This window comes from Mixophyes fleayi, chromosome 3 (genome assembly GCF_038048845.1).
Source record: "Mixophyes fleayi isolate aMixFle1 chromosome 3, aMixFle1.hap1, whole genome shotgun sequence".
In the NCBI taxonomy this organism is placed as follows: Eukaryota; Metazoa; Chordata; class Amphibia; order Anura; family Limnodynastidae; genus Mixophyes; species Mixophyes fleayi.
In genome coordinates this window covers 339,299,336-339,421,496 of record NC_134404.1, presented here as the reverse complement: position 1 = coordinate 339,421,496, position 122,161 = coordinate 339,299,336, and the positions used below count along the sequence as shown (strand labels likewise).

The 122,161-nt window shown below is 41.7% G+C and overlaps 3 protein-coding genes across 4 annotated transcripts in view; 1 reads left to right on the top strand and 2 right to left on the bottom strand.

Moving 5' to 3' along the window:
- Positions 1 to 1,158: 1,158 nt before the first annotated feature.
- PCARE (photoreceptor cilium actin regulator) lies at positions 1,159 to 24,367 on the bottom strand. Its single transcript, XM_075204382.1, has 2 exons — positions 20,242 to 24,367; positions 1,159 to 1,461 (listed from the first exon to the last, which is right to left on the bottom strand). The coding sequence occupies exons 1-2, from the start codon at positions 24,000 to 24,002 to the stop codon at positions 1,341 to 1,343; spliced, it is 3,882 nt and encodes a 1,293-aa protein (XP_075060483.1). The 5' UTR covers positions 24,003 to 24,367; the 3' UTR covers positions 1,159 to 1,340.
- Positions 24,368 to 28,892: 4,525 nt separating this feature from the next.
- CLIP4 (CAP-Gly domain containing linker protein family member 4) lies at positions 28,893 to 78,392 on the top strand. Of its 2 annotated transcripts, none has more exons than XM_075204383.1 (15): positions 28,893 to 28,977; positions 35,421 to 35,574; positions 37,818 to 37,957; positions 39,827 to 39,920; positions 41,773 to 41,934; positions 45,592 to 45,710; positions 49,599 to 49,817; positions 54,166 to 54,301; positions 55,645 to 55,785; positions 59,718 to 59,795; positions 62,297 to 62,431; positions 64,534 to 64,657; positions 67,160 to 67,224; positions 72,409 to 72,484; positions 75,705 to 78,392. In XM_075204383.1, exons 2-15 carry the CDS (start codon positions 35,436 to 35,438, stop codon positions 76,027 to 76,029), a joined length of 1,953 nt encoding a protein of 650 aa, XP_075060484.1. In that variant the 5' UTR covers positions 28,893 to 28,977; positions 35,421 to 35,435; the 3' UTR covers positions 76,030 to 78,392. The 2 variants fall into 2 exon arrangements, with proteins under 2 accessions (XP_075060484.1, XP_075060485.1); XM_075204384.1 differs by lacking the exon at positions 28,893 to 28,977 and adding an exon at positions 29,918 to 29,986.
- Positions 78,393 to 92,755: 14,363 nt separating this feature from the next.
- The window catches only part of ALK (ALK receptor tyrosine kinase), a 588,292-nt gene continuing 558,886 nt past the window's right edge, over positions 92,756 to 122,161 (bottom strand). The window contains exons 21-29 of the mRNA XM_075204381.1: positions 119,732 to 119,822; positions 113,129 to 113,193; positions 111,937 to 112,066; positions 102,628 to 102,725; positions 101,627 to 101,719; positions 98,494 to 98,595; positions 98,004 to 98,138; positions 96,583 to 96,673; positions 92,756 to 93,952 (exon numbers count right to left, since the gene is read on the bottom strand). Coding sequence (XP_075060482.1) covers positions 93,260 to 93,952; positions 96,583 to 96,673; positions 98,004 to 98,138; positions 98,494 to 98,595; positions 101,627 to 101,719; positions 102,628 to 102,725; positions 111,937 to 112,066; positions 113,129 to 113,193; positions 119,732 to 119,822 — 1,498 coding nt within the window. The 3' untranslated portion in view covers positions 92,756 to 93,259. The remainder of the gene's footprint in view (positions 93,953 to 96,582; positions 96,674 to 98,003; positions 98,139 to 98,493; positions 98,596 to 101,626; positions 101,720 to 102,627; positions 102,726 to 111,936; positions 112,067 to 113,128; positions 113,194 to 119,731; positions 119,823 to 122,161) is intronic.

Sequence of the window (122,161 nt, the reverse complement as noted above, 5' to 3'; positions counted from 1 at the left end):
TACATGATTAGTAAAACACAATATTTCCCTATAACCCCGATTTTGATGGGTGTGTCAGAAAGTAGACGTGACTTTGTCAGTAGCGCTGTGGTAGAGGATAAAGGGGCGAGGTTTGGTTATCTCATTCTGAATTTTCAGAGGTATTTAAACGTGTAGTCCGTATACATTATGCACAGATAAACCTGTCATTTTCTCTGCACTTGCTAATTTATTTCAGGAACATGACCCAACGGGCTACATTGACAGTTGGAGGTATGCCAATGTTTTGTATAAATTTGTGTCCTTATATGGAGAGAGGCGAAGGGCAAGTGTAAGCTGATGTGGACGCAAACATGATAAAGCGATAAGTATTTTAAACTACCTAGTATCAGTTTAAAAATCTCAACCCTTGCTGAGGAGTCGCCCATGATGTTCTGTTTCAAAGTGAGCAGAATTGTGTTGTATATAAAGACGATTCTACTGCAATGGAAGGATTGTGCTCTATTTGTATTGAAATCATATTTTTAGTTTACTTCTATTTTAAGGAAATATGCCTTGATGATGTAACTTGTGTGGCTGAATCCAACCTCATCCAAATTACTGATCAGTTTGCATGAATGAATCCTTGGTCATCTAAGAAGCATAGATGACCTCATGTAAAAAAAATACTGACCTCATATAAGTCACACTGAGAATATTCTGCAGGGAGGATGTTATATTAGGGCAGTTACTGTACCTCCAAGAAGATAGACGCACATAGGTGGCTGTTTACTCCTCATGTACACCTCTGAACATGGGCGAAGCTGCAAATCTTCAGTAACCCACTGCAATCAATTTGATGAAAGCAAATTTCTAATTATAATTTACATAACCTTAGTGTCTTCAGGATAGTGGCAGAACATTTCTATACAGGCTCTATCATATGTTACAAGAAAAGAAAATGTAAAGTTTTGCCCTTAAAGTGGACCCATCATCAATGCATAGCGGGGGCAACGTTCATGAGAATGCAACCTCAACAGTTCACTAGTGCCTCACGTCTCAGTGATGTCAGCACTTCCTACTGAACCAAGTGATATATTGGTTCAGTCCACAAATTTGCTTTGTGTTTAGATGACTCAATCTACTTGAACTCATTAGAAACAATCACAACAATAAAAAACACAAATCTGTACAGTATGCTGAGTGTATGACTATATATTTAATTAATAATGATTAAGGGAAAAATCCCCGTTAAAGCACATTTCAGAGAAAGACACCTCATCTTTAGGCTTTTGGAACAGTTCATATAAATGTGTTTCCAGAAGCCATTTGTTAACGTCAGGAGACAATCTGAGAGCTCAGTGGTGATCTAGTCACTGCTCCTATAGTCCTTGTCCAACAACACACAGCTCGGAATGAGAAGCCGTCCGTCCGGCTGCTCTGGCATCTGCTAGGCTCTGGCTGGTCATAGGCTCGTTGTCCTTCCGTGCAGATTCCTCAACCCTGAAATGAGAAAAGAGGCTTACACCGAGACACTAACGAGAAATGACTTTATTGTGCTAAGCATGGAGTGTTAATCCTATTATTAGACATATACTGGGAGGTGTAATCCGGTGGCTGGAAAACTTATGCAATATGTTATTCTTTATTAAAGGAAAACACATTCCTTAGAAGTAAATATTAGGTATGGCAGACCTGTGCCTATATGAACACATTATGTTACTCTGCACCTTTCCTAAAATATGTGAAATGATTTAATGCAGAAGTAGTATCATGTATAAAATGGTTATTCCCTCTTCATACGGATTGTGCTGAATGATGAGTGCATGGCCGGGAACTTTCGGTGACCAAGGGGGAAAAAAGGACCATTTTCCACTCAAGGGCTAAAGTCACACTTGTCCATGGTCCAACCCCTGAGGGGTCTTATCTGTCTACTGTACCCTCTGTTTTTCAGGTATTATGTACTCTGGTACTGGGACAAATTTTTTCTTTTGTTAGCAGTATCGATCAAAGTTGAAGTTGTAACACGCAATAGACAACATCCTAAGTGGTGTTGGAACTATAGCTTCTGTAGCTAAACTGACCAATCCATGAGACGGTGTTAGGGCTGGCAGAAAATATCATAAACTTGTAGAACAGGAGTAGAGGTCTTCACCTATAGCAGCTGCATTTCCCGTAGAGCTGTACGCGCTCACAGGTACTCAGATGCCCTCAGGTCTTTAACTCAGAGTAGTACAAGTTTATAATATTACTGCAGCGCAGGTGAGGGCCTGATGCTAGATGGTAGCGGAGCCCAGAAACAGGCCGAGGTCAGAGGGCCATTAGCAGGCAGAAGAGTGAAGTCCAGGCAAGGGTCAGGGCCGGCAGAAAGCAACTAATCCAGAGAACAGGCAGAGGTCAGGGTCAGAGGCAATCCAACAAAATCCTGTAAGCAAGCCAAGGATCATACACAAAGAGACAATCCAAAATAGCACAGGAGCAGGAGAAATGAGCAGGTCAGCAACAGAGACTGGAAGCTATAACCGGCAGTGAGGCTCAGTCCTCACTGCCTTAAATATTGAACACACAGGGTGCCCAGCTGCCATAATCAGCACGGTGGCTGTAATAATAATACCCCAATCAGCCATGGAAGGGTGAGTTATACAGCCCTGCAAGCGCACCCGGCTGTTTGACAGCTGGCCGTCGCAGCGGCAGGGAGCACAAAGCATTCTGGTTGCTGCCTAGGCAACCAGGACGAGACAGGTGGAAGTGACGTCCCTGTCATCATTGTGACGGCCGGGACGCCCGCAGAAAAGAGTCACGAGCCGCAGCTCATGCCATTACCCCCCTTGAGGAGGGGTTGAGGCACGCCGACATCTAGGTTTCCCAGGGAATTTCCTAAAAATGTCTTTAAGAAGTTTATCAGCATGTAAATGTCTTTGTGGCACCCAAGAACGTTCTTCCGGGCTATAGCCCTTCCAATGGACCAAAAAGTGAACTTGACTTTGGACTTTTTTGGAGTTGAGGATTCTTTCAACAATGTATTCTTGGTGTCCCTTGACTGGGACGGGATTAGGCCTACGGACTTTATGTGGCCTGAATTTATGAGACCATGTAACAGCTTTGAGTAAGGAGCAATGGAAAGTATTTGGAATCTTGAGTGAGGGAGGAAGAAGATTCAGCCTGAAAGCCACAGGGTTAATCTGTCTAGTAATGACAAAGGGTCCATCTGCTTTGGTGTTTTTGGACCCTGGTCAGAACATAATAAATTTAAAGCGGGTGAGGAAGAAGACCCACCGGGCTTGTCTAGAATTGAGTTTTAGCAGATTGGATATACTGTAAATTCTTGTGATCTATGTACACCGTAATGACATGGTTCGCTCCCTCAAGCCAGTGCCGCCATTCTTCAAACGCCCATTTGACTGCCAACAACTCGCCATTACCGACATTGTAGTGGATTTCTGCAGGGGAGAATTTTCGGGGAGAAAAATGCACACGGGTGCAGTCTGTGATCGTAGGGATCTTTCTGCGAGAGAACAGCACCAGCCCCAACATCAGAAGAGTCTACTTCGATTGTGAACTGCAGATCTGAGTTAGGATGTCTGAGAACAGGCGCGGAGATAAAGGCATTCTTGACAGCCCTGAAGGACATCAATAACTGCCTGGACTTTACTGGGATCCATTGAAAAGCCACAAGGGGATATGACATATCCTAGGAACGTGACCTGGGTAACCTCAAACTCACATTTCTCCAATTTGGCGAAGAGATGATGTTGACATAGTTTGAGGAGAACCCCCCTGAACGTGCATTCGGTACAGTTCCAGTGATTTAGAATAGATCAAGATATGATTGAGGTAGACCACAACAAACTTTCCCAGAAAGTCCCGCAGTACATCGTTAATTAAATCTTGAAACACGGCGGGCACATTACATAGGCTGAAAGACATGACCAGATATTCGTAATGGCCCAAGTGGGTGTTGAAAGCCGTCTTCCACTCGTCCCCCTCTCTGATCCGAACCAAGTTGTATGCCCCTCTCAAATCAATCTTGGAGAAAATCGCTGCCTGCTTAAGCTGATCGAAAAGAACAGAGATGAGAGGCAACGGGTAGGTGTTTTTTACTGTAATTCCGTTCAGGCCCCGTTAGTCAATACATGGTCGAAGGTTTCCTTCTTTTTTAGTTACAAAAAATAAATCAGCTCCTACTGGTGATTTAGATGGTCTGATGAACCCCTTTCGTAGGTTCTCCTCCACATATTCCTCCATAACCTTGATCTCAGGAATGGATAGAGCATATAATTTCCCCTTGGGAATGAGTTCAATAAAACAATCATAGTCTCGATGAGGAGGGAGAGAATCTGCTTCCTTCTTAGAGAACACATTCAGGAACTCCTGGTAGGGTGAAGGCAGTATTTCGGAACAAGTCTGGACAACCCGGAAATGTAGGGTCAAGCACATCGATGAACAGACCATGCCCCATAGCAAGATCTCCTCACTACTCCAGTCATTTTGAGGGTTGTGGAGTTGGAGCCAAGGATGCCCTAAGATCAAGGGCACGGAGGAACAGGGGATTAAGAAGAACGAAAGAACTTTGGAATGGAGGGCTCCCACCATAAGTTGCAACGGTGGAGTTTGGGAGGAGATTCTGCCTCCAGTCAAAGGTCTACCATCCAATCCGAAGACCGTAAGTCCAGTTGTACAGAGGGAATGCCAAATGCCTTAGCAAAATCCACATCAAGGAAAGTAGCTGCTGCACCACTATCCAAGAAAGCGGGAACTGAAACGGACTTGTCTCCATAGGCAATTTTGCAGGGGGTGGGGACCAAATTTTTAGAAGAGACCATTTGGAGACCTAGGCGCACCTCTTCCTTTACACCTAGGCCAGATCTTTTCCTGCCTTGTTAGTGCAGGTACGCAGAAGGTGACCCTTACTCCCACAGTACAGACAGAGCCCCAAAGAGCATCACCTAGATCTTTCTTCTGGAGATAGGCACCCAGCTGCTTGGGCTCAGATGAGTCCTGGGGTACCAGGTAGAAGACGATGGGTATGGCGATGAGGAGGAGTCTTTTTCCACTTTTCGCTCTTTGATTCTGCGGTTGATCTTAATAACCAGCTGCATAAGTGTCTCCAGGGTAGGAAAGGAGGGATACTGGACCAAGGAGTCTTATCTGCTCCGAGAGGCCCAGACGGAATTGACTCCGTAGTTTGGGATCGTTCCACTGGCGATCGTTCCTCTGGCTATCGACCAGTGGTAGTCATTAAAACGATAGCCATCTCGCTGGTACCAGATACGTCAACAGGAATACACTGAAGGTGTATTCCCCGGCACACTGGTAATACTGACAGCTGTAAACAGTGACTGGAAACCGTGGCGACGAATGAAGAAGTCGGCAGGTAAGGATGATGTCACTTTCAAGTTATTTTTCTGGTGATTTTTATTTATCAGGGGTTCAGAGCTTGGCAGCTAGGTGGGTATTTGCACTGTTCCTGTGATAGAACCTCTGCTGTAGCCTTCTCAGGCTCATTCCGATATGTAGGGAGACAAATTTGTAGAATAATTTAATATTGGGATACAGTGTGCGTTTATTGGGAACTATCTGCAATTTGCCCCTCCTCTCCATGGTAAATTTGGCACATATCAACCTGCCTCAAATGGTGACTTTGCTGACCAAGGTGAGAAGGACAATTGTGGTTAACAACCAAGTGGAACCTGGTAGACCAGGTGCCCTACAGATTAAAAGAATAAAGAAATAACTAACATATTGAGCAGATAAGAAAATACAGGGGCAGTGTGCAGCAAAACAAGGATTACAGTGAGTGTTTGGGGTTGCTCAAGACGCCAGAAATGAGCTTATGGTGGAGGCATATCTAAAACAACAAGGACTACCAAACATGTACATCATAAGATCAAATTAGCATCAATAATATTACAGACATGTAAACATGATAAACATCATGTATAGACATGATAAACATCCAAAGTCAGATTCAGTAGACCTCCTTTAAAGCAAGTCATGGAGAATCTCTTATATTGGTTGGAGAACCATGGCTATGCTGTGAAGCAGCTTGTGGAGACTCCGAGAGGCCAAGACGCATTAGGAGTTTTTTCCCTGTTGAAAGGTTTTTGATGTAAGTATTTGCAGTCTTTACAAATTTAGAGTTTCAATAGGAACCACCACCTGTATTTCATATTATGGGTTCTCGGGTTGTGGTTATAGATAATTTCTCTACTCTTCTTTTAGATAAGGTCTTCTTTTAGGGGGAAGGAGCAAGGTCAGCAAATATTTGTAGGTTGATTCTCTGAAATGGAATTAATTGCTTGTTTCTGACAGCATACATCCGTAAATAATGAAATAGTGAAAGTGGACGACAACATCTCGGTGGTTGATCTAATGAGTGGTAAAGTCAAATCAAGTATCAATTCTTAAAAGGAGGTGCTTGGAACCAGTTGCTTAAACACTGATTATAGAAATGCAGGCCGAGCCGCCGCACCTATCGTTTGCGTATCTAGTTGAAAAGGTCATTGTTACAGCAGGCTCTATTTTCAAGGTCCACTGGCTTGTCTTATACCCAGTCAATGCCTACTCTGAAAGCTGAAATTTCTTGGTCTGCCACATCCTTGAACAAGCAGATCGTATCTAATTTATCCTCCTGGGTGTCAGTCCAACTCCAAGGTAATGCTATTTTGGTCCTCAAATCAGCAAAAACAGACTTCAATGGATTTAATTTCATACAGTAGGATTGTCATCATAAGCTGCATAGTGGCAGCAGCTCCTCTGTGATAGACAGTTCTGGATCAGGTACATTGCTCGGGCGTTGGCTAAATGGAGGGAAAACAACTTCTTGGAAAAAATGAGATGAGTCGACTGGTGTTACTTTATTTTGTCTATGGGCCAATGTTCTCTTGGATATAGTCCACTAAAGCTGGGTACACACTACACTGTTTTCGTCCAATAATTGGCTTAATCAGCCGACATACGACTGCTCGGTCAAAAGTCGGGTCAGTGTGTGCAGTGACACGATGGTCGAAATTCTGCCCAAATGGACGATTGTCGCCTCATTTGGTTGGTCGTACCGTTTAATATTTTCGTTCCAATCTCGTTTCCGCTGTGTAGTGTGTATAAACTTCCGACCGATCCACAACAGTGAGTATGAAATTACAGTCATTGCTCACGACAACATGGCTGTAAAAAGTCGCTAAAGGAACGTCCGCTCTTCCCTTTATCGTCCTAAACAAGGCTAGTGTGTATGCAGTCCAGGGCCGGACTGGCCATCTGGCACTTCTGGCAAATGCCAGAAGGGCCGATGGCTATATGGGCCGGCCCGACTCCCTCTGTCTTCTTGGTGGCTGGTTCCAGGAACCAGTCACCTCTGCTGCGCGCTCCCCAGCTCCCTCCCCCGTTATGCTGTGCAGCCAGTTACACTGGTGAGTTTACTTTTTTTTTAATTTGTTTTTTCTTTTACTGAAGAGGGGGGGTGCCGCGATTTTCGGGGGGGAGGGGGTCGCGGGGGTGCCGCGATTTTCGGGGGGAGGGGGGGTCGCGGGGGTGCCGCGATTTTCGGGGGGGTGCCCACGATTTTAGGGGGGGTCACGGGGTGCCGCGATTTTAGGGGGGGTCGCGGGGGTGCCGCGATTTTCGGGGGGGTCGCGGGGGTGCCGCGATTTTCGGGGGGGGGGGGGTCCGCGATTTTCTGGGGGGGGGGGTCGCGGGGGTGAGAGCCCGGGGTGCTGGGAAAGGGGGTGAGAGCGCCGAAGGGGGTGCTGGGAGAGGGGGTGAGAGCGCCGAAGGGGGTGCTGGGAGAGGGGGTGAGAGAGCCGTAGGGGGTGCTGGGAGAGGGGGTGAGAGAGCCGAAGGGGGTGCTGGGAGAGGGGGTGAGAGCCAGGGCATGCTGGGAGAGGGGGTGAGAGAGCCGAAGGGGGTGCTGGGAAAGGAGGTGAAAGCCGAAGGGGGTGCTGGGAAAGGGGGAGAGAGAGCTGAAGGAGGTTCTGGGAAAGGGGGAGAGAGAGCTGAAGGGGGTGCTGGGAGAGGGGGTAAGAGAGCTGAAGGGGGTGCTGGGAGAGGGGGTGAGAGAGCTGAAGGGGGTGCTGGGAGAGGGGGTGAGAGAGCTGAAGGGGGTGCTGGGAGAGGGGTGAGAGAGCTGAAGGGGGTGCTGGGAGAGGGGGTGAGAGAGCCAAAGGGGGTGCTGGGAAAGGGGGTGAGAGAGCCGAAGGGGGTGAGAGAGCCAAAGGGGAAGAGGTGCTGTGAGAGGGGTGAGAGAGCCAGGGGTTGCTAGGAGAAGGGGTGAGAGAGCCAGGGGGTGCTGGGAGAGGGGGTGAGAGCCAGGGGGTGCTGGGAGAGGGGGTGAGAGCCAGGGGGTACTGGGAGAGGGGGTGAGAGAGCCGAAGGGGGTGCTAGGAAAGGGGGTGAGAGAGCCAAATGGGAAGGGGTGCTGGGAGAGGGGGTGAGAGAGCCAGGGGGTGCTGGGAGAGGGGGTGAGAGAGCCAGGGGGTGCTGGGAGAGTGGGTGAGAGAGCCAAAGGGGAAGGGGGTTCTGGGAGAGGGGGTGAGAGAGCCAGGGGGTGCTGGGAGAGGGGGTGAGAGAGCCAAAGGGGAAGGGGATTCTGGGAGAGGGGGTGAGAGAGCCAAAGGGGAAGAGGGTGCTGGGAGAGGGGGTGAGAGAGCCAAAGGGGAAGGGGGTGCTGGGAGAGGGGGTGAGAGAGCCAAAGGGGAAGGGGGTTCTGGGAGAGGGGGTGAGAGAGCCAGGGTGGTAGGGAGTGCAGGAAGAGGAGTGAGAGAGCCGGGGGGTAGAGGGTGCAGGAAGACGTGTGAGAGAGCCAGGGGAGTAGGTGGTACAGGAAGATGTGTGAGAGACAGCGGAGAAGGTGGTGCAGGGGGTTAAGGAGAAGATGGTGCAGGGGCATAGGTAAAAGAAAGTGTAAAGGGAGAGACATCTTAAGAATGCGAATGTCAGGGATGCAGCCATCATAAAACACAAGTAGTAATAAAGAATGGAAATGCACAGAGGGGACAAGTGTTAAAAAAAATAAAAAATCAAGCCTTCATACTCCATTCACTTATATTTTCTATACCCCCACTCCTAAATTTCTGCTTCGACCACTGCCCTCTATTCCTGCTCCCCACTGCCTGTGTGAGCTGACAGCTGCTGATCCCTCCTCGCCCAGCGTGCCCAGTAGGAGAACAGAACACAGGATGCCATAATCAGGTAAGTTCATATATTTTCTCGTGTGGAATATGTTTTTAACCATCCTTTCTTGAACTGGGAACACTACAGCGTATCCAATAATGTTTAACACTATGTATTGCTCATTATTGCGCTGTAATGTTTTTTGCATATTTATCTGTACAGAGATTTTTAATTAAGAGGAAAAAACATTGCTTGTCATAAATTTTATCTGTAATTATGTCAATATATCTATTTTTGTTTGCATAGTAAATGATGTATTAAGCTGCTCTTGGGACTCACACTCAGAATCTGATATGCTGTACCAATTTTTATTTGTGAATGAGTTTTTGTCTGAGCTTTACTAATGATTTGGGGCACTACTATGGCATAATGTTATTTGGGGTCACTATTGTGGCATAATATGATTTGGAGGCACTGTTGTGACATAATATGATTTGTGGGCACTACTGTATGGTATATGTTTTGGGGGCACTACTATGCCATAATATGATTTGTGGGCACTTCTGCATGACCAAATATGAATTGAGGGTAATACTATGTGACATAATATGACCTTGGGGCACTACGATGTGGCATAATATGAACTGGGCACACTACGGTGTGGCATCATATGAACTTCTGCCAAAGGCAAGTTTTTCATTGTTGAATATGATGGGAGCCCAAAGAAGTTGCTGTATCAGGGCCCAAAATTCCTCTTGTCAGCCCTGCCTGTGAGTCAAGGGGGTAGACGTCTCCAGGTAAATAATCTAAATGTTTCCTATCTAATCAAACTGATGGATCATGATGGGTCACATCCAATTATTTCTCACCCACCTCCTCTATCCCCCTTAATTTATATACTGTGTTATTTAAAATGAATAGAAAAGACGCATATCCAATTACTGTAGTAAAACAAAAATATTTTTCTCTGACATTTTGCTGTAGATGGAAATACTTTTAATGCGGCCGTGTGAGTTCAACTGATCATTCAATAGTTAGGTTTTTTTTAGATATATGTTAGTTTTATTTCATGTGGAATGATTCATGAAAATTCTGCCATTACTATTTCATTGAGGGAAAAGGGTACCTGTTACCTATATGTGTGTGTAAGTACTCTGTTCGTAGTTGCTATTTTGTGGGAGATTTGAAAAAAGCAAAACATTGTTTCCTACAGTGGCGTCTGTATAATTGGTGGTATTGCTGTAGTATGGGGTGGCGTGCTGGTGGCAATGTTGTAGTGTGTTTGGTGCTTAGTATTGCTAATAAGTAGGAGAGGGTATTGCTATAATGTGGGGGGTGACGCTGGACGCTGTAATGTGGGGGGTGATGCCGGTTGCTGTAATGTGGGGGGTGATGCTGGACGCTGTAATGTGGGGGGTGATGCTGGACTCTGTAATGTGGGGGGTGATGCTGGACGCTGTAATGTGGGGAGTGATGCTGGACGCTGTAATGTGGGGGGTGATGCTGGACGCTGTAATGTGGGGAGTGATGCTGTAATGTGGGGGGTGATGCCGGTTGCTATAATGTGGGGGTGATTGATGTAGTATGAGTGTGTGTGGGGGGTTATTTATTGCTGTAATTTGGGTACTAATAATGTATTGTCATTGTATTTATTGATGTAATTGGGGTGCTAATAATGTAATGTTGAGGGTCATTAGGAGAAATAAATACCCCCTCCCCCCCCCCACACACACTCATACTACATCATGTTGTACTGCGCCAGCATCAGTGTGCAACAATATAGTGCATGGAGCCCACGTGGGCCTGTGTGCTTTAAATGCCAGGGCTGATTTTTAGTCCCAGTCCGGCCCTGATGCAGTCCATGGACCGCATCGATCGCATGTAAAATCGCTCTGCATAAAAAGTTGGTCGAAATTTCTGTAGTGTGTACCCAGCTTAAGACAGGATAAAAATAGTATTGTGGCTTACCAGGACTGGAAGAGGGTCTGTGCAGGTCATGGTGTTTATTCAAACTTTTATACACCAAATGGCATCGAGGTCCAAGGAAGGTTAAAGGGAGTCCACTCTATGTTTAAGTAGAGTATGACAATGGGATTGCAATGTAGCAAGATGAAATATAGGCTAGCTGGTAATTAACAGGTGATCTGTGTTGTGTGCTCACTGAGATGTAGAGCACTGGATGTTAGGTTTCGCTGTAACAAGATAATGAACCTAGGCGTGTTACTCTCACTGAGGAATGGGAGTGGGATCCCTGATGATGTAATGATTATTATTATTATTATATTTATTTATAAGGCACCACAGATTCCGTAGTGCCGGACACAAGAAGCAAGTAACAAATAGATGAGGTAATACATGTCAGCAGCACAGATGAGTGTGAGTAATGCTATGGGCACTCACACAGAGTGCAGCAAAAGACGTGACAGGACGTACGAGGGACAAGAGACAGATGTGGGACAAGAGGTAGAGAGGACCCTGCCCACGAGGGCGTACATTCTAAAGGGAGGGGTGGTGAGAGACAGTAGGACCAACTGGGAGAAGAAATTTAGATGGCAGACGAGGAAGATGATACAAAACTTAATCAATAAATAATAAGCAGGTAATATATGTAGCACATAGCAATTAGCATGGATCAGTGCAATACCAAAATACATATACAATGTACAAAAGAAGAACAGTTTAACATGAATACACTATTAAGAGAAAAAGACAGGTAATACCTTGACACAATTATATAAAGTAAAATTATGACATTAAGTGAAATGGGAGTACTATAAAACAATGCATAAATCAGGTTCTCTGGAGAGCAAAGAATAGCAGAACTGCTTGCAAAACCTGGCACTGGAGCTTACAGCCACAGTAGAGGCAGTCAATCTGTGTATGTTAACAGCAGGAGGCAGAGTGCGACAACCGTTCAATGTCATGGCAAGAGACCCGATGGTAACTTGTCCATGGCAGGAAGAACTTAAGGGGCACTGCAGGAGACACTGCCAATGTTGGGTGAGAGTGTAGATAACAGAACGGTGCTTAACGCTCTATTAGGCCCACAAGCGGCAGGCTGCAGGTTATACTGACTCTGGTTTAGGGATCCAGATGGTTTGGGAAGCAGGATATTTATATGTGTGAGGAGCTCTCAGTTGTGGGTAAATGAAGGCCGGATTACAATGCAGGCTAATAGAGTAGGCATTAGGTATAGAATTGGGTGTTATATGCTTCAGGCAGGCAGACAAGCTATCGGGTTCTGCAGTGGAGATTCGGGTTCTGCAGTGGAGAACTTATGATCATTTGCAAGAAAAGTGCGATCCACTGGAATCTTGTTCACTGTTGCACCCGGTTGATAAGTCTTCTGTCGGCAGCAAGATGAGGCGAGTGTCCGAGCAAGCTGGCACTCCCATGTGATTTTCACAGTAGGTGATGCTAGTCTGGAGTTAATGAAGGTCTCACAATCCTCAGAGAAACAGGTGATCGTGTAGGCTGAATGCTTTTGTAAATTAAATGTCCTTTTGACTCAACAGAAATGCTGACTTCCCTTATAAGCCACACTACTTCCGTATTATAGCTGAGATTAATTTAATATAGTTTAGGGTGAGCTCCACAGACCCAGCAATCACTGACCAATGGGAGCAAATGGTGTTGTTTAAGTCGTTCCAGATGACGGACCACCCGTGTCTGTAGCCATAGGTGCCCAATCTGCTGATAGATCAATAAATAGAAGGCAGAGGTTATCGGCCTTGAGTAGACTCTCTCCAGGGTATATAAAATTGTTAGAATGTGGCAAGGGTTGGCCTCCATGCAGATCATCTGAGGAGGCTTAGTGGCTGCATGACATGCCAGTTTACTCGCTTGTAAGAACATTGCAGATGTCCGAATAAGACCCAAGATCTGTGCCTTAACACTACAAGAGAGACACTTACAGTGGGTTTAAGGGTGTTTAGACGAGATAACTGCAATGGTTATGGATCAAGGGGTTATGAAGTCAGAGCTCATTGAAGATGCGTCTTCTCACCTCAACTGCCCCTAAATAGATAAACATCAAATTAAACATGCTACATATCTACAATTGTTCCTTAGATACATTTTATAGTAAACCAAAAATGTCCTCAGAGGTGTATCTGTCCATTAAGGTTCGCTTATGAGCGGGCCCAGCAAATGCGAATATACAACTGCCTCGTATATTCATAGGGACTTGACAACAATATACTTTTGGGAACTGTCCACATAAAATCACTCTGCACCTACTTCTGCTGGAATGTGGTACTAGCTGGAAATGTTCATGGTAGAAAAAGTAAAAAAGTCACTTGTCAAGTTCCTGGGTGGTAGAAAAATGTGTAATATTGAAAGTAGAGGATGACTCATGGCTACTAGCACCTGGAAAAATAATTAGACATTTGTAGGGAGTAAGCGGCTTTGAGACTGCCCACAAACTACACACCCATAAATGCACTCACAGTATGTGAGGCATAGAGAGTATATCCCCTTTTCGTTATTATACCACTGGTCAATGTTCCACCTTGGAGAATTTTTATAGCAAGTTAATATTCCAACTACACAACTTAACATCAATGTCACAGTGCTGGTTGCTTCCAGGAGAGAACCTCTTGGCTGGGGTAGGTATCAGAGAAACACCACGGCCGGCCAAGCCGCTTAGTCCTGAGAGGATGGGTGATGAGTGACAAAGGTGAAGTTGATGGGTTGGAGACTGCAGAATCATGACAGAAGAAACCAGCAATAAACCGGCAAACAAAACAAGACTCTTGAAGCACCAGCAGAGAAATAAAATTCCAACGTTGCTGCTACAATGTTTGGTAGGAGTCAGGGTCTTATAAAGGCTGCATACAGGTGAGGTCTCTTAGTCGTAATTGACTTTACCTGGTGCTGAGTGCAGTAACTTAAAAGGAATGTGCAGTTGTCAGTGTTGATGATACACTGCCATCTGTCGTCTGTAGCTGATATTGTGGTGGATCCTCACAACCATGAGTTGGATTACCTAGATTCTCTTTTGTTTTTCGCTTTTTAATTGAAGCCCAAGTTGTGGTGCTTCCAATCACCCAATACGGTGACTGTGCGGGGGGCTTGGGACTTTGAACCCTTCTCTAAAGGGAAAGGACCCTGTTCCTCCCCATCCCAAGGAGCCTAAAGGAATCTGAGAGGGCCAAGGGTCCTTAGGAAAACTTTCGCCAAAGCTACAGAGGGACTCTTGACATCCCTGGCCTCCAGAGCCAAAAGGCCTCTTAGGAGGCGCAGGTCTTCAGGCCCACCTCGGACTAGAGGACTAGGTGACGGCCCATTGCCTACACCGGCCGCCTTTAAATCCTACTGCATATAAAGGCATCTACACCTGATTATAGCCAACAGGCTGAGTAGTGACTACAGAGTCGGTTGATGCAGAAAGCTAGAATACATCAGCATTACCCCCTCTCTCTGTGTTGTTAATAGGTGTATCGGGGCCTGTATCTATGGTTGGCAAACATGTGGAGAGAACACACTATGTGCTTATAGACTCCTAGATGTAAATCTGGTCCATTGTATTGTACTGTATATACTACATAAATATAGTTGACTTCTTTTATTTTACCTTTTAACTACGAGGTAGATACATGCCTTTCCTTGTGGTTAGTGAAATAATGATCTTGTGGTATAGTGGTGAAGGACAATCAGTTATTGTCGGTTATAAAATCAAGCAGTCTTGTCCAGTGTCGGACTGGGACATGAAGGGCCCACCGGGGGAAATGCAGCGGTAGGGGCCCACTACAATGGGGTGTGGCCAACTGTAAGAGGGGTTGTGGTCAGTCATTAAAGGGGATGGGGTCAGGCCATGGAGGACAACGTATAGCACCTTAGTATGATCCATAAAGAAAAAGAGGACATTTGCAGTGAGGAGCCGCGAAGGAAAAGACAGAAGAGAAGAAAGAAGTCAATAGGAAAGTAAGTGAAGGGGAGCAAATGCAGCATGGAGGGCACTGTGTGAAACAGGGGAGACAGGGAAAGGGGAGGGATGAATTGAATACAATCAATCATCATCAGCTATTTGTGTGCTGTCCATTCTTTGTGGTTAGTGTTCTCTCCCCTCATAGTGTACACAGAAAACAAATGCTATACTACAGTACTAGAGATCAACCATTCATCATATGAAAACCACAATATAAGGGTATAGACTAAAAATTAATATATCCATGAAGCACTATGGAGACCACAAAATTATTAGCATAAAAATATATGCACATTTAAAATATTACATAAATCTAATTACACTCTAGACACTGGCAAATAAAAACAGGACTCTAAAAAATGATCTACCCACAAAATGTACACTCAATAATAATCCAATGCCACTACAAAGGACAAAAGCAAAACATTAATATTAAAGCATATAGCAGATGCAATCCTATAAGGACCTAACTGTCTGAATGTGTTTTATTCTGATTAAGATATGCTTCTATAGGGAATAGAGTCCCACAATTGATTGAAAACAAATAAACATGGAACATGATATAAACAGTGAATTTGGTTACTAGTTTATTAGGAATCCATTCATTGGTCAGCTGCAATAGGATCCTTTTATAGAGGCACTGAAGACGTATATTGCAATGAAGCCATTCTAATTTATCTCCCTCCCTCCGAGGTCACACAGTGGAGAGCTCTAGAGAAGTTTGCACGATTTATTACTTACTGATTACACGGACTCACACTGCAGTTAGGATGGCAACTTTATGACTACAGGACGCCTGCAACTACAGCAGAAGGAGTAATCTGAGATCTGTGTCACTGTGAAGCATTTCTGCCTCTCTCTGTCTCAGGAGCAGGAAGTGTTCTCACGTGCTGGCTGTAGGCAGGGATTAGTTTGACAGTCTCCGTTTCATATGTAGACTGACCGCAACTCGGTAATTCTCTGCTCTGCCTCACCAACAAAGAGGGCGGGGTTATCAGGCAACAGGGCCTCCCGGGGGATACCCCGGCTCCCCGGCAGGCCAGTCCGACACTGGTCTTGTCCAATGAAAAGAAATTAAAGGTCCTCACAATTCTAAATTCTACAGAGCATCAGAACCATTTATACATCATAGTATTCAGAGATCTGTAAATAGATTTATATGAGTACTCGAGATAGAATTGATAAAAAAACACGATGCACATCTCAACTTCCAGCTATCCTCTCTGTACTGTCCTTATTCAACCAATTGTGTTTATTCCTCAGCCATATTTATTGGTCTCCATATATCTAGACACGTTGACTGATTTAAACATCCTACCAGGGAACAGATTTTCAAACTGACTGATGTTTGGGTTTCTTGGATTCATGTTGATAGACAGATGGGCCCCAAATGTGCAACATATGATTCATGCATTTTTTAAAGCACCATCAGATTTGGCATTTATCAACTTCAAAAATATATAATGATTGTCACCTTCACAGCAACACTACACAAAATCAGCTTCATAAAAAACCCTCTAAAAATATATGTATGTATGCAGAGGAATAAAGTGAAGATATCAACATATAATAGGTTAATATATTTGTTTATCCATATTATCATGTCAAAATCTGCAGAGGTGTAGTCTTATTTTGTCTGGCACAGAACAAGATCAATTATCACAAGTTGCAACAAGTTGCTGTATGAAAGAGGAGTGCTACACAATAAGGATGCTACAACAAGGATTTTAATGCAAGAACAACATAAGTGTCCTGCCAGGATTAGGCTCTGCTTTTCTTCAAGAGGAAAAACTAAACACATGCAGGGAGCGGCAATTGCACCTCGCAGCAAACGCCCATCACTGTCTGCAGCAAAATCTCTACAGAAGAAAATCATCCCTGTGCTATTTATACTTGTTACTGATACAGGACACATTTCAAAATAGGTTTCATTAGGGCCTAAAGTTTGTTTATCCTGTCTAGAAATAAAAATATTTGCTACTACTGGTCTCTCCTCCTAGATTTCTGATATCAGTCATATAATCCTCACACAATAAAAAAGCTTGGCGGCATGGTCTAGTGGCAAGGGATATGTATGACATAATGGGAAGGCGGGGGGGGGGGGAGGGTCGTGACATCATTTGGAGAATATAATCATGTCCAGAAAGAACCAAGAACATGCCAGAGAGCAGGTGAAGAGATGGTATACCTAAACCCAAGACTTTGCAGTTTTAGTTTGTTTGTGTTTTGGGCAATAACCTTTAAATTACCAGTTTGTAAATATGGTAGCATCATCGCTCAGCGGGGAAAGCGGGGCCATAATGATGCATTAAAGCCACAGCAATTATACAGGGGAGAGGTGAGATCCAGGAGAATGGTCTAGTTTCCCAAGAATCCAGGAGGATTCTCAAAATTCATGAGTCTTCCAAACATTCCGGAAGAGTTTGCAAGTATGGTAATAACAAAACTTTGCTATCTTGATATGGTTAAACTATAATATTACTGATTACATTCCCTTCAACAGATATTTCAAAGACAACAGTGAAGTTTTACATGGGGGTGACAGGACCCCTTTAAAATAAAATACTGTCTTGTGTCTGTATACACTATGTCATCATAAAGTAAACTTAGAGTGAGATGATCAGTAGTATTCTCTGTGCAGCAAAATATCTTTGAATTTATGGAATACACGCAGATACATATAATGTTGAACTTCAGACACCGTTAGATCAGCAGACCAATGCCCTTCCTCCTTCCACCCCTTGCCCTCCAATCTACTGATTGACTTTGAGAGAAATTAGCATGGCTATAAAATAGTCGCTCACTTTTACAATGCAGACCCCAAGGAACATAAAATTTGTCATTACCCAATACATTGATTCACAAACATACTAAAACTATGTCAGGAAACGTAAAACACAAGTAAGTGTTTATCAGCAAATTTGCATATGAAAGCAACAAAGGCATATGTGGGTGATATGTCAAAAGTACAGGTGGCCCTTAAAATGAGCTCCGAGCTCTAAACGATAGGGCGACGTGGATATATAACGCTATATAAATAATTAGAAATATTTATTCACGTCAAAGTAGACCAAGCTCTTCTTAGGGAAAACCTGATTAGCAGATTTCATTTTCAAGAACCTTTTTTTCTCCTTTGATATTACTGAAAACAATAATCCCCCCAGCCTGTCGTGAATAATTCAGACTTTTTGTCATCACATCAATTTACTTTAATTATATCACTCTAGAAGACTGGATTAAGAAATTGGAAAAAGTTAAATGGATTAGCATGACAGTACTTGCAGAAATCCTCTTCCCTAACCAGCCATCAATCTCAATGTAAAGTCATTTTATTGGCACAAACTATTGTATTGTTAGAGAGCTGGGAATGCAGATATTCTAAGTAGGCTTGGCTATAGTTTATGCCAGTGAGAACAGTCAGAACAATAATGTCTACTGTTCAATTTCTAGAAACAAATAGTTCTATTCTTTGAGTTGAATATTTATGGGGATATAGCTCTGTGTATTTTGTTCTGCATGGATTTCACGGGTCCACAAATGTACAGTTAGGCCGAAACATATGATCATCACCATCATCATTTATTTATATAGCGCCACCAATTCCGCAGCGCTGTACAGAGAACTCACTCACATCAGTCCCTGCCCCATTGGAGCTTACAGTCTAAATTCCCTAATATAGACACACACTCACACACAGACAGACAGAGAGGGAGACAGACAGAGACAAAGAGACTAGGGTCAATTTTGATAGCAGCCAATTAACCTACCAGTATGGAGTGTGGGAGGAAACCGGAGCACCTGGAGGAAACCCACGCAAACACAGGGAGAACATACAAACTCCACACAGATAAGGTCATGGTCGGGAATCGAACTCATGACCCCAGTGCTGTGAGGCAGAAGTGCTAACCACTAGGCCACAACTATTTTAGGTACTTCTTGATTAAGGTCAGAGCACCTATTGAAATCATTCTTCATCTGTTGCACATCTGCATGTAGCCAGTTTTGAAGTGGGTGAGACTTAAACAATATGCAGCCAGATCAGTAGAACGTTCACAACAGAGTATTTCAGGAAATGAGTGTGCTGATCTTGTGGGAGGCAGGGTCCTGTCCCCTTGTGTGAACTGGTAAGTATGTACAAGGCTGCATATAACAGGGACAGTGTAATGATGTGAGGAGGGGAATTGAGGTCAGAGGGAAATCAGGAATAGACAGCACAAAAAAATTGTACTGTTGGGTCTATTCTGATTACTACATGCTTCCAGAAAATATTTGTAGAAAATAAAGTGAAAATAACCCTGTTTTATATTTCTTTATCAGTACAGTAACACTGAATATAACTTCTTAATTAGTATGCCTATTTTAGAAACTTTGGACCTGTATACAGCATGGAACAGGTTAAAAGAACAGTATAGCAATTTGTTATACGAAATAAAAAGAATAATAAAAGCAAATATTATCTTGCAAAGTAAATCCATAAACAGCACTGCCTTCATAAGTCATTTCTAAGTAATGGAACTCATGGATTTGCTCAAAATTCTGTATCTTTCTTACACTGCTTCTATGTATTTAACATTGAAGTGTTCTAACCGTTTACTTACAGAGGCTAAAGCCACAACAAAAACATTTGAACTGCATCTATTTTAAAAATTCTGATACAATATTCAAACAAATTCTGTTAGAACATCAACAAATCTTCCATATACTCCAGGGAATCCGTCACTAGTTTATTGCCTTAGCAAGAAATTTACTATCTGGGTCACCTGACTTTCTGTGTACACTAGCACGGACATGTCAACATGATGGCAATGAAGAATCTCTAAGGGTATAGGACATCATAGAACAGCCTCTGGTATAATTAAACAGAACACAACAGTATAAGATGCGGGCACAAATTTGGACCCTCTTTTGAATGCTAATCCCTGTGGCTGTCACATCTCTTGCAACTCCTGCAGTCACATCCCAGAAAAAAATTATTTTACACTTCAATTAAAGTTCACAAAGTTCATAGCCTCTTTGTGAATAGAAATGTGCAAATTTGGGGTACCAAGGAAATCGGCTTCACTCATACTGTGCTATGAAGTGACCACAGGAAAGATCGAAGTAAATCAATACAACTACTTTCATGTCCTGGCCAGTTCAACACAAAATGTTTTTAGGTATAGGAGAAACCAACATATGACTCATAGTAAACTACATAAGCAATGCCACAACCTTTTACACTGTAAAAGAGGGGCATAAATATTTCTTACCCAATTTTCTGAAGAGCTGAATCACTGACAGCAGAAGCAGAGATAGATGTTGGAAGACGTAGTTGAACTTTTGGCCTCCGGTCAGAGTAACTCCTTCGGACAAAAGGTTGAGGGTTTGCAGCACTCGTTGCAACTCTTCTCTGCTGATCCCCATACTGACAACTAGAGAAAGTTTGCCTCAACACAGGACTTGAAACCTTGTTAGAAGCAGTTTCCAGAATACTTGTGCATGGTGAAGATGGAGGCTTGGCTTCAAATAAAGAAGAAGATGATGGGCAAAATATTGATTGTGCATTGCCAATCATTTTTGAGGGAGGCTGTTGATCATCAGAACTTCGTCTTAATCCCTTATGTGTAGAGGATGGAGAGACCGGGGGAGAAGGTGTGAATCGAGAAGGTGAGCTAGGTTCAAAACGGTTGCTTGGAGGGCTTGGTAGCCTGTGTTGATTTGGTGGACTTTGTCTTTGTACTTGTGGAGGGCTTGGTAGCCTACGTTGACTTGGTGGACTTTGTCTTTGTACTTGTGGAGGACTTGGCAGTCTACGTTGACTTGGTGGACTTTGTCTTTGCACTTGTGGAGGGCTTGGTAGCCTACGTTGACTAGGTGGACTTTGTTGTTTTCGTATTTGAGGAGGGCTTTCCAACTTTCGTTGGGATGGGGGGTTAGGTTGTTTCTTTTGAGTGGGTGGACTTTGTTGTCTGGGAGTACTTGTAGGGCTGATGTTTTTCTGCAGTGGTGGAGGCCTAGGTACATGAGAATACGTTTTATTTATAGCCTTATTGGTTGGTGGGCTTGTTAGTTTTCTCTCTGTTGGTTCAGATGAAGCTGTGGCTCTTGTTGGAGAAGTTCTTCTAAGTGTCATAGGAATTTTCTCATTTTTAGGTAATATGGGAGAACTTTGCTTTGGTTTAAGCATGGAGGCAGGCGTATATGGTTTAGCAATATCTGCATCAGGGTTCAACCTCACCACTTCCCCTTCGCCTGGATTCTGTAAATGGATTATTTTATGTGACTGTTTGTACAAATGAGCTGCCTGCTCTATTTCATGCTTTCTCTGAATCTCCAAACCTCGATGGTTATCTATGTGTTGCTGGCCAGATTCCAAAGAGTATTTTCTAAGTTCAAGAACTGGCTCTTTTTTCCAAATAGGGTTATCTGCTGATGTGTATGTATCCGTAGCATTTTTGCTTGGTAACAAGTTTTTTATGTTTATTGATGTTTTTATTTTTTGAGACATAAATGTCTTCTTCATAGGGCAAGTTAAGTTGCTATTTTTCTCATGTTCATTAGTTTGGAGCACGTTGTAGGAATCATCCATAAGTATTTCAAGAGGAGGAGGAGGAAAGTTCTCAAAGTCTTCAGTCCCAGATTCAGTTGTGCCTATATTGATATCATTTTGAGATATTAAAGCTGGAAAGGGAGAAATAAGTGTACTTGTACTGAGATGGGTACTTGTACTTGCAGGATTCTCATCTTCTGTTGATAGTATATGACTTTTGTTATCTAGAGGTTGTAACCCTTTACAGGCAGGAATTGTGGGGGGGAGGACCGGAACTCCAAATTTTCTAACACATCTAAGTGGCCCCAATGCTTTCACACTTGTTATTTTTAGAGAATCATCTGCTGGACTGAATGTTTGAATAAGTTTCCGAACAGACTTACGAGGAGAAACACTTATACTCTCAATTTTTCTTTCGATCGAAGTAGGATTATCTTCTTTTTTGGGGTCTTTTGAATGTAATGCTGTTCTTAACATCTTACTATTTTGGTTGCCATTTGAGTCCTTTGCTGTATCTTTATCAAGCTTCCTCATAGTAACTCTTTCCTGGCTAGGCAAAATATTGAAACTTTTATCAAGACACGCCTTTAGTTTGCTAGTTGCGGTAGTATTACTCAAGATAATGCTACCGGTATGCGAAAAGGATTTAACAGTAGGGTTTTCTGGTGTTTCTTTGTTTTTAGCTCCATTTAATGAGTACAACTGTTCCAGCTTTTTGTTAAGTTCTTTTTGTGTCCTCTGAAGTTCTAACAGGGTTGGATCCTCACCCTGGCTTCTAAGTGATTCAGCAGATCTAGACCTTCTGTGCTTAGCAGATGTTCGGTTGCTCCCATCTGCTGTACTAGGCCTCACTACTTCTGAGTTCACTTCTTCTCTGGTCCACACATTACTGCATGATTTGCCAGGGACAAACTTGATCTTTTCACTTATAGCTTCTTTCATTTTCAACGTCATTGCCTCATTGTCTGGGTTTTCTAACCATTTGGATGACACTTTATATCCACATGTGCCCGCTGGAGATGTTAGAGGCCTCTGAGGCAAGGTAATTTGACTTGTTACACTTTTGCTATCTTCACTTTCATCATAGCTCTCGTCACTGCTTGTTAATTCTTCTGATTCCTGATCATTGGTGCCATCTTGCTCTAGAGTTGTAGAAGCCAGTGAGCTTGTTGAAAGACTGCTTGTCAAGCTGGTTTGTTTAGAAACTCTTGGATTGCTTAATTGTTCCTGAGATGAGTGCTTAACACTTTCTTTTAGGTCAGGCATGCTTTTTACATCTACATCAGGTTCATGTATCTTGTTCTTATCGATTGACAATTGCAGTTCTGATATTCTTGCACTTCTTTCCAAACATACCTGTCCAGATGAGTCGATGCTTGCCTGTCTTCCCATTTTATCAGGGGTTCTATATCCTCTGATAGATTCGCTATCACCACCAATTCCACTGTCCTCAGAATAAAGAGGTAAATCGTTGGGATGGGGTTTTGGAGAACTAGCTGCTAAATCTTCCAACGATTTGATCATCTTCAGCAGGCTTTCATCATGGTGTTCCTTCTGTTTCAGCTTTTCCTGAAATTTGTCGACAGCTGATTGTAAGAAACTGCAGGTTTCCTGCAAGGCATTTGTGGTCAGGGAAGATACAGTGCAGTTTAAGGATTGCATTTTGTTAACTGTATACTGCAACAACTGTTGCAAAAGATCTGGTTGTTCAGTAGGATCTCCTTTTCCAAGAGGCCACGTAAGGTTGCTCCCCACATCTTTCAAAAGTTTTTCTCCATCTTCTGCAATTTCTCCTAAGCATTGATCAATTTCATCAAATCTCAGGGCCATGAAGCTAATCATCTGCTGCAGGATAAGATGGGTCTGGGTTGCCTGATTTGCCATAGAAATGACAGCTTCATATTTTGACAGATTAGGGTTTAGGAAAGCATAAGCATCCTGATGAGCCTTGACAAGCTTTTCTGGGAAATCAACTTTCTTTTGTACCTCAGGAAAAACTATTTGGTTTGGTTTTGCACGTCGACCGTGTTTAAGAGACCTTTTTGATTTCCTACTTCTCCTGGGATTGCCCTCTTGTTGCACCGAGATGGGCAGCTCCTGCTCTGGACCAGTTGAGCTCTGTTTCCTTACATTTCTTCTCTTTTGGTAAGATAAATTAATCATTCCTTCATTAGCGGTCCCATGTTTTTCATAGTTCTCTTGTTTATCGGAAACAGGACCTTTCCTAGAAAGTCCATCGAGGACATCAGGAAGATCTTTCTCCAAATTACTATATTGGTGGTGACATTCTTGCAATTTGTCTTTCTGCTTGCTTTCTTCATTTGGGATGTAACAGCCTGGGCTTTTACCATCCGATAAAGGGATTGTAATTCCGTTATTATCATGATTGGGTGGAAGGATGGCTTTGTTTTTCTTTAATGGTTTAGCTGCATTCTTTGCAATAATTTGGATGATTCCACTATGAGAAGGCGAGCAACCCATCCTATGACTCTATACATAAATGTTTAATAAACAAATAAATACTCCTTACATTTTGGCTTGTTCCAGGAATCTGATGCCCCCAGGTAATATTCCATTGTCTCAGTGGTCAAAATAGAGAATATATTGCGATGTAAGATGGTTCTCGGCAGCTGCAAACTAGCATAATAGCTCTGTGGGATATAGATAGAAGTCTTTCAGTGTGTCTACCTTCCATTGACAGATGTCTTGTGCAAATAGGATTTAGAGCTTACTAGATTAACCATACTTTATCCGATGAGCAGCAATATTTTAGTGGAAGAAACAACCTGACGCTTACAGTGTTCCAGCACTTGTCACAAAGTTTGCGGTTAAGGCAAGACATCAAAGTGTGCTACTTCGGAACTTGGGACTATTTAAACAACTTCTGAAAATGGATTTTACTCCCAACAAAAATTTTATTTTTTAAGCCACAAATAATAAAGGATACATATAAAATGAAGCACATTTATTACAACCAAAGCAAAGCACTACAGTAAATAATTGAAAACTATCAATTGCAAAGTTTACCCTTTAGTGACAGCATTTACATTTCCACTTGATATATAAACAGACAATAATGTTTAAAACATATCCAGATAACTGAAACATGACTGTGCATGGATGGGACACTAAAAAGAGATTAGCATGTTTTAAAAGGGTTAGTATATTTTCAAAACAATATATCCTGTGTCTGTGAAATGCCTTATTTGAATGTATTATAAAGTTACAAATGTTGTCTTTGCCAATCAGAGGAAAGTATGTGACCGTCATGTATAATTCCTGGATCTGATAGAATATGTCACAGAAGGACAAGGCTTAACTATGTTGGAAACCATTATTCTTCCAATAAAGCTTTTTTTTATGTTTTTATGTTTAAAGATTTTAAAATAGCTTTTGCTATTTTTTAATATTTTATCTATTTTTAACTTTTTTGAATTTTTTTTTCTAACAAATTGGACTAAACGTCCAAGGGGTATATTTACTACACTGCGGGTTTGAAACATTACAGATGTTGCCTATAGCAAACAATCAGATTCTAGTTATTTAGTACATTCTACAAAATGACAACTATAATCCGATTGGTTGATACAGGTATCATATCCACTTTTTCAAACCTGCAGTTTAGTAAATATACCCCCGAGTCTGGGCTTGCATTTTCACGATCATGCGTATACAGGCAGAGATTGGCGTGGTGAAGTGTTAAATTAACACTTAGAAATGCTCAGCCAACCTTGTGAGATTTTATTGATGGATTGCAACAATAAGAGATTTTTTATCTTTACTTATTGATGCATTTTTGATAAATGTACCACTGTATCCAACCACATGCCTTTCCAATAATTCAGTGGGAGCCTTTTTGTCAGTAGAAAGCTCCAATATGGACAGGGCATAACAAACCCTGCCCCAAGTCCTGGGGGAAAACAGGAAGAGAGAAACAAAGAAAGAGAAAATAGTTAAAGGGAAAGAAAAACCAGAGAAAGAGAAAAACAATTAAGTAAATTACATTCACTTTAATCCATGTAAGGGCATGTTGAGCATTTAAATATATTATTTTCTACTGATAAAAATAGCCCTTCAACTTTTTTAACATGTTATTAGAGATTTAATGTAGCGTGATGTGTCTTGGAAACATCCAGAGACATGTTGCATTAATGTTATGGCAGGAATCTCCGCTTACACCCTATAGCGGCGATTATTATTGTAATGGCTGGCAATGTGCATAGCCGGGCATCGTGGTGATGTCCGCACAGTTCATTGCCAGCAATTGAACCTCCCCATGGAATGTTTTGCAAAACTTATTTAAATGAATGCTTATCTTTTTCTTTTGGTATGGGTGCCACTGTAGCGCAGCAGCGCTGCTTCCTCACTTGAACCGCTGTCTTCAAATGTTTTGGATGAGCGAATCATAACTTGGACCAGGCACTGGGAGGTTTGAAAAAAGTGGTTCAAGTGGAAGGGGCGTAGCAATCTACAGTGATGCCCGTGTAATTAACAAATACCTTTTTTTAAAAAAAACCAATATTTTTAATGCTTCTGATATGGTAACAATATATGATAATGGCATTAACAGAGCAGGAAGTACTGTCTGGATTCTTGATAAATAGGCTCTCCTAACTGGGGTTCTTGCTGCCAAAAACCTTATTTATAGGATAAAGTGAAAACAAATGCTTCTGCTGGAAAAACCACCCTTTATTCCCACCAAAAGGGCTTTTCGCCTTTTGATAAATTAGTCCTTCTTCTATATCTAAAACCACCTTTAAGGATAGGCCGCTGCTCAATGCTGTCTGCTTGCCACCCAGGACCCGACCACATACATCCTAATAATTACATTATACATCACATACTTTGTAATAATTACATTATACACAACATACATCCTAATAAGTGCATCATGGACCACATAAATCCTAAGAATTACCATATGGTGTATATTGAATTAGGCAGTATGTGGCGCATAATGAAATTGTTAGGATGAATGTGGTGTATAAATGAAATATTAGGATAGACCGGCGGTTCCCAAACTGCGCGCCGCGGCTCCCAGGGTTGCCGCGGCGCTGTCACTGGGGTGCCGCGGGCCAGCCATAAAAAAAAAAAGAAAGAGCACATAAACTTACCAATCCGCCGGGCGCCGGGACCCAGCAGCCTTCTCTCTCCCGCAGCTGTCACTGAATATTGACGTCAGTGACAGCTGCGGGAGGGAGGAGGCTGCTGGGTCCCGGCGCCCGGCGGATTGGTAAGTTTATGTGCTCTTTCTTTTTTTTATGGCTGGGAGAAGCGGAGGAGGACAGCGGGCAGCAGAGGAGGACAGAGGGCAGCAGAGGAGGACATAGGGCAGCAGAGGAGGACAGCGGGCAGCAGAGGAGGACAGCGGGCAGCAGAGGACAGCGGGCAGCGGAGGAGGACAGAGGGCAGCGGAGGAGGACATAGGGCAGCAGAGGAGGACAGAGGGCAGCAGAGGAGGACAGAGGGCAGCAGAGGAGGACAGAGGGCAGCAGAGGAGGACAGAGGGCAGCAGAGGAGGACAGAGGGCAGCAGAGGAGGACAGCGGGGCAGCAGAGGAGGACAGAGGGCAGCAGAGGAGGACAGAGGGCAGCAGAGGAGGACAGCGGGGCAGCAGAGGAGGACAGAGGGCAGCGGAGAAGCAGAGGGGGACAGCGTGCAGCAGAGTGACAGAGGGCAGCAGAGTGACAGAGGGCTGCAGAAGGGGCAGAGTGCCTGGATGCAGAGGGGCAGTGTGACAGAGGGCAGAGGAGGGGGACAGCGTGACAGAGGGGGCAGAGTGACTGGATGAAGAGGGGGAAGTGTGACAGAGGGGGAAAGTGTTACAGAGGAGGGGGACAGTGTGACAGAGGGCAGATGAGGGGTACAGCGTGACAGAGGGCAGAGGAGGAGGACAGCGTGACAGAGGGCAGATGAGGGGTACAGTGTGACAGAGGAGGACAGCGTGACAGAGGGCAGAGGAGGAGGACAGCGTGACAGAGGGCAGAGGAGGAGGACAGCGTGACAGAGGAGGGGGACAGCGTGAGAGGGGGCAGAGTGACTGGATGCAGAGGGGGCAGTGTGTCTGGATGTAGAGGGGGCATTTTTGTATACAACTAAATAAGTATTTCTGTCCTCACCTAAATACTTCTTACAATTTTTTGACCCAACTACTTCTAAAACAGGACTGCTCAGTAATTATTTTGGAGGGGTGCCTTGAAAAAATTTGGAGACTCTAAGGGTGCCGTGAACTGCAAAAGTTTGGGAACCACTGGGATAGACTGTAAGCTCCAATGGGGTAGGAACTGATTTGAATTACATATATTCCCTTTACATCGCTGCAGAATTGGTAAACGATAATAATGTGGTAATAAATAAAATGATAATAAATTATATATGTGGTGTAGAATTATAAGTATGTATGTGGCCCCTGTGATCCAGCAGTAATATTGCCCCTCTGAGGTAACCCAGCAGTAACATTGCCCCATGTGAGGTAACCCAGCAGTAATATTGCCCCCTCTGAGGTAACCCAGCAGCAGTATTACCCCTATGAGGTGACCCAGTGGTAACATTGCCCCATGTGAGGTGACCCAGTGGTAACATTTCCCCATGTGAGGTAACCCAGTGGTAACATTGCCCCATGTGAGGTAACCCAGCAGTAATATTGCCCCCTCTGAGGTAACCCAGCAGCAGTATTACCCCTCTGAGGTGACCCAGTGGTAACATTGCCCCATGTGAGGTAACCCAGCAGTAATATTGCCCCATGTGAGGTAACCCAGTGGTAACATTGCCCCATGTGAGGTAACCCAGCAGTAACATTGCCCCATGTGAGGTAACCCAGCAGTAACATTGCCCCATGTGAGGTAACCCAGTGGTAACATTGCCCCATGTGAGGTAACCCAGCAGTAATATTGCCCCCTCTGAGGTAACCCAGCAGCAGTATTACCCCTCTGAGGTGACCCAGTGGTAACATTGCCCCATGTGAGGTAACCCAGCAGTAATATTGCCCCCTCTGAGGTAACCCAGCAGCAGTATTACCCCTCTGAGGTGACCCAGTGGTAACATTGCCCCATGTGAGGTAACCCAGCAGTAATATTGCCCCCTCTGAGGTAACCCAGCAGCAGTATTACCCCTCTGAGGTAACCCAGTGGTAACATTGCCCCATGTGAGGTAACCCAGTGGTAACATTGCCCCATGTGAGGTAACCCAGTGGTAACATTGCCCCATGTGAGGTGACCCAGCAGCAGTATTACCCCCATGAGGTGACCCAGTGGTAACATTGCCCCATGTGAGGTAACCCAGCAGTATTGCCCGCTCTGAGGTGAATGACCCGCGCTCTCTCACAGCGCCCGTGTTCTGGTGACGTCAGTGACGTAGCCCCGCCCCCAGTGATGTCACGTGCTGGGCCGGCCTCTTACTCAGCGCTGATCGCTGGATGGATGGAAGCTCCGGAGACGCTGCGGGTCGTTGTGCGACGGTAATGTCAGGTGTGGGGGGGCTGTCCTGTCACCTATATATGTATATATACTGTGTATCCTGTGTGCACAGTGTCACCTATATATACATATATGTACATATACTGCTTATCCTGTGTGCACAGTGTCACCTATATACACACACATATATATATGTATATACTTCTTATCCTGTATGTACAGTGTCACCTATATACACACATATATGTATATACTTCTTATCCTGTATGTACAGTGTCACATATATATATATATATACTGCTTATCCTGTGTGCACAGTGTCACCTATATATACATATATACTGCTTATCCTGTGTGCACAGTGTCACCTGTATATACATATATGTACATATACTGCTTATCCTGTGTGCACAGTGTCACCTATATACACACATATATGTATATACTTCTTATCCTGTATGTACAGTGTCACCTATATACACACATATATATGTATATACTGCGTATCCTGTATGTACAGTGTCACCTATATACACGCATAATACTTATATATGTACATATATATGTGTAGTGTCACCTATGTACATGCATGCAGTGGCACACAGCAGTGTGTCCTATATCCATTGGTAATCATAGCATTGTTTTTATAGAGCCACCTATGTGCGTTTATGTATGTGTGTGTGTATTAAAATATATATTACACACATAAACATGAATAACTACCTAAATATTCTGTGTGTACAGTGGGAAAAATTGCTTTAGTGATTATTGAGAACTAAAACACACTGTAGATTGACAGCTCTGCAGCAACCACTAAGTAGCCCCTGGGATTACTATATTTCATGTAATAACTCTGGCTGACAGTACCAGTGTACATTACCTATAAGCTGCATCAAGCCATGAAGTTCATATTACAGATGATAATTGCTGTACTATTAGAGGCTGCTCACCAATACTGGAAATATTTCCCTGATGTCACTGTCTGTTGTTATCTGTGCTGGACATGCTTTGGCTTGTCATACTTCTTTCTTTCAAGAGCTGTGGAACAAGGTGTAGTAGATTGTTGAATTTTATTTTATTTTTTTATTCTGCATAATCTCTTTTGTCATTTTACATGTGACAAATCTACTTTTGGAAAGCCATACATATAACTATATTATGTTATGTACTTTTACAATAAATTCTGTTGATCCACTCCTACAATATAGTAGATCCTATGATGATTTCTGTGATGATTTCTGAGCAAGACATTTAGGAAAACACATGTGATTGTGTTTCTCTGTGATCTGGTGATAGAGTTTACACAATAAGTTATATGTGTTGCCCACTTGATGGAGTAGTTAAAAACATTGCATGTCACATAAGCTATTATTCTCTAGTAAAGTGCAAACTACTGTTTAGGTTACATATACTTACTTAAAGTACATTAAACTGAGTATCCGATCAGTTTTGGGCAGGAGTTAATGCCTAGCAGCTAAAATCACTTGCATTTTTTTGCTATCTTTCTAGCCTGGTAGGATAATTTAATATGAGTTTTTAACTAATGGACATAGCAAATACATCTTGCTCTCATTTCTGTTTCATAAAGCGAGATATCGTTTTCAGGGACTTTAGACCCTAAACCAGTGCTGGGTGGCCCTCCGAGGCTTTATCTGTGGCCCCTAGCTCCTTCCTGCTTTATTGTTAGATTTGCTCGCTGTAGCGTGTAACACTTGTGTAAAATGTCTGCTGATGTGTTATTGCATATAGGTGTATCTTTCTTTGATTAAATATAGTGTTTTAATTTATTGCTAAGATTAGGATTATTAAGCGCTACGGAATATGCTGGCGCTATATAAATAAATGTTGATGATGATTAGGAGCAATGTGAGGCCCTTTTGAAGGTTAGAGGGCCGCACGAGACAGCCCCCTAAGTATTTTAGACTGCCCTAAAGCATTGCAGTTTAAAGTTTTTTTTATTTATCATCATCATCACCATTTATTTATATAACGCCACTGATTCCGCAGCGCTGTGCAGAGAACTCATTCACATCAGTCCCTGCCCCATTGGAGCTTACAGTCTAATACCCTAACGCACACAGACAAAGAGAGAGAAAGACTAGGGTTAATTTTGAAAGCAGCCAATTAACCTACTAGTATGTTTTTGGAGTGTGGGAGGAAACCGGAGCACCCGGAGGAAACCCACGCAAACACGGGGAGAACATACAAACTCCACACAGATAAGGCCATGGTCAGGAATTGAACTCATGACCCCAGTTCTGTGAGGCAGAAGTGCTAACCACTAAGCCACTGCATTTTATAAATAATTTTTAAGTTGATAACTCGGGGATGGTATAAAAACAAATGCTGTATTTTCTTATTGTTGTCTGAGACAATTAGACCTGAGCTTCTGATTTTTGGGATCTATGTTTGGATATACCGCTATGGATGTAGCGTTATATCGGATCGTACATACACTGTTTCTGCTTCATACACTGAGTAATCATGTAGACATCTGGATAATGCTGTAATAGGTTATATCAGTGGTATGATTAATTCTTCCCAACCTCCACTGAGATGATCTCATTTTTCAGTACGGCATCCCATTATCACCCGTCTGTTCTTCACATATACTAATTGTCACAATGCTGGAATATTATGCTATGTCTATCATTATCCCATTTGTACTAAGTACGCTCCTCTATTTTATATGTATACTGTGTTAGGTCACCATTAGTTTTTGTTGTTTTTCTTTTCTTTTTAATTGATGCATTTACCTTCTTTTTTTTTTGTAAATGTTTCGTTAATTATATGAGTGGAAGTCACTTTTAGCTTGAAATAGAGCTAACGTTTCTGCTGCAATGGCTGGTTAAATTAAATGCTGACCATAGGCACCTGTGCAACTGTGCTAAAAGTCTCCACATTAGCTTGTTCAACAGTAGCCTGCTTGTAATTTACTGAGGTTTACAATTGGGAGCAAACACAGTAATAAAACAATACTGTGTATTAACAGACAGACAGACAAAAAGATTACTGGGCTCTGCTCGTAAGCTTACATGTCATAGGAAAACAGGAGTGGCATAGTGCTTATTGGTCCAGACAGATTGCAATGGGAAAAAGTACTTAAAGAGGCTGCATGATCCAGTCACACAGAAATGTTAGTTTGGGGGTTAGATGGACTATAGAAGGAAAATGTAAGTTTGAGTGAACTTTGTAGAGGGTTGATAGTTGGAAAGAATAGCATAGGGAGCTTAAGAGGGTAGTTTGAGATGTTTGTAAGTTTGCAGTGGTTGAAGTGTAACTTTAGAAGTGGCGGTATGGAAAATGTAATGGGAATGTAAGTGAATTGAATGTGACAGTTTTCCAATCAAAGCAGTATGACATAGCACCGTATACACCTCCACTTCCACCACTGAGCTTGCCTGAAGGGGTGGATTTTCAGGCAACGCTTAAAAGTTTGGAGGCTAGGGCATGACTTGTTGTACAAGGGAGGGAATTCCTCAGATTGGGTGGAACCCAAAAAGGTCTTGTAAGCGGGAATGGGAACAGGTAATTAGTGTGGATGAGAGATGTAGATATTGGGCAGAGTGGAGGTGTTGAATAGCAAATGGGTACGAGGAGGCGTGATAGAGTTTGATAGTGAAGGAGAAGATCTTGCAGAAGATCAGTTGTTCTGAGTGAGGAAAAAGGACTGTTAAAGAGAACAGAAATGGAACAAATTCTGGAGAAAATAAGGTCATGATAGTAACTATCACAATCAGTGTAAGAGTCAGCCCACTCTGAGATGCCAAGAGGTTAGAGAGAATAGTTCGGAGGCATAAGGAGAATCTGGATAATCAATTGGGATGTTGAAATCTTCCAAGAAGATGATGGGGAAGACAGAAGAGGTCGTGCTTGTCTGGAGGTTAGTGTGTTGCAAACAGAGCGCGCATTTAATAGAGTACATTTAAAGCAGGCCTGTCCAACCTGCGGCCCTCCAGATGTTGTGAAACTACAAGTCCCAGCATGCCCTTCCAGCTACCAACAGGTTGTCTACTGGCAAAGCATGCTGGGGCTTGTAGTTTCACAACACCTGGAGGGCCGCAGGTTGGACAGGCCTGATTTAAAGCATATTGAACATGATGGGAGCCAGGTAATCTGTTTGAGGATTTGCTGGATTTCTATAGTGCGTAGAATCAGAAAATCATGTAATGGAGATGTGAGGTGGAAGGAGGATTTTTGTGATAAATCACCTGTTACCAGGAAGCAGAATGAAAGACAGGTAGAAAAAGTGATTGTATGTTTTGAAAGTTTTTATGTTGTGTCTGGTTTAGAATATTACAGTTAAGGAATGAAGATAGGAAAGAACTTCCTGAGTGATAATGAGAAGGGAGTGGAGTAGGATAGAGGAGCGACGTAGTGTAAAGATATTATAGTTCTGTGGACAATGCAATGGCAGGGTAATAAGAAGTACAATGCATTGGCAGGATAATAAGAAGTACAATGCATTGGCAGGATAATAAGAAGTACACTTTGTTAGACATTGTGGGATTTGAGAATAAGTGACAGGGGAGTTAGGTAAATAAACAACGGAAATCTTCAGCATGTTACATTGTCCAGTGAGGAGAGAAGAGGAGTCCCTGGATGTAGCAGATGGAATTGTTGCTGGTGTCCTTCAGATCATGGTTACTGTTTGTTTTAACTGTGATTTTTTTTTTTTCCATCACTTTGTTAGTCAATGACTTGGGCATCTGCCGCCCAGTATACGCTTGCTGTTGTATGCGCCAATTCCCCTATATCCTTGCACCTGTTCCGATACCTGCTCTAATGTTTCGCCAGCCATGATCACAGGTGATAATAGCTTCTGGCAAATTGCAGATACATTTGTTGAAAAATGTACAGATTGCAGTCAGATGAGGTTTAGACATGAAGAAAGTTACTGTTGGTTGTAGTTACAGTGGTTACATACATTGTAGCTGATATTTCATGTGAATTTGACCAATAAAGCAGTATGACAAGTATACAGCAAATTAACTCTCGAAATACAGAAAATTCTATTTGTCTCTGTTGCTAACCATTTATAAAGATAATGTGAAAATAACTAATAAAGCCTTTTAAAGGAAATATCCACTAAAAATTAACCTGTGTATGGCACTGATCTTTCCCATGGAGCGTGTTCAGAGATTTAAAAAAAAAGAAACAAACAAATTTCTACAACAAGGGGACACATTGAACTTAGAAGGTGGAAAGCTGAAAGGTGAAATAAGGAACAATTGATATGGGATAGATTCCCAGCAGTTGTTGTCAAGAATGCAAGGAACGTAGACACTTAAGACTTAGGCGCAAAGTATTAAGAGAAGCAGACACCCACCTACCCCCTCAAAAAAAAAAAAAAGAAACCCCAAAAAGGTGGGGGTCAAAAATTCAGTATCGTATAATTCAGTTTCCACCCTAATCTCTCTGTACCCAGTATGTTTCCATCTATAATCTCTGTACCCACTGTATTTCCACCTGTTTCCTTATATCGGTGAGCGTTAGTTGAAGCTATTCAGAGGGATTTCATACCATCAGTCAATGCTCTCACATTTAATTTGAACCCTACTAAGTTTAGTAGGTAGGTTATGAATTATGAAAAACTGTAATGATGGTCTACATAAGCAGCGTCTATAAACATGGTAACAGTAACTTAAACATACTAATGTATCATCGATGTCCTCTGCAAACTTATATCTTTTCCATGCATTCTGGATTTTAACTCTTGTACTATCTCTTATTATTATTATTATTATTATTATTATTATTATTATTATTATTCTGAGAGAGTATTTGTGCATCTGCTAGTTTCACCAAGTGTCTTCTTTCTTGTAATTGTGGAAGGCTTACTATGTATAGTAAGAATATATTAAGTACAGAAAAATAATGACACCCTCCTCCTCCTCTGATAAACCAGTAGAGCAGGTAGCATAATATCTGACCAGATTAATGTGCCAATCTCTCGCTGGTCATGGTTCTGTTACTCCTGTGCTTGCCCCCTGTACGGTGTATCCAGCACAATTTACCAGTCCTTCTCCATGGTGAACTGGGGGGGGGGGGGGGGGGGGGTGGGGGAACAGTTTTTTTTGCATTGCATTTAGAATCGTATCAAGTTAACATATAAATCTGGTCACAAGTCTTTAAAAGACCATAGCACTAACAAGTTGTTTCTTGGCCTCTGCAAAATACTATGACCATTGGAAACAAGTTTTGCACATGCAAAGAGAATAATACTCGGGGTCAAATATGTAATAAGGAAACTGAAAGGGAAGTGGGATGGTTCAGGGGTCATCGGTTTGTGCCAGATTCCATGCTCGCTCCTGAAACACAATAAGGTCGGTGACAAGTGTATGTAACAGCTGCTGGTGGGAATGGATATTTGAGGTGTTGTGTTGTTATGATTTTATAACTAACAGTCATGGCCAAACTCTCTGCGGTCCTGTCGTACCCTAGATGTAGCGCTTTTCTGAGGTCTTCTTGTTTTCACTTACAGGTGGTCTTCTAGACAATGACCATTGAGGATCTAACAGTCAGTTACCTAGAAGGACCCTCGTTGCCCATTGAGCACAGCTTTCAGGCTTGTTACGCAGACCCCAGCAGACCAGTCACATTCTCTGTGGCTGCCGCTCCAATGCCATCGGACTGCGGTGAGTTTCACAGGTGCTAATGACATTAATAAATATTTTCCTTTGCAGAGACACAGCTAGAAATGTTTTCTTTTGCTACAGAGTGAGTGCATATCTTCTCTGAGTTGCAGTAATAATATTTTTCCCTTTGCACGTACAATGTTTATAGCTCCTAGGTATTGGCATGTGAAATGTGCACATGAACACACAGTTACTTTGTAACTATCTTAGTTTAGTTAGTCATTTTTATTACGCTACTACTTTTTTTATTTGTATTTGGTCGGCTATTTGATAGAGCTGTATATTTACAACTGTGCAGAAGTTTGCAGAACGTTCGCACACAATCTTGATTTTCTTAAAAGGTATAAAATATTCTCTTTATATAACTTTATATTTTAATTATTCAGTTTCACAAACTTTTGCATTGCTTGATAATGTTAATTCCTCCATCTTTACCTTTATCAATAAGAGTGGATCACAGTTTTATCTGCTCTGTTGCGTCATCTTTCTCTAAGTTAATATATTATCCATATAATGTATAAAGTGCCACCATGTCACAGAAATATTATGAAAAAAATGTCTAAATGGATTCAGGAATTAACTTTTTAAAAATAATCACCTGGGCGACACATGAACACCCCGTTATCATTGACAATAAATAAAATGACAAAACAGTTTTTTTTACGATTCGCAGATACAATTACTTTAAATCAGAAACAGTTCTTACTGACAACTGATTACTTACGGAATGATTTTTTTTAAAGGACAAAAATAAAACTGCTTCAATAATCAAAATACAATGAATAATTAGTACCAGTGACTGAATCTTGCACCTGCAGACCAGCAAGCACATTAATGGATAAATGAGTGTCTCTTAACAAAACAAATCCAAAGTTCAAAGGATATCCCAAAACAATTTTAATCTGTTCATTTAGAATGCATGTATCATTCCAATTGATGTGAAAGTCGCCAGAAGTGAGTGTTTGTCGGAGTTGAAACAATGCATACCGGACGAGAGCTGGCCTTGTAGTCTAGTATATTAAAAAGTAAATTATTGGTTGAAGAGCAAACCTGGCGCACTCGGAGTTTGGAGGCTTAGGATAGCCTCTAGTACAGACCTTACCAACCTCTGGCTCTCCAAGGGTTGTGAAACTACAAGTCCCAGCATGCCCTGCCGACTATGGGATTTCTATCGATCGACAAAGCATGCTGGGGCTTGTAGTTTCACACCTGGAGCACCGCAGTTTTTCCAGGCCTTCTCTAATGTAACCGCATGTAAACGGAGAACTAAGATCGCAGTCGTCCCGATCTCGACCTGAGATGCAACGTGTCCATATCACAATGTCTGTAGATTTGTCCCAAAAGTCTGGAATGGCAATAACCAACGTAATCCTCTGATTGTGTATGCAACAGTGAACTTTATGACAGTCAATAGCAGACAACGCTACAGAAAAACTGTTTTGCTTATTCATACCGCAGCGACGGTTCCATCCCCTGACGGAATGTTAGTGTGAAATATCTGGTTGGGGACAGTTTTTAGAGGTAGCATCTGCTATATCTGTCTAAGCAGGAGGAGGACGGTGGCGTACGGGGTGAGATTGTTAGAGCGAGCACAGACCCTGGAGACTGAAGCGTGGAAAGTGAGATCAACATTATTTGTTTTCTGTTTAGTCTCCTTGAACTCCACCCAAAGCTTAAGAAAAAAAAAAAAAAGTCTTGGGTGGAGTTCAATGAGAGAAATGGAAAGAAAATTGTGTTTTAAGTTTAGCAGCTAATACCATTTGAGGAAGGCATGTCTGAAGTTCTATTCAGCAAGAATAGTCCTGTGCAGCGAATGTTCTTGTTATCACTGTTTTTAAAGCCGCTATATTTTATCCAACACTGCACATGACGATCTCGCTTTTAGAAAACTAAATACAATGACCTGAAAGGGGGAAGTGATAGTGACTTTTAATATATTCTTAACAAATATCTCTCCGCTTGACTATGAGAATTCAGGCTTGGGCGTACTGTAATACTAATTGCTAACGAAGAGCCAGAAGTTCCTGATTCCTGTAACATTCTTCGCTGGCTTCCCCATGCAGGTAACGCTCCTTTCTCCTAGTAAGACAGGTCATGGTCACAAATAAACAATAAAGTTGTGGGTGAAATACTTCATTAATAAATTACACTGCCTAGGACGTTTCAATAATGAGCATATTGAGAATGTGTTTAAAGCCGTATAATTATATTTCACCTCTTTTCTTTTTTTATCCTTTTTACAGAATTCTCGTTTTTTGACCCGAACGATGCCTCCTGCCAGGATATTTTGTTTGACCCAAACACCACAGTTTCTGAGCTTTTTGCTATCTTAAGGCAATGGGTCCCCCAGGTTCAGCAGAGCATCGATGTGATCGGGAATGAGGTACGCGGATGAGGCAGTTATTTTCTCACAGTGTAAGCCAAACCTAGTTTAGCGCTATTCGTGTGAAATATTGGAAAGGTCACGTTAATCTGGTCAGAAGAGTTTAATTTGCGAGGCCTTGGTCTTAAAGTTGACTTATGCTGAGGCCAGAATCTTATAGTGACACTGTACCAAGGGGTATATTGTGCTGTTGCTTAGTATGTGACTCTCCACATTTCAGGTAATGAGTGATGCATATAAAGTACTGAAAAATACTCCTCTATGTCATGGTAACACTGTTAAAATGAGTACACATCTATGCAATCTTCAGATGCAATTTCTGCAACGATTTTACTAACGACTGAAAGTCTCGATGAGCAGCCCATTCATACGTACACACCTGCACAAATTACTGTCAGACCTGGGATCTTCATCTCTCATAACCATCTGCTGAAGAGATTGTGACTCCGTACACTCTTCAGATATATAGAGGAACTATTGGCAGAAGTCACAGACGGTTGTGAGTGCGTACACACTTCCACATTTGCCCGACATCGTTCCATCGTTGATTGTGATTTATAAAACCAAATGAAACGATGCCATGTGATTTGGTATGGTAAAGCATGATCACAGGAACGTACTTACTAATGCAATATCTGACCAAACGGTTGCGTTTATTGTGTGATCAGCACGATAATTGCCTAGGTGTGCACCCGGTTTAAGTAATTCAATCAGCAGGAGAATAAGAACAAGAGTTCCTATATCAGCAGTCAGTATAGTGAAGACATTTTATATACGTTACTATTTGCTTGCTGGTCACACTGCTCAAACTCATGATAATTATGTAGTCTTAGACAAGCCTTGCTGTAATGTCTCGTCGTTTGAGCTCATCATGGTAGGATCGCGTTACTACATCGGTATGTGTGAAGGTGCTGGAAACACACGTACACGTATACAGAAAGATAAAAGATTAGATCTAAAGAGGTGATGGTCCTGAAATAAATATACAAATGCTGCTTCTTGTTAGTGTTCAAACTAAAAGCTATGAAAACCATGGGAGACTCAGAGTGTATAACAAAGAACCTTAAATAAGTTTAGCCAGAACACGCACAAATTAAATAGAACGTTCCTAAGATTTTCCAGCCAGTTTTATTAAAACACTATATTAAAACATATAATAAAAATATGGTCAATGCTTAGACTAATATCAAGACGCTTCCTTTTATATTGTTTGTGAACAGACTTGCACTTTTTAGACAATATAAATCATTGAAAACATCAGCCCAGTTGCACTTATCCAATTAAAAAAGTATGTCAGTCACAATACTAATAATATGGAGCCGAACTGGACCCCAGTAATGACTCCACCAATTTTAAAATGCAGAACTTGACCATATAAAGCGTCTACTCAGCGGGAAAAATGCAGCAAGTACTTAAGGCAAAATATATCCGCACTCTTTGTTAAATAACAAATAATAATACGTGACCTCGAATATTTAGCAATCTGAAGTCCGGATGGCGCTCTCCCACTCGCGATACAGAGTTATTCCAAGTTACAGCCATTGTTTTATTTGTTAAGGAAGGTAGCCCGTGACCTTAATAAGTGATCACACCTTGATACCAAAAGAAAGCAGGTAGTAAGAAAGCATATATTCCTGGATCAAATTGCAACCCGACGCGTTTCTCTGGCTGTATGTCACTTTCATCAGACAATATCCTATGTATACAGGACAGGAAAGTGAAAACTAACTGTGTTTTCATATGAATAGAAGGTAAATAATTTATCTCTCCCCAATATACCACAGTGTGTGAGATTCTTAGATGTGTGTAACACTAGCTGAAGGGGGTGTCTCTCCGTAATCGTTCATTTAAACATCTGTTGTGTTTCAGATCTTGAAGAGAGGATGTAACGTCAATGATCGGGACGGACTGACAGACATGACCCTACTGCATTACACCTGCAAATCCGGGGCTCAGGGCATCGGTGAGGATGTCTGCAGCATAAACTGTTCTCAGGATTTATCACTGACTATCTACAGGTGACACCTGAGGAGGTTGTCCACCTTCAGATTACTTCGCTTTGGTTTGGATGTGTCTTCCTGAAATTTTTACTAAATAACTTGTTTGCTTTCTACTTCTGTTCTATGCCTTTCATCCATGTCCTAGTATCAGCAGGCAGAGTGATTTATATTGTATGCCATAGATGTTCTGTAGTCTCTGAAAGCATACAATGCATCTAGACAGCGGTCGCAGGGCAACAAAAATAAATCACTTGTTTTCATTAAGGTGGAAAAGCACAGAACGAATTTAGAAAGTTAAAGCAATGCAATTTGTAAAAAATTGCAGTAGGACATGTGCAAGCTAATAATTTAAAGCGTGTGAAGGTGGAAATCCCTTTAAATGAATGTTTAGGTCTTAAAGAAAAAATCCCCCAATTGGTCAAGGAGTTTGATTTTTCAACAATTTTATCAATCTCCGTACCTGCGAGTTGGTGCATTATAACAACAACAATAAAAATAAATGCAATAATAATTCAGTCCCATTCAGAGATCCAGACTCCGTTCCCCAGTTCCCGGCTCTCTCAGCGGTCACTAACTTTTTTGTGTAGAGAGAGCAGTTGGTGCGTTGGCTGTAGGCCCCCATAGATGGTATTGTTGGTGTCCTGGAGGATATTAATCATTTGGAAGTTTCAGGAACGGCTGGTAATCTAGTACCGGTTACCCTTCAGCAAGTGCTCTTCTTGCAGTTATTCTGAGGTTGTTATTTCACTGCTCAGGTCTTGGTGATGACTAGAGCAGGTGCTCGCACTGGTCTCTGACATGTCCATAGTTGCCCCATTCCACTAGTGTCTCTTGCAGACACGATAGTGATCCACAGTCTGTTACCACCTACTGCAGCCACTGTATCCATCTCCCAGCCCCCAGACGTCTTCTGCTTGTCCTTGGTACTGTACGGTCCTGCCCTATTTACCTCTTCCCCCTCATACTAATCCCCTCCCCTGGTCTTCACCTACTCGTACACTGCAGCGTCCTGAGCTCAGAGGAGGTAACGTTCCACTCCCAGATCATTGATCATATGTTCTTCCATGCTGGTATGGGGCAGGGGGCACCTCTGGCGCAGGGATCGTGTCATAAGCATGATACAGTTTTTAACACTTTCATCAAACAGGTTAACAGCTCCCTCCCCCTAAAAGACTTGTAAACAAGAGCATGGAAATAAATAATGCCGCAGGACTACTTTTTAATACGTTCACCCTACTTTTGTTTCCTAAAGTCTAACCATAGCTCACGTTTCTGGAGAACTCTTTCTGTCCATAGCTCTGTTGGAGCGCAGTGGGCGGAGTCTGGTCTTGTGTTTTATGCTGTAGGAAAAATGAGCAGTGTGCGGTGCGATAACAGCGGGGGTCCATCTGCCATATGGAGTGTAGGGCCAGTTGTATTGACCAAGACCACCCTTATAACACAAAACAAAATAACGTTCACCAGGTATCGTCCAGGTCCTTATTGCTCAATTCAACTAACCAGAACACTTATTCATATCGATGTACGTTGTGGTCACTGTTGAGCTGCAAAGTATATTGGCGTTTTATAAATACAAAGAATCACCTTTAGGGATCTGTTTCAGTTGTATTGATTTAAATGCTATATGTATAATCTTGTTACTTTGTGGCTATAAAGTAAATAAATAGACCGTACATTCCTCTCCATACCTGTCGGGGCATACACAGTATTAGACAAGAAGCCGTGCAGACATGTAGTTATATAATGCTGCTGAAGTAACAGAAAGCAATGTTTGATGACCCCCTTCTTACAGGTAAATGTGATTCTCTCACACAGGGGATGTGGGAACTGCTACCAAGTTTGCCTCTTACCTGATTGACATTGGCGCAGATTTAAGCTTACGAAGCCGCTGGACGAACATGAACGCTCTCCACTATGCGGCCTACTTTGATGTTCCTGAAATAATACATGTAATCCTGAAGGCCTCAAATCCTAAAGGTGAGAAGTGCCGCAATTAACGGAGCCTGTGTCAGTGGTTGGGAAACCGCTTAAAGAAGCTAATTCTGGGACGTAAACAGCAGTTATACAAATCATTCACCCTCTATTACATTGTTCACGTTTTATTTTCTCCCATTATGGAATCAGAATGGTTTTATTCTGGAACTTTTACCACTGATCGACACAAAATATTCTCCCAGATAATAATAATAAAAACTAAAGCTGTTTCTTAATTACAAATAAAAAGAAAGACCCCCCCCAGTTAGTTAATGTATTGCCAAAGAGCTTCATCATGAAGATAAAATAACATGTAAAGTAAATCCGATGAAAATTTAAAGATTATTGAAAAGCACCCACCAGGGGAAGAATATAAGAAGGTTTTCAGGACTTTTAATATTCCATTTTTTTTTTTTAGTTAACCATTAACTCATTGTAGTACATGGCTATATAGAGCAAAATATTACAGTGATAGTATTAAAAAAATATATAAAATCTTGTTCATTTCCTACAAATCCGTGAGGTGTCTTTCCAAATGCAATTGTCAGAAAGTATTCCCTTTGTAAAAGTATGTTAAAAATTATTTATAGAAATATATGTATTAAGACATAAAAACACACATGGATATTGTATGCCTAGGAACACATGTACATAAATGTGCATAGAGAATAAAAAACATTCCTCGCAGATTGATTTTACATGCAATTTATTAGACTTTTACATTTTTTTAACACTCTCACTTTAAGTACTACAATGGGTTAATTGTGCTTTTGTAGACGCAAAACTATTCAGACTCCAGTGCGCGATCCTTACACTGACCTGAGCATTACCCCGACCTGACGTTCTTAAAAACGGCAAAATGAACTTGCTGCGCACATTTTTTTCTTATGTATCATCCAGACCAACTTAGTGTCTCTCCAAAGCTCCTAGGCCGCCCAATTATCTACCGCACTCAGAACCTGTAAGCTATCTATCATCAACCCCCGCATGGCTGGGCTCCTCCTACTCAAGACACTCCGGCTATCTGATGTTATCCTCCTCTGTAACTAATCCTTTACCTGTTCCTTCGGCTGAAGCCACAGGCCCCTTACAGATCACTGAGCCGAATCCCAACCTGCCTCCAACCACCAGCAGGTCCAGGCCCGAAGCCTCTACTGTCGTCTCACCACGTAGACAACCCACGGAGCTCCAGTCATTGCTCAATCTCGCCTGCGGCCTGCCCACCCGCAAAATGAACTCTTATGAGCCAACAAGGACAGAGTAACCTCACTATTACTTTTATATTTACTACAATATTAAAACCAAACTGAGCCTAACGTACCGCAAAGTATTTATATAGAAAAGACTTCAATTAAACTACTGAGTGATCTGTCGCTATATAATAAGCTGGTCATAACTCACATAGATAGCATCTCGTTACCTTGTTTTATTACCATTGCTCATGTTGTTTGAATGTATAAACCTCATAAAATAAACCTATAGCATTAATTATTGTGCCACTTTCAAAAGAGTGCATATAAATGTTACATGACTCCACCCCCCCTAAAGATTCTCTGCTCCCCTCCCGGAGCTTTAAATCACTGTTGGGTCCCCAAGTAGGGTCTCTATAAGCCACCTGGTAGCGGGCCCTAGCTTCCTAGCCTAACACTGTTTTGAGGAGGTCAGAGATCTGACGGACCATCACGCGGTCCCATTCCTGGACTCTTTCAATATAATTTACTCCAACCCCCGCGGCTCCTAACATCACGTAATACCTGTATAGATGAATCGGCTAAATATGAACCGCTTTGCCTGGAAGGTTACTGACATTCCTCCCCCCTCCTCACTTATTATCCACCGGTTTACGGTATGAAGCTTATGACGAGCATTGTACACAACTGAACAATGAACTTCACCAAAGTGTGACTCCTATGGATGTCCCATTTAGAGCGCCCCCCCATCATTAGTTTCTGACCCAACTCTAATCTTTTTGTCTCCTGCTCCTATTACATTAAACATAAAGACCGTTACTTCTACATCTAGTCCTTATGGGAGCTCTCTTTTGCGATCATCCTGCTGGATCCCGCTCTCCATACACCTCATCCTACCATTAATTATAGGAGACAAATATTCATTTATCACCTATAGCTGCTCACCAAGTTTACTCATCCAACCTATTGCGGAGAGGAATGCAGTCACCAATCCACTCTCATCTCTAATAAGAGCTGAAGGGGCTTCTACCAAGTATTAAAGCAAGGGGTGGGCGAATACTTATGTAATCAGTAATTTTCTGTTTTAATGTTTTTGTGATTTAGAAAAACATTTAGGACCTGATTCATCTTCGGACGTAAGTCCCGTTTCTGTGCCGTATCTTGCGTGAAATTGCTCTGTGTTTGCTCAGAAACTGACTTGACGTCAGTGGACACAAGTGCAGCGGTTCATTTCTGAGTGTAAATGACACTTCTGTCTGCAACTTGAAGGGTGGAACGGGGGAGGGAGGGGGCGGACAGACGTAGGCAGTGTATTTTAGGGACGTGACAAGGTCAAGCGTATATTTGTTCGCCCGATGCAAGTTCAGGTCATCTCTCTGGTACATGTTTTTTAGCTGTATCACTTGCACCAGCTACAAGGCAGGTGTAAGTGCCGACTGATAGTAATGACTACATGTAGTGGGCGTGGCCAGCATGCTTCAGGGCATTGCTATAATTTTAGACGGTGCTTGCCTGCTCTCCAACACTTCCTATCCCCATCATATACACGGACAATGCTGCATGCACTACTGTTAGGGGCACACAGCTCTCCCTTTTTGAGCAGAGCTCTGTGAAGCGGGACATACCTCCCAACTGTCCCTATAGTCAGGCAAAGTCCTGACTGAGTGTGTCAGCACAATTGACAGACTGTCCTCTCTCCTGCCTGTTCTTGCTGCTTTCAATACTTGTTGGGGAGAGATGGCTGTGAACAGTGCAGAAAGAAACGATCTGCACACAATCTGCAAAGTGGCTGGTCCCAGGGCAGGGTCCAGCCACCTCAATCATACGGTACCCCAGGCCGGGGGGGGGTTTCCAGGCACTAGGAAACCTCCCTTGGTTTGCCTATGATACTTATACCCAGATTCAAATGGAAACGTATCTTGAGATCTGCTTGAACTTCCAATACGGATGTCCGTATGTGCAAGGTTTTTTTTTTTTTTTGTTTTTTTTTTAAAACACAGGTTGAGTTCACATTGTGTTCGGAGATGAATTGGTTGAATCAAAAGAATTACTGTTTATTTAAGTTATCTTAGTAGTTGACATTACACAGTGTTTTGTGCCTTCAGTGTTAAGAATTTCCAAATAAATCCATTTTGGTTCCATGATGTAGGAAAATATATAAAGTGTAAAATGCTAATGGGCGTGAATACTTTTTCTAGCCTCTGTATATTTGACCATACCCCGCCGGTTCCGTCGCTCTGGAACGCTCAGAGATTGTAGGTATTCTGTTTGCGTGTTACAATGTTTAGCTCGAAGTGATTGTGTTTTGGAGAGGAAAGCTATATGCGGGCGGCTGCTGTGACCAGTTATGTCTCCCGCTATGATTTCCTGTAAGGAACTAATGTTGTGTTTTCCTTTGTGAGGAGATAAGTGACATTTCGCTCGCAGTTCATTGCCCTTCAGCCCGCTGTGACGGTTCTGTCTCTTTCAGACGTGGACGCCACCTGCAGTGACTTTGATTTTGGGACTGCTCTGCACATCGCAGCTTCAAACCTGTGCCAGGGAGCGGTGAAGGCTCTGCTGGAGTATGGAGCCAATCCCGCCTTTAGGGTAAGAGGTGTAAATTTGCCAGTCTCTGCCAGGGAAACAACATACAATCTTTATTCTGCCGATTTACAGATCCCAGCGCAAAACTAGGCATCCAGCTTGATCTGTTCTCCAGAGATATTTTAGGATCATCCCTTCACTAGTACAGGGTTAAGTATTTGCATAGGTGCAAAGGTCTACTATGTGGTTAATTTAGCCGCAAGGTTCAGCAGTCGCCTCGCTCATTAGATTTATGCAGAATAAAGGCAATTAAGGTAATGATATCACTCATTTTTGCATGAGGTGCAAAATGAGCGAAGTTCACGTGGAAACAATGCATGATTCTACTACAGAACCTCCCGCTAATTGAATCGCCCCTTAATATGTTATATTCTGCTGCTGTGAGGTTTTCACTTGTGGCATTCTGAAATAACCATAATTTAATCAAATTATTTAATTAATCACCAAGAACAGAGTCCCTTAAAGAAAGGGCTTGCAGAAATGCTTTTTCCACTTTCGGTGTATTTTAGTATTAATAGAAGAGCGGCAGGAAAATCCTAATTGCAATTTACAGTTGTGGCCCATCCTGGCAGGATAAATGAAATGGAATTGTGTCCTTTCAAACCACAACAAGAGGCTGGTGCCAACTAGTGCTGGGTTAGTGCCAGGGACTGAGAGTGTCAGGACCGTGTGATCTATGTCACAGCCCCTGGATGTGTTTTGGGCACTGACGACACAAAGGAGAATTGCTGAATGTATTGATAGATTGATCTCCGCTGAGGAGGACACTTTATATTTGTAACTCCACTCATCGCCAGGGTACAGTACAGCAGTGTCCTCTAGCCACTGCCCCCTGCGGTGTTTTGGGCTGTCAGTAGCCCCTCGCACCAAGGCCCGGGATCCAACAATACAAGTGTACAAGCCAGGCCGATCCTCTTTGCTCCTTCCCTGGAAACAGGCTGATTTGCAGGATATAAGCAGGTACAACACTCCATGCTCACCCACGTCACCCCCCCCCCCCCAAAGTTATTTTTGAAAATAACCCCCGTCTCCTTAATGAATAGCGGCTTTCCTTCCCCGTGAGCCCCCATCCAAAGCAGGACAGAATGTGCCCAGTAATTCTGCAGCACAATATGTCCGTGTTAGAAGCAGTGTGACAGCCCGAGCTTTATTATATAGTACAAATAGTCATTAATGGGTTCTCTACGCAAAATTCCATGGAATACTTGTTGAAAAATAAATAAATACTATAAATGAACACTTCTTATTAACAGATTATTTTATGCTTATTGTGTTCCATGTTGCAGAGCTTTCCATGTTGTCCTGGTACAGATATATAGTACAGTATTCTCAGACATGACAATGTAACCAGTCTCATTGCTTGTTGTACAGTTACTTGTGGATTTGTGTTACCTGGTGTTGGTCATCACAGAGATTGTGCGAATTCTCTTTATACACACTGGGCCTGAGTCATTAAGGAGAGTAAAGCATACAAAAGGAGTAACATTTGCACCTGGGCAAAACCATGTTGCATTGGAGGGGGAGGTAAATTTAAAATGTGGGGACAGATTTATAGTTGGGGTAGGGCATGTCCTAGATCAACTTTAAATTTCAGTGTAGTAATAAAGATATTAAGTATTTGTGTGCTATATGAAAAACAGCCAGTATTTAACTTATGTGCAAAATAATAAACTAATTTGCACCCCTTCAATTGTAACATGGTTTGTCCCAGAGAACATTTACTCCATTTTTGCCTTAATGACTCAGGCCCACTATCTTTCTACATGTGGCCTGTTACATAGGGGGAGGGATGTCCTAAATAACTATTAAACATATAAACTACAAGTAACCGTCCTGTGACTTGAAGTGATCAACTGCCGGATGTGTGTTACCTCAATTATGTTATTCAATTTCTATATTTATTTTTTTTACCAGTATTCTGTGTTTTTCTGATACGGTGCGCTGTGTAAATGTCACCAATGTGAGGTTTTTCTAGTCAACAGGAAATTCTGTGAGCAGGAAATAACCTTCTCTTATGTCTGTAGAAAACTTCTGAATCGCTCTGTGCCATTCTTCTTTGCCTATCGCGTTCAGTAATAGTTTAGTATCCTTTAAAATCACCAAATGTTTATTGCTAAACTTTGCAACGTTAATAAATACCAGAGCGCATCCATAGAAAACGGCGATGCATTTTTTAAATCACAAAAAGCGCGGTGCTGCTCCTTTTGAGACCTGAAAGTTCCCTGTATAAACTAAGACCCAGTTTGATGAAATAAGTCTTGTAATATTGTGTTTGAAAGATATACAATTCTTTCTTTTTTTATGGCACTGAGCTCAAACTAAGCAAAGTTCTGTACAGCACTAGGTAATTGTTGGCGCTATATATATAAATGATAATTAGGTGTGGATTTTCTCTGATATATGGCAGCGTGCAGTAAGCAAGTTTATAAATTATTTTCTGAATAGAGAGCTATTCTGAATTTCACGGAGACAATGCAGCTTACCCGTCACGTTAATGAATGAATTGGATTTAGAACAAATTATCTATTGTTTTTGTTCTATGTACGTTTAAATTACAGATGTTGCCAGTTACTGGGAATTGTCCATCTCTTGCGCTATCCTTATGGTACTTTCCAGTGTTTCTTTGCTCCTATTGTTCCTTTTGTTCTCTGCTTCTAATGCTGGCCAAGGATGAGGGACTAAGTATAATTTGTCCGTACACTCACCGGGGCCTGTTAGTGGTCAGAAGATGAAAGCACAGAGACTAATAGCTGTCTGCTGTTCTCATCCAACTTGTCCACCGATGTTCCCATCCATGACGATTGAATTAGTGCTAAGCATCAGGTTCGTTTTATGACCACACATCGATATCAATCCAGATTATCGGGCAACTGTGTGTTCCCAAAACAATTCTTTTTGGGTGTGTTTTACTAAAAGCCGTAACAATTTCTTTGTTCTGTCCGGTTCTGTCTGTCTCCTACTTGAAAGGCTTCTCCTCCTCAGTATAAATAGGAGCTATGTGTTACCTGTGGTCACTAGATCGGGAAGTAGTGTTTCTTCTCTTTGATCCTGCAAGAAACCTCTTCCAGTGGCTCGGTAACATTAGAGGGGAGCCACACCTCTCCCCTACCCCCACTCTGTTTAAATTTGGATTTGACATTCTGAGCTATTCATGGAATTTAGTCTTCAATAATACAGGTCACATTCAGAGGGAACGGGGTGTGAAGTTAAAATTATCTAACTACCAGGGGGTAAATGTATCAAGCTGAGAGTTTTCCGGCGGGTTTGAAAACCAATGAGATTCTAGCTATCATTTATTTAGTACATTCTACAAAATGACAGCTAGAATCTGATTTGGTTGCTACAGGCAACATCTCCACTTTTCAAACCCGCCGGAAAAACTCTCAGCTTGATGCATTTACCCCCAGGTGTGTAATAAGTACTACTGTGTCCTGCTGGCTGACAATACTCACCTGTTGTCTATACCGGTGAAGGTCATTTTTTTTGTTTGAGACAATATTTATTAGTCCACAGCCGATCAATTCACCAGGAAACTGTGGCATCACTGAGTTACTTGTTACTACACTGTATATAGGTGACATGCACAGAGAAAGTGTCTGCTGCACACCTAAAAAATATAATCTAATATTGCTGGCACCTAACAATGAGAACTAATTTCTATTAATGTCAATGGATGGAAAAATTCCCAGCACCTTCAAAGTTCCATATCTACTAGGTATAACTGGCTCCTGAATTCTACATGTCTATAATATGTGTGTATGTCATGTAGAGAGAGAATTTGTGCCGTTGATCAGCGTTTTCTTGGGACGTTTTAGTTTCCAGTAAGGAAGTTCCGCGTTCCTGACCTTGTCTCCCCCGACCATTGTCACCGAGCTCTGTCTTCATGTGCAGGACGACAGAGGACGCGTTCCAGCGGACGTCGTTCCCGACCCCGTGGATATGCCTCTGGAGATGGCTGACGCAGCAGCTGTCGCCAAAGAGATCACACGGATGCTGACGAACGCCATGCCTTTGTCGGGTGATCTCTCCCCGGTCTCCCTCCCCAGCTATGATGAGTTGCCTGGGAACATGCTGAAGCTGGGAGACAGAGTGCTGATCGCCGGACAGAAGGTATGGTTATTGGAAGTGATCAATGTGACTGCTGATATCTGATCATAATAAATTATAAAGTCAATTGTGCTGCAAATTTAAATGCCCATGTTTAAATGACATCATACTCTCCTTAGACCAGTGGCTACAAGTGGCCTTCCCACAGCTCCTTCCTGCTTTATTTTATGATTTGTTTGTGACAGCTTAGTGAAATATTTTATCTTGTATTAAAATGACTGCTTATATGTTATTAGAGATAAGTGTCTTTCTTTGATTAATTGTATTGTTTTAACTTGCTGAGATTAATTGTAACGTGCAGCCACTTGGGAGGTTAGAGGGCCACCCCCGCGGCCCCTGAAGTGTTGCCCATCACAGCCTTGCAGAGTACATATAATGGTGATGATATAGGACAAAAAGCTCAAATGGCAAAGCATATCATATGGCCGACGATACTAAAGGGTTGTCGCTCAAGTCCAAGCTCCAGAATGATGACATTTATAAGTAATCATGTTAAATCTGGCAGTTGTCAGCACAGAAGTGGGACATGCAGTGAAGTACAACTAGTTAGTTTTTTTAGTTGTATTATTTTATTACATATCATCACTTTTAACACCCTAACATTGACTGAAGTAAAAACACAAAGATTTTGGGCAGCAATGTTTGCAAAATGCTATAAACCACCGTTGTTACAAAACAAAAATTTGGTGTTTTTAAAGTCCTTGATTTTGTCAGAAACAAAATCTCGTTGCCATAAACAAAATATATTAAAGCCGATTATTGCTTAACAAGATCCTTCAGCCTTGAGATGTGAACAGTTGTTACACTTATGCAGTGTTCTGATTGCCATGTGCATTCATTAGATTTTATGAGTGATGTGCTTTCTCAAACTGGCAGCAATTAACATGTCACCCAGATTATAGCTGGATATTTCTGGTCTTTATGACATGCAGGAACACAGCAGATGATGCATAATTTGTAGCTACAATTATAGCGGATGATGTTTAAAATCAGAATAATTGGTTTAGTAAACGGCTGCACAAAGGATTGTTCTGTTTTACAGTGCATTATGCTTCATGATCACCAGGGGGCGCCCTTGTCTGTAAATGAATTCTGTTTTGTTACATCTATACTTTGCTGTACATCTATCAGCCGGCTGAGGACTTATAAGAACCATTGACTGTTGTTTGTTTTGTTTTTACCTAGAATTTCGCATTAAGGACTATTGCTTCCATTCCTAGGATATACTTGGACGATGCTAGTTTTGCTATTTTTATTTAAAATGTGCATTCTGCTAGGGTGTAAGTGTGCCTAATGTAATGATAATAATAATGTAATAAGTATCAGATCAGTGATCTTATATAGTGTATTGGTTTGTACATATCCTCCTGCGACTTTTACTAAATACATTGTTGTATCTATCAAGCATCCATGTGTCCTTTTCATCCAAATCTTTGTATCATCAGGGAGCTAAAAGAAACCACTCTGCCTGATTGATATAAAGTTATTGCTGAAAAACACAGATGGAAGCCTGGAAGGTAACAACAGAAAGTTGTAGTAGGGCGTGTACCAGACAATAACTTGATCACTCCCTTTTCAATAAGCCTTTTTAGCTTTCTAATAACCATGTATGTTTTTATGCATTAGCCTGGAGAAGAGCGTTAATCTTAGTAGCTTTGGATGAAATGTTTGATAGACGGGTATAGGATCTATTATCTAGAGTGCTCAGCAATTCATTTACTTATTATTGTAAAACATTCTGTACAAAGAAATCTCATACCTGTTAATTTTAAAGACTAATTGTTCAGAATTGGTCAGTAAAGTATATTACAATGTAGATATGTTTATAGTTACAAATGAATGCACTGTTCATTTATAAATTGGCATTCTGCTGCAGTTTTGTGTATGTAAAGAGTGATGGAGTATTTCATTCCCCCTCTATCACAAACTGTAGAAGCTGCTCATTCTGCAGTCCTAGGACAATGGCTGAAAAAGCTGCTGATATGGATCCAACGTCTCAAAATACAACGTAGCCTGTCTGTTATCCCCTTCTTACTGTAACTCTTGTCCTAATTAATGCTGACACATCTCAGCACTAAATGTCTGTAAGTCTGTCCAATTATTTTCTGGTTACACAATCCTTAAGGTATGAGCTGCCAACCCTCGATGACCCTTTCCTTTTTAAATATTGAATCCTGTATGCAAGTTAGTTTGAGCCAGGGCCAGTGCCCATATGATGTGGTGGACTGTTTGTATAGTAGATTATTCAGCTTTAGTGTCTAGTAATCCGCCCAGTTGGCAGTGATGTTCCTGTCCATGTGTCGGACCTTTGTGTAAGCTGCACTTTGCTTTACAGAAACACAGTTCTGCGCCATATGTAGACAGTAGCTGCGGTTTTGTGGCTCGCGCCAGCTGTCCGGCACAGCGGGTAAAGCAGTGTAATTACCCACCAGGGAATGCTGTTTTCCTCTTATAATGAGCACACTTATAAAAAAAAAAAAAAAAAAAAAAAAAAAAGAGGACTTCAGAATTTTGCAGCCTCTACAATTGTTCCGATTTTGTAAATGAGTTTTAATTTCATCCACTTAACCCTTAAGATGCCAAAAGGATGAAATATATGTGCCCGATTAAGACAGAATAGCCAGCTACGTAGCTTTATGTTCCTTTTGTTTAAACTTTGAAGGCCTCATTTGCACATACACCTCATGGCCAAAAGTATGTGGACACCCGACCATCACACCCATATGTGCTTGTTGGACATCTGATTCCAAAACCATGGGCATTAATATGGAGCTGGTCCTCCCTTTGATTGGTCAATCCAGAGAGCACTGGTCCAATGGCGGTGTGCTTAGACCACTCCAGTCGACGTTTAGCATTGCACATGATGATCTTGTGTGCGGCTGCTCAGCCATGGAATCCCAACCTATGAAGCTCCTGACAAAGCGACGTTCCTTCCAGAGGTGGTTTGAAACTTGGTAGTGAATGTTGCAATCTAGGACCAAAGGATTTTCACACAATCTGTGGTTCAGCGCTCGTTCTGTGAGCTTGTGTGGCTACCACTACATGGCTGAGCTGTTGTTGTCCCTAGATGTTTCTTCTTCACAACAACAGTACTTACAGCTGACTGGGGCAGGTTTAGCAGGGCAGAAATTTGACAAGCTGACTTGTTGTATCTGACATTGTCACAATGAGTATGATGGATTATACTGCTATTGTCTGATTACGGAGATTACATGGCTGTATGCTGGATTCTACGCCCGTTAGCAGTGGGTGTGGCTGAAATGGGCACGTACACTAATTACAAGGGGGGGGGGGGTCCACATTCTTTTGGCCATTTAGTGTATGAGCTTTAGATGGTTTTTCCATGCTCTGTTGTACGGGTAGCGCTCCTTGACACATGACAAATAGGTAGCAGTAGAATTCTGTGACTCTAATAGAACTCAGCGGAAAAGAAAGAAAGCAAAGTTTAACTTGTATCACCTTAGTAATTGTGATTAAACATGTTTTACTATCACTCATCCATTTAATAGTTGAAAAGAAGATTTTCAACCCAAATGAGCACTATTTCCATTATTACTCAAACTCCCTCCACAGAGCACCATAGAAAAAAATACAAGGAAAATCTAGTGCACACTGTGTTTTAATGACTTTGAATAAATGTGTGTTTTGCTCATCCAATAAACCTGTTAGTGCCACCTTGTCTTCTTCTTTGTGATTCGTGATGTACATCAAATACTCCCCAAGAAATAGATATTTTTCATCCAAAGACCAAGTAAGATGCTATTGTGTGAGCTGTGTGTGTGCCGGAGGATTCTACAACATTCGATTTCTTGTGGAAGTGTCCTGGATCCCACTTCCCCTCCTGGCTGGGAACTGTGCACCGTGTTCTAAACATTTAAACGCGACGTGAACATTTTAGAAATGAATGAGGGTGGCAAAGCTGGCAGAATGTCTGTCTCCACTGCTTGTAGCTGTATTGTAGAAGGGGCAGGTTGGACATTAGTGGAGAATAATCATGGGAAGCTCTTGTGATGAAACAGAGTTCATCCTCCAACTTGTTCTGTTTGTCTTGGAAGATTGTGAACAGATAAAACCTTGTTTTCCACAGGAGAGAAAATGCGTTTTCTGATTCTAACAACAAAACCCTATCGGTGTGCAGATGCAGAGAACGGAGCTTCTGGAGGCACATTATGTCATTCTCCAGAAATATGTATATAATAATAATAATAATTCTGCCGCAGGGCTGACTATTCCTTTTGTAACATGCTATCCATATTAGACCAGATCTAGTCTTACTGTAGTAGATGCAGAGTGAAATCTACTGGGCAGATCTGGAGAATCTGTCAGACTGATGGGCCGTTTATCTTTCTAGGTGGGCACGTTACGGTATTGTGGCCCCACGCAGTTCGCCCTTGGCCAGTGGGCTGGCGTAGAGATGGACGAATCGGAAGGAAAGAACGACGGCACCATCGGTGGAGTACAGTATTTTAAATGCCCAGCAAGACATGGTATGGGTGACTATATGTTATCTTGTAAATGAAACGTATCGCGGAATAATAAAGTAATTCAGAATTTTCTGAAACACAGTATTAACGCTGAGGTAGGATCTCTGGATGTGTGATCACTGGGATCCATCAGCGCAATAGATTCTGAATTACTTTGTATAATGTAACTTTGTTTATCTAATTTATGTTTAAAGGTATATTTGCAATGGGCGCTCTTTTTATGGTGCTAATGCTGGCTCTTAAGGATTAAAATATATGCTGCAGTATATGGAAGCGCAAATAGTTAACCAATAGAATCTGAGTGGGTGAATAGCTAACAAAACTCCTTTTAATGTGGTGTCAAAGAGCCAGTGTAGGAATGTAAAATGTTATAACTGCTCTTGCAGAGTAATTAGCCATATATCTATGTGTTACGATAAAAACATATTCTGTCCTGCGAAGTTAATTCCCTCCCCCAACTAGCAGAACTGCAGCTGTGTTATTTTAGGGGCCCTTGACGTTCACTAAATACTCACCCCCTCCAATGTCTAACAACTAAAGCTGGGTACACACCTATACAATCTTACTTCAGACGCAATTTCTGTAACGATTTAACCAACGACTGAAAGTCCCGATGATCAGCAGATTCCTGTGTATACACCTACATGATTTACCTTCAGATCTGTGATCTTCATCTCTCACAACCAAAAGATGGTGACTCTGTACACTGTACAGATATCTGCCTTCGCTGCTGGTCGTGCGTGCGTACACACTGCCACATTTGCCTGACATCGTTCCATCGTGATTTTTAGGAAGCCTAGCGAACCAAATCAAGAGATACGATGTGCTTTGATGAGATAAAACATGATCGTGGGAGTGTGCACACTCTTGCCATATCTGAGCAAACGGTTGCTTATCGTGTGATCTGCACCAGAATTGCATCAGTGTGTTCCCAGCTTTATCCTGAATTCCACAATCTCTGACACATTGGTGCTTATCACTTGAGAACACTGGGTGAAGTCTTGGCACAGTCTGACAGTCTGGTTTGGACACAGTCCTAGCGTCGGAACTGCTGGAATTCAGATTTCTCCTGGCAATTGCAGAGAGGTTTGGGGATCTCCTGAACGGCAGGTTCCTGAACACGGATTCTCTGATGATCTGCTAGTTAGAGGCAGGAGAGGGTTAACACATAATTCATTTTGACATGTGTGATCACTAACTCATGGGGACTTTACGTTTCATTTGTGTCCTACACACAGTGCTGAACCAATGCACATTGTCATTGTCCAATACTGCAGTCTGTCTACTACCAAAATATTCTATACTGGACACTAAAAATTACGTTTTGCTCCCTAATCTCATATCAGGTATTTTTGCGCCGCTGTCAAAGATTAAAAAAGTGAATGAACCAATGAAGACCTTTATCAGAAGTTCGTCTACCAGAACCTCTAGTTCTGCCAAAGCTCCGAAGGTGGACCTGAGCCGCGTAACATCGAAGGTTAACAGTGGTAAGTTTTACAGCAGCTATATATATTCTTCAATATGGCGTATAGTGTTCACCAGAGGTTGGCAACCGGTTAGAATTTAAGGTATACCCAACGTCTACACTTCTGTGATCTCATTGAAGCTACGGAAAAAAATCTCTCCGAGTATGAGATTTGTGAACTAGACGGCATACGTAGTGCGGCATGAATTAAAACACCTAGGGGAGGTATTCAATTAGCTGCGCAGGTATGTTAATATGGTACCACAACATCGCAGATTTTCATTTGCTGCCCTATGGGGTACGATTGAAAGTCCACGTTATTGGGATCCAGCGGATTGTCTTCACGGCTCGTTCTGACGCGGTGCCGGGAATCTCGGACCTAATTGAATACCCCCTACTGTGTAATAATGACGACAGGATATATGTCAGATTGATCCTGGAATGGAATCCTATAAGGAATGTTTAGAATCCTACAGTTTGGGATAAATACATCCAGGATATTATCGTACTTTATAAATGCCGTTTATAAAGAAACTACTGTGGTATGTAGCAATATGTAATTTATTCTGTTCATAATTAAAATTTACTTTAGCCTGAAAACAGGATTCAACATCAAAAGTGAAAAATGATGATCCGCATAAATATGATTCAAGTTGAAAAAATATACATTTTATGCCATACATGAAACAGATGATACAGTATAGTCCATAGTATTGACCCGAACACTTCAAGTAACATGATTGTTATATTGCATAATAATATGCTTACAAATTGGTGCCAAACAGTCAGTATAGTGTCCTATAATATAACGTGAAGTGGAATTCAGACTATAAAGTGAATGTAGTGCTTGAGCAACTGGAAATCATTAATCAGCGCAGATTGGAGTAGAACATTCACATATTATGATGTAGCATGTGATAAAACATGTAGTAAAAAGTCAACTGATTGATCCATCATGTGCAGTGAATTAGTAGCACATAATCAATATACTCATGCTCCAGTTATGAGACACTATGTCCACGATCAAAGAAGTGAATTGAACCGTGGTCCTCTGAATACAGACCACGGATGGTTTCTGTGACACAATCGAGTGATACTTGTACTATAAAAGGACTAAGAAGGAAGTCGCATAATAGCATCTCATTATGTGTAACAAAAGTCCATTATTCTTGACACATTCTATTCTAATTGGATGATCTCATTGGGACAGACATAATGTAAAATGATGCTTAATAATGATTTAATAGGAATTAAACACTAACGATAATGGGAACAAATTTAAATTATGTGCAATGCAAAATAAAGATATTTAAAATTATTTTAGAAGTATGTACTGTGGTCTCATGACACACTATATTATTATTGTTGTTATGATTATATAATACAACATTAAACCATTCTTATTTCATCATGAAGTAGACACTGTTGGCTACAGAAAAGCAGTTTACTCAATATCTCTCAAAATCTTTGAGAGCATGAAAGCGATTTACCCAATAAGAGTCTCTCTCTTATAAATATCCCGGTCTCTCCTGGCCTATAGGACTAGAATAAAGACATTATTGACATTTTATGCTACCGCACTATCATCACCCATATGATTCTTAAACTTAATTTCAATGGATGGATCATACACTCCACATAAAAACAAGAACAGATGTAGATGGAAGGATAAACTAAATTTCGTAATTGATCAAATCTCAAACTATGTATTCTCTTTCTGGGGGTCAATGATCTATTTTTGCTGGATCCCGTATGAACAAAACTACCACATCTGAAACCGCCTATAGATTTGGTATTTGGCCAAGATGTAGTTGTCTTTGGATCTTGTAAAGGTTTGAAAGCAGAATAATACAAATGATCCTCAATCAGGGGCGGATCTAGACTTTATGTTTAGGGGGGGCGATTTTGCATAATCACGCCCCTCCTTTGCTCTGATTGGCTGGCCTGCGTTAACCCCGCTTTCCGCCCGCGATTGGCCTCGCCCCCTCCCATTGTGGTCGCCGGCTGGGACCACTCTGATTGGCTGGCCCACATTTAGCCCCGCCCCCACGCGCGCTTAGCCCGGCTCTCCCATTTTAATCGGCGGCTGGGACCTACCTTTTTGCTGCTAGGGGGGGGCGAATGCCCCGATCGCCCCCCCCCCCCTGGATCCGCCACTGTCCTCAATATTCTTCCCAAGTCTATGCCAGAAACGTGGAGACTTCTTGGTTAATGGCAATTTCATTTCTTTTTTGAAAAGCTGTCGGTGTTATTGTATGACCATATAAACTTGTTTCAACATTGCGGGAAAAAAAGTGGGTATAAAATGAACACAATCTTTCTGTGTCATTATTCTGGGGTCACACATCGAAGACGGTTATATCCAGCTGTGTAATGATGGAGTTTAAAGTTTGTAAAGAATAACAACAATGTATCATATAGTATTTGTGTTTCTCATACTCCTGCGGTTCTTCACATTTACGCTTCACTCGGATTAGTTGACATTTAGGAATGTCTTGTATCACGTGTCCGGGGTAAACGGAAACATGATGGAAAACAGGATTTGTACGTAATGGTTATACAGTATAATGGGTATGAAATGAACTGTTACTATGGTACATGGTAATATCCAGAATAGCATGCCATCATGTATCTATGGAGAAAAGACATACAAAGTGTGCCACACAGACCACGTCTGTTGGTATGATTAAAACATAAATAGTGTGTGCATAATGGCAAATCGTATATATACATGCTAGGCACATATAGCTCTTTGCTCAGCACAACGGCCTCAATTTTACCATATAAACCCCTGTGCCAACCATACAGACTTTTACCAGGTGTTATCTTGTGTCCACCTTAATCCCTTTCCCACCACATGCTGCCTGGGCTCAGCGTTGAAGTCTCGTGCCCACCACATGCAGCCTGGGCTCAATGGAGCAGTCTCGTGCCCACCACATGCTGCCTGGGCTCAGTGTAGCAGTCAGGTGCCCATCACATGCAGCCTGGGCTTAGGGTAGTAGTCTCGTGCCCACCACACGCTGCCTGGGCTCAGCGTAGCATTTACATGCTCACACCGTACAGCCTGGGCTCAGCGTAGCAGTCTCGTACTCACCAAATGCTGCCTGGGCTCAGCGTAGCAGTCTCGTGCCCACCACATGCTGCCTGGGCTCAGTGTAGCAGGTACATGCTCACAGTGTACAGCCTGGGCTCAGCGTAGCAGGTACATGCTCACAGCATACAGCCGTGGCTTATTATTATTAATAAAGTCAATTGCAATCAGCTCTGGGATTAGTAAGATGCACTGTTTACATTTCTAAGCAATATGAGATTTCTTGTGAAATACCAACTCTATAAAGGCAAAAATCACACGTTTTCTTTAATCCTTTCTGAAGGTATTGACATTAATGTTTAGTCTTCTGTGGAGCCTCTGCAGAGTATTCAAACATCCGTGTGACATGGTTTATGCATGAACCAATGTAATAATCACAGCTTGCTCTCCTCTGTGCTTTGTCCTTGTACCTGTATCCTGGAAAGAAGTACATATTGTATTTACTGTACATATTGTATTTACTATGCATAAACCTCTATGAAATACCTATAACAATGGCCAATTACTGTACAGAATAAAGACTGATGTTTCTAACATGAATAACTCATTTTAATAAAGCACCATCATAAGATCACATTTGCTGAGGATCACAAGTCTTCCTAAATATCCCCTTTCTGTCTTAGAAATTGTCCCGCTGTATAATTTATTATGATGATGATGATGATTATTATTATTGTTTTTTTTGTCAATTTGATAATATACTGGTCCAGTTTTGTCTGCTACTTGAGTTAGTCTTTATTCCTTCTCTCTGTCTATCTGGAAATCACATTTGGGTAGTTTTTATTACTAATATTTTCTTAATTATTTTCTAATTATAAAATGCGGACAATAAATAAGCTACTAATGATTTATCATCCTAACAGGGCTGGTTCTGTCCAAGAAAAATACAGCGTCTCTTCAAAGCAATGAGGAATCCTCTAATGATCCGTCTACAAAGAAAGGTGATAACTTGGTGACCATAGACCTCAGTGCTTCCTGCTCCATACATTGTATAACAGCCACCTAAAATAGATGATGACAGCTGGGGGTCTGTAACTCCATCTCTGACGCTGGTAATTCACATCAAGGAGGAACATGAAAGAGTTCATCACAGATATGTCGCCTCTGACCTATGACAATAGTTTCCATCACTTTGAGACGCCTCCAGATCTCGAGTGTTTTGATCAGTTTCCTGTCTGTTTAAATTAGAAACATATGTAGAAGCCTAAGACTCCATGACTAGGGCTCGTACATCAGTATCTGGGGAACTGTTAATGTCTAGCAGAGGATCAGGTGCTTTTCTGAAGTATTTACAAAGATGGGAGATTATACAACATATTCTACATATTAGTTTGTTAAAGGGGACCTGTTAGCAAATGGTGCAGTCTTTATTTTTTGTTTTCAATTAAGTAGCCACTGTTTTAGCGTACTTACAGCATACTGTGCAAATTGCTGCCTCTTCCCCCACCATTCGCCAATCCACTGCCGACGTCATTCTAGACTTGACAGAACACTACTCTAGAGTGGACAAGGCTCTGTCTGTCTGTCACTAGTGTCACCCCTGTAGACTGGACAGAGCTCTGTCTCTTCACTGCTAGTGTCACCCCTGTAGACTGGACAGAGCTCTGTCTCCCCACTGCTAGTGTCACCCCTGTAGACTGGACAGAGCTCTGTCTCCCCACTGCTAGTGTCACCCCTCTAGACTGGACAGAGCTCTGTCTCTCCACTGCTAGTGTCACCCCTGTAGACTGGACAGAGCTCTGTCTCTTCACTGCTAGTGTCACACCTCTAGGCTGGACAGAGCTCTGTCTGTGTCTCCACTGCTAGTGTCACCTCTCTAGGCTGGACAGAGCTCTGTGTCTCCACTGCTAGTTTCACCCCTGTAGACTGGACAGAGCGCTGTCTATCCACTGCTAGTGTCACCCCCTCTAGAATGGACAGAGTTCTGTCTCTCCACTGCTAGTGTCACCCCTGTAGACTGGACAAGGCTCTGTCTCTCCACTGCTAGTGTCACCCCCTCTAGAATGGACAGAGCTCTGTCTCTCCACTGCTAGTGTCACACCTCTAGACTGGACAAGGCTCTGTCTCTCCACTGCTAGTGTCACCCCCTCTAGAATGGACAGAGCTCTGTCTCTCCACTGCTAGTGTCACACCTCTAGACTGAACAAGGCTCTGTCTCTCCACTGCTGGTGTCACACCTAGAGCCTTGTCCAGTCTAGAGGTGTGACACTAGCAGTGGAGAGACAGATCCTTGTCCAGTCTAGGTCTCTCCACTGCTAGTGTCACCCCTGTAGACTGGACAGAGCTCTGTCTCTCCACTGCTAGTGTCACCCCCTCTAGAATGGACAGAGCTCTGTCTCTCCACTGCTAGTGTCACCCCTGTAGACTGGACAGAGCTCTGTCTCTCCACTGCTAGTGTCACACCTAGAGCCTTGTCCAGTCTAGAGGTGTGACACTAGCAGTGGAGAGACAGAGCCTTGTCCAGTCTAGGTCTCCACTGCTAGTGTCACCCCCTGTAGACTGGACAGAGCTCTGTCTCTCCACTACTTGTGTCCTCTTTAAATAGTAAACTCGAGTTACACAGAGAAGCTACTTATAGTAACAGAACAGAAGGAGTATGTTTCTGCATGTTTGTTGCTTTTATCGTTGTCTGTAGCTGTTTTCCATTCCCTGTTTCAGTGTTCTACATTGGATCCAGCTTCACTTCTTGCTCTTCCTCTTCATCCTCCTCCTTACTAGAGACTAAGCCGCCACTCCCCAGTCATCTGCGGCTGCCAACCTCCATGAAGTGTAATATAATCCCGCTGGTTAGGTCCCTGTCCTGTGTGTTGTGGGCTGATTACTTGGTGGATCTCTTACTCTCTGCACCATCACCCAACGTTATTGCTGTGCCTGGGTCTCTCGTAGCTCCACTAAGACACCTGCAACACCAGATTAATTTGTTTGTTTCGTTCACACCTCTGTGTTCTTGTGAATGCACTAAAGACATTTGAGTCTTTCTTTGACCTAAACTACACTAAACTAAAACGTTACAATGCACCGGAATGGATGAAAAATCTGTGAAGGTCGGATTGACTCCATTGGCTTTAATTTATCTTATTTATATACATTTATTCTTTAAATGCAAATGTGTGAATGGATTTGCATTCCTCTGCCGCTCTGTGTGTTTTATAGATTCATGCAGAATAATCAAGGACAAGTATATGGGAGTATATTTAATTGCTTCAGTGTATTTTTAACCATCGCTCACAGTTGTGAGTATGGGGTATATCTACCTTTCACTTTATTACATTTTCATTTTGTCCGCACTGCTGTGTGAACTGCATGCAATTATCTTCGTATGTTTTGTCATGTACTCTCACCTGGCCTGGCCCTTTGCAACACACCATCTGTTACTGCTTCCTCCACCCTCACCCTGTTCCTCTCACAGTTTGCTTACTATTAATTTGGGCCTTGTTTGCAGGTGTTCAGAACCCTGTGTCCTCCACGGGAAGTCCGCCACTAGAGCAGACAGAGTTCCAGCCTGGCGACCGCGTCCTTGTAGTTGGCCAGAGAATCGGCACTGTGAGATTTTACGGGAAGACAAGCTTTTCCCCAGGTACGTCAGCAGGATACAATACAAGTTTATTTTCAAATAAGAAGCGTGTGTATTTGAATAGTGTATTAATTATCCGTTTGTGCAAGGACTGTGGAACAGACAGAAGTGGGGTGTTTACAGGGCCAATATCACAAAAACACAACTTTTAATGTGTAATTCAACACTGTCTGTAGCTTTCCTATATCTGCTGGCAGTGCTGAATGAAAGCTCAGTGTTCCTTGTATAGATGTCATAGCTGCTATGACTGTTTATGTCTGCACCCATATAATCACCGTCTGGTTCCCTGGAGCTAGCTGTCGCTTCAGACTGCTGTATAACTATTGCAATACGACCACCCTGTTTTCTACATTAGATTTCCTACATATTAGAGTCTCTAACGAGCTTCAAGGAGATGGCAGAAATGTACAGACGGTCTTATGGAATTGGTGTCCTCTTGAGTCGTTTATTTGTCTCGTGTCAGGACCAATTCTGTATGACCAATGTAGAATTAGTATCTGCATTATAAACTAACACATTGGATTTTAATCATCCCCGGCATCTGGCCCCTACCGGTAATAAATAAATAATAAAGTGTAAAGATGTACAAGCGTTTAGTTGTTGCTCTGATGAGAAATGATCTTGTTCCTGGACTATAAGTCACCGGCAACATTTTGTGTTAAATGCATAAAAACGTTTGTATTTCATTACAGGAACTTCTGAGGTCACATTACACCATGAAGCCTGTGTAATCTTGTTAGTAGCGTAGATGTAGAGCTTTGTTCTGCAGGACTTAGCATTTTCAGCAGTAATTTAATTTAAATGAAAGTCTTCTGTTATTATCACATCTTCCCAGTGATTGTGTCTGAAACATTCTCTGTCTCACAAGTTTATGTTCATCGGACAGACTAAAGCCATTCATACATTGCAATATCTCAGGCGATATAGGGCCAGTGGCTTCCTCTCCCGATGTGTGTGCGGCAGATACTGGTTCAATTAGGATTGTGTTCTGGCATTGGGGAAAACACTGTTGGGAATAGAACACGATCGGCCTGTGTTGTGCGGATATCATCGACTAAAGGGCCACGGGGGAGGAGCCAACCAGCCGTATTCCATCCAGTATAACCTGTATTCCTAGGGAGACATTGTCCTGGTACATGAAGCAGATTGCAACGTTTTCAACATAAGATTTCTTTATCAGGCTGTATGTACCAGATAGTGTAGCCCTATGAATAATATTTTATTTAATAACTTTTTAAACTGTGTTGCCAGCTTCTTTTTCTTCAAGGTGCGGGGCTCTTTGTTATCGGCAAACTTGCTGGTATATTTATTTCTTGTTTGAGTAGATACAGAACGATAAATGTGACATACGGCCAAACGATGCATTCACGTGTTCCTGCTTGCATTTTGGACTACAATTTTTACCTTTTTTTAGTGATTGTTGCATGGTACAGTCTCATGCACAGAATTATTATTATTATTATTATTACCATTTATTTATATAGCGCCACTAATTCCGCAGCGCTGTACAGAGAACTCACATCAGTCCCTGCCCCATTGGTGCTTACAGTCTAAATTCCCTGACACACACACACACACACACACACACACACACACACACACACACACACACACACACACACACACACAGAGACGAACACAGACAGATAATACGCGATCAAGTGGTCGTATTGATCATCATCCTGCCATAGATTAAGCTCTGTGCACACACTCATTGGTAATTCTGTCCTCTCTGTTACGTTTTGTTGATAGGGGAACAGAGGAGAGGAAATCAATAATTTCTCCTTCGCCCCCTGTTTCAAAAAACAGAGGGGGCAGTGACGTGTGTGTACACGTCCTGGGAATGTGTAGTCAGGGGATGTTACTGTTGCAGGTGTTACAATGAAGATTCTAAGTGAAAATAATTACCCGTCAAAATGCTGCCAATGTTCCTCTGAAGAACCTCCAGGGACATCTTGCTCAGCTTTGTCTGATTTTGTTGTAAGCTTCTGAATGTTCCTTTAAACAGAGAAAGATAACTAAGATGTGAGAGGCCAGTACCCCAAGTAACGAGCAGTGTGTTTGTATAACTCTGTAACGGATCAGTGAGTCTTGTCTTGTTGCAGGGTACTGGTGTGGCATCGAGCTGGATAAACCTCACGGGAAAAACAATGGCTCTATCTCTGGCGTTCAGTATTTTACTTGTCCCCCCAAGCACGGAGTGTTTGCACCGCCGTCTAGAGTCCAGAGGTCAGTAACTAGTAGATACCACAAGGCATCTGTTCACATGTCGCCTGAATGCACCATTCTCTCCTGTACTCCGCAGATCCCTACACTGCTCCATTATACACTAATATCTTATTATATATAGCCCAGCGTGGCTACAGATGTGATATTAACTACCACAAACGTATCCTCATTTGGCACCGGCTAATGATTGTACTGCAATGTTAGACACCTCTATATAAATACGGAAGAAAGTGACAAACACGTTTTTTCCATTATTAAATGCACTAATGGATAAAGACACAGGGGTACTAGAGGCACAGGACAACTATATGAATTATGTAATGGGGTGGTATAGAAATCTATTCATATACAATGTGCACAGATAGCTGTCATTACATTCTGTGACAGAGGCTGACAGCACTTACAGTCCATAGAGGAGACCTTCTCCCCTATAACGTTCCTGCTCTCGCCTCCCTCTGCACCACTCCCCTTCTTAGCTGCAGGTAGATTTGTATAAAGGAGATAAGGAGGGGGGGGGGGTGCAGAGGGAACCACCAAGGACCACTCTCTGCTGCCTGCTGTGTTCAACCAAACTCGCTAGTGCTCATCTAGTAACATTGTATCAGGTGCTAGATTGTATCGTGTAATTCACACAAGACGGATAAACGTTTATTGGTTGCTGCTGTTGATGCAAATTATGCACCTAATGCATACTTGCCAACTTTTCCTTGTTGGCTTCAGGGAGGTGGGCGTGCGGGGGCGGGGCTTGACCAATCACATCATTTTCTCCCAGCTCCTAAGCGATTGTCACAATTTTGGCCAATTACAGCAAATCATCTATTGCAGGGGTGAGAATCGGGAGGTTGCCCTGCTCTCCCAGAGGTCTCCCAGAAATGCGGGAGTCTCCCGGAGTAGGCAACTATGCGTCAAAGAAAAGCAGCTAATAAATCTCTAGAGACTGAAGTGTCTTACATTTCTGTCTCCATTACTGAAGTCATGTTGTCTTACCTGTCAGTCTTTGATTAAATCTTGGTCTCCATGAAAATGGCCACCTCCATAGGCATCAATACATGGACATAGGACACAATTTCTGAACTGTGCCATCATGCCACAGATGGCGAAGCCAACCACGTCTTGTACTGGCTCAGCATCAGGGAGAATGCCAGACTCTTCAGGGAGTGAGGGAGATCACCCCTAGTTCAGGGAGTCTCCCTGACATTCAGGGAGAGTTGACAAGTATGACCTAAATGCAATGTTCGTAAATCGGCTCCATGTTCCCAGCAGAGATATCTTCGCCCAAAGATAATTTTCATGTTCACTGTCCTGCGCACAACACAATAAAGAAGAAATGTTGTTGTGGGTATTTATTTAATGCAGATATGTCCTTTTATGTCCATCTTAGAGCACTAAAGATCCGTTTTGCTGACTGATTGCATTTCATGCTGGAGAAGTGTCACTATAGATAGTGGATGTGGTACATTACAAAGCTGATCCTTATTCCTGTGATTACCTGGGTACAATCGCCAGGACTGTTCAAATGCTGCTTCCTATACAGTCATAAATCTGATTGATCGGCTTGAGGATCCGTGTAGATTAATAAGATGATTAGTGACGCATTTCTCGGCTTGTCATATAGAGTGACGTTCAGCCTCTGTGTGTTTTAATGGAACAGTATACTCAGTTGTGGTAAATATGACTTTAGCAAACAAGGGAGAGAATACTGGTAGCACAGAATGGCCGTCCTCTAAGCACGTTCTGAAAGGGCATCTTGTAAAATTTAGGTGCAAATTCAATTAGGTACGAGGTTCTGTAGGAACCATGAAGAAGTTGATACTGAGTGCTGTACCTGCAATTACCGTACAGAAATCTATGCTCATTGTGGAAGCAAACAAATAGCAAAGATTTAAACCAGGAACATTCCGTGGAGGAACGTCACACGTGGTTCTTACGGAACTTTGATCTATGTTGAATGTGCCCCTTAAATACAGCGTTCTGTCTTCATAACACCACCAGCTACGTCCTGAGTACTAAACTGTGTTAAAATGTAATAATTCACCAAAATATCGCCCTCTTTATACTGCCACCCTCATTAGAACCCTCCTGCTTTTGTAATGTGTTTTAAGCTGGTGGAAGAAAGCGATAAAGCATTGTCCCAGTAACATGCCAGAACTTGATATATGACTTTATATTCACATTTAACTGTGCACGATATTAATAATAATAATAATAATAATAATATTATTATTGTTATTTTTTAAATTGTGACAAAGGACTACGTAGCAGGTAAGTAGTGGTCATGATATGGGAAGTAGTTTACCTATGTACTGGGGTGACCCTTGTACATAAGTGACACAGTTGTATCACAGTTATACTTGTCTCCTCAGCCAATCACATTACTACAATGTGCCCTTTAAAGATTTATTCCATTCTCAAGTCTTCTGTAGATGTGTTTTGTACATGGATGTGTAATGTTGTAGGTGTTTGTTGTAGAAACCATTTAACTGAAAGATGTTCTTCTCATAGGATCTCTGGATCCCTGGACTCCCTGTCTGAGATTCCAGCCAGTAAACTGAATCACTCGTTCCCAGGTGTGTGATCCTCTCGTGTTTATTAACATTCTGTCATTTGTTTTCAGCACAGAAGTGATCTCATATATGCCATATCAGCTCGCTGCATCCTCTCTAAGCCTACGTACACGTTAATAATAATTTGCAGATTAAAAAAACAAACTCATAATGCAAAATAAACATATAAAGGACTAACAGAGTACAGAAGGGTGGGCTAAGTATTTGAATTTTTTTAGATAATGACTGGTGTTCATGAAATGCTTCAGTAAACAGGAGGAGGACACGAGGCTCAGAGGGCCCTGCTTGCGGGAGCTTACAATCTAAAGGGAAGGGTCGGACTAACAAGAAACACAAAGTGGGGAGCCAGTGTGAGGGGACTTACTTTTACAATCAGGACTGCCATCACCACTTGGCAGAAACATGTTTATTTTTAAAATGTCTTTAAACGTAACGTTCAATTTGTTTTGTGGAGTGTGGGAGGAAAATGGAGCACCCGGAGTAAACCCACGCAAACACAGGGAGAACATACAAACTCCACACAGATAAGGTCATGGTCGGGAATTGAACTCATAACCCCAGCGCTGTGAGGCAGAAGTGCTAACCACTTAGCATGTTGTTACATGTAGCTACAAACATTGTAGCTCCGGTATTGGTAAGAAGCCTGATGTACGTCGTCATGATAAGATGTGTCCAGAAAGTCGTTATGACCTTGTGGCGAATCCCTCTCTTCACAACTTCTATTGACTGGGGGTCCTCCGAGGTTTGAAGGGGTTTCCACCTCCACCCCCCTTTGTTCTGCCACTGAAACACTCTCCGCGGCGTCCTTAATGCCTTTCCTCTCTCCTCCGTTTTACAGCATCCTTGATCACTGATGAAATGTTTCTATTCTCGGACGTATTTGTAACTAGATCCATCAGCCACTCTGTCATTGTCTACTTATCACAGGCATGGCGTACGTCTTCTATCAGGGCTGTCGGGGTGCGGATACAGACAGACTCACAAGATCTCTGAAGCACAATGCTGTGTTGTTTCTTGCAAGAATTCCTTTAAAAAGACAATGAGTATTACCAGCTTATATGAATGTTCACTCAATCTAGTCTGTTCAGGTTACATAGGGTATATAATGTATTCATGCCTATTGCATTTTATACATTTTTATTTTGTTACATCAGGGAATCAAAATGGATTTTATTCTGGGATTCTTTCCACTGATCAGCCCAACATATTCTGTTGACACAGAAAAACAAATACTGTAAAGCTTTCCTCTTAATAAGAAAACGACAGTAATTGATTACTTAAGTATTCACGCCCATTGTTTTATTACTTGGTAGAAGGACTTTGAGTCTGTTTGTGCCTTTACCAGTTTACACATCTGGACTCTGCAATTCTCACCCAATTCTTCTTATCCGTCTTCCTGGAATCCCACCAGGTTGGATGGTGACCATTTGTTGAACGACAATTTTCTAATTGTTCTACAGATTCTCAATGGGACTCAGGTCTGGGCTCTCTCTAGACACTGATTTTGTTTGTATGTAAGACAATCTGATGTGGGTCTATCTGTAGGCCGGCTGGATTATATAAATCTTTTCCCAAGATCTCCTGCAGGCTGTGGCAGGCTTTCATCCCAAGAATTGTCTATACATTGCTCCATCCATAGAGCCAATAATTTTGAAAAATGCTCCAGTCCCTAAAGCCATGAGATATCCCCATAGTATTATGCTCCCGCCACCATGCGTCATGTTACGGAACGTGAAACGTCTTTGAATGATGCTCCGTGCTGGCCTCAATGCTAGGCATATGTCTGGTGCAAGTCTAGCACCGTAGAATCCTTCTCTGCTTGGTGCCAGGGTCTCCCGCAGGATTTCTAGCAAACGCTAGATAACATTTTAAGTGGGTTTTCTTTTTGCTGTCTCTCTATCCGCCTCTTGGTGGCCTCATAAGAAGTGTCCTCCTCACTCGGCTGCCCAGTTTCAGAGGACGCTGTAGACAAAGTCATAGTTCTGCTATATTCACTTTATTTGTTTTACGACTGACTTCATAGAGCTCCGGGAGGATCTATGAAACCTTATATCCTTCATGTCCTGATAGCTGCTCTTTAATACCCTTGTGTTGGATTTGCTTTGAATGTTCTTTGATCTTGATGATGAAGCTCTTTGTTAGGAAATATGTTAATGAACTGAGTCTCTCACAGGCAGGTGTATTTATTTTGAAATCAATTAAAGCCCTTTAATTATTTATAGGTAGACGCCAATCAATTATAGTAATTACAGCCTTTTCTTAATCACAGCTGAGAGTAGTTTTTTGGGGGCTTTTTCCTTGCGTGATAGAGAATGGGTTGTTGATTAGTGGGGACACACACACTTCATCAGTAGCCAATTAACCTACCAAATGTGGGAGGAAACCGGAGCATCTGGAGGAAGACCACACAAACACGGGGAGAACATACAAGTCACACAGACAAGGCACTGGTCAGAATCAAACTCTTAAAAGTAGAGCTGCGATGCTAACCACTGTGCTACATACTGGCATGCACTTGCATCTAAAAATATAAACTATTCCATTCTATGTGTCCACTTGCTTTCAACTTGCTTTTGTGTTGCGGCCCTATTTGTTCTGTTACATTTCAGTGCATTCAAAACACGTTATTACACTTGAAAAAGTGCATTAATGTCTGTGGCAGTGCATTGTGTGCACACCCACCAGTCGTGAACAGTGATTTCTATGGTACACTCATTCCTATAGCCCATTTATTTCAATAGCTGCTACATTTTAAATGAATGGGCTGTAGAAATGAATGGGCCGTAGAAATGAATAGGCCATAAACATCAGTGGTGCTGTAGAGCACTGGTAATTTGTTTTTTTTCACCGACATTTGTGATCACACATGATGAGAGATTATCAGAATCTTCAAAGCTCGGAATCCCCGAGACTTCCTTTGACTGCCAGGCAATTGCATCATCTGTTCTTAATGAAAGGTTTTGTTTGAAAAAGAAAGTTTGTGTGTTTGTTTCCTTTTTGTTTTATACTATATTTGTGTAATGGACAATGGTCTCAGTGACCCAGTTCCCGAAGGTGACACTTCAGGGGTACCAATTTTTTGCCCAGAGCCAATGGGTGCCGACAGAATGTGATTAGCCCGGCACATCTAGCCTGGCGCTGGTTTCCACATTACCTGGGGATTCCACACTCGTTGCCCCCCCTGTTTTATTGGGAACTTGCCCAGGCTCTATAGTGCTGGTTATTGATTTTATTGGAGGGGTGTTACATGTTTTATTTACTAGTGAAGCTTCTCCCATTCATTTCAAAAGCCCATTAGTTTCAGTGGGGTTTATACATGAAAACCTATTGAAATGCGGAAAGCTCATTCTTCTTGTGTATGGATCACTCTCAAATGCGTACAAATATGTCAGCAGTGGGTGTACTGCATGTGTACCGCATATCAAATGTATAGGCAAATGTATAGCATTTATAGGAGAACAGCTGTATTCCTTAAAGGGACATTCTGGGATGTAGAACAAGATTAAAAATAATTTGATTAGTAATTCATTAAAAAGTATATAGCAACCTCCAGATTGCATGTGTTATAACAAAATATTAAAACTGTGTAAGTGTTTAGTGCAAATTATGATTAAAATAGCTGTATAAACCTGTACATGCGCCATCAATTGTATTTATTTGTAATTATTATGTGTATATATAGTATGGCTCAATATTTGGTATAAGTCCTAATGTGTAGCTTAATGAGCTCTATCACCTGGTGGTACCAGTCTGTGTTCTAACAATATAATCCCCAGAGAATATAGAGAGATAAACTAACATTCCAAATAGGGATTAGTTCTTTCCCAATTTGTGTATAATAAAGATACCTGTAGCTAAACCCCTATACAGTGTCTGCAGAGGTCCGACCTACATCTGGTTTCTTTTGTAACTTGGTTCAACCAAGTACAGGAATGTGTCTTATCTCCCTCCTGAGCAGACTATTCCTACTGCAGACTATTAACTCTTTAAGCATCAGCATATGCACACATTTATTACACAATTATATAATTCATAACAACTTAACTTGGCACACAATCCCTTTACACCTGTGATAATGAAGGACGTATCCTCTGCAATTGTCCTGTGTTCGTCCTCCCCCCACTACTATAGTATTGATCCTGCATGTCTTGTGCTAGATATCTCGGTACCCCCGTTATCTGAGGTCCTCTCTGCAAAACAGCTCATTATATTCCTAGCAATACTGTTCTATGAGAAAGCGATACTAGATTAGTTACGTAATCTGATGCTGCAGGGAGGCACAGAGAACACATTGGCCCCCAGCCACAATCGCATGTTATGAGGGGGTCACTGGTGTTTTCCTAATAACCAGCCTTAAGGTAACATCAGCACAGTTTTCTGTAGATACAGAAAATCAATTAAAAGCGTGAGAACGTCTTATATGTGCATTTCCCAATGAGACTTTACATAGTGGTTTGAAATAATAACATCTTTGCACTTGTGGCATTTCCTTGACTCCTGTACAAATGGCTCATACGCATTGTGCTGAAGTACAACTGGTAAATGTGTAGCAATTACTTTAAATTACGGCGCTTAGTACAATATGTAGTTTTTTTTAGTAAATTGGTTTGGAGATTTGAAAGGACGATGGCATTTATTCAGCCTTTCAATTTGTGTTTGGTCATACTGGTGATTTTGTAAGACGCGGCAAGTTAATTAACAACACAATCAGAAGCTGCCGTGTAAGCAAATCCAGGCTTTGTGTCTTTCCCAGTGGAAATATTAACTCGAATAAGAAAATCCATGGTGGGGGGAGGGGGGGATGGGAGTGTATTTCTCACTTTTACCTAATAGAGTTGTTTTATTACACACAACAGGATCCAGAACGGACAACCTGATTCACCAAGTCCGTAATGCTGTGTAAGGATAGAACTGGGCAGTGTGTGTGTAGCCTGCGTGTAATACAATGTCTGTATCAGACCCCCAGCAGTGCAATATGGCTGCAATCTCTGCACCCGATTCTAAATCGGATCCATTTGTGTCAGTTTTGAAAAACTCTAAAACAAATCCACAGTGGTGGACTCATCCTTCTGCCAGTTCTGTAAACCACACGTAACAAGAATAATATATGTCGGGGAAGTCGCAGCAACTTCTTTTATTTTCGATGTGACCCCTGTCTCAAAACCTTGTGTGTCTGATCTTCTCTAGGGTTCAAAAGAAGTCTCAGCTCCACATCTACTACGGCCTCCCAGAAAGACATTGATCGCAGACACTCGTTTGGCAGGTACTTATTACAAGAACAAATATATATATATATATGAGATTGATTGCTCTGTGTTTCATATACGAGTTCTCAAATCTCCTAATATTTGTGTTTATTTCAGTTCTCGGAGCTCCCCCAGTTGCTATTTGTGTAAATTATCCTATAGCTCTTACAGTACATTCTGGGACTTGTAGTTCCACCGCAGGTTGCCTTCCTCTGTGTTAGGACATGGGAAAGTTTATTGCTAATCTCAATTAGTTTTTTCTGACGTCCGCTCAAGGGCGGCGGCGTCACTAAAGGATTCAGCTGTTTCCTGTTTATTTGTGGCGTTAAATACAAATTTCGTAGCTCTCCTTCCCGTTCCCCGGACAGATACTACATTAGGGTTCAACAACCTGAGCTGTTTGTATGACTATTCTTCATATTCTTAACCTCTAGATCCATATTTTCACAGCTTACGTCATGTCTGCTGAGCACTCAAGAAGATGACTGAGAAACCCGGTGAATAGAGAGATGATTAATATATACAATATCCCAAGTGTTTTTTAATGATTTTATAGAGACCGAGACAGCACTGGACACAACACTGTCTGCTAATTCTCTAAATAACGTTTTTTTTTGTTGTTGTTTTATCGGTCGTCTTTCCTAGGATGTAACCAGCTGAAATGGTCAGCATCGTTTATCTGTACGTCGCCACAGATCCTGCAGCGCCACACATAGTAGTACAGATAGGACATGCATGATAACAGCAGACGTAACGAGTAAATGGGTGCAGAGCAGAATAATGGGCGCAGTTAGCAGAACAATTTGCAGGTCATACAGAAATAATTCAGCATAAGACATAACAGGAACAAACTAGGAAGACAGAGATTGGACAGACATGAGACATGGCCTAAGAGCTTACATTTTAGAGGGAGGGGACAGTGAGAGACAATAGGAGCTAAAGGGATTTTGAGCTTAGTGGTGCAGGCAGATGGCAGAGGAGTTTGAGGGAGGCTGAGCAGTTATTGGGTATGTTGGAGGGGGTATGGATATTGGGCAGGGAGGATGGGGAAGAAGAGGAACACAGGAGAAGAACAGATTGGACATACTGAGAACCATAATGAGAGATAAGGTTTGCTAGTGGTTCACGAAGTCAGAAGTGATCTTATCCATGCTAACATGGATATAACTCTGATTTCCGCTATATCAATCTTAATACACTTTGAACTAATCACACTAGCTATGCATTTAACGCTGGCTTGCAGCCGCTACGTGCTGATAATGTATGGGTAACAAACACGCGATCAGTGACCAATCAACCCCCAAAAACCTCCCACAACAAAGGCTAAGCAATAACTGTCTTAAACAGTGAAAGGACAGCACACCATGTACTAAGAAATCCTTTTCTTCAGCCTTATATTAATAATGAAAATTTCCCAGTGAATGCTGTCATAATTTATCTTGTTTGGCGTTATCCGAGATGCCCGGATAATGTTGACTTCTTGCTTCTGACCTTGGCCATTCCAGGACAGGATGTTATCTTGTAGTCACTTGTATCTCTGCTGCTCCGTTCTCCTTGGAGCCATTTATAGACGTGTTTTATATGAAGCAGGATCCCTAATCATTCTCTGTTTGGGAAGAAAGAAACTGTAAAACCTCACTGTGCTTCTAGTAAAGTTTTTAAGATGATAATTAATGGGGTTTGAAAGCTTTGCATCTTCTCTTTTACAAATCTTCTTTGACCGGCAGACCCCCTGCATGTCTGCTGCGGGATTGTGCTGGAGTTTGATGAATACAGTCGGCGTTGATAGAGAACAAGGAACGATTGTACGACTTTGCTCTCTTGTTGTTTTGTCCGTTGGTTGAGAATGGAGCGACTTTTCACGCTGCTCTTTTATTAAAGTATGTTTGTATATATAAAGAGCATTGTAGCGTTAAGCTTTAGAGAACGCACTGCCCTTAACGCGGTCATTTGGCTAAATGAACAGAACGTGCATAAAGGACTCGAGCCCCTGTGTTGTCTTGGCGGTGGGGCGCGCAGTAAAATGCGGCACAGCGGGACACACATTTAATGATACCGCTCTAATCCTCCAGCACACGTTCTTTTCAATCACATTGATGAACATAAGGTCGTACAGATCTCATGAAAGATAGTCCCACTTTCACTGAAGAATAAATCCACAAACTTTTCATTCCTGACTTCCCTCAACTTGTTCAAACATCACATCAAAGATGTCTTTACTGCTGTTTCATTCACAGTAGAGTACAGTGAGAACTTTCTACTAGTTTCTGCTTTTAACAGTAACCAAGTGATAATATACTGGCATTATATTAAATAAAGTGCGTGTGTAGCAAATCTTTTTTGGGCATTCAATAAGTTTGTATTAGGGCACCAAATTTTGTCATGGGGCCCAAAGATGCACTGTTCAACCCCAGGCACCAAGTGTGACGTTATAAACTGGTTTTACCACTAAAGTAAACTTTGACAATGATGAGTCAATATATGATTATTTCAATGTGTAAATTCAGGTGTTCTTATGTGCATCCACTTGGTACTCACTGCCCAATAAAAAATAATATTGGCCAGCACGGTGGCTCAGTGTCTTTGTCTCTCTCTCTCTGTCTCTCTCGCTGTCTCTCTGTCTCTCTCTCTGCCTCTGTCTCTCCCTCTCTCTCGCTGTCTCTCTCTCTGTCTCTCTGCCTCTCTCTCTCTGTCTCTCTCTCTCGCTGTCTCTCTCTCTCGCTGTCTCTCTGCCTCTCTCTCTCTGTCTCTCTGCCTCTCTCTCTCTGCCTCTCTCTCTCTGTCTCTCTCTCTCTGTCTCTCTCTGTCTCTCTCTCTCTGTCTCTCTGCCTCTCTCTGTCTCTCTCTCTCTGTCTCTCTGTCTCTCTCTCTCTGTCTCTCAAGTTAATTTAGATACAATTTATTTATTTTTTGGCTCTCTGGTCTGTTCTAGCGCTCTCTAGTGGAGATAGAATGCTATGCTGACCCGCAGGTACCAACCTTTGGTCTGGGTGCACAGGGGGGTTAGTATAAGAATAGATCAGGGTGACCTAGTGTCTTATTCTTCACAACGACCATCACACATTTCCCATCTGTCTCTCTTCCCCCTTGACCCTGTTTTGTTTGGTTTTTAGACCTTGTTCTACTAATTTACTGTGTATTCTGCACATCAAGAACATGTTGGTTATTAACAAGTTATATATTGTTGTGAATAGACTTGTAAATAGTAACTGTCCTCTCCCCCTCCCCTCCGTCCAGGCCCAGGAAGCCCATTCTCCGTCGCAGCTGGAGCAGCGCCAGTTCCACCAGCACTAGTGACGGGGGCGTGAAGCTGCACAAGGGCTCCCAGGTCCTACTGACTAGCTCCAGTGAGATGGCCATCATACGTTACATCGGCCCCACAGACTTCGCCCCCGGCGTGTGGCTGGGCCTGGAACTCCGTTCTGCCAAGGGAAAGAACGATGGATCTGTCGGGGACAAGAGGTATTTCCACTGCAAGCCAAACCACGGGGTCCTGGTGCGACCCGGCAGAGTAACCTACAGGGGGATCAATGGGTCTAAACTTGTGGATGACACCAGCTGACCCAGCTCCCAACGACTTCAACGAAGCAGCCGCCATACGTGAGGATCGGGATTTATGGATCTGTTACATTCTGTAATACTAATCTACTGATTTAAGTTTTGTTTTAGTTTTGGTTTTAGTCTACTTATTTACATGTTTTGCTTTTTCCTTTACTTGTCAGAATGTTTGAATGTTCTCCTAATTAAGAATGTATTACTGTTAAAATGTTTATCCCTAAATTCTAGACTCCACATTCTCTCGCACAGAAGCGCACCATGAATTAATGTGCGTCTTTATGGTACGTACATCGTGGGCGTAGGCCACCTGCCGTGCGGTTGTATGCCGCGTTTATGGTGCGCTAGGCTTTGTCGTATGAACAGGTGGTGGCGTTGTGGTTACAGGGCGTAGGCTCGCCCCACAGTTTGAGTGAATACATTATACCAGTGTTGTGGTTACAATGTGTGAATGTGCCTTAGGTTTCAGAACAATGCACTTACCTAATATCCCAGAGCGTTAATCTGGAAGCAGAACAGAAGCACTTTAAATCGTTATTCTTGTGTCCGTTTATCTCTTACTTCATTTTATTTTATTGTTTAAATATTGTAAATACTTTTGGTACAGGTTATGAGAAGCACAACCGATTAACACAGGAGCCTGCCAGTCGGACAAACATTTTAATAAATCCTCTTCTTCCAGTCTTATAACATTATGAAACCCACATTTGCCAACACACAGACAGCCATATTAATAAGACGTTAGCGCCATTGGTCACTCAGTGACCCCGCTAGGTACCACAGGGCCGTTTATAGACATTGCGGAAACCAAGGCAGAATGTTTTTGAATATGAATTGTTTTTTTATATCGAGAAAAGTCTAAACTTTGTCTATTTTTTCCTCTACAATCCACCTCATCAAATGATCCCTCTTCTGTCCTAAATGACTATTACAATTTGTTGGTGATCTGGATCTGCTGAGGTTGAGTATTCTGCCAAACATCATCAGAACTTCCTAAAAACTAAAGTCGACTTTCGCCGTCTGAGACCTTCATCTGTGGGGATTTGCAGGTTGGAACGTTCCTCTGTTTTATAAAGTTGAGGTCTCCCCTTAACACATGCGGGTACCCTCTCTCAGGGATGGAGATGTGTGAAATTAATTTGTTTTGTAAATAATGTTCCCTGTTGTATTTCTGTATGATGGTGATATTTCACTGTGTAACTCATCCCGAGAACCCTGGTGAAAGTTGTCTTTGTTCGGCCTGCCTAGGCAAAATCTTTTCTCACAATGTCCTCAATATTAATTTTTATTTTTTATTACCAAATGGATATTCATCTCCCAAACACGTCCACTATTCATCTGGAAACTTTTGTATGCTTTTAGTCGTGTTGTGCAGAAGGACACTTCATAGACGTCACTGCCGGGTTCCTTTTATCTATATTTCATAAATCATCAAAAAGATTGCTCTAAAGGGGCTTCCAAGCCCCTTGAGGACTGAGAATTGTATCTCTGTAAAGACAAAGGCCTCTTTAAAGTTGCTTTGTAGATATTGCTGCTTCAAGTATTAGGTGTGTATATATATATATATCCTACGAGTTTTTCAGTGTATGGTGAAAACGACCGTGGTATATATAAAGGGGGAAACTGTTGCAGTAGCTGGTGGGCAGGCTGTACTTATAGCCATATAACATAGACGAGGTGTAATATCTGTCTAATTGCTTTCAATATCCTGAATGACATCGCCACCTAGAGTCTGTCGAAAGGTACTGCACTGCATCAATTAAACGTCTGCGAAATTCTGTGCATAAAGGGAATTGACCTAATTTTAATTGGAAAACTAGGATGTAACTAAAACCGAGATGTAACTAAAATATGTTCTACTCAGTGTATCCCTGATTTCAGTCTTCTGACGGTGTTATTATGGTGCCGGTTGCTTCAGAAAGAGTAGACTGTACGATGAGGATTGTAGCTCAGCCCGATTTTTTTTCACCTAGTACCTTTTGAATGTTATGACCTTTGTCAATACTGGCACCACACCCAGCTATCCCTCCAACACGGCCGATAATGTTCCATTTCTCATAGCGTGATTATCGGCCTCGTTCAGAAGCCACATGTCCCAGATGTCCGATGATATTGTAGATATCGCAGCGATCAGTTCATGTCAGTGTCGCTATCCATGTGTACTCTCTCCGCCACTCCGCTTATAGGAGTAGAAATCTGTTTTTATAATGAGAAAGGATAATGTATGTTCGTAAAACTGACGAGCTGAATGTCAGAACCCTACAGACATGAAATGTTTTCTGCATTCTGTATATTTATATCTATTAAAGTATGAAATACTATTCTGTTATGTAAAGCATTAAAGAGAAATAAATACTGTATACTGTTATACACAGTTCTCAGTGTGTGAATGGAGAGGATTTTACAGTGTTAAACCGTACAGGGTTCTCGTGTTTTTAGGGGGTTTGTCCGTATAAAGACATCCACATATTGCAGCTTTCCCAGGTATATAAGTTTGTGTTTAGAGATAGAACAGTGTTTCCTCTGACACTTCACCAGTGAGGAGTTTTTTTTAATAAAATATGTGTAGATAAAATATCTCAAAAACTTGTATGATGATTGTGAAATGTATGTGGAAAAGTTCTCCTGAGTAATTACTCCCATGTGCAATTGCTCGGATTGTTGAGCAACGATTGCTCTGAAAGCAATTGCCTCTGGACACAATTGCTCACCCCGAGCCGGCCGCTTCTGCAGCCGTATTCAGCCGCCTCTGTCACGTTCCTCTATTGATTTCCTCTCACCTCTCTGGTGTTTCTTTGCTGGTCTCCTGCTAGGGCTGTTAACTCCTTTCCGTTCTGTGTCCTTCTGCTTCCTCTACGTTTGGTTATCTAGGTAAGGATCCAACATTAAAAGCCTTGGTTCTGGATGGATAATGCCGGACCTGTAATTTTAATTTCTCTGACCACAATCTATTCTTCAATCATTTTCTAACGCGTCTCCTTTCACCCCCCAATGACATTGAGCATCTTTGGTATTTTGGCTGAAATGTAAAAACTCTTAAGTGATTCTGGTCCAATGCTGACATGTCTTTATCAAGCAGTTTATTGTGATTCCCACAGTGACCTTAATAATAATATATTCCCCCCCCCCGCCTCACCCCACAGGACATCTTATCCGGCCAAGGGTGACTGAGCAGTGAAAAGGCCAAGGACCGCTGTCTGGTTTTTAATATCTTAACCCCGTATTAACTGCATTGTGCAAATTTCATTGTAAATCAATGATGGGAACATTTCTATAAACATCAGTGAAACATATTATCTGTGGTTCATAGTAATCACTTTATATTTACTCCTTAGTGATGTCAGATGGTGACAGATACTTCACAACTCTTTATATACTCTTTATATATACTGTGTTTTTAAATGATACCCACAGATTATTTCTTTAATTCCTTATTGGTTCAGTTACTACAACCAGAGATTACTGCACCGGTAATACAGTATAATCACAGCTCCTACACTAAGATTGGGGACACGCTATGGGTTTTTCAGCCGATGCACACGATAAACAACTCTTTGGCCCGATATTGCATTAGGGTATCGCTCCCATGACGAATGGTTACAGTGATCAACAATGGTTTTGTTGAATGGATATTTTTGACAGAATTTGATGTATTTTCTGATGCCGATTCCAAAAATGAGGTCAGAATATGTCTTAAGGGACAATTTTTTTTTAGAACTGATATATTTGTTTTTTTAAAATTACAGATTTTGCTAAAAACAGCCTGGTATACATATTATTATTATTATTATTATTATTATTATTATTATTATTATTTATTATTATTATTTTTTAGATTATTTTTTTGTTTCATTACTTTTATTATAAGCAAACAATGTTATCTGCATTAGCCATTTCCTTTGAATCATTTATTTATCTGTAAGCAGAAAATAAAGTAGATAAATCTGCTGCGTATATGATGAAACTGTACGAGTCACTCCTCCAGTTTCAGTTTCTAAGTATACGGTGATCATACTTCTACAAAATGCCTTGTAGTTCTATAAATCATCCAAACAATTATTGTTACACGTGTGGTGAATTAATTTTCAAGTCACAAAGACGAAACATAACTTTGGTAAGCAACTCATATGAGATCTACTTTGGGTGTACGTTTGGAAATCGGGACAAATCTTGGGCCCCTCATCTGTTGTGCTTTGTGTGTAACTTTGCTTAATGATTGGCTGAATAGTAAATCTTATCACATGACATTTGCAGTCCCCAGGGTGTGAGAGAACTGAAGGACAATTCCACAGACTGTTACTTTTGTATCACAAGTAAGTTTAAGAATTCTGTGAAATATCCTGATATTCCTTCAGCCATCAGACCTGTTCCTCGCAGTGCAGAGCTACCAATCCCAGTCCCACCAGACGTGGGGAGCTTAGATTCAGAAGTTGTTGGCGATGCAGAATTTACTAGAATAAGTGAAGCAAAAATCAGGGATAGGATAATTGTTGGACCACAAATACCAGAGCTCATGAAGGATGAAGATTTTGAGAGAAGGTTGAAGGAGTCTGAGACAGTTGCCTGGGGGGTCATTCCAATAAGTTGTCAATCTTGTTTTCCAGGTAGTTTTTCACAAAGAACTGCATAGTGATCCTCTTAAAAACTGCAGAGCTCTGGGCTGCAATATGTCTTAGATAATACAGTTTTTGGATTCGCATTGGGACTTTTCCCTAGAAAATCTTATAGATGTAAGTGACAAGCACGGTGAACGCTTCCTGCAGGATATATCAACCATGGAAACTCACTACCAAGGACAATGGAACCCAGATATTCTTTCAGATTACTGCTGGACAGTAAAAGGGATGTTCCTCAAGCTAAATACAGCAAAAAAGCACTAGGTTCATTTTATTTGCGTTAAATGCATATGTATTATATTGTGAATATTAAAGAAAAATTTACATTTTAATTTATTTTTAAAAGCATGTTACTCAAAACCCAGTAAATGTGACAAACAGATTTGCGCAATAAATACTATAAGAAACGTCCTATCAGATCAATTTAATGATTGAAAAGAATAATTTCGTAGTCCAGTTTTATCGTTCCAAAGCTCATCGAAACGTTTCATTAGATTTTATAACTGGACTAAAACGCTCTATAAACGATGGAACGAGGTTGTTCCAATTCTGCAGTGTGTGCACTCAGGACCGGCAGTGTCCATAGATCTCTATGGAGTGTGCAGAGACTTGGGGCTAGATTTACTAAACTGCGGGTTTGAAAAAGTGGAGACGTTGCCTATAGCAACCAATCAGATTCTAGTTATTTAGTACATTCTACAAAACAAAAGCTAGAATCTGATTGGTTGCTATAGTCAACATCTTCACATCATCATCATTTATATAGCGCCACTAATTACGCAGCGCTGTACAGAGAACTCACATCAGTCCCTGCCCCATTGGAGCTTACAGTCTAAATTCCCTAATATAGATACACAAAGACTAGGGTCAATTTGATAGCAGCCAATTAACCTACCAGTATGTTTTTGGAATGTGGGAGGAAAGCGGAGCACCCAGAGGAAACCCACGCAAACACGGGGAGAACATGCAAACTCCACACAGATAAGGCCATGGTCGGGAATCGAACTCATGACCCCAGTGCTGTGAGGCAGAAGTGCTAACCACTACGCTACCATGCTGCCCACATTTTCAAACCTGCAGTTTACTAAATATATCCCATGATATTTTCAGCCGATGGTTATGACAGATGAAGAGCACAGATCTGAAGGTAAATCGTGTAAAATGGGTTTAGCGTGTACACATGGATCGGCTGCTGATCGGGACTTTTTTCTTTATCTTCAGTCATTGGTAAGATTGTCAACTATATTGGGAGAAATTTTCCGTAGTGTGTACCCAGCCTTAGTCGTTATTTCACTTATCGGCCGTGGCTAAGAAACAGAAGTCTGAGGACTCCCATACATTCATCCACGGCCAGCGAGGGCGTAGGCAAAGTGCTGTCGCTAACTAGCAGGGTACAGGCCACCCTAGGCTAATATGCTTCTAACACCCCCCACCCCTTCACTGTCCACGCCAGGCTAGTACGAGGTAGGCAAAAACCATCTAATCATTTAAAATCCAGTTTCCCTCGCACCACCTCAACCCACCAATGTTTACAGTCATGAATTTATTAAACTGCTCTGGCTTCTTACGGGTATCGGCAATCTTTGTTACTCATTAATTTTTCACTGAAATCAGGAATGTATGGCAGAACAGAGGTGTGAACGACTGCTGAGGGTGAAGGGAGAGGGCTGTCGTCTTTCTCCGTCCTTGTTTCTCCTTATCCCCCATCACCCGCCCAAGGATGACTCGTTGTCTTCAGCCTTTACCACGAGAAGACGCCAAGATTAAAAACTTACTAGATTTTTCTTTCATGGTCTCTTTTTACTTTGGAGAACAACTATTCTCTTATATTTTCTAATGACGTTCAGTTTATGTCTCTCCCTATTACAATTTTGCAGCTCCAGAAACCTTGCGTAAAAAAGTTTCCCAGCCCTCTGCTCCGTTACGTACAACAGGCCATATTTTGAGGAGTGTTTACCCGTCCTCTTCTGTAAGAAGTGGACTGTAGAGGAAGCACCCGCTGAAGACAGGTTGACGTTGTGTACCCTTTTTTATTTTATTTTTTTTAAGAATTTTTGGTAGAAATTACTATAAAGCCGATGATGGTACAAGATGATTAATTTGAAATTATTTAATTAATGAATATGTAAAGCACTCAAGACTGTTACTGAATATAAATTATTTAAGATAAGTTACACATCTGCCAGGTGTCTGGGAATCAGGAATATAAATGTACTTTACAAACACTGCAGAGACAGCTCCGGATGACAGCTGGGACATAACTTTATTCTGTTCGTAGCTAAAACACAAACGGTTATAAATACAAGTTTATACTTGAAGTATTAACTGTTCTCACCAAGTTCTCCTTAATCCCCTAAATCCACGTCTCAGGGCTTGCGTTATTTAATACCCTAACAACGAAGAAAAAGTTCTTCTCGCTAACTTCATTGCTAAGAAAACCGTCACCCGTGCTGAGCCAGGGTAAAGGTCACACCTTGGGCTTTTCAGACATCTGAAAATGGTAATTGGTGGGTTGATACTGAGATGAGATGACCTGTATTATAACCCCACCCAACCCCCATCCTAAGTGACAACAGATAGAGATGTGCTCTGAGGCTCACGGGTGTACAGTGTGACATGGAGCAGGAGGCATGATTAGCATACAAGTCGGTCAGTTAACATGCTAATCACCCAATCCAGGGGGTGTGTCCTGAGTGGAATTTCATACCAGAGCCTATTCGGAGGCTGTACTTGACAAAGAGAATCTGTGCAAAAGGTTAAACCTACATGCACGGTAGTAATGACCTTTACTTTATAAAAATAAAACGCCTAGAGCCAGCACGTCTACAGGAATATAAGCTATAAGAATACAATACAGCCCGGTTGCATAAGCAAATATCACCTTTTTTTCCTCGTACTTGTGTAAGCTGCTCTATACTAGAGATGCTCAGGCTCGGTTTCCTGAGAACCGAATATACCAGAACTTAGCAGATCCGAGAACCGAGCCAGCTTGGTACCTTCTTGCTTTTTCGGATTTGAAAACGAGGCAATGTCGGATCTCGCGAGTTTTTAATTCTTTTTTAAGATTCAAATTAACGGTGGGTGGGAGGGAGGGCGGACCAGACCCCCATTATTCTTTTCTGCCACTGCAGTGTGCAAATGTTTCTTAGATGTGCTAGGAACTGCCGTGTGTTTGTGTCTCTGTCGCTTACCATCCAGCCAGGTCGCTGCAGTATTTGTTTGAAAGTGTATGAAAATAATATTGTGACCTGTAAGGTGGTCTAAATTGACTGCAAATGACTTGAAATTAGTGTTCTTGAGGTTAGTAATAATGTAGGACCAAAAAAAGAGCAAAATTATGTGGTTTTTTTTTTAAGCATATTTTAGGATTTTTTCTGAAAAAAAACAAAACACAAAGCTAATCCAGATCCAAAACCACTTCACGGGGGTCAGTGAGCATCTCTACTCTGTACCAATATATAGTTCTAGATGCAGCTAAACATTATTCCAACTTCCAGACAAGTTTCCATCTCCTTAGATCATAGCTTGGCAAATTAGATTTTGGTTAAAACGCTGCTAGACTGAGATTCTAAATAAATCCTAGTGTGCTGAAGTTTCCCCAACAGTTTGTCTCTACATGTAACACAATAAAATTAGATCTAATCATCTATTGCTGATTTCTTAAGCTGGGTACACACCTATGTAATCTTAGTTGTGGTGCAATTTCTGTACGATTTCACCAAAAACGGAGAGTCCCGATGAGCATGCGGATTCCTGTGTACACACCTACACGATATACCGTCATATCTGTGGTCTTCATCTCCCATATCCATCTGCTGAGAACATTGTGACTCTGTACACTGTACAGATATCTGCCTACACTGCTGGATGTGAGTGCATGCACACTGCCACATTGGCCAACATCATTCCATCGTTGATCATGATTTTTAGGAAGTTTATAAAACCAAATCAATAGATGCAATTGTCAAGAGAGGCCGACGCGACTCACTTCCTGTTTCAAGTGAACGTCCCGGCCGTCTCCATGACGACCGGGGCGTCACTTCTGAGTGTAACTAGCGGTGCGCCCCGGCAAGTGAGGCAGCCGGGTGCATGCGCTAGGATAGCCTGCGGGCTAATTAATGTCAGGGGCATGGCCTATGATGTATTGCAGGGCTAAGCCCTGATTGGCCAAAGTCTGTATATAAGGCTTCGCCTCCCTGCCGGTTATAGCGTCCAGTTTGCCTGTCAGCTTTACCTGCTCCTGCTTTGTATTAGTGAAAACCTGTTGGACTGAGTGCCTGTGTATGACCCCTTGCCCGGATTTGGACCCTGCCTGTGTATCTTGTGACCCTGACCTTCTTGCCTGTATCTGGACCTAGCTACCGTGCCTGTGACCTTTGACCCCGGATTGTGTATTGGATTCCCTGTCTGCTGCCGGCCCTCGACCCTTGCCTGGACTTCACTCCGCTTTCCTGGGCTCTCCCTAGTCGGTACGCACTTCACGACCCTCTGCTAGTCTGCGGCCAAGTCTGTCCCCACCACTAGGGGCACCAGTGAACACCTGACTGGCAGAGCAGACTCCGGGTTGTGCTGTACCGGCTGGAGGGGTTCCTAACAGCGATGAGCTTTGGTAAGATAAATCGTGATTGTTGGAGCATACACACTTGCAGTACTGGACAAACAGTTATGAATTGTGTGATCTGCACAATAATTGCACCAGTGTGTACCCAGCTTAACACTCGTCTACTATCTGTAATTACAGACGCCCAGACGGTTTAATTTTTTAAGAGAACCTCCCCCCGAATGATATATCCGCAGCCACTCGCTACGCTTTATCGGCACATTTGAACCTGGCAATGTTTTCATTCAAATTTCAGCAGGGTCCCAGCCCCAGAGAAGAGAGTTACCCTATAAACTGTGCAGATAACCAGACTTAGCCCCTGCAGATGGGGGCGCAGGGGAGCTTCAGTTTAAACAAATGACTGTACCCTAAAGGGAGCATCCCCTCTAAGCATTAGGAAACGAGCAGGAATTTTCCCATTATGTTTGGTATATCCAGGCTGGAACATCAGGATTTGGGTTTCCACACCACGCCACCAGTGGGTGTGACCAGCATGCATGGGGGCGTGGCTATAATTTTAGACAGTGCTTGGCTGCTCTCCAACTCTTCCTATCCCCATAATATACATGGGCAATGCTGTGTGCACTACTGTTAGGTGCACGCAGCTCTCCCTTTTCAAGCAGAGCCGTGTGAAGCGGGGGCAGGGTCCAGCCACCTCAATTATACAGTACCCCAGGCTTGGAGGGGGGTTTCCAGGCACTAGAAACCCCCTCCTCGGTTTGTCTATGACCATGTAGACATTAAGTAATACGGTCTGCCGTTATTTGTCACATTTTCAGTGTTGCACTAAGTTTCGGTGCTCACGCTCCATCTTCAAGCAACACTTTGTTTTGCAGCCTCTCTCTTCGTTTTGCAGCTGTGATAATTACCCTGGGGCGGTCGGCTAGGAGCCCTCAGTGTCTGGCTGGACTGATCTTGAATTATCCTCTCTTGTTGTGCCCCCGTCTATATTACAGTGCTTGTCACACCTTTGTCTCCGCCTTACCCCTCCTCTCTTACATTGATGCAATATGCAGAAGTTCCCCCCCTTACAATGTACCTATCTGATAATAAGTGTGAAGACACCAGTATAAAATAAGATGTAGACGTGGATGTAGAACGTTTATTGATCACCATGCTTATTTAACATAGAACACGCAATTACAATACAAATACGGTAATGAATACAAAATACTTATATTTTATATATATATATATATTGTACATATATTTTATATCATTATGTTATTAGATAGTATTATCCCTGATGTGCTGAGCCCCTTAAAAATTTATGTTGCATAACCTGCTCCGTATTTAGCAGGCGTCCTCAAAGCTTCTGTACAGAATGGAGATGATGATGATGGAGGATTTAACCACAATCCAAGTGCGTTCTATCAGCTGCTTTGTGAATGAATATGGGCAGACAACAGATCACACCGTAATATCCAATGAAGTTTATTCTTGAGAATGTTTATACATGAAGTTCTACAACACAAGTGTACTTTTTGGTATTTTTTATGTATAGTGATACCCTATGGATAAAATACGGAACTTACTTAAGCTTGCTGTTTAAATATCCTAAGACATACAGCAGATATATGGTATTCACAATCTATGGCTACATCCCCCTGTACTGACTTCCATCCAGTGGAAAGGTGATCTTTTCAATGAAGTCATACCGATCCACCCCAAAGTAAATTAGCCCCTTCTTACCTGGGGGTGAAGAGCAATATTCACATAAAAATCATTGGTTTGTTGTTAAAAATATTAATGTAGTGGAACTAAACCCCAAAATAATAATTTGATAGGTTGTAGCATTACATGAACTATATGAACTTCACTTCAATGACCGAACAGCTGTATTTACTTAAAAATCAATTAAAAAAAAATAAAAAATAAATAAATCAGAAGTTGCTCACTGCATGTTGCCATATTTCCGTGACAGTCTGCATGGCACTAACTTTAAATTGCACCATTGGCAGCAACAATTCTACAACCTATTTAATGATTACTTACGTGACTGGGTTTAGTCACTTTCACACCATATTCCTTTTATTCCTTGTTTAAGACTGTGGGTTTTAATTATCTGAGCCTGGACAACTTTTCTCCACACACTGACAGCTGTGGAGTCTTTTTGCTGTTAATCATTTTACGCAATATCGATAATGTTATATCACCACTGCTCCTTGGTCTGTGATTTTTTTTTTCTTGTTCTGTTCAAAGCGATAGGTTTGTTGGTGTATGTTGTATATGAAGTTTCATGGATTCTGCTACAGATTCCCTGACATGTGATACATCCTTGTCATCAGGGATTGGAGTGATGGGACAGGAAGGCACTCTTACATACAGCCCCGTTGTGTACGAAAGGCTGCGCTTTTATATTGCTCATTAGTAGATAGATCGAAAATGTAATTTTAGAAACTAAAGAAGGGAAGAAAGTGCCATTCATATGAGTGTATATGTTCTAGTTGCCAAAAATTGAGAATAATGACCAGGGACTCTGTTACTGAGCACATTGTCCTCGGTGCACTACAAGTCTCAGCATGACTTGTATATTGAGCTTGGTGTTACTGCCACTTTTTGCATTTAAATATTACATATCAACAAGTATGAATTAAAAATGCCTGGAGGATAAGCAGAGATGGTGAGGAGTGAATATAATGTGGAGAATAATAAGAAATTGGGAGAAGTGAATCTGATAGAGTAAGAAGAGATGATAAGAAGCGAATCTAATGTACATAATGGACCTGATTCATTAAGGAAAGTAAGGCAAAAAAGGGAGTAAGTTTTCTCTTGGACAGAACCACGTTACAATACAAGGGGTGCAAATTAGTTTATTATTTTGCACATAAGTTAAATACTGGCTGTTTTTTCATGCAGCTCACAAATACTTGATAGCTTTATTTTTACACTGAAATTTAAAGTTGATCTAGGACATGTCCTACCCCAGCTATAAATCTGTCCTCATATTTTAAATTTACCTCCCCTCCAATCCAACATGGTTTTGCCAAGGTGCAAAGTTACTCAAATGTTTTGCTCTACTTTCCTTAATGAATCAGGCCCAATATGTAGAGATGGTGAGAAGTGATCTAATATACATAATAAGAGATGGGGAGAAGTGAATCTAATATACATAATAATAGATGGGGAGAAGTGAATCTAATATACATAATAAGAGATGGTGAGAAGTGAATCTAATATACATAATAAGAGATGGTGAGAAGTGAATCTAATATACATAATAAGAGATCGGGAGAAGTGAATCTAATATACATAATAAGAGATCGGGAGAAGTGAATCTAATATACATAATAAGAAGAAATGGTGAGAAGTGAATCTAATATACATAATAAGAGATGGGGAGAAGTGAATCTAATATACATAATAAGAGATGGTGAGAAGTGAATCTAATATACATAATAAGAGATGGGGAGAAGTGAATCTAATATACATAATAAGAGATGGGGAGAAGTGAATCTAATATACATAATAAGAGATGGGGAGAAGTGAATCTAATATACATAATAAGAGATGGGGAGAAGTGAATCTAATATACATAATAAGAGATGGGGAGAAGTGAATCTAATATACATAATAAGAGATGGGGAGAAGTGAATCTAATATACATAATAAGAGATCGGGAGAAGTGAATCTAATATACATAATAAGAAGAAATGGTGAGAAGTGAATCTAATATACATAATAAGAGATGGGGAGAAGTGAATCTAATATACATAATAAGAGATGGTGAGAAGTGAATCTAATATACATAATAAGAGATGGTGAGAAGTGAATCTAATATACATAATAAGAGATGGTGAGAAGTGAATCTAATATACATAATAAGAGATGGTGAGAAGTGAATCTAATATACATAATAAGAGATGGGGAGAAGTGAATCTAATATACATAATAAGAGATGGGGAGAAGTGAATCTAATATACATAATAAGAGATGGGGAGAAGTGAATCTAATATACATAATAAGAGATGGGGAGAAGTGAATCTAATATACATAATAAGAGATGGTGAGAAGTGAATCTAATATACATAATAAGAGATCGGGAGAAGTGAATCTAATATACATAATAAGAGATCGGGAGAAGTGAATCTAATATACATAATAAGAGATCGGGAGAAGTGAATCTAATATACATAATAAGAGATGGGGAGAAGTGAATCTAATATACATAATAAGAGATCGGGAGAAGTGAATCTAATATACATAATAAGAGATCGGGAGAAGGGAATCTAATATACATAATAAGAGATGGGGAGAAGTGAATCTAATATACATAATAAGAGATCGGGAGAAGTGAATCTAATATACATAATAAGAAGAAATGGTGAGAAGTGAATCTAATATACATAATAAGAGATGGTGAGAAGTGAATCTAATATACATAATAAGAGATGGGGAGAAGTGAATCTAATATACATAATAAGAGATCGGGAGAAGTGAATCTAATATACATAATAAGAGATGGGGAGAAGTGAATCTAATATACATAATAAGATATGGGGAGAAGTGAATCTAATATACATAATAAGAAGAAATGGTGAGAACTGCATCTGATAGGCAGCAGAAAAGGAATTGTACTGTGCAGTTGGTAAGTGTGGTTAGTACAGGGATAGTACCAGGAACAAGTCTCTGTACCTGGAGACAGCCGGTCTCTGTCTACGATAAATATACAATTGTCATATATGAATTGTGGTTATGATTTAGAGGAGTGGGGTGGATGCCACTTTCTCATGTTACCTGTTCCGCTTAGTGAATGATGCTGATGTGGGGATGGAATATTTTCTAAAAAAAAATCAAACCTCACAGATGTTTTTGCTTAATTGATTAAAACCGATAGAAAATTCAGTAAATATGAGACAACAGCACCCACAATGCTTTGCTCTCCATCTGATCACTTATTTACCTATTCTAGCAGACTGATAACTGCAGTAGGAAGAATATGTGGGAAGCTCAGGAGCATTATGTAGCGGGTGGTAGAGTTTTGTCGGAGGGTCAGACAGTGGCCGTACACGTAGCCTATGGCTATCCATTGCAGCACGCGGTAATCCCTGTCCCTGTGTTCATCCTGTAACGTGGCTGGATTCTCTCATGCTGTGTATGGGAAGACAACCAGCATCCTTGTCCTGTAGCGAGAAAGTGACATCACCGATATCTGGAACTATTCTCCCCTGTCGGCCTCTCTCACCCTTAGTCCCATGTGTACATTACCCAGCGCTCAACCTGGCTGACATACACAGATCAGTTTATGGTATATGGTCTAGAAATTAATATTATAAACACCTTTAACTTAAACGTAATAGGAACAGAGTGTTTTGTCCAAAGTAAGAGTTATCCATAAAAGTTGGTAGACATGGAAGAGTTAATAACTAATGAGAGCTCCACCCAGAAAGGCTGCATTGAGAATCTGCTGTTCAGTGCAACTCTTAAAAAGTATTATTTTTTTCAAATGAGTGCAGTTTACACATTTTTTTGTTTCCGGATTACTCAATTTAGATGGATATATTAGATTACGTTTTCTGGAATGGTTGACCCCGTTGGGGAGTTGGCATGGACCGCCACCTCCCAAGCGTTTCTTGACTAAAGTGAATCGTCTTTCTCAACAAAAACTAATATTGTTTCAGCATTAAGTGTGCTTTACACACATCACTTATGCATCCTCGGGGGACTCCTAACTTTCTAAGTGTTTGAAGAGAAGAAATCACAGCCCGGGGTAAGGAATTTTAATAAAAGACTTAAAGGTGTCACTTGCGGCAGAGTATGATTCAGCAGAATCTCGGTGTTTCGCCTCGCTGCCCTTTTGGGAGATGAAAAGTGAGGAATCGCTTTGAGGAGATGTGGTTATTCTGCAAACTGCTGTCAGATAAAAGATGTGAATATCTCTTATCAGCATTATCTCATTCAGGGATTATATAATGCTCACCTTGCCAGGCCGGTGTCCATCCGAATACCAAAAGGCACGTCACCCGGATTTGTTCCCGTAAACCACGTTAGAGATGCAGGAACCGGTTTGATGAATTGGTACAAAAATTAATTTCTCAAATGTCTGACCAATTAAAGAAATACGGTTGAACAGGTTTGACGATGTACAGGTGCGAATCGGCTCAACCGTCTTCAAGTTTAAATTGATAAACTTAATTAAAAAAGAGTTCAAATTAAAAAAGAAAATAGGTTTGTTTTACCCGTATATATGTCACTTTAAATCCATATTATATATCTCTCCATCTGATGTTTGAATTGAAATTTCAAAAAAAACAACTGTTTATTCCAGTATTTTAGTCTCCACAAAATTCCTTTTTCAAAAACAAAAGTTCTTTATGTAGATCAAAAATTTGGGAGAAACAGGTCGCACTGTTCATCAAATTTGTACTTTACTGTTACCAAGGTTAAGAATTCACAGAGCACAAAACAGTTTCTTTTTAACTTCCTCTGCAAAACATTGCCATGTTAGAAGGGAAGTGCTTCTCTTAACAGAGCAGACACAGAGTGTCTGACAGTCTGGCAGATTTGATTTGCAGAAATGCACTTTGTGACTTGGTGGATTTATACACAGGGTCTAATGATGTCACTGCAGCTCAAATAACTGCTGTTTCAGATGTTTGTATCAGATGCCATCAGGACATTGAGTTGAAGTGGTCTGTAAAGAAGTTTGGAGCTAATACTTTGCTTTTAAACAGAGCTATAGTGGATTATCAGTATAACACCAAACAGTGTATTTTACCACCATATCTGTACACTTCAGAATTCAGTGGTCCGGTAACAGAAATATAGTCTTTAAAATAAAGTCAAGCATTGAAAGAGTAGACTCCTTTCCACCACCCTCCTGATTTCTTGTGCATACATCTGCGCTTGTCTTTTGACATACACCAGAGGCATCATTTGACCTGTCAAGCTGTTCAGGAAAGGTGTCATGGTTCCCAGTTTCTCGTATATATCTTTAGGGCCCTCTCAAAGTACCCTGACCAGGGGAATAGTAAAATCCTGTATTTGGTTTACCACTGACACTAAATAATGTCCAATTGAAAACATAATTAACCTAACATTTTTAATCTGCTCACATATTTAATTTGAGTTTTCATAACAGTTTATTTTTATAACTGCATAAAGCGAACCCCAAAATGTAAATTGATTTAAGTCATGAAATACACTGTTCAGTGTTACCCTGACATGTGTTCTCTCCTACTCCATTAGACAGGTGAAGCCCCTCCCACATTTCTAGGACATTATTTAGATCTGTAATAATCAGGCTTTAATACTTAATGTCAGATAGAGACGTTACTCCATTTTTAACCCCACATGGTAGGACAGTTATAAAAGCTGGATCTGATCAGACATCAGCGTTAATTTTCTAACCTGTAATAGAAACAAGTCAGAATCTGCTATGAACAAATACCTGTGTACTGGTTTTCAGAAACATCTCACTGTGTTCCATCATACCTATCACAGACCTACATAAGACTATGTCTCGCCCTAAACCTCAGAAACCATATCCTGATGTAAATGAGATGTTCAGAACTGGAAACTGTCTGATCATTGTGAGCATCTTTATTAAACCACTAATAGACATCGGAACCTCTGGAGATGAGCTGACAACAATACGGCATGGTACAAGCTGAGCGCCGGCTTCTGAGGGATCCTTATGGTGCCGAGAGATGGAAGATGAGCTGGTAACGTTTGTGCTCATTGCGCAAGTTGTCCTGTTCCATTTGATGGGACATGATACATAATTACTACAGAGTGTTTTGCAATCTTTACAAGTGATAGCTGCAAGACAGAAAGTGATTCTAGGCCTATTGCTTGGCTACATAATATCAATCGTTTGACATCTGCAAAGTAAACTCACAAGATTGGCCATGATCTTTAGTGGGAGTGTTTGTTGGCCGAAGGTCGCCCGGTCATGGACGATGTTCGTTTTGGAATGAGAATGAAAGGTTTGGCACATATTAAAAAATATCTATTGGCACGTCTTCCGTAAGTGTGGCAATAATGCAAGTTCTCCAATGGCCACAGGGCGGTTGGAGCATTTAGACACTCTCCTGACCTGGATTGCTCTTGCTTCTTGGGATAAAGTCTTTGTGTTTAGTGGGACATGGCGGGACGGGGGTTTCTACAGGCAGGCCCTGCTGCTGATATCCATAATTAACTGTGCCACAGGGAAAGTTGCGCAGCCTAAACAGAGGCACTTCAGGAATGTTTGAAGTCAGTGTTGAAGGTTCTAGTAGAACGGAGGATCCGGGGAGTCTACCGGCCATAACCCTGGGGGCAGCCGGACAGCTTCCCTCATTAACTGGGTTCTCTCTCTCGGAAACCGGTTTATCCGGAGGAGCAATATTTTTATCTACTGTTTTTCCCGTAAACCATGAACCATAAGTGGGGTTCCACAGATTAGTAGGTTTGTTCCTGGACCCTCTACTGCTGTGTAGCTCGGAGGATGGGTTGGCTTGAGCAAAGACTATGTTGTCATGTCCTCCATCTGAAGCTGGTCTGGGCTCCACACGACCCTGGGGTTCGGCATGGACTTTATTGGGTGCTTTTCGGACAGGCGGCACCGGAGGGGGAGACTGGAGCTTTTGTTTGTCTTCCTTTGCTTTCTTCTCGGGGGTCACTATAAGCGGTGGAATGACGTCCGGATCTTCTGGATGTGTAGGAAGCTTTTCTTCCTCTTCCACCACTGGAACGTATTCTACGGGCAGGGATGTGTTAATTACATCTGGGTCCTGGAAGTAGTAAAAAACACACGTTTAAATAAGTACACATAATATTTGCATTGCCAATACTGTAAATCAAAAAAGTTCTACATTACCAACCTCAAAAATGTATAACAATCAAGCCACTAATTATTTTATAACGAGCAGGACTTAACAACTTATTATATCACAGTACATACTGCAGATTTCATACTGCTATAATCTTATTAACATCAGTATGTTATTGCGCACATACAAGACGGAGCACAGTTTACTGTAACAAACAGCACAGCGGCACAAAATAATTTTTTTTTGCAAATACTTCAGACATCCTGAGCTTTACATAAAGAGAAATATGAGATCTGTCAAAGGATGGCACTGAATCTGCACTTAATCCATGTGTAGTATTCACTGCAACAAAGTCCGCTCAATTTGTAGCTTGTGAATCAAACCAGAGGATGCAACAGGTAATGACATCGTACCCTTGGAAGGGGATGGTGGTAAAGCAATTCAGAGGCAGAAAGAGGGCGAGAAGGAGAGGACTGACGTAGCCCAATATAGTGGTCATGTTAACATAGATGCGGCCAGTTCCATTCCTGTGTTTATCAGAAGTACGCTCGTTTTCATATGTATTTTTTACACCTGCTAAAAGGCAGGCGTAGGCTACCTAGTGGTGTTTAACCAAGTTCAAACTCCAGCGATACTGCTTGTCGGACCTCGGTGTATTTGACATGCGGTGGTTAACGAGTGCTTGTATTTGCCGTTGAGAGGTGGTGGAATCTCCATTGACCTTCGTGTGTCCAACATGCATTGAATTAAAAAAATGGGAGCAGAGAGCATTCGAAAAAACGTTTCCCAAGATCAACACTCCCAAATCCTAAGCAGGAATGCAAGATGCTATAGTGGTGCCATCGCAGCCCATCCACCACTATTCAATGCCGCATTTCACGTCATGTTTCTGATGCAGTTCACCGCAAATCATGGCATCATCGCTCGCTCACTTTGCAAGAAGATCAGGTGCGATCTGGAAGCGTGGCAAGTATGGATCAAGTAGCAGAAAGAACTGAATGCACTTACACACATACAATAAAGAGCGCTAAGGCCGGGTTAACCCTTGTAATAATATTCTCCTTGCTACGCGTTTCGGAGCTTTTTCTACAGACAGCTGGAAACCCGGGCCTAGCTATGACCCAAGTTGTGAGACGCAGGGAAGATTCCGCTTATATCTGTAGGTGAAGCAGAATTAGATATTCACCAACCAGATATCAGGTTCTAAGTTAAGTCTGGTTTGGAAACTATTCAGTTGTTCTGTAAGTAACGCTTGCCTCTAGCTCTATAATAGGATAGTATAACTGCACCTTGTATACATATAAATGAATAATGTTTTGGGAACTAAATAGCGAAATAACGATTAAAAAGAAAATACTTTTTACATTTAATTCTATGAAATGGAAAACAACACTGTAAAATTGTCCTATTTTGAAGCCGCACCTCCATCTTGTTTGTTCCAGGTCTGCAAACCTGAGGCCGCGTACGGAAAGTTTACTTGTTTTAATGTTGGGGACCTCGTAGATTTATTTGGAAACTGGGAAATATGTAATTATCCCGTTCAGTGTTATAACAATAGCCCGCCGTAAACATAAAAGGCAGACGGCATAAGTGTTACAATTGCTCCTGTTTGAGATATCTCCTCAGTACAAGGAAACAAGACCATTACTTACAGAGCCGGCGTCTCTCCGTGACTTTTATTGCGCACGCAGAATGCTGTGTCAGGCTCTTAAGGGTTTTCCTCTTCTCTCTTATCTCGTCTTCCGATTCTCTATTTCTTGGTTTTAATCTCTTTGCATTGTCAGTCCACAGTACAATGGTTAATTAAACAACAGATTATGCAGCCAGAGGTTAATAAAGAGCTGGCATTAATTGATTTATAATTGTCTTTTCTTGACACCAGTCTGCTGGCTGCCCGCCAGGGTCTGGAATCCGTAGAGTTTCCCTAAAAACTGCAATAATGCGGCACGATAGAGCGATAGAATCCGGAATAGGACTGATCAGAGAAACTAATCACTGAGTTATATGGAGCGGAAACTCTCTTTGCGTCCTCTTGTGCCAGACATTTATATCTGCAAATGTGGTAAGTCGGTCAATATGATTAAATGATTGAAAATAAGTATTGCATTGAGCGTGGAATACAAGAGATTTACAAGTTCACTGGCCGAGCGTTGGGTTCTGTCGTAGCAGCGTGAGAAGGAGGCCTTACCTGGATTGTGTCAGTGTCCTTAATATAGGAGAGTGCAGATCTGACCATTATAAGGGAGTGGGGACTGAAACATTTTGAAGTATGATTACAGGATTTTAGTAATGTAGTAAGCAGAGATAAAGTAATTTTCAAAAACATGCCCCAGCAATGCATTTATTGTAGTTTGCATTATTGCTGTCTGCTAGCCAGTTATAGTAATGAGATGTCATCTGAGGTGACTCAGCAAGAGGCAAGTGATCGCAGCCTCTGATACATCTCTAAGCACCTGTTGCTGACGAAACGCAGACTGTTGAAGACATAGTATGCACAATGACATTATTTTGTGTTTGCATGGTATTATTAATATATGTACTGATATATATTATTATTATTATTAGACATTTCAGTATTTGGGTTACAGTACCTGTGTGCAGTAGTCAATTCTCTCTAGTATCATGGAAAAATGTGGCCGTTCCTCTGGCTGATGCTGCCAACACTGTGTCATTATACGGTACCTGCAATAATAAGACATTATTATCCAGGTTTCCAGAACAAACCCCCAATCATTCCTGGATATAATATATATATTAATTGCTGCATAAACTTTATTTACATCATTTTCTGTTGCCAGCATGATCCACCCATCACAGCCAATCCACAGATATCTAAACCATTACATCCTATCAACTGGAAGGGAGAATAATATAATGTTGTAAGATAGGCGACGGCTCTCAGAACCATAGGGTGTATATACTGCGGAACCGCCGATTCCCGGCACTTTGTAGTCATTTTTTAAAGTGGCGCTTTTATTAAAGACAAAGTCCATTGGGTTTTGTATTTAATAAAATTGCTGTTTGAAGAAAATGACTTAAAAGCTCCGGAAATCGGGGTTTTCATGAAACCACCGCATAGTAAATGCACCCCATAAACATTTGGGGTAAACAGGGAAGCTGACATGTTTAGGTATATATTAGGCCTGCAATCTGTATCTTGCTGTCTGACTGCACATGCTGGGATTTGTAGTTCCCCAACAGCTGGAGAGCGACAGGTTGAATATCTCTGCTGTAAAGGACTAGGAGATATGACATATTGACCCACTGAAATAAGTAAGGGTACCATAAATGGGAAAAATAAAAAACTATATATAGGATAATCCTGTAGGTGTAAACCAGGAAAGCAGTTACTGTGATGTTTATTGTTATATAGCATAGAGATTCCCACGTGCACCAGGCAGATATAGCACCTTTTCACCATTGCTACTGTTAAGAATGCTTTCAGATTCTGGAGTTAAAGGAGACAGAGCTGTAACTGAACATTGCTGCAACATTGTATAGTACAAAATACGCACAAAATGTGTATTGCAACATTTCGTTAAACTGCACTAGATTCAGTGCCAGTTACTTGTCTGATTCTGAAAGGAGACCTAAACTTAGGTCTATGCTGCATGGAAATGGACTATCTGCAATTAATGGTTCATATAACTATATCTATAATGAAGATAACCGTAATACCATAATAATCTGTTAAAAACGACATTGTAATCTACAGATATAAGTCACATTGTTAATTAAGAATTGGCGACAAGTCATATGTTATAAGATACAATATTCACATATTGCAGAGCAGTCTTAAGCATCACGTGACTCTCTAGCTGTTGTAGAACTATATGTCCCAGCATGCCCTGACTACCACTGAACTAGGATGTCACAATATACTCGGTCACTTTTAACACTGATATAACCTACATGAGTTATATTGTACTAGTGAACTGATCAAACCAACCACCAATATCATCCATATCATCCATATTACGCATCCTTGTTAATATATAAATATGTTACATACACGGGCCCGGGGCAGTTTTTGGGTGGGTCCATCCTTCCTCCACTCGTGACAAATTCCAGCACCTCTTGGTTGCTCTTACTGGGATACGGCATGTACCCCAGAGAGAAAATCTCCCAGAGCAGGACCCCGAAAGACCTGGATACAGAGGACAATAGTGAGATACATAGGTTCAGCGGATATACTGTGTAAACACTGGATCTAAGGGAGGTGAGAGAGGAACAATACGTATGTTCTAAGAGCAGTTAATCACAGAGGAGAACAGTTCATCATCCAATCAGGGCCAGCGCTACCATTAGATAGCCCCTATGGTGGAGGGCGCACGCTCCGGACCTGTAGCCAAAAATTAACCCACATCTGTCGCTGCTTGACGGACCGGTTTGTACAGAAATAGTCGTAGACAAAATGACGTCAGTTCGTGGCTCGTGCTTAGGGAGTTTGAAAAATATAAAAACACGTTACTGGTAAATCTATTGTTTATTCATTTACATACCAGGTATCGGTCTTGGATGTGAAGATTCCTTCCATGAAAGCCTCAGGGGGCATCCACTTCACCGGCAGCATCGCACAGCCTCCTTTTCTGTAATAACTCGCCCTGAGGAATAATAATCATCATCATCATTTATTTATATAGCACCATTGATTCCGCAGCGCTGTACAGAGAACTCACTCACATCAGTCCCTGCCCCATTGGAGCTTACAGTCTAAATTCCCTAACATACACACACAGACAGACAGACTAGAGGTCAATTTGATAGCAGCCAATTAACCTACCAGTATGTTTTTGGAGTGTGGGAGGAAACCAGAGCACCTGGAGGAAACCCACGCAAACACGGGGAGAACATACAAACTCCACACAGATAAGGTCATGGTCGGGAATTGAACTCATGACCCCAGTGCTGTGAGGCAGAAGTGCTAACCACTGAGCCACCGTGCTGGACGTGATCAAACTATGGTCCTGTGCAGTGTAAATATTCATGTCTATATTTGCTCCTAATGCATGCACTCTTGTGTGTACAATTATGTAGTATGAAGGACGTTACTTTACATACGTGTCAGTCTTAGGGGTAGATTTATCAACCCTTCTAAATAGGAAAAGTGGAGGTGTTGCCCATAGCAACCAATCAGATGTATCTAGATTTATCTAGTGCATTCTAGGAAATGATAGCTAGACTCTGATTGGTTGCTATGGGCAACACCTCCACTTTTCCTATTTAGAAGGTTTGATAAATCTACCCCTATGTATTTTATTCTCATTACTATTCAGTGTTACAAGATTGAGCTGGTGGAAGAAGTTTTAGATAAGTACATTTTTGGGGGCACTGGAGTTCTCTTCTGGGGGAAAAAACATGTGCTGAGGTTTCTGTGAACCTCTGTTGGTGTCACACCGGGATACCTACAACAAACAATTTATATGATATTTTTATGTTATTTCGGTACAGGAGCTGTTCTTTATCTGGAATTTACTCTTCCTAAATGTGCCATAATTGCTGGAAATTATTTCAAGGAAACAACTATTTTGAAGCACTTACATATAATTATGAATACGCAGCTAGTGCTTTTTCGATCTGAGAAAGAAAAGTAAAAGCCTGAAATGACCCTTTAAGGTTGAAATTGTCGTCGGTTGGAAATAAACGTAACTTGCCCGTGTCCGGGCAGATCGCGGTGTCCACATTCTGCAGAGAGATCTCAATGTTCTCAAGATTTCTCTACAGAGAAGAACTCTATTATGTACTGTTCTATGTTATCTATCCAGTATGTAAATCGATCCCACAAAGATCTTTCCACAAGGTTTTGTCACTGGGAATAAAACCAGTGTCTCAAGCAAGTTTCTCAGTAGTATAAGTCACCTTATCGTGGACCTTATCCTTATCCGTTGTTTACATTAACTGCATCGTACCCATTTTATTACCTACTTGTTCCTCAACATCCCAGTAAAAGGAATATATGTATGGGCACAGTGGCTAGCATTGATATATATATATATATATTTATATTAGAGATGCTCAGGCTCAGTTCCTCGAGAATCGAACACACCCAAACTTAGGGGACCCGAGTACCAAGCCGAGCCGGCTGGGTACTTTCGCGCGCCCACGGAGTTGAGAACGAGGCAAAACGTCATTGTTACGTCGTTGGATCTCTGGATTTTTGGATTCCTTTTTAAGATCCAGCATAACGGTGGGAGGGCGGTCCCAAGGACAATTCCATCTTGCACCATTTTTCTTTCCTGCCACTGCTGTGTGCCAATGTGTCCTAGATGTGCTAGGAACTGCCGTGTGTTTGTGTCATTGCTCTGTCGCTTACCATCCAGCCAGGTCGCTGCAGTATTTGTCCGAAAGTGTATGAAAATAATATTGTGACCTGTGAGGTGGTCAAAATTGACTGCAAATGACTTGAAATTAGTGTTATTGAGATTCATATTAATGTAGGAACAAAAAAAAAAGCAAAAATATGTGATTTTAGCATATTTTAGGATTTTTCCTAAAAATCCAAAACCAAAACACACGAGGGCGGTTTTGCCAAAACTAAAACACGAAGCTAATCCAGATCCACAACCAGTTCATGGGGGTCAGTGAGCATCTCTAATATATATATATATATATATATATATATATATATATATATACACACACATACACACGTATTAGGTGATTTAGAATGTAAGATCAAAAGATACAGACACTGATGTGAATGAGTACATATTCTCTGTAAAGTGCTGGCTGCTGCTATATAAATATCTGCTAGCAATTAAATATTATGGCAACAGAAGGAAGCAGAAATATATTTATTGAAAATAGTGAACTAAAAATCAGGCATTTTTATTTCTAATTTTTCACTCTGAGCCTGATTCATCAAGGAACGTATCTGTCGTTTTTGTGTGTATCGTACGTAAAATGAGTCTGCGCAGAAACATTCAATTCATCTTCGTTCGCCATGGACACTGAGTACTAGTGATGACAGTCTCCTATACATGCTAGAACATGTGTTTGTAATCAGGAGCAACTGTAATAATGTATTCTATGTTCAGTAGACATTAATAACATCCTAATGTTAAGTCTTTCATGAAACTGTTTTGCCATTAATGCTTATATTATGTACAGGTGGCATTCATTTAATAGGTTTATTTTTTTTTGTGCGTTCTTTTGCGGATGTTTAATCCACGTAGGTATTGGACGTATCCTGCAGTGTCTTGTGTAGCACAGCAGCCCTACACCTGTATTCATCAGCGCACGTGTCTTCAGATCTGTCCCTGAATATGGGAGTACCTAGAGCTGATTTACAGGCGTTTTAAAACAATACACGTTGCGCTCAGTATGGGTGCCTTCATTAATCCGGCCCTACAGGTCTAAAATTGCAGCAAAATCTTTTATTCGAATTTCTGCAATACTCAAATCTTATTTTTGCGTATGTGCATTTTTAAAACATCTGGTTTCGTCGTTCAAAGCTTTTAGGGAATGAGTTATGTGCACTGTCGAGAAATCAGATTATACCTCCTCGCAGACCAAAGGCTATCTACATATAATGGCATTTGTCATAATTAGCCAATAAGCGTCTTACCTCAGGGACATGAAAGGTCAATTTGTTTTCATTTGCAACATTATTTATTTATTAGCCCAGAAAAGTACCTGTATATGTCACGAGCCATCCCGAAATCCCCAATTTTGGCGATTCTGCCCGGTCCCTGACATGTCAGCAGACAGTTCCTCGCAGCGATGTCTCTGACAAGACACAATCAATTGTTTTAATAAAGTCAGTCTCAATCTGTAATGTAACATTGTCTCATTCCATCCTTATACCTCCATTGTCCCTTCAACTACTTGTGAGTCAGGTCCTTATTTTATTCATGTTTAACTAAGTAGGAAATGCCACACCCTTTCTAACATGCTTCTGACCCAATACCAAACATACGACCTGATTTTCTGATGGGATACAGAAAGTCTTTTACACTACTACGACCCCTTCCCCCCACCGTCCTCCTACCAGGATTCCTATCACAGATTTGTAATAGTTTTTCCATCGTTTTTTCCCCCTGGAGATAGGATGGTAACTCAGTACTGAGGATGTTTGGATGAGGTCTTGGAAATAATACAACTGACGTTATCCACAGTGCGGAATATACAGGTTAGTTTGTTGAATACAAACATTTTAAGCTTTTTGTGTTCTTTAGGATGTCTGACGTACTTACAATGATGTGGGCTTGTCTTGCTCTTTTGAAAAATCAATAGTACAGCATGTGTAAAAGCATTATTGCAATGTACAGTAATTAAAGCGGACTTGTCACCAGTTCTCTATAGAGGTATTTGTTTTTGCATAAGGCATTATGTAGTAAGTTTATTCAGAGCACTATGCCCAGTCTGCAGACAGTACAGATGAGTAGAGAGAGCAGGACCAGGAGCGAGCATAGTGCAGAATGAAGGCTTGACTTAGAAGCAGGGTCAGACTAGAGTACTTTGTAACCCTACCTGGGGGAGATCACAGCACTCTACATAAAATGCTAACTCCTGGGAGAACCTCATTCTTTGCTTATTACACTTTGCACAAGGCAGACATAATATAAAAGATAAAGCGGATAGAATAAAACCGATAAAAATGTTCTGCAGCAAGAAAGGGACTATACAGCTTATACCTGTGAATAAAGTGGTTCTCCTCCAGATACTGGCAGCCGTTTGCTATATCACGAGCCACGTTGAGCAGATCCAGCATAGTGAGTGAGGAGGGCTGGTTCTGCAGAGAGATAAGGGAGAGTGTTTAACAGACATCCATGTTTCATATGTAGCTGTATATAATAAGAAAAATGAATAGACGAATTTAAAATGTACTGATTAAAAAAAAATCAAATAAAAAGAATAATATTTTTAGAAAGATAGCTCTCACGCCCAATACTCTGATATTGAGTCTCACATGCCAGTGTCTGTGTCTGCCTATTGCTGGAAATGCCAAATGCCAAGCAACCTGCAGCCCGTTGTAATCTCTGCAGCTATTCACTTCAATGGCATGAAGACAAGATGCGCTGTTTAGTGTTACCCTGACATTCCGCTGCATCTGTTGTAACGTTTAATATTAAGTATTGGATTTTACCTCCCACGTCATTACAGGTCAAAAAGTTGAAATGTAACCAGTTAATTTGTTGTGATGTCACTGCCCCGCACTGGTGTATATATCCAACTATTATTATTATTATTATTATTATTAAGCTTTATCTATAGGGTGCCACATGTGGTCCGCAGTGCCGTACAGAGGGCGAACAGCAAGACAGTAAACAAATAACACTACATCTCTCAAGACAACTACTTGGGTACAAGGGGTATACTCAGCGCAGGCTGAATCCTGTGCCCATTAGTGTGGGCGCAACTAACAGGGTTAGAGCCACTGAAAGAGGTGCAGAGACAATGGAGGAGAGGAGTCAATGGGCAGAGAGCACAAGGAGGAGGTGCGCAGTGTAGCTGGTGAGAAACAGTTATAGGTAATGAGAACAGGAGGGAACAGGGTCCTGATCACTAAAGCTTACAATCTAAACCATCCATACAGTGTATTTCCAAGAGGCTCATCCAGAACTAGATGCAAGTCCAACCCTGAAGTGCAAAATGTGCTCTTCTGTACCACACACGCCCAGTAATATGGCATCTGCATGAAGACTTGACGTATCTGCCCTCTGTATCTCTCTACACTTAGAAAAGCAGGATGGGATGGTTAGATACTGAAGCCTAAATGTAGCAGCTGCTTCCTCTTGGTGCCAGATACAGACTGATAATGATGATCACCACGGATCGTTCACAAACCCTGACATTTGGAGAACTAGGCGCCTTTGTGCAAACCGGGGAGAAAAGTGGATCCAAAACAGCCTCTGCCACCCCCAAAATCAAAACCATCTCTAGCGCTGCCAATCAAGGCATTTTCGGGGGACAGGTCACATTTTTTATTTCCCCGGTTTTGCTGACACTAGCCCAGGCTGCCATCACTGGAGCTGGTTCCACTGTTTTATTTTTGCTTTGTTTTGTCTTTTTGAGGGGGAGGGGCGCACTTTTTTCTCTTCATTTATTTGTTTATTTATTTTAAAGGCTGCTATTTCAAGGTCTGCTTAAAGCATACCATAGACTTTTAGCGTAGCATACGTTTTAAGCGTATCTGAAATGTATATAATTTGCATGCTGCTCAGACTTGCTGGTATCTTAAGATAGAATAAAATCCCCCAGCACACTTCTACAGCCAGCAAAGGAGCTGCTGTTTCTATGTGTACATAAAAATGAAGAAATCTCAGTTGCACACATTTGCAAATGTATGGTAAATCATCCCCCCTGTCTGCCCCATCAGCTACTGAGAGTCATGTTTGGTATCAGTAGCTGATGGGGAGTGCTGGTGCTGTATGGCCATTTGGAGGATTTTGGGGTAGCTCTTAGTAAGTTAACTCTCACTGTTTAGATTTAGGACGGCACGGTGACTAAGTGGTTAGCACTTCTGCCTCACAGCGCTGGGGTCATGAGTTCAATTCCCGACCATGGCCTTATCTGTGTGGAGTTTGTATGTTCTCCCCATGTTTGCATGGGTTTCCTCCGGGTGCTCAGGTTTCCTCCCACACTACAAAAACATACTAGTAGGTTAATTGACTGCTATCAAATTTGACCTTACTCTGTCTCTCTGTCTGTCTGTGTGTGTATATTAGGGAATTTAGACTGTAAGCTCCAATGGAACAGGGACTGATGTGAGTGAGTTCTCTGTACAGCGCTGCTGAATCAGTGGCGCTATATAAAATAAATGGTGATGATGATTTAGGACCACCCAATTAGCAGAAGCGCCTTGATGGGGCGGGTGGATTACCATACATTTGTAAATGTGTGCAAGTGAGATTTCTGCATTTTTATGTACAAATAGAAATAGCAGCTCCTTTGCTGGTTATAGCAGTATGCTGAGGGATTTTTCTCTGTGTTTGTTCCTTTCTGGATAATTCCGCCCTTTCAAGCACCTGCTATGATCCCATAAATTGATTGAGCAACTTCCACTTCTGTCTTGGTATCTTAAGATACCTGTGACTCTGCATACTTCAAACATTGTGTACTTCATATACTCCTGCGCTTTTTGTGGAAATTGCATCCAACTCTACATAACTTTGCAAGCCTGCAAGTCCGTCAGTCACACACGGCTTGCTCAGAGAGAGACGAGTCACCTTCCTAACATGCAGGTGCACACTTAGGGGATTTTCTCGTTGACCAGAATTTCCCCTCTTGGATCACACTCTCAGGTAGTTCCTGCATTAAATTAAATGAACTATAAGACTCATTACATTTATATACATAGTACTTTTATAATTATTTTATAAATGCTGCTATTGTCTTTATTTGCTTTATTCCAAAATTAAAGAATTTAGAAACCTCCCCATTACAAACCCTGCATTTGTCATTGTGTGGCCCCATGCATGTTTTATTTAAGCTATATTTTAACACAATAACTGTTGACCCACCAGCATTCTTCTGAGGTTGTCAGAGACAAAATTTGGATACTAGACCATGGTTAATAAGATATGGAAATAAAGTATACGATATACTACAATTCTTAATGTCATCCTGTTGTTGGCACTGGATGCAGTCTTTATTTGCAATGGACGGTTTATAAATGATCTCATCCAATGGACATAATGCGCTAAAGTAAAACACAAAAAAAGTATCTGATTTATTTTGTTCCTTGAGATAAGTGTAATAAAATGCAACAAAGTCGCTGTACAGAATTATAGCCCTAATGTGTCTAAAAAAATGGAGGTTGTTCTGCTAAGGGCTATTTATGAGAGTAATTCTCTCTGACAATGCCAGTCTGCCAGGAGATTGCTGGAGAAAGCTGTAGTTATGCCCTGTGGGGATTCATCAGCCTTCTCTCTCCTGGAACGTCTTACAGGTCATACTGAGACGGACAGCTGCAAATGCCACAGATATACGTCTGAGGGGTTTATGTTCTAAGACACTGCTGCCCTGAAGGGAACTAGGGATTAAATGTCCACTTATTTATATTTCTCTGTAGCACCAGCCATGGAAAACATAAAATGAAATATACAAATATGTACGGTAATTATAACAGTAGTAATAATAGCGCCCCTGTCTTACAGCTGTAATACTGTAAAGGCGGATTTCAACTTAAAAAAACTAGTTGTGAAGATATCTGGTTTACTGGCCCAATTCTACCCACTTCACGCTGGCTGGCCACCCACGGGTGCCTTCCTTATTAGTCACTCAGGCAAATGCAGTTAGAAAGTAAAGCAATACATTTATTGCAATAAAAACAATCACTAGATTATTATGTACACACAGGTAGGTTTACCACATCATCTGTCCCTTACTCCACTAGTTTAGGGAGCTACAGTCACCTGGCTGTCCTGACTTAAAGACCCATGAAGTTTTTCTCTTAGCTGCAGCTGTAGTTCATTTGTGGAGAACGAAAACTCAAAACCAGCTACACTGCACCTTCCATGAATCCAATCCCAGAATGAACATCCCCCCCTGGAGTGGCTCCTTATATCTAGGGTCTAATTTTCAGAGAGCTTTCTCCTCTCTCTGCAAACCGCTGGGTCCATCCTTCTTAACCATTGGTGGGTGCTGTATCAGGGGGTTGGAGGGGGAGTGGAGATGAGCTGTACTTCCACAGAATGTCCCCGGCTGGGCTCTAGACAAAATGTCTGAACTAGTCATGTTGAGAACAATGGATACTAATTGGCCTTCTCCCTCACCTGTGTCCTGCAATTAGATCCCTACCCATAACCTCCCTGGCTTCACTTTAAGGACAATGAATAACAAACTCACTGCCACATCATCAATATACAATACATAATTTACATATTTACAATGGGCTACAATGTGCCCTTATCTACATGTAATTAGACACTGCAGTTAGGCTGGGGAACAAAAGCAAGGACTATAAAAAGTACATGTTATAATCCACATTATGTGAGAAATGAGGGAAAGACTGTTTAGGGTGTTGTCAAACACGTTTCATCACACTAGTATATTGTGGATTGTCTGTCATCCAATATACCCTGAATGTATGCCATCAGAAAATATCCAAAGTCAACCAATGCCCTCGGAAAGTTCCCGAAGTCAGCCATTGCCCTCAGAAAGTATCCAAAATCAGCTTATGACATCAGAAAGTATCAAAAGTCAACCAGGGCCCTCAGAAAGTTCCCGAAGTCAACCAATGCCCTCAGAAAGTACCCGAAGTCAACCAATGCCCTCAGAAAGTATTCAAAGTTAGGCTATGCCCTCAGAACGTATCCAAAGTCAACCTATGACATCAGAAAATATCCAAAGTAAACCTATGCCCTTAGAAAGTATCCAAAATCAACTAATGCCATCAGAAAGTATCCAAAGTCAACCTATGTCCTCAGAAAGTACCCAAAGTCAATCTATGCCATCAGAAAGTATCCAAAGTCAACCTATGCCCTCAGAACGTATCCAAAGAAAGTCAGCCTATGCTCTCAGAAAGTACATAAAGTCATCCTCTCCCTTCAGAAAGTATCCAAAGGCAACGAATGTCCTCAGAACGTATCCAAAGTCAATGAATGCCCTCAGAAAGTATCCAAAGTCAACCTATGTCCTCAGAAAGTACCCAAAGTCAATCTATGCCATCAGAAAGTATCCAAAGTCAACCTATGCCCTCAGAACGTATCCAAAGAAAGTCAGTCTATGCTCTCAGAAAGTACATAAAGTCATCCTCTCTCTTCAGAAAGTATCCAAAGTCAATAAATGCCCTCAGAACGTATCCAAAGTAAACCTATGCCCTTAGAAAATATCCAAAATCAACTAATGCCATCAGAAAGTATCCAAAGTCAACCTATGCCCTCAGAAAGTATCCAAAGTCAACCAATGCCTTCATAAAGTTCCCAAAGTCAACAAATGCCCTCAGAAAGTATCCAAAGGCAACAAATGTCCTCAGAACGTATCCAAAGTCAACCTTTGTCCTGAGAAAGTACCCAAAGTAAGTCTATGCCATCAGAAAGTATCCAAAGTCAATGAATGCCCTCAGAAAGTATCCAAAGTCAATCTCTGCCCTTAGAACGTATCCAAAGAAAGTCAGCCTATGCTCTCAGAAAGTACCTAAAGTCATCCTCTCCTTTCAGAAAGTACCCAAAGTCAATCAATGCCTTCAGAAAGTATCCAAAGTCAACCTATGTCCTCAGAAAGTATCCAAAGTCAACCTATGTCCTCAGAAAGTATTCAAAGTCAACCAATGCCCTCAGAAAGTATCCAAAGTCAACCTCTGCCTCAGAAAGTATCCAAAGTCAACCTATGTCCTCAGAAAGTACCTAAAGTCATCCTCTCCCCTCATAAAGAACCCAAAGTCAACCTATGCCTCAGAAAGTATCCAAAGTCAACCAATGCCCTCAGAAAGTATCCAAAGTCAATCTATGCCCTTAGAACGTATCCAAAGAAAGTCAGCCTATGCTCTCAGAAAGTACCTAAAGTCATCCTCTCCCTTCAGAAAGTACCCAAAGTCAATCAATGCCCTCAGAAAGTATCCAAAGTCAACCTATGTCCTCAGAAAGTATCCAAAGTCAACCTATGTCCTCAGAAAGTATTCAAAGTCAACCTATGTCCTCAGAAAGTATCCAAAGTCAACCTCTGCCTCAGAAAGTATCCAAAGTCAACCTATGTCCTCAGAAAGTACCTAAAGTCATCCTCTCCCCTCAGAAAGAACCCAAAGTCAACCTATGCCTCAGAAAGTATCCAAAGTCAACCAATGCCTCAGAAAATATCCAAAGTTAACCTATGTCCTCAGAAAGTACCCAGAGTCAACCAATGCCCTCAGAACATATCCAAAGAAAGTAAGTCAACCTATGCCCTCAGAAAGTACCCAAAGTTCTGAAGTGTTTTGCGTGAGCTGCTATAGGATTCATCATACAGTTCCACTCACCGAAATGGAAGACCCCTGTTAAGACTGTGTTTAAGAGCTTACACTTAAAAATTCATAAGAGCAGTCTGCAACTGATCTAATGATCCCAACATATTCCACTCCCCTTCCTCAATCTCCCTGTGTCTCCCATCCCCCCTCCTTCTTGCATCAGTGCATAACATGTCATTATCCATCCACCAGTGAGACTGAAGTACAAGGCTGTTGTAGAGATTGTTGTGGTTCCAAATCATTAAGAGAGAAAACATTACCTTGGAGCTGACAATAACACAAAAGCTTTTCTATAATGCCAGCTTCATTCTCATGGCTGTGTTCAGATCAAACAACAACACACTGTACATGATACCAAGCAGCTTTGTTTTCAATAGGCCTTTATCTTCAGTGATAAGCCCCATCCACTTCCGTGTAAGCTCTGTCCCTTTCACTGTTCGCGACTCTGTATAACTCGTTATTTCTTAGGAATATTACTTCTTCTTCACAAACATTGCCATTTGACTCCTTAAAGCCATGCACCTTGGTGGAAATCTAAGCGCCTTTGTGCAAACGGAGGAGAACAGTGGATCCAACGCAGCTTTTGACCTCCAACGTGTGCACAAAGATGTTTATCTTTGCTGATCGCTGACACACATGTGGCATATCCTAACATGGCCATCATAGCAAAAGGTATTGTTATTTTTAATGACATTCTCTCAGAGTCTGACCTAGATAAGGATATATTTCATAACAGTTTATACAAGTATTCACACTTTATCATGTAGTTTAGTGATTTACTGCTGTCAGAAACAAGTCATGAAGAGGAAATAATCAAAATATTTGTAATTGTCGTGAACATAGAGAGCTTGCAGTTATTTATAAGCGATAAATCGTAACTGCCGTGTAAATATGTTATATCAAATGAATAAATTGATAAGTGTAGGCAAAGTGTAAAGTTTGAAGACATTGAGTCTGATGCAAATGAACTAAATGGCTTTGCACATTCCAGTGTGAGAAGATAACCAGGCCATTTGTAGCAGCTTCAAAGAGCTCTTGGACTCCTGAATAGACGTTGCGGGGTCGGTCACAGCTGGACATCCTTGCAGCCCAAGGCAGCATTGTGCATGCTTATACAGGTATATAGAAATACAAGTTAACCCGTGCATGATACTCATGCATTCTAGTCAAATCAAAATACTTAAGGTCTTAAAAAGGTTCTTGTCATGCATTTGGGCCTAGCCCAGGCCTCCTCAGGGGAAGATCGTTACTTCCCGACGCAAGCGCCCTTTTTAATGTGTGTTCATGAGGTAAAATTACCTCACGAAAATGAGTTTGACCCCTCAACTCGTAAATTTAGCCTTTACTACCCCTCCCACGGGGGGAAGGGGGGATGATGGAAGTTAACTGACTTGACTATTCTAATTTTTTGGTCAAATAATGTCAGTTTACCAAATTTCAGGTCAATTGGATGAGTCCTTTCTGAGAAAATAGTTTTTTCCACACACACACACTAACGCACGCCTCTACACATGTGTGTTCATGAGATAAAATTACCTCACGAAAATTAGTTTGAGCCCTACCAAATTTCAGCCCTTTTTGATTTTTTTCCCCACACACACTAAGAATTTAGTAGGTCAGTGTATAACTCTGCCCAGCAGGTGGCGCTGCAACTTGTTTTTTTTTTCCACACACACACAGACGCCACTAAGCATTTATATATTAGATGAAGGAAAATGCCTTTACAGTTCATATTTTGGGAAATCTGGGTGATACTTCATACTGAGGAGCAGAAATCGCACCAGGGTTGTGAATGACAGGTACAGGGGGGGTATCCGTGAACAGCTAAAATCACATATCTTTGGAAAAGGTATGTCACATTGTCATAATCCCATCATGTTTGGTATTTAAATGTGCGGGAGATTATGACCGGTTTATTGAAGGGGGAGTTATTTCTCTGGGAAGTATCTGCTTTGCTTGTTATGTCAATCTATTAATTGTTATTCATTATTTTTTTATCTGTATGCCCTGTATTTTTGTATATTAAATCTATAATTTAATAAGTTGCGTCCTTGATACTTTAACGAATCCATTAGCCTATTAGAAGAGAGTTCAACCAAGTTAACCCTTGGAATGTCAGTGTGTGATTTGTTGATACATTTGATTAACAAGCTATGTGTTTGCATTTACATTTGTGTAACACCCGGGAGGTGTGAAGAGGTAACTCTTTGTGTGCTGGTGTGGGTCTTGCTAGTCCGTGGATAACTAGAAGCCTGTGTGCCAGTGTGGGACAGTGTATTTGGGTCCTATTGCCAGTATTCAATAGGTGGTGGCAAACCTGAAGTGTCTGGGGGTGTGAGAGCGCGGTGTTTGGGGGCGATTCCTTAGGTCTATAACTTGTGTGATAGGTAAAGAGAGACTGCGGACTGAAATCGTGTGTGACCTCATACAGCGAACACACCAAAATCATGGCAGCTGGGAGCGTGTTCGTGACAGTAATGAATAAAGCCAATTTAGAGAGTCAAAGACTTTCTCCAAGTCCAGGCTAAAGAGAAGGAAGGGATTAACAAATCTATAATCTTATGTCACTTTTAAGAATCATCTGCCTGAGATTATCAGTTAATTTGTCTAAATATTACATAAATCCCCTTGGTCATACTGGATAAGTGAAGGTGCAAATTTGCTCCTGGACAAATAATGTTGCACTGCAAGGGGGCAAATGCACTTATTCTTTCTGCACGTAGCACAAAAGTACTGAACAGTTTTATTTTACACTGCTGTTTAGAGATGAGTTAGGATTTGCCCCCTCCCACCTATAAATCTGTCCGCACCTTTTAAATTTGCCCCCTCTGCAGTGCAACATGGTTTTGCCAAGGTGCAAATTTGATCCATTTTTTTTTTTTGCTTTGCTCCTAACTCTTATTAGAGCAGCTTCTTTCAGTTTTTAAACAAAAATCATCTTAACGAATCTTCATTTAGTAATGTAAAGACACCGGTGTAGATTGATATGGGGGATGACAGATTTCACTTTGGACACGCAGGGCGTTGCATTGCGAAGAAACCATTGTGTTCCTCTCACCAGTCTGGGACGTGTCTCCCTGAGGAAGGATTTCAGATCTCCTCCGGCCATAAGTTCCAGCAAAATAAACCTGGGCAGAGCCTGGAGACTCACTCCGATACAATGCACAATGTTCTGGTGGCTGAATTTACTGAGGAGAGAAACACACGGCGTGATTAGGCAGCTCTTGGTGACAAGTAATAGATTAATGGTAAGATGGTTATTTTGTGCAGTCTGAAATGACAGCGCTGCCATGTGCAGTGTGACCCCACGCGTTCCACCGCAAGGCTCCTACGCCAACTGCTTGGTTGGGATGGATGCCTCCGAGCAGCCGTGATCACACTGCACTGAAACAGGCTGTGCGGGCTTGGCTTACTATGAGCATTTTGATTGGCTGCCAGTGCTTTATAGTGCAGACAGCTCCATTCTACACTGACCATGATAGGTCCAGTTTACTTTGAACATTTGGGTCTGTTTGTTGCTTGTTCTTGCCAGGTTCTAACATTGTCTGGATACTGACCAATGGATCTCAGCCTGATCTGACCTTTCGCTTGTACCTTGACCATTCTGGATTGCCACTAACTCTAACCTCTATTTGGATACTGAACCCAATCTTCTATTCTGGCTTGTGTGTGTACCTGAACGTCTCCTAACTCTCAGGTCTATGTATGGTCTGACTGATGCCTCCAATATTTCTGGTACCAGCATCTTTCTCAGAATAAGCCTCTACTCAGGGGCGCACACAGGGGGGGTTTCTGTGTCTCCAGAAACCCCTTCCTTCCGCGCCGTTGTCAGAGAAGCGTCCGCGGCGGTGTGTACAGCACCGCCGCAGACGCTTCTTTGACAGCGCCGTGGCTGCTGGATAGTACAGTGCCGCCGGCAGCTCTCTCGTTTTTTGTTTTTTTTTGGGTGGCGAAACCCCCCTACCCCTAAAAAAATCCTGCGTGCGCCCCTGCTACTGCTGCATGCACAACACCTGGGGACAACTAAGTACTGCTGAGCATGCCCTGCTCTAAGGGAAAGGGGGCTGCTATAGGCGAACACCACAACTAGCCTGGTTATAGAGCTTTATTCTGGTGTCACAAGCATACAGCTCCTTTTCACTGATATAACTCAGGCCTCTTATGTTCGAATGGAAACCAGTGAAGATTCAGTGACCAATGATGATCAGATGGAAACGTGTAACAATGTATCAACCATTTAACCATCTCACCCGATAATCAGAGCCTCCATGAGGAAATCCAGCTCGTCCTGTTCGGAACACACCTCCGGCAGAGTCTGAGAACGAGAGAAGGAATCCAGCATGAAAACATGAACGGCCGACTGGATCGCTAATATCTCATTTATATTGTTCTTTCTTATATAACCAACATTTCGTACATACCTCCCACTGTCCCGGTTTAGGCAGGACTGTCCTGCCATCCCGATTATCGGGACATTGTACATTGTGTGACATCGGGAGGGGAAGGAAGCTTCTGAAACACTGAGCATACCCCCAGTGTGATGCAGCACACCCCCGTCAGTGGCGGATCCAGGGGGGGGCGATCGGGGCATTCGCCCCCCCTAGCAGCAAAAAGCTAGGTCCCAGCCGCCGATTAAAACGGGAGGGGCGGGGCTAAGCGCGAGCGGGGGCGGGGCTAAATGTGGGCCAGCCAATCAGAGTGGTCCCAGCCGGCGACCACACTGGGAGGGGGCGGGGCCGATCGCTGGCGGAAGGCGGGGTTAACGCAGGCCAGCCAATCAGAGCAAAGGAGGGGCGTGATTATGCAAAATCGCCCCCCCCTAAACATAAAGTCTAGATCCGCCCCTGACCCCCGTCTAGTGTTATTGCACCCTCTCCTCGTGTGGAATTTTAAATCATTAATGTTGGGAGCTATGATTTGATACATTAAATGCCACAGATTACATAATGTTTTATATATCATGTTATGTATAAATGAAAACTATATGTACAATTAAGTTAAGCCTTTAGGTTTATGCCTTGAGATATTTCAGCTCCAAGGAGACCTGTTTCTGCTAAACAGCGCCTGATTGGACAGCATGAGTGATCCTAATACCACGCCTGTGTCTGCTGTAAGCAGGTGGTGGCACAAACGCCTGGACACTGCCCCCTGCCTGTGAGTTAATGTCTGAGCACCACGTCTGCAGGATCTCTGGGGGCATCCAAGCTCTACAGAGTGCACAATGCCTAGACACAGTGGCAATTAAGTGCAAAATAGTCCAGGAGCAACATAATTTATTGGTGGATCTGCGCTCCTCAGTGTGCAACGGTGTGCCTAGATTTCCGCCATAATGCATGGGCTTGTGGAGCATTTTGGCAGCATTACTGAAGGAGCAGAATTCTTCAGCCGCATATAGAAGGAGTTGGGCAGAGCGGGCATGGGTGTTTGATAAGTACAGAATGGTTGAAACTGTTTTTGCTGAACAATGCAAAAACGAGACTTCATTTTGTAGGGTTTATTGAATTGAAGGGATAGGGCACATTTTTATGGGTATTCCTTGCTGTGCAGCGTAGAGCATAGCCATTTCCACTACGTAAAAAACGACTTTCATTTTGTACAAGGAGGATTAAGAACATAAACATTCTCCCAGCAGCGGTGGCATTGAGTGACTGTTAGGCCTCTGTTGTACGTTAAGGTATCTGACATGAGCCTGCCTAAAGCAGGAAGAGTCCGTGCTTTGTTACCTCGGGGCATTAGAAGAAGGCCATATCCAGAGGACATCTGTCAGAGTGCTCAGACTCCCAGCTGGCAGTGGATACCAAGACCTACCCAACAGCAGTGAGAACATTTTGTGAAACCTCTCTATTATGATATGTGTGTTATTTCCGTGGTTAGTGTCAGTTAATGTTTCTTAGTAGCTTAAATGTTTCTCTGCTGGTCATCTCTTTCAGATGTTATTCATTTGATTATTGTTCAACAATCTCATTGTTAGCCGATACTCAGGCTCTGTAAGGGTCCCTCTTAATGAGGGCAATCCTCAACTAACGCCTACAATGCACACAGATGTATTTGGGTATTGTGTAACCAATGTGTGTAGGTAACATCTACACCCATACCCCCAGCATTTTAAAAATAAAAATTTGGACAAGATAAGCCCGCCAATAATCTACCCAAACCACGACCAGATCTGCTGAAACAGAACCACATTCCTGAATGACCACGCCCCGTTCGGGGGTTCCAAGAACAGACACTATTGGTAGATATAAAGAGGACATGTCAATTTAGACCTAATTTTTTATAACCATTTTTTCTGTGCTTCCATGTGCAAATGTGGGGACTGTGCTTGTGAGGTATCCTGCATATAGCTCTATTCTCACTCATTGGGGAGCAACTTCTTACAGGCAGGAAAGCTGAATAAAGGCAGCACCTGGGAGTCCCCATGTTTCCATGTAGGGGGCGCTGTTTTCCTGCACTCTTTCCAGAGGAATGCAGAACAAAATGTTATTTTTTTTGCAGAGCGCTCTAGTCATCTGGGAAGACCTAAAGACCTTGCAGGACAGTGCCCACTATAGTCCAACACGTCAAGGAAGAATCCGACAGCGCTGAGCTGATACAACACTTCTTTCTTGTCGCGGCTGCTGAGCCGGCATCTATAGTGATCAATAATGTATTGACATTCGTAGGACTTCAAAAAAGACCAGAACTGCTGACTAACAGGATAATATCAGACTTTATCACATCGTTTTGTTTTTAATCATCAGCCAGCAAGACTTACACAATCTCGTGGATAACTTACTTATGTGTTTATTCAGCAAGTTTCATGTAAACCCCAGTACGGAGATACAAATTAAAGGGGCAGTAACTCTGCAATATAGCAATACAAACTGATCTGATATATGAGGGTGGTGGGTGGGGAGCAGGTTCCGAGTGGTAGAATGGGTAATATCTCAGGAGTTTCATTGCCACCGATCCACTTTTACTTTTTATGAAATGCCACTGAAAAAGGTGAAATGTGTGTAAAAGTCTATGGCGTACACACAGGGTAGATATGGCATATTAATTCTGCAAACAGGGGCATTCCTGATATAAGCAAAGAGAAGACACAGAATCTAAGGGACATCAGAGAGACAGTAATTATTCTATTATTCATAATTTGGCTCAGTTGCAGCCAAGCCACCCAGGTATTATCCATAATCCAGGGCCAATGCCATTTGTCACCCTCCTTAAATTAGTTCCTATTATCGCAGCCCTGCGCCACACTGCCAAGATACCGCCCCCTACAAGGCTCACCTCCCAACAGGTCTGTCCCCAGCAGTGAGACAGTTGGGCGTGGTCATGTCGCAATGAGGGTGTGGTCACATCGCGAAGGGGATGTGGGTGTACCCCCAGGGATGCCCATTAGACACCTCCCTTTCCCCCAGCAGTCCCACCCATGGGACAAACACATCTCCGAGCAGGACTGTCACGCGGAAATCGAGACAGTTGAGAGGCATGCACAAGGTAAGAATGTTAGGGCTAAGGTTGATAATGGCCATTTTTTTGTACTGGGGCAATAGAATCATAGAACCATTTTTGCTTATTAATGAACTCAAGATTCTATTTATGAAGCATCTCATAGGGTCATGGGCTGAAAACAGGAAAATGAGGAGTAATGTCTCTTTCTGAGACACCGGGAGAGGAGATAAAGGCTCCTCATTTGCACATATGTTGAAACAACCAAAGTTATGAACAAAATTTAATGCTATAACACATTCCAAACACTATGGGCCGATTCACACTCGGATATATGCTCGTTTACGTAGCGTATCTTGCTTGAAATAGCTCTGCGCATGCTCAGAAAAGGGCCGTACACTAATGAACGCAATTGCATGTAATCAATGCCGGCACACAAATGGCACCTACTACTTACGACATAAGGGGTGGAACGGGGGAGGGAAGGAGCGGACTAATGTAGGCAATGTACAATAAGGGCGTGCTAAGGGCGTTCCGATGCAGCTGATTCAAGTTCAAGTTCGTTTGTCTCAGCCGTGTCATGTGTACCTACTACAGAGCAGGTGTAAGTGCCGACTGATAGTGATCACTGACATGGCATACAATTTATTTTTAAAACTACACATATACGTGCCACTAGCTAGTACAGACCATGTGTATGTAAGTAAGACAGACCATAAAAACACATTTTATGCACAATACACATTAAAAGCATCTTGATTTATGTATTTAATGTAAAAAAAAAACTCTATTTTTATTAATGATTATACTGTTAAGAGTTTGTTCTGTGTCTCTACCTATGGCAAGCAACATTTAGGCAGAGCGTACTTACACTCAGATTCAAATTGGAACACATCTTGACATACGCTTTGACTTGAATGCGTTTGGAACATCGCTGAAGTTCCGTGTTCTTGTCTAAAACCCAACTTGCGAGCAAGTTGCATTCGGACTTGAATCAGACCCTATATGCAGATACTATACTAAGGAGTAGATTTTTCAAACTTTCTAAAAAAGGAAAAGTGGAGGTGTTGCCCATAGCAACCAATCAAATTCTAGCTATCATTTATCTAGTACATTCTAGAACATGATAACTAGAATATCATTGGCTGCTATGGGCAACACCTCCACTTTCCCTTTTTTAGAAGGTTCATACATCTACCCCTTACTATTACTGAAACTTCTAACGGCAACGCATCAGAAATAGGTGGCGCCATGTTCTAAAATTTTAAACTGTCTTTAAAATTTTAGAAGAGCATGTTAGGAGTGACATCACTGACTCTTGTTTTACCTATTCTAATGTCCTCTCCATACACCTATTAACGTATAACTAGCGCCAATAAGCAGATAGGTGTGAAGGAGCCGTAACGGAAGGCGATTTATTGGCTCCCTCAATATTGAAGCTGTTCATGTTCCTCTTTTTATTTTTGGATTCAGCAACTGAAACTTTATTTGGTTTCTGTAAACTTCCCCCGAGGCTGTAGAGGTACCTTACAATCTGTTCTGTTTTACTACAGTTGTTCTCTGTTTCTCAGAGGTTTTAGTGCAGCTATTTATTTGGGGGAGTAATGAGGCAGTGGCTGCTACACTTGTATCAATTATTTGTAAACCGACAAAAGTTCAATAAAAGTTGGGGACAGAGGAAACTTATCCCCACTGCCGCCTGCCAGACAACAAAGGACTATAAGAAGTGAGCACCTGCTCGGGACCTTACACTTCACTTCTCCAGATGATTGAAGACTTTTCAGACAGCTTCTTTACTGATTCAGACGCCTTAGTGAGCGCGATTCCGGAGTCTCGTCAATTCAGCAGAAGAGGTATGTACGGTTCTCGTGTACTAGTGTTTTATAGCGGATGCTGGCGCGGTAACTGCTTTAATCAGAGAGCTGACAATCACTGACGGCTCCCAGCTTAGCTCATGCTGAGCTTTCCCCAGTTTAAATTTATTATATACTTGATTCTCAAAGTAAGATGTCTATCACAAACTGCCTTTCGTGCCAATTTCCCATATAACGATCAGTTGTTACCTGGCTTTGGCTTTTGATAACTTTAATTTACTATCTCAATGGTGGAAGACAGATAGCCCAGGGGGTACGTGTGAGCGTGAAGAGAATCAATCCTCAATAACAACCTCAAGCGTCTCTTTTTCTTATGATTTAGCCTACAAAGTGCCGCAGAGCATTCTGTATCTCCCTAGGTTACCCTATTACACCCTCTACACAGCTAACACAAGACAACATCCCTCTGACCAACATTGCAACACACACAGCCCACTCAATACTTTTACCTTTGCATTCTAGCTGGTCCAGTGTACAATATGATGTAGCACATGCCCCTGTGTTTCACACTCCCATTGTCCCATAGATTGTAAGCTTGTGAGCAGGGCCCTCTTACCTCTCTGTCTGTATGTATTACCCAGTATTGTCTTATTAATGTTTGTTCCCAATTGTAAAGCGCTACGGAATTTGCTGGCGCTATATAAATAAATGTTGATGATGATGAAGGTTCAGCATTATATTCTCTTCCCCGGTGGCACTGTGTCGTATTGCAGATGTCCGCTGAATATTATAATAAAAATTATAATACTTCTCTGCCCCCAGGTTTTAGAATGGCAGTATTTTGATTCCCCTGACCCCCAGCCTTGTGGGAGATATAACCCCCATTGAAACTGAAGCTGCTAATTATGCTGCCTCGGATAGACCGGTCGTCACTCTTAACACATGAAGCCCCCTAAATGTTGGAGGCTCCGAATTTCAAACAACTCCACCCAAAACTAACAAAAATAGTTCTGGGTGAAGTTTTTTTTAAAAAAATGATTTATTCTTTACATTACATGCATAAATCAGAATATTCTTAGTGTAGTGTACATACATTTTTATAGACATGTTCTGTGCTATCTAGTGGCACCATCATCTGTCATTTGATGCTGTGACATCACTATCAGTCGGCACTTACACCTGTCCTGTAACTGGTGCAAACCATACGGCTAAATAAAGTGTACATACAAGATACCCTGGATTTGAATCGGCCGCACCGCACCCTTACATTGACTGCATTTCTCCACCCTTGAAGTTGTAATCAGTATTCAGTGTCATTTGCGTTCGAACGTGATTTGCCTGCAATTGCGTTCATTGGCGTCAGTCCCGTTCTGACGCATGCGCAGAGCGAATTCACGCAAGAACCGGCATGCAAATGAACTTACATTCAGATATGAATCAGGCTCTAAATGTTCAATTAAGTTTTTAATAAAATATTATAAGTGTTTCTTGATGTTAGTTTTAAAGTATATTTGTCAGAAATTTTTTAGTTTAATTAAATATGACTAAAACAGCTACTATCTGAATATTCATAAAAGCTCTTTTCCTATAATTCCCTGATGTACTTACCTTCACAGCAACCTTTAGGGGTGCAGGGTCGTTGGGAGTAGCCAACACTTGACCTTCGTATACTTCTCCAAACGCTCCGTGGCCCAATCCTCTGTGGAGGAAACATAAGTACGTAAACTCCAATGATTAGATCAGTGCTGATAATATGTACTGTTCATGTGTGTAGGGGAAGCAGCTGTTCTGTGGACTGGATCAATGTTCATACTGCAGTGATGTCTCTACATCAGGGCTGGTGGAAGTGTCCGTGGGTGCCAAGGGCTCCCTTCTCCCTCGGGCACCTACCCCTGTACTTGGGCACTGCAGACTCAATATTAATTCAGCCAGCAAACTGTCTGCCGCCACTCTGTGTGGGCAGTGGGAACACGTTATTTCCCCTATGCCCGTCTGTCAAGAACATACGTTTCCCGTTGTTAAGCGCTGGTATTGTGCTACTTTTTGGGGTACATTTGTAGCTCCGATATGCTTGAGCAAAATCATGTGCCGCTATTCCCATCCTATATCATATAACCCTATAGCAACAGTTCATTTCACTCGAGGTCTAATTTTAAACTCAAACATTGAGTTTCCATTTACGTACTGTCTATGAACACCAAAAATGAGTCTGCACACCCCTATATGCAGAAGTCACAGGTGTCTATATATACATTATTTAATTAATGCAACCATTTGGGCTGCGGCAGGAAAGAGATTCCTATTTGATTTTTAAAGGCTAAATAACACATGTTAATATTTTTTTCTTATTATTATTAATAACACTGTCCAGACACTATCCTCACTTATTTATAAGACATCTCATTATATTATTATATTGTGTACAAATATGATAATGCCACCTTAGCATTTCATTTTAACACTGTGAAGCAACATCTCTACGCTGTTCCTACGCTATTGTGGTGTGTACGTGTGAACATACGCATGGAAATTGTCATGTGTGCGTCTATAGGGGGGAGGCGTTCTTCCCTACATGAGACACATAAAATAAAGACTCAATGTTTTCTTGCTCTGATGACATTAAGACATAATTGAGACTCTAACATTGAAACAATAGGAGAAAAATGGAAACATTCACATGAATTATGGGATGTTCAACAGTACTTGGAATTGACATTTTTACTTTAGCAATTTTGCTTATTCCTAGAGGGACCAAAGAAAGTGACTCTAGAATTAACACTAACTCACTTCAAAACGCAGAATGGGGCGTGCAACAGGGCGTACACCCCTGTAGATTGTATACAGTCGATATAGGTGTATTTAAGCTACAAATAAACACAGCGGCTCCCCAATTTCTCCTCTTGTAAATGCCCCCACTCTCCACCTCTTCACTAGTGTCTAAAGTGACTGCAACTATCATGGACTCTCAGTGATTACAATGTTCCAAGAACAGAACAGTCAGCCGCCGCGGTAAGAATGGGCATTATCCGTAAATCCACCACAAGGAGTTTTAATTGGAGCGAAAGGATATTTTTCCTGCAGCTGCGTATGTGAGTCGTGTCTGTAAATGTGAGTGACGGTCTTCAGACATTGTAACATATTTATCATTAATACGTGAAGGAAGATCTCTCGGGGGAGTGGAGAATAGACCGGGATCACATCTATCTTGGTAAACTCTAAAACCTCTGACAAATTGATTCTGACTCCGGCACAAGATCCTTATCCGGCGTGCCATAAATGTAATGATAATAGGCAACAAGCTGTGGAAGTAAAGTCACCGAATTGTAGTTAATCTTTAGTTCATCGGATCAATGAGCGGCAGCACGTGGGAATCAAAAGTTCCAGGAAGTTATCGCCTCTTTGTGGCGTATTATTTTGTGCTTCTAATACATAGATCCATTTTTCTGACCTTAAGTTATAAGTGAATTTTAAGCAACTACAAACTGGATGTTAAAAGGGGCCATGTACACATCCGAAGGCTCATTTTTGTGCAGCTAAAAATGGCGGTCCTGCACCACTTGCGCCAGTGAGTCTACTACACGCCAATCCAGTGGCGGAACTACCATTGGTGCGGCTGCTGTGCTCCGGGGCCCATGGAGATAATGGGGCCCACTGAATGGCATATGAATAGGGTCAGGGGCTCCAATTACCTCCTCCCTGCAATAGGGCCCAGAGCTTGCTAGTTACGCCTCTGCGCCAAGCGCTTTTCACTCCAACTTTATAGTCCTGCAACTGCCCCCAGAAAATTAATCTGCAACTCATTTTGCAGGATTGTACCTCAACCTGGGAAAAATTAGCTAAAGGGTAACTCCTAATTTATTAAAGGGTAACTCTTGAATAACCTCAAAATGGTGATAACAGATGAAAATCATTAGAAACTTTAAATAAAGCATTTATTAATGAATACACATTTTTACATTTTTAAAAATGTTGTATCTGTTCCCCAACTTTTTCTCTCCACTTAACTGGAACTGAAAGCCTAAATCTGGGCTTTCCGTA

Excerpts from the sequence above, each read along its gene's own strand:
- PCARE (XM_075204382.1), bottom strand. The coding sequence starts at position 24,002 with ATGGGTTGCTCGCCTTCTCATAGTGGAATCATCCAAATTATTGCAAAG. Across the intron at positions 1,462-20,241 it reads TCAGCTCTTCAGAAAATTGG|GGTTGAGGAATCTGCACGGA; the intron begins GTAAGAAATATT and ends TTCTCATTTCAG.
- CLIP4 (XM_075204383.1), top strand. The coding sequence starts at position 35,436 with ATGACCATTGAGGATCTAACAGTCAGTTACCTAGAAGGACCCTCGTTG. Across the intron at positions 37,958-39,826 it reads TCGATGTGATCGGGAATGAG|ATCTTGAAGAGAGGATGTAA; the intron begins GTACGCGGATGA and ends GTTGTGTTTCAG. Across the intron at positions 45,711-49,598 it reads GAGCCAATCCCGCCTTTAGG|GACGACAGAGGACGCGTTCC; the intron begins GTAAGAGGTGTA and ends CTTCATGTGCAG.